The sequence below is a fragment of the Phoenix dactylifera genome, chromosome 15, assembly GCF_051530095.1.
Source record: "Phoenix dactylifera cultivar Ajwa chromosome 15, Ajwa_hap1_PhDact_Kaust_v1.1, whole genome shotgun sequence".
NCBI lineage: Eukaryota > Viridiplantae > Streptophyta > Magnoliopsida > Arecales > Arecaceae > Phoenix > Phoenix dactylifera.
In genome coordinates this window covers 21,444,333-21,587,310 of record NC_143204.1, presented here as the reverse complement: position 1 = coordinate 21,587,310, position 142,978 = coordinate 21,444,333, and the positions used below count along the sequence as shown (strand labels likewise).

The 142,978-nt window shown below is 40.1% G+C and overlaps 8 protein-coding genes, 2 long non-coding RNA genes, 2 other non-coding genes and 1 pseudogene across 34 annotated transcripts in view; 7 read left to right on the top strand and 6 right to left on the bottom strand.

The window, feature by feature from the left end:
* Positions 1-3,161, bottom strand: part of LOC149751264 (uncharacterized) — a 4,477-nt gene extending 1,316 nt beyond the window's left edge. The window contains exons 1-3 of one of the 2 annotated variants that reach the window (XR_016398493.1): positions 2,981-3,161; positions 2,099-2,141; positions 1-786 (exon numbers count right to left, since the gene is read on the bottom strand). The exon at positions 1-786 is cut by the window's left edge and continues 839 nt beyond it. This is a non-coding gene — a long non-coding RNA (uncharacterized LOC149751264). The remainder of the gene's footprint in view (positions 787-2,098; positions 2,142-2,980) is intronic. The other variant, XR_016398492.1, reaches the window with a different exon arrangement.
* A 6,919-nt stretch (positions 3,162-10,080) lies between these two features.
* LOC103716411 (zinc-finger homeodomain protein 9-like) lies at positions 10,081-11,336 on the bottom strand. The gene has a single exon (XM_008804394.5). It carries the CDS (start codon positions 11,138-11,140, stop codon positions 10,250-10,252), a length of 891 nt encoding a protein of 296 aa, XP_008802616.3. The 5' UTR covers positions 11,141-11,336; the 3' UTR covers positions 10,081-10,249.
* A 14,970-nt stretch (positions 11,337-26,306) lies between these two features.
* LOC103716412 (ATP-dependent 6-phosphofructokinase 5, chloroplastic-like) lies at positions 26,307-42,733 on the bottom strand. Its single transcript, XM_008804395.6, has 14 exons — positions 42,466-42,733; positions 39,865-40,182; positions 39,569-39,650; positions 36,219-36,292; positions 35,820-35,931; positions 33,768-33,863; positions 33,576-33,677; positions 33,385-33,459; positions 32,959-33,099; positions 32,714-32,830; positions 32,537-32,641; positions 32,326-32,406; positions 28,843-28,971; positions 26,307-26,843 (listed from the first exon to the last, which is right to left on the bottom strand). Exons 2-14 carry the CDS (start codon positions 40,170-40,172, stop codon positions 26,676-26,678), a joined length of 1,590 nt encoding a protein of 529 aa, XP_008802617.3. The 5' UTR covers positions 40,173-40,182; positions 42,466-42,733; the 3' UTR covers positions 26,307-26,675.
* A 4,784-nt stretch (positions 42,734-47,517) lies between these two features.
* On the top strand, positions 47,518-51,327 carry LOC103716413 (putative galacturonosyltransferase 9). The gene is made up of 2 exons (XM_008804396.5): positions 47,518-49,269; positions 50,761-51,327. The coding sequence occupies exons 1-2, from the start codon at positions 47,938-47,940 to the stop codon at positions 51,037-51,039; spliced, it is 1,611 nt and encodes a 536-aa protein (XP_008802618.3). The 5' UTR covers positions 47,518-47,937; the 3' UTR covers positions 51,040-51,327.
* A 3,528-nt stretch (positions 51,328-54,855) lies between these two features.
* On the top strand, positions 54,856-62,804 carry NRP1 (NAP1-related protein 1). Of its 3 annotated transcripts, none has more exons than XM_039134305.3 (10): positions 54,856-55,123; positions 58,213-58,335; positions 58,459-58,509; positions 58,721-58,792; positions 58,899-59,012; positions 59,099-59,160; positions 59,685-59,745; positions 60,028-60,084; positions 60,209-60,253; positions 62,379-62,804. In XM_039134305.3, the coding sequence occupies exons 1-10, from the start codon at positions 54,995-54,997 to the stop codon at positions 62,448-62,450; spliced, it is 786 nt and encodes a 261-aa protein (XP_038990233.1). In that variant the 5' UTR covers positions 54,856-54,994; the 3' UTR covers positions 62,451-62,804. The 3 variants fall into 3 exon arrangements, 2 of the variants coding, with proteins under 2 accessions (XP_038990233.1, XP_038990235.1); XM_039134307.2 differs by having other exon boundaries at positions 54,872-55,123; positions 62,382-62,804; XR_005515160.2 differs by having other exon boundaries at positions 54,873-55,123; positions 60,209-60,333; positions 62,382-62,804.
* A 1,375-nt stretch (positions 62,805-64,179) lies between these two features.
* Positions 64,180-64,253, top strand: TRNAE-UUC (transfer RNA glutamic acid (anticodon UUC)). Its single transcript has one exon. It is a non-coding gene; the product is annotated as a tRNA-Glu (tRNA).
* A 2,439-nt stretch (positions 64,254-66,692) lies between these two features.
* LOC103716414 (beta-ketoacyl-[acyl-carrier-protein] synthase III, chloroplastic-like) lies at positions 66,693-84,766 on the bottom strand. Its single transcript, XM_039134304.2, has 8 exons — positions 84,219-84,766; positions 72,150-72,298; positions 70,864-71,000; positions 69,936-70,038; positions 69,729-69,847; positions 67,631-67,695; positions 67,307-67,526; positions 66,693-67,218 (listed from the first exon to the last, which is right to left on the bottom strand). The coding sequence occupies exons 1-8, from the start codon at positions 84,428-84,430 to the stop codon at positions 66,997-66,999; spliced, it is 1,227 nt and encodes a 408-aa protein (XP_038990232.2). The 5' UTR covers positions 84,431-84,766; the 3' UTR covers positions 66,693-66,996.
* An 8,278-nt stretch (positions 84,767-93,044) lies between these two features.
* LOC103720002 (transcription elongation factor B polypeptide) lies at positions 93,045-99,598 on the top strand. 4 transcript variants are annotated; one of them, XM_008809505.4, is made up of 8 exons: positions 93,045-93,354; positions 93,901-94,068; positions 94,207-94,344; positions 94,496-94,574; positions 98,565-98,636; positions 98,817-98,892; positions 98,981-99,049; positions 99,223-99,598. In XM_008809505.4, the coding sequence occupies exons 2-8, from the start codon at positions 93,901-93,903 to the stop codon at positions 99,305-99,307; spliced, it is 687 nt and encodes a 228-aa protein (XP_008807727.3). In that variant the 5' UTR covers positions 93,045-93,354; the 3' UTR covers positions 99,308-99,598. The 4 variants fall into 4 exon arrangements, 3 of the variants coding, with proteins under 3 accessions (XP_008807727.3, XP_008807729.3, XP_008807728.3); XM_008809507.5 differs by having other exon boundaries at positions 93,223-93,354; positions 93,853-94,068; XM_008809506.5 differs by having other exon boundaries at positions 93,223-93,354; positions 93,776-94,068.
* Positions 99,599-102,887: 3,289 nt separating this feature from the next.
* Positions 102,888-108,695, top strand: LOC103720001 (Haloacid dehalogenase-like hydrolase (HAD) superfamily protein). Of its 6 annotated transcripts, none has more exons than XR_015973602.2 (9): positions 102,888-103,166; positions 103,267-103,487; positions 103,682-103,764; positions 103,896-103,979; positions 105,188-105,277; positions 105,362-105,434; positions 106,435-106,508; positions 107,861-107,954; positions 108,258-108,695. XR_015973602.2 is itself a non-coding variant. In XM_088711656.2 (9 exons), the coding sequence occupies exons 1-9, from the start codon at positions 103,024-103,026 to the stop codon at positions 108,325-108,327; spliced, it is 903 nt and encodes a 300-aa protein (XP_088567782.1). In that variant the 5' UTR covers positions 102,897-103,023; the 3' UTR covers positions 108,328-108,695. The 6 variants fall into 6 exon arrangements, 5 of the variants coding, with proteins under 5 accessions (XP_088567783.1, XP_088567782.1, XP_088567781.1 ...); XM_088711656.2 differs by having other exon boundaries at positions 102,897-103,166; positions 103,697-103,764; positions 105,188-105,263; XM_088711655.2 differs by having other exon boundaries at positions 102,901-103,166; positions 105,188-105,263.
* A 1,564-nt stretch (positions 108,696-110,259) lies between these two features.
* On the bottom strand, positions 110,260-112,107 carry LOC103720000 (V-type proton ATPase subunit D pseudogene; annotated as a pseudogene). Of its 2 annotated transcripts, none has more exons than XR_015973603.1 (2): positions 111,968-112,107; positions 110,260-111,282 (listed from the first exon to the last, which is right to left on the bottom strand). The product of XR_015973603.1 is annotated as a V-type proton ATPase subunit D pseudogene, transcript variant X1 (transcript). The 2 variants fall into 2 exon arrangements; XR_015973604.1 differs by having other exon boundaries at positions 111,964-112,105.
* A 1,442-nt stretch (positions 112,108-113,549) lies between these two features.
* Positions 113,550-126,485, bottom strand: LOC103719999 (cullin-3A-like). Of its 6 annotated transcripts, none has more exons than XM_088711654.1 (4): positions 125,999-126,456; positions 125,152-125,242; positions 114,078-116,303; positions 113,550-113,972 (listed from the first exon to the last, which is right to left on the bottom strand). In XM_088711654.1, the coding sequence occupies exons 1-3, from the start codon at positions 126,048-126,050 to the stop codon at positions 114,263-114,265; spliced, it is 2,184 nt and encodes a 727-aa protein (XP_088567780.1). In that variant the 5' UTR covers positions 126,051-126,456; the 3' UTR covers positions 113,550-113,972; positions 114,078-114,262. The 6 variants fall into 6 exon arrangements, with proteins under 6 accessions (XP_088567780.1, XP_008807723.3, XP_088567779.1 ...); XM_008809501.5 differs by having other exon boundaries at positions 114,205-116,303; positions 125,999-126,448; XM_088711653.1 differs by having other exon boundaries at positions 125,152-125,257; positions 125,999-126,437.
* A 4,492-nt stretch (positions 126,486-130,977) lies between these two features.
* Positions 130,978-141,617, top strand: LOC103719998 (uncharacterized). 5 transcript variants are annotated; one of them, XR_015973634.2, is made up of 7 exons: positions 130,978-131,337; positions 131,852-131,982; positions 132,091-132,349; positions 133,308-133,874; positions 137,459-137,506; positions 137,586-137,663; positions 140,828-141,617. It is a non-coding gene; the product is annotated as an uncharacterized LOC103719998 (long non-coding RNA). The 5 variants fall into 5 exon arrangements; XR_015973635.2 differs by having other exon boundaries at positions 130,991-131,337; positions 133,788-133,874; positions 137,586-137,731; positions 140,828-141,615; XR_005515152.3 differs by having other exon boundaries at positions 131,010-131,337; positions 133,788-133,874; positions 140,828-141,556.
* TRNAM-CAU (transfer RNA methionine (anticodon CAU)) lies at positions 131,101-131,172 on the top strand. Its single transcript has one exon. It is a non-coding gene; the product is annotated as a tRNA-Met (tRNA).
* Positions 141,618-142,978: the final 1,361 nt, after the last annotated feature.

Below are 142,978 nucleotides of genomic sequence, written 5' to 3'. Positions count from 1 at the left end.
TTACTCATGGTTGGCATCACGATATCATGAACGGAAGTAAGTTATCAATCACTTCATCTAAATAATAGATAAGCTCTACACAAAATTAATCTCTAAGCAATCTACTTCTTCTTAGCAAAATGCGGGCAAATTATCAATCACTTCCATCTAAATAATGAAATGTAACAATAGGTCTCGTCCCAAGACATATATCCTCAGTCCTCACTAGTCCATGTAATGATGGCCCAAGATGAAATATAGGCATTCATATAAGGAAGAAATAAAATAGTAGACATTATTTTTGAAGCTGCCTTCATCTTTCGGAGAAAGCTTGTGGTAAGCGAAAGCACGCGTCTACTAGATTTTCTAAATAAGTAAAATTTAGGTACTTGCTTAGCTGATCAGTATCATGCATTTGTTGACATTACAGAGTAATACAAATAGATTTATTGTTCAAGATCTCTCCTAATCGAATTTTTATAGATGTGAAATCTCCTTATTTGTCTTCCCTTATCTTGCAACTTAGGATGGGAATTCATTTTACACATAAGTTGGCAAAGAGAAATGCCATCAAATTGAAGATTAGAGCAGCTAAGTCACTATTTAGATGCGCATCCCAGTTAAGATAAAAATGTTGGCTATTTGTGTTAATAACAAAGGGGTTATTAAGAAGGGCAAAAAAGAAAAATCTTCCCGGCCATCTAAATTGAAAGAAAAGCCTTCATATCTTCTTCAAAGACTTGAGGCTTCTTCATCAACTAAATGAAAGAATGTTCTCAACCTTTTCTCCACTCAAGCTTAATCAATCTGTAAGGGAAGCGCGTGCAAAAAGACATCAGACAATTCAGCACGCAGCCTATATGGATAATGATCTTGAGCTGCCTAGACAACGGAAGGGGGATTAAAAGTGTCACACCCTAGATCCGGAGTATGATATGGTCGTGCTACCGTTGGATATTACTCACAATAACACGAAGCCCACAATAACGCTTCATATAGCATAATAAAGAAAAATTGTCCAATATCATTTGCTAAACAAAAAGAAGTAGGTAGAGTATCTAAACTCAACATATAAATTCATAGACATAACTACACTTATAGTCTTATTGCTAGTTTGCAACTATGCTTCAACCCTTATTCTTTCATCTTTTATTTATTTTTATTTTTTTCGCTCTTAGCAATCATAATTATCTGAAAAAAAAAATATATAAAGAGATAAATGAGCTTTGCGGCTCAGTAAGTAACCATGCACAATCTTACCGAATCAAGCATCAATTTTTACATGATTCAATGCATCATTTAGAAAGTAGAATTATACCATAAAATAAAACATTTCATAAATATAATAACAAACTGCCATAGCAAACCAATCATGCATGCACAAATAATGCAAATTCATAAAATTGAAAGTACAATTTAAAATATCCATAATCATCAAATATGTGCCATCTATCCACAATTTTAATCAAAACAATGCTCACAGATTTTTTTGTTATTGTCACTATAATCATGTGACAAGGTCCGTCTTCGTAATCGACAAATTTCATAGTTCATATTCGTTACCAACTTTAACCCGTTAATTGGCAGAGGGCCGTTTTTGTTAAATACTAGCTCCAGGATGTTGACTGGCCTCCATTTCTAGAGACGGTCATAGCTATCTGAGAGCTCATAAAATATTTTATATTTTTCATAAATTATACCTTTATAAATAGATTGGAAATACTGAATGGAGTTGCAAAAGTTTAAAATGCATAATTGTACCATATATATTATTTTCATGCAATTTTTATAATCATAATTTATATGTAAATCAGTTATAATAAAGTATTCAGTAAGGATGCTATTTGGCCAAAAATATGGAATATTTACAATCATATGCTTGATCCTAAATTTTAAGAGAATAAAAAGCCCATCACATCACTATATTTTATATTTTAATTTTAGAGAACATAATTCATGCGTAAATTATCTATAGCAAAGCATAATGAATTATTCATAAATCATGGATCCTAAATTTTTAAGAAAATAAAAAAAAATCACATCACTATATTTATATTTTTGTAATGCATATAAATTAAATAATTCAAAAATTAGCAAGGTTCATGCGAGGGTCACTTACCACTGTTCGCCAAAAGATCACTAGGTTCAGTTAGGCAAATCCGCTGCACATATCCAAACTATTAAAAATTAAATTACTTGCTATTCACTATTTAAAATCTAAATATAAATTAAAAATCTCAAAGCAATCCGAGATGAACTTGAGCAGGCTATAAGTTCTGACTCGGTAAATTAGACTAGAACCTGCAAATCAAGTAGAGAGAGAATGATTGCACCTAGAATGGAACATCTCTCTTATTTTTTTTATTTATATATTTATTTAATTAATTAATATTATATTTTTTTATTTTATTTTTTTCTTCTCTTATTTTTTTCTCTGCTTCTTCTTTTTTCTTCTTCATGGCCCAATGTTGTTTTCTTAGGCAGAGAGAAACAGGAGAGGGGAGGAAAAGGGGCCTCCGGCCGGACAGCGGCTGCGACCGAGGACCGCAGCGCTCGGTGGAACAACCACCGTAGTCTTCCACTTTTTTTTCTTTTTTTTCCCCTCTTTCTTCTTTTTCCTTCCCCTTTTCTCTCTTCTTCTCTTTTTTCTTTTCTTTTTTCTGCTCTTCTTTTCTTTTTTCTTCTTTTCTTCTTCTTCATCGCCCCACCACCACCCTCCCCCCCTCTCTTTTATTACCCTTGAAACAGGAGGGGGAGGGGCGAGAGCCCACCCCACCGGAGAAGAGGGGAGGGGAAGGGGGCCTGCGGCCCGGCGGCGGCGCGGTCGCTGCGGGCCTGCGGCGACCGCGGCCAAGCACGGCGGCACAGCGGATCAACCAAGGTGAGTGGTCTTCCCCCTCTTTTTTCTTCTTCTTGTCCCAGCAACCCTTTGGTCGGATTCTAGCCATCGTCGGGTCAATCGGGAGGAGGGGGAGACAGGGAAGGAGATGGAAAGTCTTACCTTGCTCCGAAGAGGCGTTGCGACCACGAATCCGGCGGCACAAGTAAGGGCACGGTGAGCCCAAGCAGAGAAAGAAAGAAGTGAAGGGAGAAAGGAAGGGAAGGAGAGGAGAATGGAGGAGGAAGAAGGGCTCGGCGAGCCCAAGCAGACAGGGAGCGGAAGAAATAGAGGGAGGAGACCGCGGATTCCGCGATCTCCTCGCGCTAGCTATTCTTCCGAAACTGCAGCTCGCCGGAAAGGAAAGAAGAGGAGCAGGGCTCCGGCGATGTCGCGCGGCCCTGCCTCCCTTGCGGCGATGATCACAGCCAACTCCACCCAGCTGGCCATAAACAGGGTGTCACAAAAACATCGACACTTTTTAAGTACCACGCTCTGCATGCAGTGAAGATTACTATAATCAAAATGAATTTAATCGAGTGTCAAACGTGAAATGTACAAGGTCAAGCAATAGCAAATGCTATTGTCTCTGAATTTGGCATCCAAACAATGACAGCATGATGAAGAGTACAGAATTTGCATCAAAATATGTGGGAAGTAGAATATTTCCTGATACTGTGTCCTATTTCTGGATTAATATTTTACCTTTGGCTGCATTGAGTTTGATTTGAGGTCATTGGTGTTGAAATCACCATTTGTTCCAAATAAGGGCCGAATTTTACTTTTAATGAGCGAGCCGAACATGTAAAATTTTTTAATAATGAGATTAAAGAGTGCGGAGACATGGTTCGAACTTAGGACCTATGCTTTGATACCACCATTTGTCCCAAAAACTTAAGTTGATTGAATGAGCTAAATTTATTTATATATTTTATATTTTTTTATAGGGAAGATTGTTATCTAAAGCAATCACTTGGATATGATTGTTCTTGCATTATGAAAGTCTTCTATTACATGCATCCCCCTTTGGTGTTACACATGCATGATGGCTCCTTGCATTTCATAGAGTACATGACTTGACGTCTAACGGATGAACCTTTCCTTTACACCGATGGTGTTAAGGAATGAAAAGGAAAATTCTAAGTCCGAATATCTGATAGTTGATTACCTTCCTAGTTACACCATAACATGAAATTTATACAGATCAGTGGGTGGGTGACATTAGCTTATTGCATTTATAGTTCATTTGTCATGGAATTTTAATCATCACAGGGTCATTAAAATTGTGGTCAGAGTAAATAATGATGTCCCATGTTCTAGTTGAAGGATGCCAAATGGATTTCTTGGTGCTAAGACCGTGGAAGATTAAGTTATATGAAAATTTAGGAAGAATATAATTTATTTAAATATCAATGTGAATTAAGGTTATTGCTTTATGGTACAATTAAAGTCATGATTTAGAAGTCTTGTTGTAAATGAGGTCCTTCACTCAAAAGAAATGACCTAGGGCTACTCCATGTCGTAGGCTATTGGCTAACCAAGAAGAAAAGGAGATGATCCAATCCAAGATCTTTGTCGTTAATGCATGGGAGCTAGACATAGACACGAGGCAAAAATTTATACAGGGAGCCACAGCTAAATGAGAAATAGCAGGGACAAGCTAAGGCCTCAGTTTTGAGGGATGACTAATTCATCACCACAGAATGGATGGTCTAGGACCTTAGCAGAGGCCTTATGGCCCAACTCTCTCTAAACACCCACATTTCTAACAGGATTAAATTTAACCTGAGCAACATTTGAAGGACTGCCTATTTTTGGAGTCTCCCCCAGTGGGACAAAATACAGTCAAGGCTCGATCTTTCATCATTTTGATGTTATCTTGATCGCATCTCACTTTATAATTTGACAATCGATCCATTCATATACAATAATAAAAATGCGGCAAGTATGTTTCTTCCTGAAATAACTTTCACATTGGAATTATGAGAAAGTGAAAACGGTGCGCTAGCATGTAGCTACCCAACTAGGGTTACAAATCGTCGGGTCGGGTCGGGTCGGGTCATGAGTGACCCCGACCTAACCTAGTTTCTTGTTCGGGTTCTAATTTTGGACTCAGATCCAATCCAATAGAAGATCGAGTTGGGTTGGATCCACCGCTATAATTTTTGATCCATCGAGTCATTCGGGTCGGGTCGGATCCATGTATAACCCGAACCCAACCCAAAAAATTCGGATCCGGGTCAGGTTTGGTTTGGGTCAACCCATCTTGGCTTTAGAACTCTTTGCACCCCTGCGGGCTGCGACCCGTGAGCTCAAATAATTTTACAGATTCGGATCAGGTTGTATGATTGAAAACCCAAAATTACCTAAATTTCAAATGGGTTGGGTCGAGTCAGGTCATGTATGAATTCAATAAACCTAGATCCGACTCAGAAAATAGAACGGGTTCAATTTTAGAACTTAACCCGGCCTCACGAATCCTCCAAAAATAGGTCGAGTCGGGTCATGGGCCGGGCCATGGCTTCGTAAATGTGCAATCTTTAGTGCCATGACCTATTATGTTGCCGAGGATGCAGTGTATAGCCACAATAGGGCTTTATAGTCTACAAAGAAAGGTCTTCACCATTATGTTTGGGGCAATTAGATGCCAGACATTTGTGGGTATGCTCTAAATATACAAGCCATTAAATAGAATGGCACGAATGCAATGATTTCTTGCATAATCAGATGTTGGAATTGTTCATGTTTCCTCCCGAAATTAAAAATTTTCAAAATATATGCTGTAAAGTGTAATAGGCAACCATCATTAGTTTCTCTGAGCATATAAAACAAAGTTTTCCTCAAAAAATAAATCAAAATTTGACGACTTCATAGATACTAAAATGTTGTTTGCTATTAGCTCTTTCAAACCAATATATCAATATTTGATCATGTTAGATCCCATAAGAAAGAAACTTCAAATTACTATAAAGCGTTACAAGCAACCACCAAATACATCAAATTTAGAGTTTTAATGACTCAGTGGAGATAAAACTTGGCAACGTCTTGAGGTCAATAAAGCTATGATGAAAATTAGATCTTATGATACTCTCATATGATGTCAAAACAGTGGCATGGAATTCCATTGCAGCCAACTGACAGTGACAAAGAAGAGATCAGTGTCCATATTATCGATCATACGTCGTCATCCTCTCCAATTTCCATGTCCTTGCTCTCAAGTAGTGCTTAATTACCGATGCGAAGAAACTGGAAAGGGATGGAAAGTTAAGTACACAACCACTTTCGGTGTAGTTTGATTGGTTTAGGATAAGATCCTCTTACCTCTAGCAACTCATAATTCCAATCTCTAATCCTCATCATCCACCCTAGAAGGAATCATTGCCTCTCTCCTGCACATAGTGATGCAGGCCCCCCATGCTGCATCAACAGTACCAATATTCTCATAGACTCTTACAAGATTTCTCACATTGGTTCCATAGGCTGGCCGAGGTATCATTGCCTCTCTCCTGCACAAAGTGATGCAGGCCCCCCATGCTGCATCAACAGTACCAATATTCTCCTGGACTCTTACGAGATTTCTCACATTGTTCATGTTTTTATCTTGGCCAGATGATTCTGAAAATTAATGTCCTCGGATTATTCATAAGTTCAAATAATTTAAGGAATCTACAATTTATCTGTGAATTTTTTCTGACTTATATTAAAAACACTCATTGATTACTAAATAAATTATGCTTCCTATTGCTGCTGTTGGTGTATCCATTGTGATTTTCCCCCCTCTCCTATTTACTTTTGTATTATGTTATAATTCGCCTAAAATGACTAGCTGGAAGGTGTTATTTAGATTATTTAGTTTTGTATAAGTATTCAAGATCTTCTCAACGAATAGTCGATATGAGACTAAACACACGCTTGCACAGATTTTTATATATTAGTTGTTTAATAAATATAAATAAATTTATATGTTTACTCTAATTTTTAATGATCCAACTTGTTTCTGAATTTATGGTTGGTACTCCGTATTTTCTGGACTTCTTAACTTAAGCCATAATTTCTGAATTAAACAACTCGAGCAGAACAAAGAGAATCAACTCCTTCAACTCAAAAAAAAAAAAGAAAAAAAAAAGAAAGAAAATCAAACATTGCCTTCATGTTGTTTGCAACAGTAACATGCTTTTTTTTGATTCCTCTCTCTCAGTTCACTGCTTTCAAGTCATCCTTTTGTTTTACCAAGACTCGGGAACAGCAGATCTTGAAGTAAATACAGTATAAGCATGATAGGAATTAAAAGGCAAGTTGAGGCCCCCGGGGCCTGAGAGGGGGGTAGGGGAGGGTACCTCTACCTGGCGCACCATCTGTTGCGGGGTTTTTTGGGCCCACGCAACAGCATAATCCCAACCGAGCCGAGCAGAGAAAGAGACTGCGTCCCTTACGAGGTATTGTCCGCTTTGGGCGCTCCGGCCCGCGCGTCCAGCACTACGGGGGAAGACATTTCCGGCCCGTGCGTCGACGGGGGATGTCCTCATGGTTTTGCCCTTCAAAAGGCACCTCGTGAGGAAAGATCTGTGCCTCCCCATTATAAGGCCAAAACCTTTCCTCACGAGGCACCTTTTGAAGGGCAAAATTGTGAGGGCATCCCCCCGTCAGCGCTGGACGCACGGGCTGGAAATGTCTCCCCCCGTAGCGCTGGACGCGTGAGCCGGAGCGCCCAAAGCGGACAATACCTCGTGAGGGACGCAGTCTCTTTCTCTACTCGGCTCAGTTGGGACTATGCTGTTGCATGGGCCCAAAAAACCCCGCAACACTTATTATGCCTTTAATAAAATAAAAAAAAACCTTATTCCATTCTATCTAAAAGCTTAAGGATATTTTTGAAAAAAAAAATTACTCCAATTTTTAGCCAGTGTTGGACTTTTTCATATTCTATATGGATTTTTTTAATAAAATATAAAATATTATTTCTATGAAAAAACTATTTTTTTATCTCTCATCTTCGAGAACTCCAACTAAATATAAAGTATTTTTTTATTTTTTTTATTGACCACACTTTTTTCTTCTTCAATCTGTGAACAAAATGAGTCCTATAGATGATAGATTGAGCAGGCCAACTTAGGGAATCCCACAACATACATTGAATTCAACCCAATTCTCCATTAAAGTTCTGCCCCGTTCTTTTTATCAGCTTCGATCCCGGCAAACTTCGTTGACATACCTTCAATAATATTTATTTTAAAACGTGGAGATTCCTGAAGGCTTGTCTCAGAGATTGGTTTGTATAGCAAAGCGCAGTTCGAAGACCATACAATAATAAGCTGAAGAAACGTAACAAGCAAAGTTGCCGTCTTCAGTTGGGCTACCAACACTCTTGATGGCTCTCTCTGCATAACTCCCAAGTATAACCACATACAACCAAATTTGCTTGTCATGGACTCAAAGCTTTTTATGTCATGTCTTTTTTTCTGATGGAAACTTTTTATGTTATGTCATTTTTCTGATGGAAGCTTTTTATATTATGCCATCTCTCAAGTAAGATAATTAAGGGAGTGCATAACAACAAAAGCATTCAAGCATAAAATTCCAGTTCCTTTCCCTTTAAGGGAAAGGCTTGTGATCACCTGCCAGCGTCCTTATCTAAACCCTCCAATATAGCCTTAGAAACACCACAAGAAATATAAAACAAGGACGGAGCAAAGGGAACTAAAGCCAAATGCCCTAAACAAACCTTGACCAAAGCCAGATGGCCGAGGATGGAAGAGACAGAAAGCTAAGTAAGCCGAGTTTTTGTTTAGTTCAGCTGACATCACTTGATTACTTTTTCTTATTATAAAGAACTCTTAAGTAATACTTCATGATTCTTGGGCTATGCCAAGTCGTTGTAGGGAAAGAACTATGTGCTTCATCATAGATGAGAGAAAGTGTCAGGATAAGCATCTATCTTCCAAGCTCTTATTAATAAACTTATCATGAGAAGAGATATAATGAGAAAATGGGTCCAGTTACTATGGTTAAGATATCACATGATCCCCCCCAACCCAACACAAAAATCTTAAAGAAATATTTTTCACACCCTGTTATGTACCAAGGATATCAGGAGGGCAGGAAGCAGCAAAGTGAATGATGAATGGCAGCATTACCAACAAAGGGACAAAAGGCAGCATTACCAACACCTACAAAGGAAACAATAGATGGCAATAGCCATGTCAAACTTTTTTTTCCCCCTTTTTTTTGAGATGATAGCCATGTTAAACTTGATTAGCTTACTAGATATTAATGGAGCCACCATCAAATATGAAATATAGTAATAATAGCAATTAGTTGGGATTAAATAAGAACCAAAAATCAAAGCACCAAGCATAGCAGAACAGAAACGTACTGCAGCACAGGAAAATAATTTATACAAACCAACCACACACCCTGGTGTTTCATCACAAGAATCCGAATAAGAAAAAGCTCCATGGCATCATCCTAGAAAATGTTTGGAAAGCAATACCTGCACCCTTTCAACATCATACCGGGGATCCAAGCAAAATACTGTGTCAGATTCTCCCCCACAATCTCAAATCCCGAGACACGAGACCCCAATCACATGGCTTCAGCATTTTAAAGTAAGAACACCAATCAGATCCACCCACAGGACTAACAGCATGGTAAAAAAAAAAAAATACTGAAATCCAAGAAGTAATAAATAGTCCATAGAGCTCGACTTTTGTATATAGCTATAATAAAAAATAAATACTGATAAGGAGGCGAAAGCCAAAGTTCCTGGCCGATAATTAGGTTGTAATATAACAAATTATAACATCGGCCATCAACAACAGGATCGATGAAAATTAATTCATTAAGAGGACAAAAGAATGGTTTAGATAAAACCCAGTAATTAACAAAATGGTGTCATAGTAATTAACAATACCCAACAGATTACAAGAATATACTATAACTAAATTACTTAGTTAATTAATTAACAAAGTTGATAAGCACTCAAAATTATGTCTAGATGTTTGAAGTCCTTAACTCTCTTAATACTTAGTGAATGATGCTGAAGAGCCCACCACCCTTGTGTCTTACTAAATGTGTAAAGAATATTCTAACTATCCGTAAAGCTTGATTAGCAAAAGCAGCATTGAGGCGTATTAAATTCACTAAAAACTTGCTAAGATCTCCCTACGTCGCATGTAACCATTCTTGGATTAAAGTACAATACCACCATATCCAAGAAGCAAAAGTAGTTTAAAGTCTCTTGCAAAAAGTTTCATTACCAGTTTCCATTGCCTAAAAAAAAGAGAGCATAAAGCTAGTGTTTCAAATCAACATCATTAAGACCAGAAACACCAGATTAACCATGAATAACAACTGGTAAAACTAACAATAACAACATAATTCTCCTCCACTCTCTCAAGAGGAAGAAACATGGCCGTTGCGGCCGCCGCTGTCATGGCCGGCCCCCCCAAGCCCGCCACAATCTCCAGCATCACCGCAGCTACCGCCGCCGTCACCAACTCCTCCTCCGCTGCCGCTTCCACCGCCTGTCTCCCCTCTCCTTGCCAAGCGCAAGAAGGTGTGCTTGTTGTTGTGCATCCACACCTTGAACACACCCCTCCCGACACCGATCTCTCGGCACCATTCCTCCACCAATCCTTTATCCCTCTTCTGCATCCTCCACCCCAATCTCTCCGAGAGCTCGTGCATCCTCTCCTTCTGCTCCGGGCTGAACTTCGTCCGAAACCTCTTCCTCGGCAACGCCGCCGCCGCCGCAGCAGCAGCAGGCGGCCCCACCGCCTGTCCCGGAGAGGGGGTGCCCGGGAGGCCGGAGCTGAGCGCGAGGAGCATGTGGGGAGCGGAGGAGTAGGGCGGGGAAGAGGCGGAGCTACGGCGGCCGTCGGCTTCGCCGTCCTCCTCCTGGTCACGGCCGTTGGCGTCCTCATCATGGCGTCCATCCATCTCGTCTCCGCTCTCCTGGCCGCCGCCGTTGTCAGGGTGGTGGAGAAGGAGAGGCTCCGGTAGGCGACGGTGGAAGTTGCGGTGGCAGCCGCAGGCGGCGCATTTGAGGGAGGTGGGGTCGGCGGGGTTGGCCGCCGGCGAGGGCATGAACTCGCCGCAGCCGTCGAGGGCGTGGCCACCGAGGCTGGCGGCGTGGTTCTTGAGGCATTCCGTATAGAGGAAGTCCGCCGCCGCCGCCGCCGCCGCCGGCAACGGCCGGTAATAGTGGCGGTTCAGAGCACCATTGGAGAAGGAGAAGAGCCTGGGCTTGGCATCCAGAACCAAGATTTTTGGGGAGGGGTCCATTATTTAGAGGACCAGGTAAAGGGCTCCTAGGGTTAGGCTCTTGGGGGTTAGCTTGAAGCTTAGAGAGAATGAGGAGGGATACAAATAGACGAGGGGTGAGGTTCGGAGTTGGTTGGGTTGGGATGTGAGAGAGAGAGAGAGAGAGAGAGGGTGACGAGGGTGGGGAAGTACAGGTGTCGAGGCCTCCGAGCCACAGGTTTTAGGCTGAGGATTAATAGTTAAGGTCGTAAGAAACGTGAAATAACATGATCAAATCCCTAGCTTCCCTAAGAAACTCCTGTATTTAAAGGAAACATTATTCCCTACACTGCATACACCATGTGGCGGTGTACGTCACCAATCATAATCGCTAGATTTTATAAACTTCATTCATCGAATACGAATCTTGATACACCGCTACAGCAATAAGTGACTATGATTAGTGGCATGCATGAGCCATATGGTACACGTAGAAAAAAAAATCTGAGTCAGCTAGGTTCTAACCGTACCTTCTCTTTTTGGCGTAGGAGTTGATTTAAGATTGTCGCTACCAAAATGATTCAAAGGTGCCGACTCAAGGACCACAATTGAGTTGGCAATTCAGCAGCACCTTTCGCATGTTAAACAAGCTGCACCACCACCCTAAGTAAAAAGAATCTCAGTATCACATTCTTATCCAACCAACATCCATTCACCTTTGCTTACAAGAATTGAGTTATGCCCCCAAGATAATTATATTATCACTCTGCTATGTGATTTTGAGGATTAAAGATATTGCTACCTGTGAGGGGTTTGATATACGAAGAACTGAAAATAAAATATGCTACAAAGAATAAAAAGGATAACTGGGAAAATGACACATAAATAGCTTAAACTTTTTTCTACATTTTTTCAGCAAATGATCTCGGTCACACTGTTTCATTAAAAGGATGACATGGTAAAAATATGAAAGCAGCATGGACGGAGAGACTAAGGCCATATATTTCTTGCAAGGCGCCCTCCCTTTCTCTCCATTTTATCCATAAAAATCGAATGGAACCTAGTGTGTCAGTAATTCTCAAGTTCTGCTTCGACCTTCGCAGTGCCTTAGCACTCCTGTTGGATGATTTAAAGTAAATATATTTTATATTTGTTATTTCAAGATATATTGAATGGATTACGTACTTCTAAGTTCTAAACTATGGATTTCCTGCTTCTATTGATGCAAAAAAGACACAGCTTAAAAGGTCATTTTTTGTAAGGGTTTGATAGGGAACAAATGTTAATTCATTTTCCTTGGTCAACAAAATTTAAGATAATCAAATTACCAGGTTATAGTCATATCAGATTATTAGCAAGCCACTCATGCAAATAATTCATGCCAGTCGTAATAAACAGGGTAATGCACAGCACCCTCGTTGGTCAACTCAAACAACTTATTACCATTTCGACGCATCTTTCTGTTGGGACAGTAGGTATAAAAAATAAAATAAATAAAATAGAGATAGAAACAGGCTTTGAGGCGTGTCTAAAGACATTACCTTTAGAATGTCATTTGTCCCCACTCCTAAGAGTTTGCTGATGGATTACAGACAAATACGTTCTCAGGACACAACAAAGCTTAATGAAATAAAGTACTGCAACTAGCAAAAATGAAGGAGTTTCCCAAGAAATCTTTCTAAACAAAAACTCTTCTGATATGTTATTGTTGTTGTAGTATTTGTAGAACACAGAGAATCTTACCAAATAATTTCAGTTATTTTAACCGTACAAAATAATTATTTTAACTATACAAAATAGTTACCGGCAGATAGATTTAAACTTGAAATTTGCACTGTTTAAACAAATATTGGCCATAAATATTTGAACTTGAACATAGCACATTTTTACAGCACTGTTTCATACATATCTCTTACATTTGGTAAATGAATTTTTACCAAATACATTTTTTTCAAAGCACAACTATTCAACCAAATAGAACCTCGACGCTTTCTAGACGGCCATTTGAGATATTTCATATGTATACAGTAGAGCATGGTATACGATGCCTTTCAATGTTGCATGAGGGTCGTACGTGACTTCTATCAAAAACTTGGGTAATGGGAGAGTGCCTGTGCCTGTGGTGGGACTCCTACTTTCCTTATTTCAAAGTCACCTCCCTAAATTCCTTATTTCCTCTATCAATATTACATCTTAAAGAATAAAACAACATGTACTCGATATGTTAAAATATATCACAGACATGATGAAATATTGACCCAAGAGGGCCGGGCCCCATTGGTGACAAGTTCTGTGGCAACCTGTTTTAGCTTCGCCTTGAAGTCCCAAAAACCATGACAATGCTCTCAAACAACAGGTATTGTCCTCACCAACCCTTCTTGACTTAATAGGAAGCGCGACCAAAGATCAGACTCACACCAACTTCCCAAGTATAATTAGTGAGATCAATCTGATGGGAGGCAAAATAGATCGTCCTACTCCGACATGGAGTCTTCCAATTCCGGCCAAGTAGACCTCAGAGCTGAGCAGGCTGAAGAGGCTCTCTCGACCGTAGACAACGACGCCCCCTCATGAGCCGAGCAGGCCTCGGTCCCGCCAAGAGCCAGGCCGACCTCGATCAGAGGCCAGGTCGACTTCAGCCCGCCAAATGCCGAGCCGACCTCAAGGAGGAGGCCAGGCCGACCTCAGTCCGCCAAAGGCCAGGCCGACTTCGGACCCTGCTGAAGACCGAGCCGACCTCGGTCCGAAAACGAGCTGACCTCGACCATGTTAATGTTGATCCCGTCGAAAATCCCGCGGATCTGGAGTAAGTGCGCACACGACGCATTTAAGAACTTCCTCGACCACTTCCATTTAGAATAACATGGCGGACCCTAAGAACAGATCTGGAAAGATAGCTCCCGAATTCTCCACCCGTAGAATGGATTTTCATGCTGTACGCCGCCTCCAATTAATGGCCAACTGATCATGAATCAACTTGAAATTTCAGGTAACGGCCGAGATCCTCATCCTATAAAAAGGGAGTAGGGAAAGGCCTTCAGTAAGCCATTATAAGCTACGAGAGGCCATCTAAGCCACTGAGAAACCTCTCCAAAAACCCGACTAACTTAGCCATCGGAGGGCCTTCGCTGAAATCCTCGGCCAAGGCTTTGTCGGGTACTTAGGAGCACAGGAGGTAGCCCTTTTTCTCCATTCCGGCCGGTGTCCTCTCATTTTCTTCCGGCATGGTCACCCTCAAGCCAGATTTCAACCACAACACAATCTTTTATTAGGAGTTCATGATTTGGTATGTTTTTGGAGGATGGACGTTTTCTTTTTCTTCATGTTGTATATTTAAAAAAGAATTGATTATTGAAAAATAAGTTTGAAAGATGAGCTTATTTTAGGAGGAGTATGCCAGAAGGATCGGTAATGTATATCCTAGGCCAGATGGGCCGACCTGGACTATAGTCGGCGGCCCATCCGGAAACTTGGGAGGAATGGCGGTGGAGATCGGCAATTGTTGAGGCGGTTATAACCGCCTGACAGCCACGATCACCACCACTTCTCCCTCCCCGCTGAGGCTTATAAGAACCCAAGGACTCCTCGGTGAGTCACTGCTTCTCACCCTCTCACTGCCTCTCATTTCCGAGCTGGATCGGGAGCAACAGAGGAGGAGACACCCTCAACTCGTCCCCGCACTGTGTCGCCGAAGCAAACGCAGTAGCTCGCCGGAAAAGCCCCACAGCTCCTTTCCAGAGCTAGGTGAGTATTCTAATCACTCCATCCCTTCCATTTCATATTCCGATCTATCCGGATAAGTGATCAAAACAAAAGAAAAATAAAGAAATGAAAAGAAAAAGGAAGAAGAAGAAGAAGAGGAAAGGAAGGGAGATGAGCTTACCGGATGTCCTCGGTCGTGGATCCGGCACGGTGAGCTCGGCTGCAGCCGTCGACGGCCGGAGGCTCTTACTCCCCTCCTTCGATCGTGGTGAGATCGGCTACAACTCTTCTTTGGCTGCGGTGAGCTCGGCCGTAGCCATAGCCACGGTGGTGGGTTTCTCCCCCCACCGCAGTGGGAACGAAAGAGCCGTCGGCTCTGACTACAGGCTTCGCTGGCCGTCGGCCGGAGCTGCGGTGGGCCGGAGGCCCCTTCTTCTCAAAGGGGGGTGGTTCCGACCCCCATTTCCACCAAAGAACAGAGAGGGGGCCGGCCACTGTGGGCGCGTCTACGGGTTCGGCCGTGGGCGCCGCCAGTCGCAACGGACCTCTTCCGTGAGGGGGAGCCGCCCTCCTCCCTTCTGAAGAGAAGAAGGGATGAAGAAGAAAGGGGGATCGGCCGCTACAGACCGAGTCGCGAGCGATGTTGGTCGGCTGCCGGCACCCCCGACCTCGGACTCGTCTCCCTTCCGAGCGCCCCTTCCAAGAAAAGAAAGAAAAAGGGAAGAGAGGAGAAGGAAGAAAAGAAAAAGAAGAAAAGAAAAGAAAAAGAAGAAAAGAAGGAAAAGAAAAAAAGAAAAAAAATAAAATAAAAATTACTGTGGGCTGAATTGGGCCGATTCTGGTGGTGGGCTTCAAATGAATCGGGCTTTAAAAGCCCGAGGCCGGACTGGACCCTGGTCTGAGCCCAATATTCTTAAACCTAGAATTAACTGAGCCAGAAGCTGAATCAGACCTGAATCAGAGGTTGAATCAAGTCTGAACCAAAAGATGACCCAGACCTGAACCAGAAATTGAGTCAGATCTGAATCAGTATGCAATTGATCGAGACCTGAACCAGAAATTGAATTAGGCTATGGACCCGAAAATGAAATTGAGTCCTATGGATGGGCTGTAAATGACTTTAAGTTTATGAATAAATAGAAAGTAAATGTGCAAGTGACATGTAATTTAATAATCTTGCTAGGTATTGGAGAATTGGCATTTGGTGAGCAAATTAAGGTAAGTAACCTGTCTTAATCTTATTATGGATCATGTATCACGTTTTATGAGATGAAAAAGTATTATTTATGCAATTGGAAATGTGTATATGAATTGTGGAAAAAGTAACCATGATATAATCTTATGTTTTATCAAATACTTGGGACTACTCGATTATGAAATTATATATGATTATTTATGTTTTCACAAAATTAGAATCAAGCATGTGTTAGCAAATGATTACTTGATTTTGGATCATGATTATTATTATATTATATACACATGATTATGATGATGCATAGAAAAATAAAGTTTTCAGCATGATCATGAGTTTTATTTAACGTGATGCCATTATTCACTTTCCAATGTATCTATGAGAAAAGATTTATAAAAAGTATGATATGTTTTAAGAACTCTCAGATCGCTATGCACGACCCCTGCCAGTGGGTAACAGTAACTAGGCATATGACCCCCGCCAGTGGGTAAAAGTAACTTGGCTTTACGACCCTCGCCAGTGGGTAATAGTAACTGGAAGAAGACCCTGCCAACGGGGAACAATAGTTGGCAAAGATTATGGCCCTCGCCAGCGGGTTACAGTAGCTCAGCATACGGCCCTCGCCAGCGGGTTATACTAGCTTGGCTTAGACCCTGCCAACGGGGAACAATAGTTGGCAAAGATTATGGCCCTCGCCAGCGGGTTACAGTAGCTCGGCATACAGCCCTCGCCAGCGGGTTATAATAGCTTAGCTTAGACCCTGCCAACGGGGAACAATAGTTGGCAAAGATTATGGCCCTCGCCAGCAGATTACAGTAGCTCGGCATACGGCCCTCGCCAGCGGGTTATAGTAGCTTGGCTTAGACCCTGCCAACGGGGAATAATAGTTGGTAAAGATTATGGCCCTGTCACGGGTAATAATAGTGACCATAGCTGCACTATTATCTGAGAGCACGAATTTCAAAGCAAGAATTATGACAAGCACGAATTTCAAAGCATGAATAATGACAAGTACAGATTTCAAAGCATGAATTATGACAAGTACGGATTTCAAAGCATGAATTATGACAAGTACGGATTTCAAAGCATGAATTATGGGATAATGGCAAAAGTTTTATGATGCATAACCATGTTTATGAAGCTGCATAAATGAACATGCACACTTTTATGACTGATTTGTTTATGTGAAATGCTTACTTTGTTACAACTGTTAGTTTCTTAAAATAATGCACTGGCATGCAAAACATTATACTTGATCTGATAAGATTATGCATGGTTACTTACTGAGCTGTTATAGCTCATACCCATTCATTTATGTTCTCACAGATAAATAGGATTGCTAGGAGCAAGGAGCGTGACATGCTTCAGAATTATAGGAAAAGTAGAATATTAAATGCTGATATTTTTAGAAACTCTGTATCAATCCTTAATGATGAAACATTTGATTACATTCATGAAAGAAATTGTTCATAATTGATTTGAAGTTTTAAAGTGGCTGCGTATTATTGCGAGCAAAGGTTTGCAATAGCACGGCCGTGTCATGAACCGAATTCGGGGCGTGACAGGTAAGCTCTGATACTATATTAGAATATGATATATATAGAAATCCAAGTATTTAAATGGATAGAGCTAAGATTATATAAGCACCGTAAAAGTTCCTATCCCTCAACGGGTAGGGTCTTGTTCTCTGTAGAAGTGTAGGGTTTTGCTCCTTTTTCTTCTAAGTTAAATTTGGTAATATGTGCTAGTTGCAATCACGTCATGTTTGGGGCAGTAGAAGTGATTCGCCAGTGATTTAAAACCCTTCTTTTTATTAGTTCTATCCAACAATTATATCTCAATAGAGTGCTCCTTGTTGATGTCTCAATTAGACCCAATGATTCCTCTTCTATGTTGTGTCTGTCCATCTTACGCTTGGTTTCCTCTTGTTTTACACATTCTAAGGTCCAGTAATAATTACCTGAAGCCCGAATCAGTTCTTATGAGTACTTGCTAATAAGACATCTTCAGGGATAACAACACTCATCATCTTGACTCATTGCCTCCACGGGCAGTAACTCAAGACTCTGTGTTCAACGACATTCCAATTCTAAAAGCATATAATGGTCCTTAAATGATCCGATCGGAGAAAAAAAAAAAATCATTCAACCCGCTCAACTTGAATCTCTCAAAAGAAAACTATAAAAAGATGGAAGAACTCAAAAGTAGAGCTTTAAGTCCCATTTTTCTTCATTAATCCTCTACCTCTTAAACTGAGGTACATATCCCCTATTTATAATGCTAGTGAGGTTCTCCTTTTCATAATTTGGGTTGGATTACTCTCCTAGTTCGAATATGACTAGATATCCTAAAACAAATATGATTAATAAAAATATTCTATAAAAAGCTAAAATTTAGAAATATTTTAGAAAAACTGAAATTTTTGAGGAGATAGATTTCAACTTCTACATCAACTTTGCATTCAGTCGCTCTGCCTGATTTTTCTTGGATAGAGAGCTACACTCGGTCAAAGTCTTACCCAAAAAGAAAACTTTCGGTTTGACCAGACCGTTTTGGGGCCTAAACGATGGAATAATTATAGTGGCCAAAGTGTTCTACATTGAGTCTGATGATATTTCTGAATACTTATAATGGTCAAAATATTTCACATCGAGTTAGGTGATCCTCCTGAATACTTGTAGTGGCCAAAGTGGTCTACATCGAGTTTGATGATCCTCCTACATTATTGAAGAAGCAAGAAAATGATGCAACGTGAATCAAACTTTGCTTAAGGCAAAATTTGCCATACTATTCGATACCGATGCATGCCGACCATATTGTACCATATTGATACCGAACCTATATATAGTATATAAAGATATATCAATACTGTAATAGGATGGTACTAGCATGATGTCGGGTACCAAGACCGGCAAATTTTAGCTTGAGGTTTACAAGGCTTCAGGCTTCCTCTTGAGTTTCATTTTGGATTGTTGTGACGGTAGGGGATAAGGGATAGATATGGCCGGTGTTCGTTAGCAGAGTCATATTCCGACCAACCCAGGTGGCTTAAGTTTGCAACACGGTGCGGAGTACCAGCTTAGATCTTCTCTCTTCGAATGCGCGGGGTGTAATCCTCGGCCTTGCACAGCAGTTAGTGATGAATTCATTTCATGCAGATGCGATCTTTGTGCCATTCATCGTTAAGCAACAACCGGCGTTCTAAGATTCATGGGAAGGAAAAATATAGTCGAAATGAGCTCTCGCAGGACGAATTGGTGGACTGCTTCATGAGCTGGAGGAGTGGAGAAGAGGGGGTGGAAAGGATCATCTTATTGTAGCCCATCATCCAAACAGCATGTTGGACTCGAAGGAAGCTTGGGTCAGCCATGTTTCTACTCGCAGATTCTGGGAGATACCCGGTTGAGACTGCTGATCTCAAGAAGGATGCTATTGCTCTTTCCACTGCTCTGTACTGCTTTCATGGTTCAGTACCATCTGAAGACCACCCTACATTGGCCTATTTCCAGGGAGCAATCTATGGGAAGGATGGAAGATGGTTTCTAAATAGTCTGCATTCTGTTCTGTTAATTTTCCGCGGCTGTTTTGAACTCTTCCACTGCTCTGTGTTGGTGTTAATTCGGCACAACCAAATGTGAGCTTTATTGATTGATATACAATCAGAGTAATATAACATTACCGATCGAAATGATAAATCGGGTTTGCTAGGCAAGTCCATTTCTAAGTTCTAACCCCAATATTACTGTTATGTTCTCATTTTCTTCATGGTAATCATATTTGGTCCGTTATTAGACCTTGTTTATTTCATTCCATTGCCCATCAATCAAATAATGAAAGTTGATGACTTCTAGAAGATGGAGAAATATGTGCATTTTGCCTTCAGAAGTGTGAGGGGAAATGGAATCAGACATGCAGGTTGGAGATGGCTTCATCGAAATTTCTGCTTTAATATATCAGAGACCCAACCCTTCGTCGAATCGCCTCTTTGATGCCATTGTGATTCACTGTGTTCCCATGGTAATCAGTGATGACATTGAGCTGCCTTTTGAGGATGTCCTGGACTACTCAAGAGTTTGTGTGTCTTTGTAGGGGCTCCAGATGCAGTCAAGAAATGTTTTCTGTTGAATCTACATAGGGGAGCCTGAGACAAATGGACTAAAATGTGGAAAAGATCAATACAAATTGTGCATCATTTCGCATAACGGTACCCGTCGAAGCTGGGGATGCTGTTCGGATGATCTGAGAGGCAGTTGCTTGCAAATTCTCTCATCTGTTCATTTGACACTTCACAAGGAGAACCGATTCCATCTCACAAAGTTAGGCAAGTAGGATGAAAGTACTGAAGTCCTATACCTCAACCTAAGGATTAGTCTTTTAGAAGTAAAATATAGTGATTAATTAGAACACTTTTTACTCCACAACTTTGTTTAGCTTATTCAATGAAGACCTGTAAGAGCTTGCTGATAGTTTACATGATTTTATGATATAAATTTCAATATATACCAAGTTGATTCTTTTCTTTTGCCTTTTGGTGAAAATGTACCTTGGATGATCGAAATAGGACAGTAGTAAATGCTTGAAGAATTTTTTGTAGATGTTACCAAGAAAAAACGATAACTACAGATGAGCAAAAAAAAAAAAAAAAATCTTCAGGCACATTTAATACATAAAGCAAATAAGCATTGATGTAATAACTGCAGATGAGCAAAAAAATAAATCATCATGCTATCAAAGTGTTTCAAAGCCAACTCTGAAATTGATCGACAGCCAGTCTTAGCATTTAATGTCCAAAGAAAACCAGAGAAGAGGCATGGAAAGATTTCCAGAATTTACTATGATTTGCAAAAGTAGAGCTGTAAATGATTGACATACTAGAAGTCTTTCTCCATGTTTGTTTCTAAAGAAAAATAAACTGCTGGATGAGTAAAATACTGCATCGTCGCACATAAACTTCTTCGGTAATTTGCTCGGACTGGCTTACCGTGATCGTCGAGCATCCTTTGCTTTAATAGCTCTGTACAAATCATCTCTATAGCAGGACTCTTGAATTATTAAACAAGATAGGGAAGACCGACCAACCCAAATGAGTAAAGAAAACGAACTTCGAAAGCAATAAAACCTTGCAGTTTCTTCACATCGGAGATACTTCCAAGCTGTCGTTGCTTTGGCCATGGAACTCCTTCCTTTTCGGCTCTGCTCTCTGACTAAAACGAGCTCAAAGCATCAGCATCTATTATGGATGGGGTCAGATCCTCTTCGGACCCCTCTTTTGCTGGTTTGATTAGGATCGAATGGGAAAGGCGAAGCTGCCGATTTCTTCTTGGCGTCAAGGCTGACAACATCAATGCTGGCAAGTATCCGTGACTTCTTTCCTGCTATCCCGCGTTCTTCACTCCACCTGAGGAAAAGATCTAAGTTTCTCATACCATAGACCTTCTCTACTTGGCAAGCTAAGAAACCAATGCAAACAAGGAAGATAAGAAGCTTTGGAGTGTGAAAGCCCATCGCTCCACCACTTAGCCACAGAGAAGAAGTATTTCTTCTTAGACTTCGAAAAATATACACTACTCCGAGACTCTGATCCTTGTCTTGGTATGCTCCATTCCTGTAGATATAGGCCTAGTGTTTGCCACCTAATGGATTCTTAGTCTAAAAGCATAAAGCTTAGTGACGCAAAAACACCTAGAGAATTTAGATTCACTTCAATCATATGCCTGCAAGCCAATCAAAATTTAAGGCTGTTTAAGAAGGTTCCGACAGGTATGAATAAAGAGATTGGAACACAATCCTTGGGAAGCTGTTTAAGAAGGTTCCGACAGGTATGAATAAAGAGATTGGAACACAATCCTTGGGAAGCTAAGTATCTTTCCACTGGTTCCATTGTCTCCCTTCCTCCCCTCTTCTCCCTCTCTAAGCAAAGCATTAAAAAGAGATGTGGGGAGTAGGACCCCCAGCAAACGAAATGCTTGCTTTATGCCCCTCCCTGTGATTTTCCTATGCTTTAGAAAATTCCTCCTCGAACCAAGAAGCACTCCCATCCATGCAGCAAAAAACAAAGGTACCTAGTTACTTTGAGCCAAATGAGTTTCTTTGTGCTTTTCTTTGCTACCCTTGCAACCAGACCTACCTCTTTCCCCTTGGATTTGTTGGGCCCCTGGCCCCCATTCAAAGTTTCAAAGAGAACCGCAGCAAGCTTTCCTGTAATTTTTCCATGTAATTCCCTTGTTCTTTAATTTTCTCCTTTCTCTATGCAAATCAGATTCCCCTTTAACTGTTCTTTCGTATTTATTTTTGTCACAGTTTAATTGCATGCAGCCTGAAGGATTCCTAAAGCATGAGTTCTCTCACTTTATCAAAAAATGAAGGAGCTTGCGGATTAGCTGAGATGGTGGAATGGTCATGGTCCAAGCCAAGGAAGCCCAACAACTCAGAGTGGTGGGATTTCCAACTTTGTACTAAAGCAAAAGATGGCTGTTGCTGCTTTCCATGGCTTGTTCTGTGCCACGACTAAACCTCATCTGGGAGGGGTTTGCTTCTACTGTAGAAAATATTTGGCGTAGAGCATGCAAAAAACTATACAGTACTTGTATTTGCCCATTAAAAACTTATTGTCTCAATGAAAACTTAGGCATAAGGTGATGGTGTACGGCTACATTCCCTTTTGTGAGTTCTGGTACTTCGACATTTATACTCCACTTCTGTTAAGGTTCCAAGAGAAGCCCACAAGGCTGTGATCATTGTTGGAGGAGGGATTTAGTAAAAGAAAGATACGAGTGTAAGCAAGAAAAATAAAAACAAAAGAACCATGAAGGAATTTTCATGATTCGGCCTTCTCTTTGCAGTAATTCTTTTTAAAGGATGAGGCATTTTTATAGTACTTCTCCAAAGCCATGTCCCCTGCTCTGCTTTGGACCAGGCTAGCAGATAACTTGAGGGGCCCCACTTCAATATTTTTGAATCAAAACCCAAAGGAAAAGGAAGCGATCGACTGAAGTTAATTTGATGTCAGCTAAAACAATCTATAGGTAGGTGTTCGAAACTTCGGTAACAGAATCAGGTCCATACTCACAGAGGAAGCTGGCATTTATATATGACCATGATTACGTGGTTTTGAATTTAAAAGCTCGTAAAGATCTGCAATGGAACAACGTGTTATGAGGTGTAAAAAATTTATCCTCTAAATTTCTAATTACTTTCAATAAATCAACCCTCACCAGAAAATATTTTATATATGAAATACCACCATTCGTAAACTATGGAGGTAACCCGTAACAGCGATATTAATTTTGATTCATGGAGCTGTGAAATTTGCCAAGATTACATTGAGCCACCTCTCCCTTTTCGCCCAATTTGATCCATCTGCTAAGACGCATATAAGCATATACTGGCGAAGCATGTAGGCCGATATTTTGTTAATCACTTAAGTATTGCCAGCAGATTTACTTCTCAATAACATCTAGCATTTCCTTTTAACTAATAGGGACCCTTTAAAGTAAATAAAAACTAATTAGGGATACAACAACAAAAGTTTCTATATTTTTTTGGAAACAATCTCAGAGCAACGTCTAAATCAAGCGAGCTGGGCGATGCTACGATGATCACATTCCTTTGTCAGGAGAGTGTTGCAGGTTTAATTTTTGGTTGGTGCATCTCCAAGTATCCATACTTTATGAATTTTCTTGGATGGATCATCCGTAGGGGTGGCAAAATATGACCCGACCCGCCAACCCGACCCGTATTCGACCCGCCATAAACAGATTTGGGTTTGGCCTAAATAGGTTCAGGTCGTAAACAGGTCGACCCGTTTAACCTATTTATTAATTGGGTCGGATACGGATTTTAGATGTCTGACCCGTTTAAATCGTTTAATCCGTTTAACTGTTGGGCAGGTTAAACAGGTCTAAACAGGTTAAACGGGTTAAACAGGTCTAAACAGGTTAAACGGGTCTAAACATGTCTAAACAAGTCAGGTTGGGCAGGTTAAACAGGTTGGGTTGGGCAGGTTAAACAGGTCTAAACAGGTTAAACAGGTCAGGTTGGGCAAACAGGTTAAACAGATCGGGTCGGGTTGGGTAAACAGGTTACCTGTTTATTAAACAGGTTAAACGGGTCGGGTCGGGTTATCTGTTTAATAAACAGGTCAGGTTCAGGTTGTAATTTCTGACCTGTTTAATAAACAGGTCGGATTCAGGTTTATGATTTTCTGACCCGACCTGCATGTGACTCGACCCGTTTATGATCTGACCCGACCTGATTGCCACCCGATTCATCCGTCCAATACTTCTAATTTGTTAATTTTCTCTGCTAATGTTGTTACTGTTATTACCACCACCACTATCATCATCATATGAATGCTTAGTGTTCGACTCCATTCCAAAGTTCAATTTTAATTTTTAATTATCTTTTCAATTTATATCTCCTAAAATATCTCCACTCTGCTTTTTTTTTATTATTTTCTAACCACTTCTTTTTTTTAAAAAGTCTAAGAGTCCAAGTCCGACTCTCTTTTCCGAGCATGACCCCCACCCCACTTCTGCTTCTCCCTTAGGCCCAATCAAAAATCAACCATTTGTTCCTCTCCTTTCCCTCTCACTCAATCTCCGCACATGCTAGATATATACAGCGCCGATGCAAACTAAAATATCTTCCAAATTATATTAATATCCCAAAATGGACGATAGCTAGATCATAGAACTTGCACCAATGGCACGCATCTTAGTTCAAATAACATCCGATGCTATAAGAGAGGCAACCTGCTACGCCCATAAAAATCTCAAATATCAAAAAGCTGCACACACATCCTAATAATTTGGATTAGTTGTCCAAAATAAGACTTTAGTTTCTCTTAATTGACGATAATTGTTAGTTTGAAATAGACACTTCTCGCTCATTTTCAGCAAGATAAAAACAACAGTGGTGGTAATAAATTGAAAACATAAGTAGATGTGAAGTCATATTTTCCGAAAGTGGACGCTAGTGCATTATGTAAAGACTATATTTAGTTCCACATTATTTATTCTCTAAGTAGATCTTAAGTACTTATACAAGATCAATGAATTCAAATAATACCTTCTGAAGAATTTGGGTTGTGTAAATACGACTATATAACGTATCTCAAAACAAAATTTGGAAAAGAAAAAGCTGCTGCACTATCGCAAATTTTAGCACTACGTAGGAATGGCTGAGAAAAAAATATAAATCTTTTGTTAAAATAAATTTTGAAAGGAAACTTTTGTGCCAAGCCATTTAACCACCTAGGATGTTTTGATAGACCGATGTTTCTCCTTCCACCGCCGACGACACCACCCTGCCCCATCTCCCAATATCATCACAACATCCAGCCGTTAAATTATTCCCACGTTAACGAGGAGAAAAATAGCTCGGCTACTCAATCCAATAAAACCGAGGCATGTCCTAATTTATAACCATTACCAAGTATCCGTGTCAGTTGTCACCAATCTGTGGCAAAGCACCGCGTTATCCTGTTCCGCGTCCCCTGCCCCTGTCCTGCTGGAATCCACAAAAAGACCACCAATTGGACGGCCGAAGGAGACCCCATCATCTGATTTATTGCTTGCTCGCGATTCCCACAAGTCCGTATAAATTATCCGTGGAGATTCGAGAGGCGCGTTGTTTTGGAAAGAAGAAAGAGAACTCGGCACACGAGAGTCCGATAATGGGGGACCGGCTCCTCCCCAGGTCTCCCCTCCCCTTTCTCTCGCCTAGTTTGAGGACCAGTTCCCACTGTTGATGGAGCAGAAGAAGAGGCATAGCCAGAGCTCGCGGGATCTGATATATTCATTTTCTTATATAGTCCACTAAATATGTAAAAATTATTTTCTCAAACATTATATACCTAAATACCAGCTTTCTAAAAATATTTCAGTAAAAAAAAATCTTCTCACAAACCAAACGAATTCTTAAAGATTGGATTGTTACAGCGAATCTTCCACTGTGGCCATGTAGGTTATAGTTTGCAGGTTAATGTGACCTTGTTTTTGGTCAGAACAAGCCATGGAAACAATATCTGAGTTTAAGCCTCGTTAATTTTGTCATAGTCCTAAGTTAGCTGTTGCTTCTGCGACATGTAACGATAATACTATAACAGTCAGGAAGATAAAAGACCAATAATAAATCAATGAAACGAATCTAGATTTCAAAAAGTAGCCCGCTCTACTCCGCATGGCCAGCTCCAATATTGTAGTTCAGGATTGGCAAGTTCCTCTAGCCAGTGCTTGGGCCTGCAGTGTTGAAGCAAAAGTTATACCACGAACATAAATTGCAATATGAACAATTCTACGCATGAAGCAGCAATAGATGGAATAATTTGGCCATTGAAGCATACAGCAACTAAGGGGACAATGGTGAAAAAGGAACAAAATACGGTAATACATTTCAGGCGGGCTGCTATAGCATAGTAGCTACTAGCAAGATATTTCCCACAGGACAACTGTAGTAACAAAAGTACTACAACTTGTTTCTTGCAAGAGATAGAAATCTGGAATCTGCAGTTGAATTAACTGTCTTAAAAAAAAACCGGTAAAGATTGTTCGTTTGTTATAAACTGTTCCCATAATATTGTGGATTCTGATCAACCCGGACTTGCTGAGTCCCGGCGAAAGGGCAATGAATGATATATGATGCAGCTCTGCAGCAAGAAAGGTAAAAAGATCTACAGACAGATCAGTGGAAATCTGGCTGGCCTGTGGATGTCAGACATCGGTGCCACATCCTGCTGTTGGGGTCGACACACCTGGGAGATCTAATGACCTCTGGAATGGGAAGGTAAACATAGTGGGTGTTGCAGATGCCTGTTGTAATACCACTGAAGCCCGCAAATGCACCGTGAACCTGAACATATCATGATACAAGAAAATGCACATGGCTGCTCAAGTAGCATCTTGAATAAAGAAAACACATGTAACTGTAATCACATAAGCAGGAGCATGCCTCACAAAGTTCAAAGCAATCAGGATAAGCAATTGCAGTCATAATTGACAGGAGCCAAGCGAATAAAAATATAGATAATATTCTTTCTATATAAATTAAGTTGAACTTATGAAAATATCTAACAGATTTAGCAATTTGCTCAATGCTGATAACGTATGGGGGCTTTAAAATATCAATATAACTTAGAATAATTCCAATTATTTCAACTTATGAATCATTCATTACCTTTTATTCACTTTTCTGGCATCATTGTAATACTTTGATCCTGAATAATTTTATCATGCCATTGAAGGTTTCCCCCTCCTTTACCTTAACTCTCAACACAAACCTGAGCTACTCTTATGAATAATTATCATAATCTGAAATGCCTGCATGCTATTGAGGATCCACCGTCCGCCTTTTCTTGTCCCGGTCACTACCTCATACATGGGTTTTGGTTATTTACATGAGAAAAATAGTTGGTGAAGGGGATTTCAGATCCACATGTGGCCACTTTGAATAGGATAATTACTCCCTATTTATTGAGACCTCATATCTATCATCCATGCCCAGGCTATGTTAGGGGGAGTTTTCAAGAAAATCCCAATTGGGTGCAACTTCTTCATTGCCTTCAATGCACTTATCATTAGTTTTATTTTCCTTCAGGCCTTAGCTTCTGTATCAGAGAATTCTGTCACAACCCTCTGAGGCATAAGGCGATCATACAAGAGATATACCTCACCACGTTTTCACACACAGTGTACAGGTAAAGTGATTTTTATTCTTATAATGCTCGAGCATATAACAGATGATGGTAAGCAACACCGTGACTGAGTCAAAAAATCATAAGAAACCACTAGGAGAAAATAAAGAAGCAAACTCACCCACCAAGGAAACATGAGATTTAGTTACATGCACTCAAAGCAAATATGTAATACCGAATCTATACATTCAACATATCTTTCAGTTACGAGAAGAGTGTGTGCAACTATTAGGCCATGTCATTGAAATTAAGCGACCAGCTGCATATTAAAAGTCATATAGAGTACTTAGTGTTGCATGGACATGGATAGGAGAAATGGATTCAGACGTATCCAAGTGTACTTAGCAAGAGAGAACAAAGGACATATGCAGATACATAGGATAAAGTACAATTTTTAACTAAATGAAATAATACATTTATACCCTTAATGTTGTTTGTTTAAATATTGACAATAAACAATAAGAAGATATTGTTTGATAAGGTTTTTCAGTACATATATTTATCATTTAAACTTATAATAAACTTAAGGATATAAGAGAATAACATTTTGCAAAATCTCATATCTACATCCTTAGCCAATCACTAAAAAGAATGAAAACCCCTTTCTAACATGAACATGGAGGGTCAAATTCATTTATACAAGAGTCTAACTCTCCTCCAATCCTTAAAAGTGGCAACCATAGAACTTTACAAGTATCCATCCAAGTGTCTGATACATATCTGACTCGGAAATGTATTCGACACAATTTTTGGAGCCTGGACATGAGTGTCCGGGTAGCATCGTTCTTAGGAAAATCACTGCGAAGAATTTAAAATGATAAGCAGAACCACTGGGTAAAAACCATACTAGTAAGATGAATCCAAATTGCTGTAATTTTTTGTTATAGGAACAGAAAAAGGATGTATGAAAGAAACCATTTTGTATTCATGACATAGAAGATGTCAACAGACTCATACAACAGATTTTCACAATCATTTAATAACTTTATAAGTTTAGAATGAGATCAATAAAGTAGAATAAGTTCCCCATTATCTAGTTTAGCAGCAGCATCGAACAATTAGCTTAATCATTCTTCATACATGCATTGATATATGGCTTCTTTTCTGAGGCAAGTTGCAAACATATGATGGCATATAAGGAAAAGGAATGATTCTTACAGCATTCTGTCCAAGTACAGTGCAGAGGATCGCATCAGATGCATTGGCTCGACATGCTCGGATCATATAAGTAGGATCAATATATTTTACATCTGCTGGAACACCAATGTCCTTGAAATGTTTCTTTATCTGTAAGAAATATGTTAATTGTTGATATATAAGTGCAGTCATTCCATAAAATGGCTGAGCTTTAAAAATAAGTGCAGCTGGGAAACTGCATAAAATCAAAAGCCAGTTACTCCTTTTGAGAACATACCATAATGTGACTGAAAGAAAAGACTAAAGATAAAAGAATATTTTGCGTACATATTGAAAAGAAAATTGGTGCAAAAAATCTGCAACAAATACATAATTACGGAACTTCTTTCACAGAGTAATGACACCGAGGTGCAACAGATGCACTGCAAGATGGAATAAATTATTTTTATAAGATTGTAGCCTTCGCCAGAATTACGGAACTTCTGATAGGCTTTTCACAGAGCTAATGAGCATGTTGAAGCTGATGGAAAGTTGTGCTAAGAATATGTTTTTTCACTTTTACTAATCAAGATAAATTACAAATATGCATAAATTTTTAAAAAAAATGTATACAAATCAAGCAGAACAAAAGTCATTTTTATAATTTTTTGTGGAAAATTTCTAACATTCTCCTAAGAAACTTAAGGATCTGGTGGTTAGTTTTGGTAGCTGTATCAGAATCTATTACATGATAGTACAAGGATAGTGGCTAAAAGGGCACATATAGTTTTACTTATTTATGTGTAATGGCAGAATGCATGAATATAAAGTTGGCTATCTTGACTCGAACTGTCAATTCCGGGCGGAAAACTAGTTCGAGATGCAGGTTTCACTTGAAACAAACCTTGGACCGGCATGAACCAACCCGAACCAAGCAGAACCGCTTGGTTGTGCTAGATTCAGAGCAGTTCATGTAGTTTGTTGCCTGACCTTGAGTCGCCTCACCTCCCAATCACTCTCTCCCTCCCTCTCACCTTCAACTAGGGTTAGGGTTTTGACGCTGCCATCACCATCATCTCCGATGATGACCATAAGTAGGCACTTCGCCATCTCTCTTTCCTCTCTCTCTAAGACGACGACCCCAGCAGCTTCACCCTTCTCTTTCCTCTCAATCTCTCTCTCTCCAAAGACAATGACAATCCTGACAGCTTCTCCCCCTCTCTCTCAATCTCTCTCCTGAAGATGACAACAACCCTGACGGCTTCGCCCACTCTCTCTCTATTTCTCCTCTCTCTCGAAGGCGATGACAACCCCGGCAGCTTTGGCCCCTCTCTTTCTCCTCTCTCTCCCTTTCTTCCTTTCCTTCTCCCTCGCCCTACCACTAGTTTCGATATGCCTCGAGTTAGTACGGCACAAATCAGTACCATAGCCAACCAGTTGTTGGCTACAATCCTCGGTATGGTTCAACAAACCTATACACTATGTTAGGAGTATGATGTGTATCAAAAAGGAGATAAAATGATGCTTAAGCAACTCGTTGAAGACTTCAAAAAATTAAGCTTGTCACCAACTCAAGCCTATATTCTTGACAAAACAGTAATGTCAGGAATTTTTAATCTTGTTCCTAAGTCAATTCATAGACATTGGATTTTGCAACAGTTGAAATTTGAAAACCATGTGTTGTTAATATAAAAAGATTAGTTTGATGAGTCTCACCCAGTTTGAAGTAGAAAATCAGCAACTTACAAGTTCTTGATCAGATATACAATGGAATCTCAAAATTCGTTAAAAATTGACCCCTCGTCAAACAATATTATTCAAAATAAGCAGAAGCTCCATTAAATTTATTAAAATTCAATTCTAATCTATCTAGAGTACCATCCTTTTTAAGACAGAAAACAAAAGGAAACTTAGAATTCTTGACTCCACATAAATAATGAGAATGGAATTGGAAGAAAATAAACTATTGTTGATCGACTCAATCCAAAGTGCCAAAAGTTACCCCCCTAAGGGGCTGTTTGGTTTCCTGCAAATTTTGCTAAAGCAGATATTCATAAAGCATTATTCCATGTAAGACAGGATTTATGAAAAACAGGGAGAGACCTCCTTTTTTCATAAAACTCACTTTTTCAGGCTTTGTGACTTCTCAATTTTGGCAAAACAAGTTTTATAGAAAATAACCAAACAACCATTTTTGCAGAACTCATTCATTTTGAGTTTTTTTGTATACCTGTTTTAATAAAATTTGTTAATCAAACAGCCCCCTAGAAAATAAGTGCAACACTATTCAATATATCCAAAGAGCTTTTTTGACTGCCATGGATAGTCCTCTTTTAAGTGGCAAACTACTGACCACTCCTTTCCTTAGCAGATGTGCTCCACCAATATATGGGGCCCACAACCGAAACTCCACCAATCAAAATAAGCCTTTTCTTGATCCATACAAATTTTTAAAACATACGAATTACGATAGTAAAAAATGATCCTTCATGCCCCCTACCCATTCACCCATAAAAACCCCATGCATACAATTTTTCATGGCCAAAGAAGTTCTCAATATTCACAAGCATAAACTCAAAACAAGAACAATTTCATCTTTGTATATGTATATAGCATTCCAAACCCCTCTTACTATATAATTGCAACCTCTCTTACAGGCTTAAGGCCCTTATTATATTACTGTAACTACCTCTTCAATTGCAAATTATGTATATCCTTTTGTCAGCCTTAAATTGTTGGGACATGGTTTAATGGTCGTGGTTATGATACATCACACGGTTCCCTAGTGAATGATAAAAACTAAAATTAAAACTTCTAGTTCGTGTGTTGTCATCAACAATTAGACATTCCTTAATAACAAAACAATTAAAACTTCTTTTCATCAATTCACAAAAATTCAGTTTCCTTCACATAACAAAGTTTGTTGTTGAGTCCTGCAGGCAGCTATAACAAGAATTCCTTTCAAATGTTGGCTCTTAGCTCACATTTTCTAAATTCGGAATCGCTGAAAAAATGCCAGCAAGACCCTGATTAAAAGAAAGAACAATGATTCAAGTGCCAATCATCGTAGATTCCCGAAAAACTTTAACCAAAATTATATTTCAGAAAACTGGTGGCAAACCACCTCCAACTAAAAATTATATAGGCACAACCAATGGTCTTGGGAAAGGAAACCAACTTCAATCATAGTAATACTTTGCAGGACTGGATACTGAGAACGAGTTTTCTTTTCTGAACTAGAGGCCTTTTTTCCCATAAAGATTTAAAGAAATCCTGAACAATCAATCAGTAAAAATGTCTCAATTTCCAATTGTTAGAATTTAACTTTTATATTAAGTTCATTATTGATACAAAAAAATACATATTTCCTAACTAGCTACTGTAACAAGGATACTAGACTTTATCTAATCCTTTCCTCACAATTGCTGTAGATCATGTATACCGAACCCCAGTCAACCAATGTTCTCACTAGATCCACTAAAACAAAACAAAGAACAAGCATAGTAATGATAGTGAGGCATAAACCTTGTGTTGAATGTGGACACCAAAATCACTAAGTACATTATTTCCTGATGCATCTGTTGCATTTGACTTTTGCATAAAATCCTGTACAAACAAAGATACTGTAATAATTAATACAAATTGGAAAAACATAGACTCTTATATTCTCAATTGATTTTAATCCACATGTCATTCAAGAAACCTTATATAGTTACCATACAGATTATTCACTTACTTGTCCCGCCCCTTCAGCGACACAAACCACAGCATGTCCTTTGGTTTGTATCAGATGCTCAAGGTGCCGCAAGACACCATATGGTCCCTCTAAACCAAAAGGTACCTTCATCCCAAGGTCATGAAATTATTAGCAGATGAGCATAAGAAAAGGAAACAGGATACAGAAACTACACACCTCAGGTATTAAACATATGTCTATCTGCCCACTTGAAAGAGATGCATGCATAGCTATGAACCCACTATCTCTTCCCATCAATTTCACCAGCCCAATACCATGATATGCACTATGTGCCTGATTGCAGCAGAAAAGAAATTAATTTACAAGAAACAAAAACAACAAATATCCGAACCAAATCATTTTTTCCCCTTCCAATCTGAGTTGCCCTGGAGAAACTAGAAAACTGCAATATAACAGCTTACCTCGATATATGCAGAATTGATTGCTCGTTGAGCTTCTTCTACAGCCGTGTCAAAACCAAACGTCTTATCCATCAGGAGAATATCATTATCAATGGTTTTTGGCACACACACAACCGACACTTTCATTCTTCTCTTACGACACTGCCCACCAAAAGGACTGTAGATGAGCATAAAAGTAATAATATATACCAAGACACAACATGTCTTATTGCGGAAGAGCGAGAAGTCGGAGTGCCTTGAAGAATAAAAATAAACACTAGAAATACTGCTTCCTAATTGGAAGTGGACCAAATGGAGGTTGACTATGACTGGGTAATATGGCAGTTGAATGCCCACACCAACTAGAAGTTATTAAGATTTTATAATGTAAATTGTTAGCTAGAAGTATGATAAAAATTCCAAGCACAAAGAAACAAAGATCAGCACCTCATTATGTATTGCATTTGCCCCTGCATGTGTACCATTGCCACCAAGTACAAAAAGCATATCAACTCCCCTGGCCTGAAAAAGTTATTGACATAGTCTTAAAGAAAAGTTTTATGTACATTAATGCTGGAAAAAATAATTTTATACTCCATCAAACTATCACCTGTAAACTGGCGAGCAACTCAGCATACCTGAATGTTATCTACAATCTCACTGATGTTAGGCCCTCCACGAGAAACTCCCAGCAAACTCCCACCTTGCAAATTAATGTTTTGAACGACTCTACGTGACAACTGGAGAAAAAAGGACAAACTGTAGTCTTACATTATAGTTATATATGCGACCACATGAACACCATGAGCATTATGGGGAACTATTCTCACCGGTATTTCTTCTAAACCCTCTTCAGAAAAACCACGATAACCAAATGGTATTCCAACAATCCTTTGAACACCATATTTTTCAAGGGTGAAAACTATCTGTAATCGCAAGAAAGAAAGTCAAAACTACTCGCTATGATTTGTCAAATTACGGGAAACATCGTAGTAACCAATCAATGGATTCTTTCCAACCAACAAGATTTCCAAATCCAGCCAACCCAATGTCTGGAACCACTATTTTAATAGCAGAAATTGTAAAACGTGCCTATCTTTCACATCATAAGTCATCTACAGAAATCCTAACAGAACTATGCGATTTCAGTGGTCAAGATAATTTTGAAGGCATTGGCTGAACTGAAGCATCAAAAAAATCAATATGTAGAAACTAGAATGACACAGCGAGAATCATTGCAAAAAAACTATGCAATTTCAGTGGTCAAGATAATTTTGAAGGCATTGGCTGAACTGAAGCATCAAAAAAATCAATATGTAGAAACTAGAATGACACAGCGAGAATCATTGCAAAAAATTCCAAAATTAACGACAAACTATTTCTTTACAGACAGAATCCTTGTTTCATCAGTAATTCCAAGTTGGGGAATTGTCCTCATTCATGAACTTAAGTGCCGTGAAGAAAGATATTCTCTGTAAGAATTTAACACATTCTCTATGGAAGAAATTGCGGACCCCGCAATATAGCAGTATATTAATACAAACATATATTGTCCTCATCCAGTCATAAGGCAACAGTATATGGTTGACATGCAAGCTACAGAATTCTGAAAAGGGTGCATCTATCAATTGTCAAACATGACATAACATAATCTAGAAAAAAAAATAGACAATAAAGAAAACAATGATTTGGCTTGTTATATATTCAAATACAACCATACACATGAATATGTGGTCATTAGTATAGTCTACCAAAGAAATTACTTTTAGACAAATTTGTCATACAGAAGAAACATGAAAATAAGTCTATAAATTCATTTCAAAGATAGTTGAGTGTCTATTTTTATTTAATAATACTAATTAAGATCAAGTGAAATGTAGCAGCATAGCATCATGATCATGAATACCAAGGGCTTTAAACAGGTGAAATTTGGGTAAGATCCATTTCAGATAAAAATCCAGTCTCAATATTAATGGAGTGCCTACTTTATATTTAATAGTACTATTTAACAACAAGTAGAACGTAGTAGGATAGCATCATCACCATGAACACTAAGGGCTTTAAACAGGTGAAATTTGGATCGGATCCATTTCGGATGCACATTCAAAGATTGGATTTCCATCAAACATTTATTATGGAGTTTGGACTCAGTTTTGGGTAAATAATAGATATTCATATTAGACTTCAATTTCTTCTTAGAACTTAAATAGTAGCCAATATAAACGAATATTTTAATAAATAAAGCTTTCTAGTTTATTGGTACTTTGACATTTTCCTGATGTTTTGAATGTCAAACTCGAGTTTGGATTTCAACATGGAGCTACTTATGATACTCAAAAGTCAAATTATCAAATTTTTAGCGGATGATTTGCATTTGTACGGTTTCTCAATGTTTCTAATGTTTTAGGCTAGTTAAAAGTGCAAGGAAACCAACATCTTGTTCTGGACAAGCAACAGGTTTTCAGTATTCTTAGCTGTCATAATGGACATTTTTGACCTTACCAACAGCTAATACTTATTATAAACCTATTGCACGTGAAGTGGTGACTGTTGGATAATAATTTTATCTTCTATTGGAGAAGAATATGAATAGAGTTTGATGTATAATGGAAATTCTGTTTTGTTTATCTTTTAAATAACTTTCTAATAGATTGTACAAACTACAAACCAGCAAAGATGGTGTTTTAGCAGTCAATAGATCTGAAATGATGGAGAGTCAATCATCAACTCCAATGATCCACAAGCATGAACAGCCTCATGGATCCTGTTCAGTTTAGCAAACATATAAGTGCATAAAGGCTTCTTAAACATCTAAACTGGTGTTTAAAAAAAAAGATATACTCTAAAACAAAACATAAAAAAATGACCAAACAGAGACTGACCTGTCTAATGACATCATTAAGACCAGGGCAGAGCCCTCCACAAGTAACAATTCCAGCTTTTACTTCATTGGGCTCAAAATATATTTGCTTACGTGGCCCCGCACGATGCACCCTAGGGTAATGTGAGAATCACTAATCCATAGAGAGAACAAGAATGAAATAAAATAGAAATATCATCATTCTGCATGTACTATATGCATCTGAACACTTTTCTTGGAAAACTTCATCACCAGATTTTCAAAACTACAAGAATATTTACATACAGGATCCCAAAGTAATAGACAAGGATTGCAACACTGGTGAAGAGGGTACAAGAATGAGGGAGATGCAAATAGTGGTCATCCATTCATATAGCAAAAGATGCTTCTTCTCAACATGGTAAAAGTTCCTTAATAATACCATTGCTCCACCCAGCTGCAATCAGGATCAATGCACTCTGCTCCAGCAGAATTTGGTGAAGAATACTTGATTACCTGATACAAATAAAATAAAATATAATTACATGAAAATTTTAGTGAATGACAACTAATGTGAAATTTTCCTAATTGCAGACATCTTTCACTAAAATGAAGATCTGAGAATTGGCTAGACCAGAAAGTGCATGTAACATAATAATGCAAGAAAGAAAACCATGAAAATGGTTAAATTAAGAACTATGTGCACCTAATATGCACAAGGATAGTAGCATGAAACTGCGGTGGATCACTAATATGATGTCAACATAAAACTGAACAATGTGTATGCAGCAATAAGTTTCAAATGTAATTATTCTCGTAGACCAGCTTGTAGTCAAGAGTATACTGTTATCTCTAGTCTAACATTCAACTTGGAAACTTGCAAGTGCAGAAGATTCCTATTAAGCTTGATCTGAATGAAAAGGCAGGCCATAAGGAGTTATCTGTTATGATTTAATTGCTCAAGAGAATGAATTTTAACATACTTACACCTGGAATATACAGCAGCTTCAGTAATAATAACTAGTTAAATGACCAGTTAAAGTTTACCAATATGCAAATTCAAGAAGTAGAAAAGTACATTACCCAATTATGATCCCAGCAATCCGGAGTCCAGGGAGGGGCAAACTCGAGATAGACCTAACATTTGGCACTTTTTGCACAAGCGGCTACCCAAGGACTTGTGCCACTGCACTTGTCAACCCTAGACCTTTACCATTGCACCAAACAATAGCCCCTAATACGCAAATTCAAGAAGGGGAATGCAAAATTGTTGAAGGAAATAAGCAAACTCATGCTTTGGACTATTGGACTTCTTTTTGAGCTTAAATAAAATGAGGCAAAAGATGCAACTTCCATGATCATATCATGGTTATGCAATTCATAAGCACTCCTGATGTTACTGAACATGTTTGTCAGCTCATGCATTTATCCCACGTTCATTTAAAAGGCCTCAAAGAACTCTAAGGTTGTCTTGGATATGCATATCAAGCTCCCTTAGGGTATACAATGATTCCTGATCCTACAACTCTAAGAGTAGTTCACAATGATGGCAGCAACCGACTAGCTAAGTTACAAATAAATAACACTTTGTTCAGGCTTTCATAACCAATTTATTTGTTGAACATTTAAACCACTACTGAAAATTATTTTTTTCACCTTTAAAATTTTAACATACAAAACCATTTACGATAACTTCTACTGTCCACTCTAAAGGGAAGCTGCTAAGATGCCAACAAGGAGAACATATTAGGGAACAGTCTGATAATTGGCCATCTGTTGGAACAGTTCCCTCGGCAGCATGTCTTCTCACCTTGAAACTAGTTTTGTTCATACCAGTTTTACTTGGAAGCAACTTTATGTACAAGTGTGTAACCAATAACAAGTGATGAGAATTCTGACATAAGCAGTCACCATTATGTTACTCAGTAAATGACTTGTTCAAGAAACAACATGCCAATGATTTTAATCACTTGGTGATACAGCATAAAGACAGTGCAAGTACTATGGTCTTCGAGAATTTTGATCTAAAAAGTTGATGGTGGATATTGTTATTTTAAATGACTTGCTTATGAACATTGCATATTGCAATTCCCATACCAAAATTTATTTAATATGTGAAGGTTACATTGTTAGCAACACTCTGGTGTTTTTATTTAATATGAAACTAAATTTTTATATCTAATGTATATATTTGAAGATATAAAGAAATGCTTCAAAACATGGAGACCTAAGGAAATAAATGAGCCAAGAAATCAGCATTGAGGAATTAGTATAAGCTTTACAAATTTTATACTTTTAAAAAGAAATATACATATTCATACAAAAAAAGAAATATCATGTCTAAACAATTTGAGTTGTATTCAAGATCTGCTATACTGATAATTGCTTAGTATAGATCAAGCAATACATATACAAAAAGATACATAAATCTAGAAGCAAATTTGTGAAAAATAACCTGCTTTGAATTTGGGTCCATGCACAGAATCATACAAAAATAAATAGGCTCATCCTTGTCCTTCCACAGTCGTCGAAATAATCAAGGTCTAATGCACATGCTCCCCACGTTAAGCATAATATGAAGAACAAGATTGTCAAGATATTACATGGCTTCATCAAGAGGTATACAATGACACCTCCTTAAAAAAGGCCTTTATTGACAATGATGCTGACGCAATTTTTTTCACGGAAATGTTCTGTGTTGCATTTTTTAGAGGTTGACACGGCAGACATTTGAGACACTTGGATACCTAGTTCTTGCATGAATAGCCCCAATAAGGAAAAAAATCTACTCTCAGATATATTGACGCTAGATATGTTCAACTAATTTGGCCTGTGCAAAATTACTCACTGTCATTTGGTAGACTTTGTTTATGTTTGTTTGATAGAGACTAATAAGTTCCTGAAGGTCCCCAGTTATATCCAACATGGTTCTATTCAAGAATTTAATCAAATAAAATTTAAATTGTGGCTCTAAAAATTATGAATTAATTAGAACCAGAATGGAATTATAGAACTGGATGACAATTTAAAGTTGATGTGGAATTGAATTGGATATAAATATTTGTGTTTTTATTGTTTTTAGTGTATGTTCCAGCTGTCTGCAAAGACTTCTAGTGGTGCTAAAACATTTCATAGAAATCACAAAGTGCTGTGACAAGTCAAAATAGAAGGAAAGTAGATATTCTGTTGTTTACAACTTGGAATAGCACAGAGGAACCGGAGAGTAAGTAAAGGCAAGGTTTGGATTCAGTGATCCTGATTTCAAGTTCATGGTTATTAACAAGATACATATGTAAAGCCAAAACAAGTATACACTGAAACTTGTTTACAATGCCATTTTGCCTTTATTTTGTACAGTACTCACTCCATGCCATCATTGTTTATAACATTTATTAAGTGATCTATATTCTCTTTCAAAATATTTACAACAAATAAAAATTTACTATGATTTTGAATTATTTATATTCCATTTAATTTAAATTGCACATTATAAAATTCTAAATTACATTGCATAGTCATTTAATGATATACAAGGATCTAGTCCAGCTTACATCTTCTTTATTATATCCCTTACTGTTTCTATAGTTCGTGAATATTAAAGGAATTTCGATCCAAGACATAGCTTTCAAAAAATGTAAGTTAGAACAAAAAAACTACAAAGCACTTGCATAATCACAATGTTTGGAATCTATATTGTCCAGGAAATGCAAAAATTTCTGTTCAAGTTGATAGATTGCTGTTCTTCAAAGTATGTTGAGAAAAAACTTCAAGAGAGGTCTAGCAAGAATGGACCTTCAGAAGTGCCCTATCATCATTGTACACATAGTCATTCCTCCTGTCATTTGATGCACCATTTATGTTTTCAGGAGAGCCTCTGTCAAAACCAAATAAAGAAATTATTGCACTTTGGTTTGAAAAGGAAAAATAACGGATATAACTGAAGATATACATTCATTACAAGTGGTTGAAAGGTATAGATTGTCTGAAAACAAAAACAGCAAAGCATTTTAACAGTATTTTGGAGAAGGCAAATCAGTTCAGTTGGATATGAGGACATCAAAAGTTAAAATAGAACAGGGCACGACAACCTTTTTTTGAGAGAGAATGTAGTTGGCCGTGGCATCACATCAAGAATATCTGTCAGATGTGGCAAATTGAAACGCCTATCCCAGTCCTCCTGAAAATGTTTTTTCCAGTTTGCATCCTCAAAATCTATATCTGGCTTCACAGCAACAGCTTTTACATCCATAAACAAGAAACCATTTCTTGTCTTCTTGTCAGATCTTCTAAATCTTGACTGTGAGAAACTAAAAATAGATACATCCCCACTCCAATGCAAGTGATGCAATCGTATGCTGACAGGACCAACAGCAGTTGTCGATGGAGCAAATGCCATCCTAAATGAACTGACAAAGCAAACTCAAAATCAGGGGACCTATGAACAGAAATAAAAAAAATGAATCATGGATGCAAATAATAGAAATTTGAAGTTATAAAGGCATAGGAAATACCAAACAACAAAACATCCAAGCGTCCAACAATTACTTCCTATCAACTGTCAGCATGCTATCATGTCCTATCATCTTTGTGAATCTTGTATATAGAAGAATATAGTTTGTCGCCAACCATTTTCATGTCCTTGTGTATGATACATACTCTCGCCTCTCACACACAAGCACCTCGATATCCAACATCCCTTCCTCACTCTTTTTCCAAATAGATTTTCAAACCAAATCTTGTAAAAGCCATCTCTATACCTCTGTTACAACATTGAACAGGTGGCTATGTAGCAAAACATTTTATGGGAGGTATATTAAAATTTCGGAAAAAGTTTGAAGAGAGAATAATCATATGGGCAGGTGATTGCCCACCAAAAATTTCTTGGTTCAATCAAAACCACTACTTACATCCAAGGTTTACAAAACCAATACCGAGAACCGTATCACTGTATCAGTATGTCACTGGTTCGATATAATATAGTTAGATATAGTAAGGTACATATCCCGTACGAAGATACGCTTCCAATATTTGTTTCTCACTCCCAACCAAGGTACCACCCGAAATTGGATGGTACAGGTCAGTACCAAGAGGTACAAGGTGGTTCCACTCGGTTCGACCAATACAGAACAGTTCAGCTCATATCCAAGCCAAACCTCAATAATGTACCAGTACCTTACCCGTATAGAGATAGGCTTCCACCATTTTTTTCTCACTCCCAGCCAAGGTACCCCCCAAAATTGGACGATACAGGTCAGTATCGGGTGGTACAAAATGGTTTCACTCAATTCCTACTGATATGGATCAATTCGGCTCACATACTAAAACGAACCTCAATAGTACCTTACTAGTATGGTATGGTAAGGTCGGTATCAAGCAGTACAGAAAGGTACAGTAGACATTGCTTACATCTTTAACTTCACTCACCAAACAAAAAGCTTTGTAATTGTACCCCCTATAGTTTCTCTCATTTCACTTGTTATAAAGGTACATTTTGGATCCAACCATATTCTTGATTCATATCGGCGTATATGAAAACTAGCTAAAATCTGCCTTAGTAGTTACGTGGGTCTAGGTGACCTTGGCTAGGAAAACTAGCATCATACATGAGATGTTGCAAAACTTGTCCACCTAATTTTAGCCTTCTTTTCAAGGTTATGTTCCTTTTCATTTTCAGAATGGTGCTTTCTAAATGGTACCAGACATCCATTTGAATCCTTCACCTTAATTCCATATCCAATGAACAAATGGTAAACCGCCTTCATCTAATAGTTGTTTTGGATGCATCATTGGGCTGTTATTTCTATGGCAGAACTTTTGGCTCAATGCTGTACCATTCTTACTGTGTACTCCCAAAGATCAAATTATTTCTATGATTGTCATAATAAAATTGAGATTTTGACTTCTTCCAAAGCAACACCTCGAAAAGAGAAGAAAAAAAACCGGGGACTGCTTGTCAGGATCCACAGACTGATCTCCCGGTCCTTTATTATTTTTGAAAAATTTCTGACAATCATCATAGGAATATGGCAGCAGAATAGTCATAACAAAGTCCCATGCATAGATTATAAATTTTGTCACCTTCATCACTCGCCACAAGACCATAGTTTTGCACAGTTTAATGTTCCATTTATTTTCCTTCTAATTTTCCCCGTAAATTCTCATTTGTTTTGCCTTAACATCCTCATCTCAACCATGCTCATATCTCAGGCATATATTATTTTATATAGTGCTTGAACCATAGAAATGATTGCCAACTTCATCCACCCAATTCGAATTCCATTAGAAGAAAAAGCATCCATCTTGCAGTAGATTGAAACCTTGATTCAAATAAATATAGTAAAAATACTTCATTATCAGGAAATAATGGTGCTGTAGAACCGTAACCAAAAAAATCTTGAGCGACGGCCTTAGATACCTTTTTAAAAAAAATACTGTCCAAAAAATAATATAAGTACTTCGAAATCCAGTTGAGACGCATCATCTGGAACACAACAGACACTTCAACACCACTCAAAAAGATCCAGTCAAGCTTAGAAACAAAGGCAAAATTTCACATAACGAGAGATCATAAGAGTGTATTTTATAATACTCACCAACCAACTTATTCGATTAAACAAAAAACAAAACTTCGACTTTTTTTATTATAAAGAAGCTAAAAGATCGGATCAAAATGAGCTCAAGAAGAAAACCTTTGATTTCGACGCGAAGCAGGTCGAGAAGAAAACTTTCGATTAATGCGATAGCCTGGCGAGTGGATCGATCGAAGCGTGAGGTGAAGAGATTCGGTGATGCGGGATTCCTCCTGCTCCAGGGGAGTTTCCACCAACCGGCCTTTGAGACAGAGAGGAGGCGGTTTGCGAGCCGGTGGGGTTAGGCGAGCTCTTTTCGGGTCCCTTTTTATCTCCGCGGTACGGATACATCCACATACAATAAAATTAGAAAACCATGAGTCCCGGAGTGCCCAACTCCTCCTTTTTCGTTTTTTTCTTCTTCTTCTTCTTCTTTCTTTTTTTTTTCTTTTTTTTCTTTTTCTTTTTTTTTTTTTTGCTGCTGAATACGGGTGCTGCATACCGTGCGGGTACGAATACACCCAATAAGATCAAAATACAATAACTTACGGAGTGTCAGTGGCAGCTTCCCCTCCTCCGACCAGAGGGCATACCCCGAGTGGTGGGCCACGTAGGCAGCCACCCAATCGGCCGCCCCGTTGGCCTCCCTGAATACATGCTTGGCCTCAATGGCCCCCCATCTCTCATCATCACAATATTGCGGATCAAAGGGTGGTCTGTGCCCTCACCCCTCGACCCCCTCTGAATCCACCCGATGACAATGGCCGAGTCATCCTCTTGAATAATCGAGCTGGCCCGCAATACCTCCCATGCATGTCGAAGGCCCGCCCAGGCTGCACGCAGCTCTGCTTCCGGAACCGATATATCAAACAACTGGCAGCCACCTGCGGCCACTGCCTTGGAGTGCGGGCCCCGTATAACAAAGTCTGCACCGCCCCACGTGCCGCCATCCAGAACCGACCCATCGAACTCCTCCTCTTTAACCTACAACAAGAGGCATTTGGTAACCCCAACGGGATCACCGAGGTGATCTAAAATTCAAATACTAAAGTGATTTAATTTTTAATAATTTAAAATCAATGTATTTAATAGGCTATGGTTTAGTGATTAAAAATTTTCGAGCATCCATGAGTAACTTGTTTGATATGATACGGAGATCCAAGATTATCGACTACATAATACCACAAATACCCCTGATATATCTTGGATGGATTTTTTATGTGTTTTTAATTCTGTAAGTCAATATATTAATTCCTATAATAGCTCCATAATTTTGTCACATATTCTATTTTTAGTAGCCATTATCATATATTTATTAATATATAAAAAATATATTATAATAAAATATTAATATATTTATCAATATATTATTACTCCTATAAATTATTAATCTTATAAAAATATGTTATTTTTTATTATATAAGTAATATTTTTATTTATACTTATAATAGATTTTTTAATACTAATAATTATTTTGATTAAAAAAAGTGTTGGTGGAAAAATGGACCACCCCACAAATGTAATTATAGCACCCAAATCCATCAGCAAGCTCGAGCTCATCCTAAGTGATGGAGCTCTTCCGCTCTCGAGCTCATCCTAAGTGATCGGGCTCTTCCGCTCTCGAGCTCATCCTAAGTGATCGGGCTCTTCCGCTCTCGAGCTCGTAGACCAGAGAGCCGAGACCAGAGAGCCGAGACCAGAAGGCCGAGACCAGAGAGCCGAGACCAGAAGGCCGAGACCAGAGAGCCGAGACCAGAAGGCCGAGACCAGAAGGCCGAGACCAGAGAGCCGAGACCAGAGAGCCGAGACCAGAAGGCCGAGACCAGAAGGCCGAGACCAGAGAGCCGAGACCAGAAGGCCGAGACCAGAAGGCCGAGCACAGCAGGCCGAGACCAGAAGGCCGAGCACAGCAGGCCGAGCCCATGCCTTAGCCAAATATCCAATTTCCACCTAACCCTCTAAGGGACCTGACAACTCCACTATAACCTGCCACTATCTCCAAGCCATCAAGGCATAAGATCTTCGCAGGTATTCGGCACGACCTGCCATTAATGCACGAGACTCTCTCAAGTCTCCGATGCACTCAGTCATTTAATGAACACGGCCCAAGACGATCTCCGGATCACTGAACCATCAGAACGTATGGCTCTCCCTGACCGCCGGTTCATTCGGTAATAAATGCACTTACCATCCACGGACCCCAGGCCCACCACAGCCGGCGGTTCAACCACTCCAACAGGTCCGATCGACCGTGACAACTCCCTGATTCCGGTCTGATCCGGTCCCGTTCTCCATTACGCCATTAATGGGCCAAATCGTGCCCAATTATTACAAAACAGGACAAACCTCCTGTCACCTCCCAGGTAACAAAAATCCTCCTATAAAAGGAAACCTGGGGGGAAAAGGGAGGGGGGACCAAAAACAAGAGAAAAAACCCGGAGCTGGAGAGAACCCTCCTAGACCGGGGGAAAAAGGAAGAAAACAACACAGACACAATTGAACACAAGATTCTCTTTGTCTTCTCCACATACTCTCTTCCCTGCTCTCTCCACATACTGGCCCCCTCTGACTTAGGCATCGGAGGGCCGGCGCCGGGGAGCCCGGCCACCGGTTTTTCTTGCAGGACTTACACACCCCCCGCGGCGGAGGACGCAGCCAGCCGGCGCACCGCCGTCCGCCTCCTGCAGCAGCGGAGCTCCTCCTCCTCCTTCCCCTGGCTTCGCGGCGGCCCCCGGGTCCAATTTCCAGCAACAAAAAGTAAATAAGAGTAATATATTAAATATTTTCATTATATAAATTAAATATAATAATATATTTCTACTATAATTTAAAATTATCCTTCAATAATAATATGATAATAACATGATTAATAATATAATATATAATATCAACATAATTATATATATATATATATATAACATTGACATAATATATATTCATGGTATATTGATGTATCATTTTTTCTGCTAAATTGAGAGGTATTTTTGTCTTTAACTTTCAACCCAGGATCACTGCTTTGGGTGATCTTGGATTTTCGACCTCAAGGATGGGTATCCCCTCACCAGATTGGACGGAGATTTAGGATCACCGCCACGTAGGATCACCATGATGCAACTAAATGCGGTGATCTTATTACCTCCACCCATACCATTTTTAATTTTGGAACGATCACCCCATACCTAACGTCTTCATAGGATATCTCAAAATAGCAGGCCACATAAAAAGCGATCTAGTCTATAACTTTATTGACCTCTCTAAATATATGCTTAGCATAAGGCCCTGTTTGGGGGAGCTTTTGGAGGGCCAGAAAGTACTTTCTGGCCCTCCAAAAGTACTTTTAGATGAAAAACTGTGTTTGGTAAATTTTTCAAAAAGCTGTTTCAGCTTTTGCGGGAAGCTGAAAACAGCTTTTGGAAGGAAGCTGCAATTTGGAGCTTTTGGGAGAAAGCTGTTTCAGCTTTTTCGGAAAACTGTATTTTTGACAAAAATGCCCATATTAAAATAACATAATTACATAGTTTGTCCCTTTATAAATCTAAAAATCTGCTGGAGCCAAGAACCCTAGCCGTCAGACTCCCTTCTGTAAGAAAAGATATTTTTCTTTTCAATTTTTTTATGCATCTCTTGAACCACATTTTAGAAGAAAATTTTTTTAATCCTTTTCCATACCTTCCAAAATCAATCTATTATTTTTTTTATATCATCAACCTCGCGGCCCACGTTGAGGTCCTCCTCGAGCGTGGACCATGAAGAAAAGCCCCTGGACCGCAAAAAATTATTTTATGGGAAATTATTATGGAAAATTATTTTATACTAATAATTATAATATTGTGTACCTTTATTTTTTATTATACTATAAATATAATATCATATTATATTATATCATAATACATTAATATGTTATGTTAAATAATTTAATATTATGTTATATTATGGAAAATTAATTTATACTAATAATTATAATATTTTATACCTCTATTTTTGTATTATACTATAAATATAATATCATATTATATTATATCATAATACATTAATATGTTATGTTAAATAATTTAATATTATGTTATATTATGAAAAATTAATTTATACTAATAATTATAATATTTTATACCTTTATTATTGTATTATACTATAAATATTATATTATATTACATTACATTATAATACATTAATATGTTATTTTAAATAATTTAATATTATGTTATATTATGAAAAATTAATTAATAATAATTAAAATATTTTATACCTTTATTATTGTATTATACTATAAATATTGTATTATATTACATTACATTATAATACATTAATATGTTATTTTAAATAATTTAATATTATGTTATATTATGAGAAATTAATTTATACTAATAATTATAATATTTTATACTTTTATTATTGTATTATACTATAAATATAATATATATTACATTATATCATAATACATTAGTATGTTATGTTAAATAATTTAATATTATGTTATATTACCAAATATTAATCTACTCTAATAATTATATTACTATTATGCTATATTAACATAATATTATTTTATATTACAATAATATTATACTATATCGTATATTTATGTATTAATTTATGTTATGTTGTATAATACTATGCAATGTCCTTTATGGTAATTTTGTCATACAAAAGTACTTTCTCAGTTTGTTTACCAAACACAAAATAAAGTATCACAGCACTTTACGAATGTAGTTACCAAACAGCAAACAGCTTTTTATAACCGCTCTACTTCAGACAGCTCTACTTCTAACAGCTCTACTTCCAACAGCTCTACTGCCAACAGCTTCCCCAAACAGGGCCTAAGAGGCCACTTTATCTTTTACTATCGCCTAATATTTCAAAACAGAAAGTGTCTTTCTCCACCACTATTTAAGCTTCTCTGAATCTAACTGATCACGATGGTGGCCGGGTAATCAGTCTCCCTCAGCATAGACATGCTTTACATATATCCTTAATGCAAATTAGGCTTGAAAGAGAGAATACCGTATCCAACCCAGCTGACTGGGAGAAAGGTTGATGCGCGTCCATGGTATACCTTTGGATAGCTTTTGGATATGGAAAGTCCAGTAAATGCAGTCTGCCAGTTAGTGATCTGTCACGTTCCACTTTCCGCAACTCATCGGTCTAAAGGCTGGAAGAAGCGCCAGTGGGCTAGGTTAGCATCCACCGAGCCGGCTCGCTCCGCCGACCATCAGGTCCCGCGCGGTCGCGGCACAGCAGTAAATGCGCTTCTTTTGTCGTCATCACGCCTCGCATGATCATAGAGCACGAAGAAGTGAGCAAACAGTTGCATCAAAAAGGCCAAATGGTAAGTTCCCAGTATCATCATCATATAAGTCGGAGGGACAGTCCAGATGTAACCCAACAGTCGGCAACGCGAAATGAACGGTCCACCTCACTCCTCGACACCATGAAACCACTCCCCTTTGCCCGCCGGCGACTCTCTTCCCACCCGCTTCATCTCAGCGAAGCACCGAGAGAGAAGAATGCCACTTTTCATTAATTATTTAATATTATTATTATTATTAGATATTTAGAGTCGATCCGGTGGAAAGGCCGGCATACCGGTGAGAGGCGATGGCGGGAGGCCGGCCTGGCCGTCCGGCGACGGGCATCCGTGGGGTGTTCGGCTACCGGGTGTTCGTGTCGGCGATGCTCACCCTCATCTTCCTGGCTGCCCTCTCGGTGCTGCTCTCCACCAACCCCTCGTCCTCCGCCGCCACCTCCGCCGCCGGCGCCTCCTTCGTTGCCGGCGATCCCTCCGCCGCCGGCGCCTCCTTCCGCCCCTACCTTATCCGCACATTCTTCTCCCTCAAGTCCGACCCCCTACGCACCCGCCTCGACCTCCTCCTCCGCCAGGCCGCTGACCACTCCGCCCTCGTCCACGCCTACGCCGCCTATGCCCGCCGCCTCAAGCTCGACAACTCCCGCCAGCTCCGCGTCTTCGAGGACCTCGCCGCCTCCCTCTCATCCCTCGCCGCCCGCCTCGATTCCAACCTCCCCTCCGACGAGGACTCCCTCCGCCCCCTCGAGAAGGAGGCCAAGGACCGCATCAAGCTCGCCCGCGCCCTCATCTCCGAATCCAAGGAGTCCTTCGACACGCAGCTCAAAATCCAGAAGCTCCGCGACACGATCTTCGCCATCCACGAGCAGCTCCACCGCGCCAAGAAGCTCGGCGCCCTCACCAACCGCGTCGCCGCCGGATCCACCCCCAAGAGCCTCCACTGCCTCGCCATGCGCCTCATGGAGGACCGCATCGCCCACCCGGACTCCTACCGCCGACCCGGGCCCGAACCACCGGAGCTCGCCGACCCAGATCTCTACCACTACGTCCTCATCTCCAACAACGTGATCGCCATCTCCACCGTCGTCAACTCCGCCATCCGGAACGCGGCCGAGCCCTGGAAACACGTCTTCCACGTCGTGACCGACCCCATGTACCTCGACGCGATGCAGGTCTGGTTCACCCTTCGCCCGCCCGCCGGGGGCGCCCGGGTGGAGGTCAAGTCGGTGGCGGACTTCGGGTTCTTGAATTCCTCCTACTCGCCGGTGATGCAGCAGATCGAGGGCGGGCGGCGGGATCTGGCGCTGCTGGACTACCTGAGGTTCTACTTGCCGGAGATGTATCCGAGGCTGCGGCGGGTGGTGTTCTTGGAGGACGATTTGGTGGTGCAGAAGGATCTGGCAGGGCTGTGGAGGGTGGATTTGGACGGGAAGGTGAACGGGGCGGTGGAGATGTGTTTTGGGAGCTTCAGGAGGTACAATAGGTACATGAACTTCTCCCATCCGGTGGTCCAGGAGCGGTTCAGCCCAAGGGCTTGCGCATGGGCCTACGGGGTGAATGTCTTTGATCTCGACGCATGGCGGAGGGATAGGTGCACTGAGCAATTCCATCAATACCAGGATCTGGTGAGCACTTTCAAGCTTCTTCTTATCTTTGTTTTATTGTTTTCTAGATTCTTTCTTAGTTAATGGATGGATGGATGAATGAATCATATTATTTGCTTAGTTTTCAAACATTTTAACATAATATCTTGTTGCCATAACTGGGGCATATATTATGTTTTGCCAGAGCAACCCTTTGCTGCATGATTTCATTCCCCAATTCTTGATATGTAACTATCTAAGATTATTTTGTTTGAGTGCATGAAAGATGTACTGCTGTCTTATATGTTATCGAAGATTAATGATTGATTTGGTACTCTGATTTAGTATGTCTTTCTGCTTCAGAATTATGACTTTTGCTTACTTTTTTCTCTGCTCATGCATCACTCGGCAAGACATATTTTACCTGTTTTACTGAAGAATCTTTAATTTTTTTGTGTTAGCTTTGGAAGTTTCATGACTAACTGTGAAAACAATAGAGACAGTTGGCTTATATAATTTCTGTAACCTTCTTTACTGTTTTTGATTTTCACCGAATAACTTACTTTCTGCACATTGTAAAGCACAGTGAAAAGTTTTTTGTTGAATAATTGCTGTTATTTTCTTGCATGAAGAATGATACGTGTATGCAAGTCTCCACTCTGCAATTTGTGCAATGTGAGGATCTTTTCCAATCAGCAAACTGTACACATCTCCTAATTGCCGCTTTGAATCAAACAAATCTCACTTTTGTTCATAAGTTGTAAGAACTTTACCCAGAAGTGGGCACCTTTTCAAAAATATGAGTTCTTAAACTGAGTCATCGACACATCTTTCGTCCAGTTTAAAATCAGCCCAACTTGTGGATGTTCATTAAATTCAGCTCAACTGAGTCCACATTTGAGAGCACCATAGTGTCCCTCCTCCCATTACCATCCTTCCTAGCTGTTGAGATGAGAATATTTTATAAATTGTTAAGATAGATGTTCTCCCTTTGCCACTTCACTATCATTCCAACCTTCTATGAGTTTCAACATTTTAAAAAACTGATCTTTGGAATAGTTAAACATTGTATTTAGAATTTTCTCCAATCAACCATATTAGCCTGGTATTCTTGCAACAGTATTGGCCTCCATATGCCTATCAAACATGCTAAGTCATTATTTTCACTAATTGGCATGTTTACGTCTTCCAAATAAGTTTCGAACCTGTTACATATACTAATGCACACCTGGTCTCTCTTCTTGGTGGGCGACAAAACCTTAATAATCCCCTTGCTCCTGGAAGAACCTGTCCGTCACAATTTTCTCTAATCATTTTTGAATTTTTATTGTTGTCATAGTTCTGACTGTTTGTACCAACATATTCATGATATGTCTTGGTTAAAAATTTTCTCTGATTTATTTTATGTCTTTCTTTTGCCTTGGATTACCAGACTTGCATGCGGCATATCTCATCTTATCGTCAAGTTTAGGATATGCCGCTAAAAGAAACTAGATTTATGTGGTATCTGAACTAATGCTGTTATTTTGACAGAATGAAGATGGAATGCTCTGGAACCCAGAGACTGTGCTTCCAGCAGGATTGATGACGTTTTACACAACCACTAAACCATTAGACAAGTCATGGCATGTGATGGGACTTGGTTACAATCCAAATGTTAGTCCAGATGAAATCCACAATGCTGCAGTCATACACTTCAATGGGAACATGAAGCCATGGCTTGATGTTGCGTTGAACCAATACAAGCATCTATGGACCAAGTATGTGGATACTGAAATGCAATTCCTCCAGCTCTGCAACTTTGGCCTCTAATTTGGAACACGAGAGAACTCAGTCCACCTGATAAGGTTACTTGCTAGCAATCTCTTCCCAGAGCCAGAAGAGAGATTGCCAGGCAAAAGTTCCTGGGAATAATTTTTCTAGTTTTATTGCAACTTGTTGTGACAGAAGCCTTCTCCAATATCCCATTTTGATGCTAGTTCTTCCTTTTTCTTTTTAAATGTTTTTTTATGATGTACTAGTTGATGTTTCTTGTGTAGCTCAAATATACTGGATGGTTTCTGGTATACAAAGGTATCGAGTGAGTTTACTTGGTAGTAATTTTTGGGCAGCATTGGACATATGCTGCGGCAAGTGATGTTTGGGGATCTAATTTGTAGTTTATAAAGTTCTACTATGTGTTAATACCTTGGTATCATTGAATCTTGATGGAACCAACTCTAGAAAGTAAATATGGCAAGAATTTGTCTCTAACTCTGAGGACGTTTAGTATGGATTTTATAGTGTTTGGTATGTGTGCTTCTATTGGATCTCAAGATTTCGTAGCTCACCATGCCTAATTGAGAGAAGACTATCTCTTGCCAGTTGGCTTGCTGTGCAGAAGATTAAATTAAAAAAAAACATAAAAACAAACGCACATACCCATGCATAACCACGTAGCTCGCACATAAACACTCTTCCAAAACTTGTATCATAGGATTCATCATCTGACAGATCATCAAAATGATTTAAAGGATCATCATTAATCACTAATTCTTGTTAGGAGCTTCTATTTGCTCTAACTTCTAATAATTAATTTTTCTTCTTCAATGTGTCCTGCAGCGTTAGCTAAACTCTTTTTTCCTCGGCACATTGTCTACATGAAATAATGTCAATATGGTGCCTTTTGGGTTATAGGCCGGGCTGGGCCACCAAATCTACGAATCTAATAGAATTTTCGATCCAATCAACCAAACAGGCTCTAAAAGGCAAATAGTTCTAAAGCTCGAACTATTTGAAGAACTCGTGGCATGTCCCAAATTCAAAACATAAGACACGTATCTGCCTCCTCCCCTATGTATAGAGGCATGGACGATCAGGGAAGTGTTGTTACTAGCCAAAACCATGAGTCTCGTCTATAAATATTTGCACACATATATCAATGGAATAGGATAGAGAAAGCTCTTCCTCCCTCCAAAAGTTAGAAAAAAACTTCAAGAAAATCAAAGAAAAATCAACCATCATATCTCACGGGATGCTATCGATTCATTGCTCCATGGCACAATTTTAGACATACGCTTAAAGCGGACTAGTTTAGAGGCATGGGCATTTGTGCACATAGAGATGGTTAAGCTCATTATGGAGGGATGTACACTTAATGCTGACATGGAGCTCAAGGTGGAGAACTTGAAACAAAAATTAAAGAGGTGATGAATCATAGAATTAAGATCATATGTTACGTCTACCAATACCAGTTGCTTGACCAGTGTGTGCGGTGGGCATTCTATATATTGCCAAAGTGTGTCAAACAAGTTTAAAGAGCAAAGGGGGAAAAATGAAGACTAATGTATCTTTTTTGTATGATTTTTCATGTATATGTCCTTGCTTCTTGGGTGACTAACAAATGTTAGATTAAAATCTTGATCTATCTCTTAATATGGTTTTTGTTGATCATGCAAACTCTGGCTGTGTCTCCAAACGTAGTGACCATGCCACCTTTCACAACTTTGCAAATCTTTTTAGCTTCATATAATTTATTATCAAAGTATGAAGGAAATATAAACGTAAAATCCCATCCTTCACACCAGAATGGTTCGGGTAGAGATTCCAAAAAACAGATGTAAATTTCCACCGATGTTGTGAAATCTACTCTAAACTCAAGCTCCATGTAGAAGTACTTCAATTTATGACTCAAAAAATTCAGCAAAATTAGACTAGATTTTCTGTTGGATCATGAATTATAGAGTCTATTTAAGTAACACCCATATCAACTCAATCCCTCTACAATCCAAATTCTATAAGAAAACGAAAAAAAATTATGGAGATCTCTTTTTTTTTTAATCTTGCAATCCAACAAACCTATAGATGGAATTTAGGCCAAAAATAGGACGGGCCATAAAAAAAGGCTGGATAGGCTAATAGGCCCAGTCCTACTGGATTTTCCAAACATGTTCTTAGTAATCTCATGCTAATACAAAGAAACTAATGGTGGAGCGAATCTATTCCCTTCATAAAACTATGATTATATTCTTTTAATATGGTCATGCTAAAGCATGGGGCTACAATACACCACAAACATTCACATCCAATTCAAATGGGGGAGCAGAGGAAAGCATCTAACTAGTAAGGTCTGATTTCTCGAGAAAAAAAAAGGGTATAAATGTATTAACTCCATCAAACTTGCGATATTATGTGCTATTAGGGCGGAAAATTCTTTACCCAGGATGAGAAGGATTTACAAAGCAAAGAAAATGTTGGGGTTTTACAGGGAATAAAGTTAGATAAGATGTTCATCAAGAATGAGAAAAATTATAAGAATCTAAAATATTAGACGAAAACTGAGTTGCTCATCAAAGATTTAAATTCCTTTTCTTCTTTCACATACGCTGTGGCTCTACCACAAGATTTGTGTTTGCCTACATTTTGTCTTATGGGAATCATATAACTTGATAAGAGATAGCAGGTTATGATAAACGCATCTAGTTGTTAAACGGAAAGGCAAGTAATTGGGAATGTTTTATCGATGTTCCTCAAATGATAATAAGAAATACTATAAAATGTGTCATGCGTTCTTTTCTTTCTTTCTTCATTTCTTAAGTCGTGTATTGAGATCTGATGCCAAGCTAGATGTATAAATTTTTTTTTTTTTGGTACATCGGTGGCTCACACATGACGGATGTGAATACAGCCAACAAAATCAGAAAGCAAAGATATATGATGAGATTTCATGTCACACTTCTCTATTACACATGATTCTATGAATATTGAAAAAGAACAATAAGAAAGTACATATCTAAATTCACTCTAAAACAACCCTGAGAATATATATAAGAAATTGTGTAAAAAACAAGGTACTGCTTTTATCAATTAATTTAAATTTCTTTACAAAGATTAGAGATTGACAAGAAGTCCATCAACCAGTCCCTCTTTATACTCTCACTTTCAAACGATAATTAAAATGCTTTCACCTTTCCTTTTATTTCTCGTGCATTCGCATTATAACTTTATATTGTACCAAATATATATATATATATATATATACATTCATATAACTGTTCATACTTCCCCTCCAATGAATTGGACGTGTCAAAGGCCAAGCCTAGTTTATGCAGCAACCAAAGTATCATTGGGCTTTGCGTTGTTGGGCTTCCCGGACTCGAACTCGTATAGACTGGCCCAGGAGACACTCTATCAGCGGACAGGATGTCTTTAGAGGGTAACTTCGGCGGCAGATCTTGACTCATTTGCTCCAATTCATTTGGATCGGATGATCCTGACCGTTGTAGTAAATAGCCGTGGTCCCTCGACCGGACGGCTATGACATCATGTTAGTCCATCTATCATCGCGGTCCATCACCGTTCATCGTGCGGCAACCACGGTTAGGCCCAACCATCAGACGGTCAGCAGCACTGCTCTGCTTGACCACCGCCGCTCCTAGGGTTAGGGTTTTAAATATCTCCCGCTGGGAGATGGGCAACCCGGTGCGCGCCCCCGCATTCCGCCCTTACGATCAGCACCGTCAACAAGACCCCAAAACCCATCATACGGACGGCCAAGATGAGCAGGATACAAGAAAGCGGGAAGCGGTAGGCTCACTGGCGAGTGACGGGATCTCAGCTCATACGAGCTGGTATAAATTAACGAAATGTTTACTGTTATGAAGTCCCTCGTCGGTTTTCCTTCTCCGGTGGCCAAAACCCTTATCGCCTCCACTCCTTTCTCTCTCTCGTTCTCTGTCTCTCTCCCCCCAGGTTAGTGTTAGGGTTTCGGACACCGAAGGGGGAAGATATGGTGGCGGACAAGGGGAAGAAGTCGAAGGTAGCGGAGCGAGGGGAGGAGCAGGATTCCGATCACGTTGACGGAGAGCTCGTGCTGTCCATCGAGAAGCTTCAGGAGATTCAAGACGAGCTCGAGAAGGTAACGCTTCTTTCGATTTCTTGTATTCTTGCTTTCTTTTTGGATTTTTTTTGCTTGTTCTTTTCGTATCGAATGATGGTTTAATCTGGGGTTGGTGCTTCAGTGTGTATGTTCTTTTGTATCCTTTGCGAGATAGTTCACTTCTCAAATGTGTATAGAAGAGAATCGTCTTTTAGAATTCTTGATGGTCTCTCTCCTCTGTTGACCGATTGTTAGGTGATCAATGACTATTGGGTTCTTGTTGTGAGTAACAAATGGACGCCTAATTTACCTGCAATAGTAATTTGGTATTTGGATGTCTTGAAATGTTTTGATTCTTTTTTTCGTGAATTTTATGTTGCTTTATGTTTCTGCGGCAACAAGTTGATGCATTTATTTTAACTGCAATAAAAATTTAATATTTGGATGTCATAAAGTGTCTTTTGGTTATTTCTTCTTTTTTTTTGCAAGTGTTGCGTTATTCTGTATTTTTTGCAGTGTATAGAATTTTATGATGTTTAGGTGAGTGTGCTAGCGAAAATTTTAGTTTTTTTGGGTCAAAGTTCGTTTTTTAATCAAGATGTCTTGGTGGCTTGTTGAATTGTGATTATTTTGGTTGGATCGGTACTTCTGCATGTTTGTTATTCTGTTCCTCTATTGATAGGTGCCTCCAAGCAATTATATAGGAATTGGTAGACACAAATGAATTCTTATGAGGCATAACAATCAACACAGTTATATTGATTTTAATAAGAGCATTATATTTGGATGAAGTGGATTGTGGTTCTACTATTGTTGAATTTTATGTCAATTTCTATTTTTGCAGTGTAAAGAATTTTATCATATTTAAATGGATGGGGGCTTATAGATTTATGAATGCAAGATAGCTTATAATGCAACTAGATATCATGTCAATGCTCTGTTGTTGTTGGGAAAGTGTTGGTAGTCAGTCAAATTGTTATTCTTATTATTTTGTTGGATAGCAGTGCAAGGAATTCCAACAATTATTATTTATAATAGCATAGAAAGATTGATTGTTCAGGAAGAAAGTGTAACTTATGATACCATTATTATGGTAATAAATTCCTGAATGCTAATACTACGTACACAGTGGCAGTTCTAATTGAGGATCAGTTATTTCATAAGTTGCAATTTGGCAATTGCTTGTCATGTTAGAGCTGACTTGGTAATTTGGCAATCCGTATTGTCAATCCTTACAATTCAAGGTTGAATGTTGAGACAAAAAGCAGAAAGCATGAGTGTTGTAGTAGTGATTAATCCAAACAGAGAAAGTTTTGCAGCAAACAGGGATGGATGAGTTTGAGGTTAAAAAGAAGGATTCACTAACTGGTGAAGGTGTAAATGTTGAATATTTGTAGGTTTAGGTGACTTGGAGGGCATTAAATAGTGGATGGTTGGTTTTGGAGAATATGAAGAAGGATGTAGAAGGAATTTGATTTGCAATAGGAATATTAGAATAGTTATGAGTTAGGATGGAGGGCTATTAGGTTAGGCATATGAAGGAGGGACATTGTCATAGTTGAGGTGCTATATTGGGGTGCAAGGATCTAAGGTGTAAGCTATCATGCCCTGAGTCCTTAAGGTGCAAACAATCTGTAGTAAGTAGCTTGAACAGATATCCTATTTTCCCTTTCTTTCAAGGAAAAATGGAGGGCTAGCCCACCCAGCTTGGACATGTTTCTAAGTAATAAGATGCAAAGTTCTACATTTTTTAGATATATACTTATTTTTCAGAATTAAAGGAATGTTTAAGGGGTCCATAGAACATTTGAATTTTTGTAAGGCCTTGCTAGAAAGCTCGTTAAATTTTCCAAATTTAAGTCCTAGTGACTTTAGAAGTTCCTCAAGCTAATAGATACCTAAAGTACAAGCTCTACACACTAGTCTTACTCAAGATAGAACATTAAGACCTACATTAATAATTATGTAATGAGAAGATCCCACAGTATTGGGAAGAATATGGAAATTAAACTTCCTGGACTTTGTTGTTTCTTTGTTTCTGTGCTTAATCTAAGCCATGTGGTACTTCTGATACTTTGATACACTATATTGCATTCTTTGCAGCTAAATATGAATTCAAATCAACATGTATTGTTTCATGTGATTTGAGCCCCCGACTTCATCAATTCTTCTCTGGATGCTTAGGTGTACGTGCGTGCAAGAATTCTATGTTATGCAATGTTTTGAATGAAAGCAACATTGTTTATTATTGTGATTTTATAGTAGTCATAAAAATAACCAAGCAATTTGAAATCTTAGTGATCAACATTGTAAATTTATGTTCATCCAAGCATTATAATGGACTGAATGGCTCTTCAAATGTTTAAGCAGACTGAGCTGGTCGCAATGTGTAGGCAAGTGGTTCTTCCATTTTTCAGCACCATGTAGTTATTTAAGCTGCTGCGTAAGCTTTTAGATGGCTGTTTTTGATAACCTTGATCTTGAGCGATCCCCCTTTATCCATTTTCATTAACGCCTCATGTGAGCCAAAGCAATTTAGAAAAGCCCAAACATATACATTTGCATGGCCTTGCTTCATGATAGCATCTCTCATAGGCTAGTTTTTCAAATATAATTTAAGGTCGAAGTCCTATGTAGCAATTTTTTTAATATTCTTATTGTATAATAACAATGCAGTTGAACAATCAAACCTCAAACCCACTGTTAAGTTTCCCCACCATGGAAATCCTTTAAAAAGAAGGAAACCAAATTTCAAGCATTGGCTTTCTGATGTAGTGAGTGGAGGATCCTCCTTGTGAATTATAAATGCTCGAGCACATATGTAAACTTTGATGAAATTGCATGTACTGCAAGCATCGCAATCTATACTTGTAGATTTCCACAGTTTATCTTACTGGATATACATTCATTGATCATAGATTTACTATGTTCTTAGGTGTGGTAAGTAAGAAGTGTTAGCTGCATAAATGGTTGAATTGCTTGTTGGTTTTGTTACTTGAGTGTGCTGCTATTCTCATTGAACCTCAATGGATTTGGCTCACTTGTTAAGAGTATGGCAAGTTTCGCTTCCTAAGGCTGTATGCCTCTTGCCTGTGTCTGCGATTTGCTAATCTCATTTATGTTTGTAGATTAATGAGGAAGCAAGTGATAAAGTTTTGGAGGTGGAACAGAAATATAACGAGGTTCGCAGACCTGTCTACATTAAACGGAATGAAATCATCCAATCCATTCCAGACTTTTGGTTAACTGCGGTTTGTAATCTCTCTCTTTTTAGTAACTTTATAATTAGGCTACAACCTCTTTTCTGGAACATTCTCATCTAATATTTCTTCCTTTCTTTTTTGTATTTTTGTGTGAAATGCTCAACCCTTTAGTTCCTGAGTCATCCTGCTCTTAGCGATCTTCTTACCGAGGACGACCAAAAGGTATGGATGCTGTTATTATCATGACATGCTATGATCAAACTAGATGTGGTCGAAGTTGTTACTGCATCCAGAATAAATATATTAACTATATCACCTTGAAATATCATTCTGTGACCTGTGCTAGGTTGTTATGGATCTATCAGATCTGGTATTATTTCGGACCCTTGATAGATTTACAGGTGCTTGTGTTAATAAATTTCCTTTGATGCAGATTTTCAAGTACTTGGTTTCGTTAGATGTTGAAGATTGTAAAGATGTGAAATCAGGCTACTCCATTGTATTTGTGAGTTGTTGCATTGTTACTAAAAAAACCATTTTTTGGTTATGAAATAAGTATCTTGATGTTATTTATTATTTTTAATTAATTGATTTGGTGTTTGCATGTATAGAACTTCTCTCCTAACCCATATTTTGAGGACACAAAGCTTGTGAAGACATATTCCTTCACCGAGGAAGGAACTACTAATATAACCGGTACGACTATCAAGTGGAAGGAGGGTATGGTAAGTATAATATCTTCTATCGTATTCATTGATAATTTTCTGAGTCAGGTATTAATTCTAATGTTTCTTTTTTGTAATATCTGTAGGATATTGCCAATGGTAATGGTCATGAGAAGAAGGGAAGCAAGCGACCCCTTACTGAGGAAAGGTTGGCTTTAGTGCCTTGTAATCTTGTTTTCTAGGCAATAGATGGACATTTAACTGGTTTTGTCATGTTGAATAAATTATTATAATTCATGATAGTTGTGTTGTCATTGCTTTCAATATTTTGATTGCTCATATTTATGTATGTCATATACATATTCCTTCCAAGTATGCCACAATACGGAATTCCCTTTTTTTTAGCTCTCTTAAAAACCAGGCAGTTCATTTGCCAAGGCCCTCCTCTGGTCCTGAATATTTTGATTTGTGTCAGTTGTTTGTCATTTCATCCTTAGTGCAAGTTCTGCACCTCTTCTAGCGTAAATGTTCCACTCCTTGTCCTTCCAAGTTTTACTACACATGTATTCCATTGTTCTCATCTCTACCACATTCATGTTCTATTCATAGAAAGATACCGAACACAAGTCTAACAGTAATATTTGTTGAACATGGTTTTGTATCATTATATGTTGCATGATACTTGGATGCCTGACTTGTTTTCTCATTCTTTGTTTTGATTTTTTAATGCAGTTTCTTTAGTTGGTTTGGTGAAACTGAACTGAAAAATTTCTCAGATGGAGTAACAGATGAGGTAATAATTCATAGTAACATTGGAAAGACTGATTGTTTTGGAGTTTGGACTATTCCAAATCTTTCAAATCAATTTTTCTTTTTATGCTTCTGTTATCAAAAAAAAATTATATAATAACCTGGTCTTGATGTTTGTCTTGTTTTTTTAATCTTCCTATTTTATGAAGTCTGCTATCTTGTATGCAGATTCCTGTTTTCAGTTTTTGAATTAGTTCAAACCTCGAGCTTCTTTTCCCATACATTTTCTGTCTGCTTATGTTTCCTCTACAACAAACTGATGCAGGTGGCAGAGATTATCAAGGAAGATTTATGGCCCAACCCTTTGAAATATTTTAATAATGCAAGTGTTCTCCCTTCCGTCCATTACTCTTTCTTTTGTCAAATATTGATATTTCTTCTCACCGAACATCATTTCTGAGTTCACCTAAGACTCTTCTGCACTTTTCAATAATGTGATGATGCAGGAGGCTGATGAGGAGGATTTTGATGGAGATGAAGATGATGAAGAGGTAAATGTCTCACTTGTTTGAGTTTTAAACGAAGCTAGCCAGTTTCTGATGCTGCTGCTGCTGTTGACTTAGTCAAAGGGGTACCTATTATGAATATTGGCCTCCCATTGCTTGTCTATTTTTAGGGCTCCAATTTCTTTGTAGTCAAACTATTTGCTTTTCTATGATTTTATGCACTGTATCTGCAATCCTCATTAGTTGTGCTGCTATTTTTCTGTATCCATATGGATATAAACTGTTTATTTTAGCTTAATGTTGTGCGGGCGTCTAAAACAAACATTGTGTTTGAGACTCATATCTACATAAATCATATTGTTAAAAAGGAACCTTTAAATAATGGTTGCTAATTTTCCACTACAGTTTTTTCTTCTCAAGTATATGCATGTGTTCTTGTCTGCTGAAGCTTTATGCCCTCATTCTTGAAATCATCATTATTTTACTTCTTGTTGGATTATGATGACTTAAAATTAAGATTTCTTTGGAGAGATTGATATAAAAAATTTAGTGTTTTGATATAAAAATTATTGTTTTGAATTTCAGTTTTCCTGCTGTATGTGTAATTATTGTATCTTTTACCAGAAATAATTATTGTATAGGTTGTATTTCAGAACTAAAAGAACTCTTTGTATCTAAGGTCTGATAATGAGTTATATTTTAAATGGGCTAGTTTAAATTTATATGCATTGCACTGGGAATGTAAGCTAACAAGCAGTTAGTTGCTTTTGGCTATGCGAATATGGGTAGGATTCTTGATTTCTCAAACTTCTGCTCTCATTTATTCTTTGGTTCCATTTTATTTGTTCTGTGCTCTGTCTTTTGCTTAAGATCCACTCAGCTTTTGTGTTCATTATAAAATTCAATACAAAAAATCAGCCAAAAAGGATGTATATACTACTCTAGTCTAGCATCTGTACTTGGTGTGGTGACTGATATTATAGTCATAATCCATTTTCTCTTTTTTTTTTTCAAATTCTCCACTTTGAAAAAAATAATATTTACTGATCCATAGAAGTGCTTCTGCATATTAATATTAATAATTTATGCAACTGATGCAATCTTATTCTTAGACATGTTAATTTTATTTATTTGTTATTTTGTTTAGATGTTTTTGCACTTTTTTACAGAAATAGTGATTGGCAATGGCTTGAACTGACTTTCTCGATGTCCGTGGAAATTTGACTAAATTACAGAGTAGGCAACCCAAAAAAATTTACTCCTATGATTCCTAATAATTCTATCCACTTTGAGGCTTCAGAAGTCTTTATTTGATATATTTTGAAATCTCTGGTGTTTTGCTTCCTGAACATTCTCATGTTCCATTCCTTTGTTCCTAAGCCTTTAATACGGTTCAATCATGACGTTCGATAAGGTATCATGGAGACCTAACAAATGACTATCAAGTAAATTAAAGAGTGAATGCCAGGAGATCATCTGTAGACAAGTATAGCACTATATTAAATCATGGACATGAGTTTTGCTTGCAACTGGTAAATGGTTTTTTTTTATTACAAACTGGTAAATGGTTAACAGCAGGAATTTTCTCATGCTTTGCTTTGAATATGATATCTGAAGGTCAAGTGCTGTTGTGTACTGTTTGTTTTGCTCGGACATTCAAATTTTTTAAACATGAGCATCCCATAAATGAAAAAAGTTAGCTACATAAAATTGCAACCATTACTATAACATTACAATTATAATGAGCCAAATATCGTAGAGAGTGAAATTTGTATTCTTTTGTACATTATCCTCATTGCAATTGTTTGATGCAGAGCAGCATATGGTGTTTTGTGATCACTCAAATCCTCTTGTTCTCCATTTTTATTTCCTATTCCTTCATCAGGGCTCATATTACCAGTAGATATCAGATATATATCCTTAATCCATTTCTTATGTGCTTTGTGCAAAAAAAGAGGTCATTATTCAGTTATGGTCTTGGCAATCCAGGTTCTGGAAGGGGCGGCAAACTTGGGGATAGACCTAACTTTTGGTGCCTTTATTTATTTATTTTTGTACAAAGTGGCTGCTCCAAGGCTTGAACCTGTGCTATTGCTGTGTATTATACAATATCTTCTTATTTGCACACACTAATAAATCATGTGTGACCAATTATGCTATTTTTTGTCAGAAGGGATCTGAAGATGATGAGGATGGCGACCAAGATGATGATGAAGAGGAGGATGATGAGGATGATAGTTAATCCCTTGTAGCTTCTTTCATTTTGGCTTCCACCACTTGGCTGTGGCGAGTGCAAGGCAAGCTTATGACCATTGAAGGGCTCTTGACTCAAGCGGGCTGACTTTTGATCATGCTTTTAAGCTTTGTAGTTGTCAATTTTTGTACTTGGGGAGTTTCATGAGCCCTAGTTATAGCTGGTGGCGTGTCTAAAGCTAGGAGTTTATTTACTGATGTGGGTATTAAATGTTTGATCTTGGACTTATAGCATCTCCGTATCAAGAATCCAGGACTTTGTATGGGCAGCTGCTGCATCATTTTTTATGAACTTGTTTAGTTTTACATCAATTTAATCTGATCTCGTTTCCTCTGTCTTTTAGTTGGTTCTTCTTGATATCTCTGCATGGGGTAAATTTTCTTTTCATCTATGTTCTAGGGTCCGGTCAGTTTGAACTTTTGTATCTGTCGGCTCTCAGTAGCACCACTTGAGTTGTGCGTGCCCATTGTGTTTGTTTGGACTGTGTTGGGCCAGGACCCCACATCGGTCTTCGTCCCAGGAACCAATATATGGGACATTGTGCCCATTGTGTCGACTAATTACATTTGTCGCATAACAAAAATACGACATGTGGGAGCGAGATATCATTACATAATTTGTAATGCAATATATGGGAGAGAAGAGAGAAGTAATGCACAAGCTATTAATCCAACTGGAAAGGATCGGAGCTTAGATTTAGGTCCGCCATTTTTGTTTTTCTGGGGAAAACTAGTCTTCATTTATACGACTCAGAATAATTCACGAGCTGTCATCAAGGGGTCGCATTAGTTCACATGAAATTGTTATATAACTCGTTTTGTTCCTGTGCTTTGGAATCAAGCCATAGAACTATAAGCATCTTCCTCCATTGGCGAGGATAGGCATATATGACTGTCTAGCTTTACTCCAATCAAATTGAAGCCGAGTCTTCTTCAGCTGTTTTCGCAGGACCCTTCTTGAGTCTAAGACATGGAGCCATGAGCCGAGCTGATCTTCTCTTATGGCTAAGGGCAGAGCACTCAGCTGCCCGTATAAACACATCAGAAAAAGTTGGAGCGGAGGGGAGACTGAGCCCGGCACCACCATTCCTGTGGTTGATTTGTCTCCCTTCTTTCATGAAGATGGAAATGGAAGGAAGGAGGCCACAGAGATCAGAGGCCATGCATGCCAAACCTATGGCTTATTCTGAATAGTGAGTGAACCATGCATGGCATGGCCACCAATCCTTCATCGCCTGAGCCATCAGTTTATTAAGATGGAAATGGAAGGATTGCTAATGATGTATAAGGGGAGGGAGAGAGAGAGAGGAAAAAAGAGGACAAAAAAACAACCATGCATGACCGAGCCATGGGTATTGATTCTTCTTGAAGATCCTGAGCAACAAGAAGTTCGAGAGCGCTGCTTCTTTCATATCAATGATGAGAAGTGGATCGAACCGTTTCCACAGTTCATGAGCAAGATCCACGAGGCTCCCGATTACTGTGGTTTTTTGACATGTGGTTGCCATCAATTTCCAAACAATATTCACATGTGATTGGTTAGCCAGACCTAACAAGTTGCAAACATGTCAAGTTGATGGATGGTCTACCGGACTCATTAATATTGCACGAACTTTCTGACCTCGGCGGTCGAAACTTAATGAGATTGAGACGACTTTGCAGTCAGCTCTATGCAACTGTGCACACTGTAATAGCAATTATGACTAGTGAGACGTGAATCCATTGTCGTCTAGTCCGGTTAGGATACCTGGCTTTCACCCAGGCGACCCGGGTTCAAATCCCGGCAATGGAAATTTTTCCTCCTGATGTATTTGTCTTTGGGAACATTTTTTTAAGTAACTCGAAGAGGTTTCTTTACTTCTTTCGCAATAACAAGGTGAAAATACGTTTTGGATTTTATGATAACATGTTGGATCTGACTTTAAAATATCAATCCAGCTATCTGAAACTATTTAGGATTTCCAAAAAAGAGAAGTACGAAAGTGAACTTATCAAATGCCCTATGAGGATATGCTAGCATCCGGGGAGAAAAAATCTCTAAGAAAATTTTTTTCTCAATAATTTTGATATGTTTAGTTGATCATGAAAAAGTAGTACATTGCAAAGTGGTTTATGTTTGGTTGAGCATCAACTTTTCTATAAATGTTGCATGAAACATCTATTATACTCTTAATAAATAAAAAAATCTTGCCTATAGATTTTGATAACTTAAGAGTATTTTTGAAAGAAAAAATAAGACCCAATTTTCAACCTGTGAAAAAGTAGCTTTCTCATGTTCTCCATGAATTTTTATGAAATATAAAAATTTTATTTTTATAAAATGCTACTTTTCTATTTTTTTTAAAAAAAAAAATCTAACCAAACAAAAAGTATTACTTTGCTTTTCTGTTAACCACATTTTCTCTTATTCTTTTTTCACGAACCATACGGATTTTAAAGAGACGAGGATAAAAGGACCACAACATATTGCGCGTCTCTAATATTAATTTTAATTAATGTGCCAACATGTGGTTGCCGGTTCAAATTATAGGGATAGCAATTTTTGACTTACACCTAAAAATCTGTCTAAAATAAATGGGTTGGATGGGGAATTTTATAATCAAGTCAAATTTAGATTATCCAACATGAACCTTATTAAAATTGGGTAGTTTAGGTTTTGCCCTTCAAACCAACGGGTTGCCATGTTGGATAGACCTTTGAACTCTAGTTCTAGGTCTCTAAAATAGTAGTTTTGAGTAAAAGAAATGCAATACAACAAGAGTCAAAGAAGACAAAAAATAAGAAAAAAAAGAAAAAGAACAATCAAAGGAGAGGGAGAAGCAGCAATTGAATCATGTTAACCATTCTCTCTTCACTTCGAAATGCCCAATGTTTTAGAAAGAAGGAATCCCAATTTATAAATATTTAAACATGTAATTTAAGATATTCAGTTTTGTACATGCGTAAATATTTAAGTTTAAAGTTATTCTCTCTTCTCTTGCCTAGTACAGTATGATAGTATTGTATATCATAGTCAAGACTCTGGGCTATTAGAAAAATTATACATTAATAATTGTGGAAAAAAAGTAAAAAAAAAAATGGAGAGAAGAGTGAAGTTTTCAGTATTTTCATGATTTATTTGCTCTAATTTCCTCTCTTCTCTCTCGTTTTTCTTGGATGCGAACCGTAGATCACCTCTTCTTCATCTTAATTGCTCTTACTTGTAACTTGACCTATAAATAGATTAGTAGGTTAGATAGGGATCATATAAAATACATGAATTAGGCATAGGTTTATTCTTCTTCCAAACCCAATTATAAGTGAACTGGAATTGAGGATTGATTTTATCTAAATCCATACTTGACCCGACCCAGAACCCACCCAACCTGGCTCTGCCACCCCTAAATAGCAACTTTGACTTCCTAAATTATAGGCAACAGCTCATGTTGGTACAAGTGTCACTCTATTTTCCTGCTAATGTTGAAAATCTTGAATACACCATTAATGCTTTACTAAAACCAATCCTTATCATGGATCGCTGTTTTTGAATTACTATCATTTATAATACACCCAAAACTTTATTTTCAGTAGCCAAAGAAGAACATTTGGTTGGGACACAAGAAATTTGTACAAATATTAAAAATTATTTGAACAGTTAAGTTAAGCAATGCCTAAACTTGGTGCCAGTAAATAGTTTGCTGAGTCAAAGACATATCTCAGCACTACAATACAAAATAACCCATTTGAAATTCCCTCAGGCTTAGCATACAAGCACCACAAGATAGAGAATCTCATAGTTGACTTTAATTCACCGGCTTGACCGTTCAAATTTTGATGGAATTCGTTTTTGTTAATTGTACATGAATTTTTATAACATGTTCTGCATGAATACTAAAATCTGCATCATATTTATTTTATAAAGTTGAATAAAGTCCGAACCCGATCCAAACCAAATCCGAATTTTTTTGAGTTGGAACCGAGTTATATATGGACCCAACCCAAATGACCCATTGGATCAAAAATTGTAGTCGTGAGCCTGACCCAAACCGATCTTTTATTAGGTTGGATCTAGATTTAAAATTAGGACCCGAACAAATAATCAAGTTAGGTCAAAGTCACTCATGACCCAATCCGACCCGACCCATTTGTACCCCTACTTGATACATTCAAAGTTAGATGTCCAACAAGTTCAATTATACTAATATTATTAGGGATTGGTTCATGCAAAAGATTAACTATCTATGTCAACTGGTGAGGAAAATCAATTCAGCTCAATCTCAAATTAGTGGCTAGGTAAAAACACCAAAAGCTCACATTTAAATGGTTCAGCACCCATTATGACCTAGGGAAAAATAAATAAATACTTGGCTGCTCATAGTTCCACTTGAAATAAAATAAGAGGAAACTTGGAAAACTGATAACAAAAGCTTGGCCTAGAAAATAGAGGAAGTCCTCTTTCAGCCCGACTTCATGAGGAGGGAAAGCCAAACTGGGCTATAACTTGATGATTCATGCTCCCTTATAAAGCTTTTCAACTATTCCCATGTAACTCCAGCTCATTTCCACCTTACTATTGCAGAGCCCCATGTAACTCCAGCTCCGAAACCTGCAGCGGCAATGGTATTGCCAGCCTGCACCCTTCCACTCCGAACAGCCTCATCTAATGCCAGAGGAATGGATGCAGCACTTGTGTTCCCATAGTTAGCCAAATTTGAGATGACCTTGTCCGAGGGCATCTGCAACCGGGTAGCCACGGCATCTATGATCCGTTGGTTTGCCTGCCATGCCGATTGTTGTTGCCACTTTGGTTCTGAATGAATTTAATCATGGAGCAATAAGAATTTGGCATTAGCAGGAGCTGGTTACCTGATGAAGCAGCAGCCAGTCAATGCTGGAACTTGTGAGGCCAGCTTCTAGCAGTGCAGCTTCAATGGACTGTGGCACACACCGCACTGCGAAGCGGAAGACCTCCTTGCCATTCATTTGGATGCAAGAAAACGATGATCTTTTTGCAGGGAAAAGAGGTGCACCATTATTGTTTGAGATGAGCTCGGTTTCCTCATCCTTGGCTATTGCATTTAGGTACCTACAGTGAAACCACAGTGGTTATGAGTGATCTGAAAGCAACGGTCAGAAAATGTAGAACAGGAATGAACACTTTTCATGAAAACTTGAATAGCAGATTTATACTTCTGGCCATGACCATCACTGTGGAAGTCAAAGCCAAGCAAGCCATCTTCCTCGTCACTGCAGGCCTGCAAAATTTGAAAAAAGTAAACCTACCTTTCAAAAAGATATTCTTTACATTTTATAGTGAATAATACTAAAAATAATAACAACAATTCAATTATGTAGCCTGTGCATGCACCAAAGATGATAAACATATATCCAAGAGCATATCAAAACATTTGAAAGAACTGTTTCTATTAGGATGTTAGGCAATAGCATGTTTTTATGTACCACTATTATAAAATCACCATCAAATCTCTCAGTTATATACTAACATCTATCCAACTAGTTTCTCTACTGATTGCAAGTGAATCCCTACGTTACCTGGACCCTTCAATTTAGCCTAAAGTACCCACACTGGAACTTAAACATGGAAATTGGTATGGCACTTGAACACGGATCTGAAAGAAGAACTGCTTATACATTGAAAGGATCCGATGCTTAAATACACACCCGCACCCAACAGAGGAACCAAAGTCCATATAGGTGAATCCTGTTATCCAAACAGCTGATCTTAGTTACAGACATAAACTTTAAAGTGCTCTACTGTCACCTTGTTATTCAGTTGTTTTTTGTCAAAATGACATTCTTTATGAAAATTTAGATAAATCAAAGGATAACATCTTTGGGATTGCAGGATCTTTTCAGAATGTGTCCAAATAGAGAAGCATATGTGTGTGAGGAATGAGTTCCACTCAAAATCCTCCCCCAAGGATTGTCATTAAATTAATGTTAATATATTGTCAGGATGTCATCTTAGCTTAATGGAGACACTGCACAGTATTCAACACATATACAAACACACATTTCTGATTGTATAGTACTTTGTAGTGGATTATAATACTATTATACTGACTTTCAGAAGAAAAAAAAAATGGTGCCCACCATCAAGAGTGTGTGCCACCAAGGACTGCTATGCCGGTACCGGGCCGCCCTGGACCGGTTGTCCGGTGGCATGGGTCGGTAAGGCCTCATATTGTGCCAAGCCTGTACCGACACAGTAGAAGAGGCGGGAGAGAGGAAAAATGGGAGAGAGAAAAAGAGAAATAGAGAGAGAGAAGGGCGAGGCCGATGGAGAGTCATCAAAGGGCCGGAGAGCCGCCGCACGGAGGAGGCAGAGGCCGGAGAGCCGCCGCGCGGAGGAGGCGGAGGCCCTCTTCCACCTCGTCCGAGCGGCTACTCCCCAGCCTCCACCTCCTCCGTGCAACGGCTCCCCAGCCTCCACCGGCCGGCCTCCACCTTCCTTTCTCTCTCTTCCTTCCTCTCCCTCACCCTCTCTCTCCCTCTTTTCCTATTTTCCCTTCTCCTTCTCCCCCTCTGTCGCTGGTTCTCGTTTTCGTTGCCGGTTCTCATTTTCGTTGCCAGAACCATCCCAATCCGCCGCCGGTATGGCTCGAGACGGTTCCGCTGACCATGTGTTCCACTATGCCCGTGTCCATGCCCATTGCATGTTGGCACTTCCCATGCCACTGACTTTACTTCCAAGAAACACAAGAAAACCTATTACTAAGTTAACCGCTTAATGCCACTTTACTGAAAACACCTACTTTAAGATCATATGATATTATAAGAAAGAAAAGAAAACATAAGAATTCACTTAAGTAGTTCAAAAACGTCAATCATACAATCTGGCACTTCAAACAGGCAAAAATTCTAATATCAACATTAAGACTGGAGGGTACTTCAATAAGAAACTCCAAAACTGTGCTTGAACACCAAGTTTCTAAAAAGGCTAACAAAGGTAATGTCATATAGCATCATGTAAATAAGTGTTCTTGCTCCAAGTTTCCTAAAAACTGAACTGCCCAAGTACAACATTGTAAAGGGATGCAAGCAATACAGGGGAGAGTTCAGATAACTTTTAATCTTCTTTTCTTCGTGTTTCACTTTTCTGTCATTAACAACCTTTGCAAACAGTTAGTTGTTCGTATCTTCATAAAGACATGTCAGCAACTATAAATAGCGTGAGAAGTCCGGCTATGGAACTTGGTATAAGATGGCTGAGCCATTTACTTAAAAGACAACCTTAAGCTTGAGAGGAAAACAGAAATTAAGTTACTTGAACTAGCACAGCACCAGCAGCATCACCAAAAAGTATGCACGTGCCCCTGTCTGTCCAGTCCACAAATCGTGAGAGAGCATCTGCACCAATTACTAGGACATTTTGGAACCCACCACCTGTAGTTGATGCAGCGTAGTTATTAATTTTGTCGACTATGCAGCTATGCAAGAATTGCCTTTAACCTTGTATAAATAATTAAATTACCTTTAATAAAACGAGTTGCTGTGATCAGGCCCACAACAAACCCGCTGCAAGCTGCTGTAGCATCAAAAGCCCAAGCATTTTTGCATCCTAAGTCTCTCTGTACCTGAATTAATGTTTACCAAGAATGATGTTTAAATAATAGATCTGTCAAGACAAAAGGAAAATCCAATAGAAAGATCCATAATTCAAACAGAAAAATGGTATAGCTTAGACAACAAAAGCATTGCATTTAATACAGTAAATTTTTTAACATAAGGGATGAAGATGGAAAGCAAAATCATCCAGTACCATCTCTATAACCAATAAACTCAATAAATGAACCAAATGCATGCAATGAAATTCGCAACTAAGCAGAAAACTTCACAAGACTATGATATACTCATAAGCCTTCATCAGCTACAGCAATTTCCTAGTCCTTTCAGATAAGAAAAATCACTTCAATATTAACAGCATTTTTCACATTTCTGATCAGTAACCTGGGTACACCTCTGCAGCTCCAAGGCTATAAATAGCATCACTAGATAAGTTGGTCCAAAAGCATATCAATTCTTTTATCAATTCAAAGAGAAAAAAAGGCAATCAAAATTCAGATTTTGTCATCCTCCTCTTACTAACAGGAGGTTGCAGCCAGTAATAAGTATTCCAGAAAACAACGTTAATTGCTCATCCATGAAACTTACAAAAGGAAGTTGACAAAATGCAAGTTAAACAACATACAAGAGCAGACGAAAAGTAGTAATATTTAAAGTTGCAAGGTGCAAACAGTCCCTTGCCTTTAGACTTGAGAGCAGACTCACTAAAACATTCCATTTAAATCAACTAACTTAAGCATAAAAAAATGAACCATGGATGGATACTATTTCTTCATCTAACAGAAGATGACCCAACTTTGAGAATATCATTTAACAGCATTGTCTTGATAGCATACCCGAGCACCGCATCCAAAAAGGTCATCTGGAGTAGATGTGCACATAATTACAAGGTCGACATCATCAGGCTCTACTTGAGCCATTTGAAGAGCCCGCTTTGCTGCTTCCACAGCCAACCCACTCAGAGTTTCATTCCCTGTCAAATTAAGCTAATTATATACAAGTCCAGATATAGTTTTCAATCATAAAAAATTTGAAAGACAAGTCTTATTTGGGTGCATAAACAAACATAATATGCATCGCAAAATCGAAGAATTGTGTAGAATTTTATTTGTCTTCTATAGGACAACCCCTTGAATTATTCTATCCTATTTATGAATTCAAATTTTTGAATTTTAAAAGTTGAGATTTTTCAGCAGGTATTTGCCTGTTCCAAGGGGCAGATCACAAATGGAAAGAATTGAAGATATGTACGGCGGGGCGCGGGGGGGGGGGGGGGGGTGGTGAATTTGAAAAATTATGCTCAAAGTAGAAATTATCAATTTTGTGTTTTCAGAACCTTCTTGAGATCTCATTAGGGGCGTCCATGGGCTGGGTTAGGCTGCACAAGCCTAGACCTGAAGCAACCCCCGAGGTTTGAACCTCAGGCTCGAACACAATCCGGCTTGGCCTGGTCTATGTTTTTGGGCCAGCCCAGGCTCAAAATATGACCCATTAAATTTTTACCATTTCTATAGCTCAGGCCCAGCTCGAAAATTGACCAAACCTCAATTCCCAGGCCCGAGCCAGGCTTGCAACCCTAAAAGCTGAGCCCAAGCCCAGTTTTTTCCTTGTCAGGTCTTCAGGCCGTTGAGGCCAACTCAACCCATCAACAGACCTAGATCTCATCGCACAACGACAAACCCCACATTACAAAATTTTCTAGTATATCCTACCATACCTAAGCTAACACTTGTTTCAATGTAAGATTAGGAATTACCTAGCTATCAAATTGAAGGCTTAATAATGTTGTTTTGTACAACATGGTCTTCCTACCTGTTCTATTTTCTGGCTGCATGAATATCCTAGTGCGCTCCACCAGCCTCTTAAAATGCCTTATTTTGGGATAGAGATGTCTAAAGGTATATAGAGGTCATTGAAAACATTAGGCTTAGATCCCACAACACCAAGTTGTATATATCACGTGGGGTGGTTCATGAATTTTTCATTTTAGAAAATAGTTTACATGCTGATGAAGCTGAGATGTGTCTAACAACATTCCCCTCCAAACAAAGCATGGTAAGGATACATTATATCACCACATCAAGGATGGAAGTAAAGGAATGATATATTAACAATACAATACCTGTGAGGACACGTCGATTACGAATCCCTGTACGAACAGAAATCCATTCATCTGAAGTTTCGACAATTTGTGCAAGGTCATCATTAGAAATCAAAAGCTTTGGCACAGCCGATCCACATCCAACAAGCTTTGAACCCATTCCAACAACTCTGTATATTTTCTTGCTCAATTTAGAAAACAGAATCATAAAAGTGCTCATTACATGATCTATCAAATTACTTTCCAACTTCATAAACATCTTTAAGTCACTTAAAAATTAGAGATCAAGTTATGAACACTATTAACATAAGTGTAGCAAAGTAATATGTGTAGCCCATGGCATAAACATGCAATTTGGGCTTTGGTCCCTGGTTCAAAGCCCACAAGTTTTTGAATCAGGGACCAAAGCCCACCAGAAAAGAAAAAGGCACCAAAAAATAAATTAGAGATACAGCCTAATATGAAAAAAGAATATACTGGACAATCGTTGCTAATTCAACTATATTTAAACATATATTGCTTGCTTACTGACTTTCTTACAGGTAGGACATCTATTAACGTATATATTTTAGGAGCAAACTCTTTTTTAATAGTGTTATTGGAAGTGGTGATTGTTGTTGCATTAAACATGACCATGAAGTCAAATCAACTTTGAGTTTATCTTCATTAGTCATCCTTATTAAAGGATACATCCTTTGTCATTGTCTGCTCCTGAATCCTTCTTTGGAAATTTCTACTTATGCTATTCTCAGTCTTTCCATCCCCCTTTATTGGCCCTTCCTCACAAATTTTAATGTCTCCTAACTGGGACCTCCCAGACCCTCCTTAACATGCCCATCCCATTTATATACCTTCCTTATCAACTTCTAGTCCTAGTTTTCCTTCTTTAACCACATAAGCCAAATTGCGAAAGGGATGACAATCAGGCAGGAAGTTTATTACAAAAATCCACTCAATTATTCTGCAAAGCTCTCACTGAAAACATCATGATGATAAGGCCCAGTAGTTTCTGATAAGCTTGAACTCTCTTTACTGCCCAACCTTTTCACATGGAGAAAATTCCAACCTAGCAAGATTTTCCCTTGAACCTCGAGGGAGTGTGGCAGCCGCATGCTGATCCATCAGTATCTCTCTCCATCTATCATGCTATAAGTCTGCTGGAAATGCATATTAGGGCAAGTGAATTTTACTTAGAGGTATGGTTAATAAGGTCTTCTGGAGCATGTTGGAAGAAATTTAGTGGAACAGCAAAACAAAGTACAATCGCCACTAGCCTTCCATGTCTACCTGTGAAAATCTAGAGGCCACCAAATTGAAATCAAGAAATATCATCTTTTCGCAAAGCAAGCACTTGAAACAGAACGAGCAGTGAGCGGCAAATAACAATAAAGTGTGCATGGGAGTTGTTACGGGGGAACTCAGCCACCATGCCCCACGTGACCGACACGCGCGCCCAAGAAGACTACAGCCGCCCCTTGATCCAGTAACCCGACCCCGAGTCGGATATCTTCGGCTTCGCAGCCCGACCCCGAGTCGGCTGCCCCTTGATCCAGTAACCCGACCCCGAGTCGGATATCTTCGGCTTCGCAGCCCGACCCCGAGTCGGCTGCCCCTTGATCCAGCAATCCGACCCCGAGTCGGCAATCTCTCGACAACGACAGGCTGTTCCCCTGAAGCACGCCACGACCCTCTGCTCCACTACTCCCTGCAACGGTCGTATCCGGCGCTGCTCCACGATCTCCTGTAACAGCCGTACAAAGCGGAGCTCCACTACGCCCTGTCATGGCCGTACCCAGCGCTGCCCCACGACGCCCTGTAACGGCCATGTCAGTGGCAACTCCATCGTGCCACACGATGACCAACCCCCCAGAAGGACCCCCCAGCCTGGTATATATGCTGCTGGGGGGAGAAGGGGCAGGTAAGCAAGAACTTCCAGTGCATTCTCCTACTGGCTACAATTATCTCTCCTTCTCCTCCAATCTCCTCTGACTTGATCGTCGGAGGGCCCCCACTACCCCAGTGGTGGTGCGAGGCTTGCTTGCAGGTTTTCCGGTGGAAAGTGGAGCGTAATCAACACCAACCAAGGCGACTCAGACGGAACCCCGTTCACACCGTTGTGCCAATCGTTCTCGGTTTGGACCACCAGCAACAGTTGGCGCTAGAGGAAGGGCCCGAATCTCAGAGCGATCGTAATGGCACGGCGAGGTGGTCGTGGAGCTTCCAATGCCTCCGGTCGCGGGGCCTCTCGCGCCTCCGGCCGGGAGGCCGCTGCGTCTCCAACACATTCTCAGCAACACTCCACCGTTCCACCCCCCATTCAGATGGTCGAAGCCGCTCAGTTCGACCAGTTAGCCCAGCAGGTTCGCACCCTCGCGGAGGCAGTGCAGAACCTGCAGGGTGTGATGTCTCGGGCGCCGCAGCGGGCCCAGGAGCCGCTGCTCCCTGAGCGCTCACCTGTCCTCCTCAACCCGCGCTCCTTCCTCTCCCATGGGGAGGAGCGCCGGCGCGAAGAAGATTCTCGAGCACGGTCCATTCTGCCGGGACCTTCCCATCGGAGCTGCGCGGGGTACGAGAGGCGGGCCCGGGCGCGTTCCCAGACCCCCCAGGTCTCGGGACCGGGAGGTCCTGAAGGGCCACTCCAAAGATCCCTTCGCCGACTTGGAGATCTCCTCCCAGCCGGCGCTTGCCTCGAGGATCCTGCGGACCCCGAATCCGCCGGGGTTTAAAATGTCGGCGATCGAGCCCTATGACGGGGCGGCGGACCCGCGAGATCACGTCGAGAGTTTCAGGACCCTTATGCTCCTCCACGGAGCATCAGATCCTCTCCTCTGCAAGGCCTTCCCGGCGACCCTCCGTGGCCCGGCAAGGGCGTGGTTCGCCGGCTTGGAGGCTAACTCAATCCAGTCCTTCGACCAGTTTACTCGCCTCTTCATCACCCATTTCGCCGTCAGTAGCCGGCGGCGACTGGTCTCCGACTCCCTCTTCGATATCCGGCAAAACGAGGGAGAAAGCTTGCGGGATTATCTTACCCGCTTCAACAAGGCTACGCTGGAAGTCCGGAACCTGAGCCAGGAGGTGGCTCTTTCAGCCCTGAAGCGTGGCTTCCGAAAGGGCAGACTCACCTTCTCCCTGGACAAACGCCTGCCGCGGAGCTTCCCGGAGCTGTTGTCCCGGGCGAACCAGTATGCGGACGCCGAGGAGGCGGCCGCCCACCGGAGCAAGGAGGCCGCCGAGATCCCTCCAAAGCTCGGGAAGAAAAGGCGAAAAGAGGCACGCCAGAGGAGGAGCCCGACGCCTCAACGTCGGCGCAGAAGCCTGTCGCCGGCGAGGAACCACGGCGCCCTACGCCCTCGTTCTCCGCCCCGACGTTTCAACCGGTACACTCCTCTCCTGACTCCCCGGACCCAGATCCTCATGGAAATCAAGGGACGGGAGGACCTCCCGGTCCCGAGACAGATGAAGAAGATCCCTGGGAGGAGGCCCTCTCGGGCGTACTGTGAGTACCATCGGGACCACGGCCACGACACCGAAGACCGCTTCCAGCTTCGGGACGAGATCGAGGCTCTCATCCGCCGAGGGCGTCTCGGTCGATATGTGAACGACCGACGTCCCCCCGCAGACTCGCGTCCGGCCGACCCGGCCCCTCCGGAGCCTCGGGAGCAGAATCGACCCGTCGCGGGCGTGATCCATACTATCACTGGGGGCTGCCCCTGGCCCGAGAGGAACGCAGGAGGCTCGACTGAAGCATCAGGGGCAGCCGTCGCAAAGAGGCAGAGGGTCGGTAATGTAATCACTTTTTGTGATGAAGATGTAAAGGATCATGTACGGAAATGCGACGCCTGCCAGCGCCACGCCAACGTCCAGAGAGTCCCTTCTGTCCCTTTGGCACCAATCACTGCACCCTGGCCCTTCGCCCAGTGGGGAATGGATATCCTCGGACCATTCCCCGTCGCTTCAGCTCAGCGGAAATTTTTGATTGTTGCAATCGACTACTTCACCAAGTGGGTGGAGGCAGAGCCGCTGGCCACTATCACGGAAGTGCAAGTCCGGAAGTTCGTGAAGAAGAACATCATTGTCCGATTTGGGGTACCTCGGGTCCTCATCTCGGATAATGGCCGACAGTTCGACAACAAGCATTTCCGTGACTTCTGCGAGGAGTTCGGGATCGAGCATCGGTTCACATCTGTGTCGCATCCCCAAACCAACGGCGAGGCCGAGGTCACAAATCGGACAATCCTCCAAGGAATCAAAGCGCGAATCGGTCGGACGGGGCAAGCTTGGGTCGAAGAACTCGAGAATGTCCTTTGGGCGTATCGGACCACGCATCGGACCCCTACCGGGGAGACGCCTTTCAGCCTAACCTATGGCACGGAAGCCGTTGTCCCCGTGGAGCTCGGACTCCCCTCACCTCGGGTGGCCGCGCACCGACCCGAGGCCAATTCGGAGCAACTCCGAGGGAACCTGGATCTCTTGGAAGAAGCGAGGGAAATGGCGCAGGTTCGGATGGCGATGTATCAGCGGAGGGTGGCCCGATATTACAACTCCAAGGTCCGACCGAAGCTTTTCAGAATCGGAGATCTGGTGCTAAGGCGAGCTAAAGCGTCTCAACCTGCGGAAGGTGGGAAGCTAGCGCCAAATTGGGAAGGCCCGTATAGGGTTCGCTGGGTAAACCGACCTGGCTCCTACCAGTTGGAGGCCCTAGATGGTCGAAAAATTCCAAGGAGCTGGAATTCCGCTAACCTGCGGATGTATTACCAGTAGAACGACGATGCCAGAAAGACAGTTCAAAAATGTATAACACTTTGCATTTCAATAATTTCGGGTTACAACGGCGTGCTCGTGTGATTACAAGGAATTCCCAGAGGGGGATTAGGGTGTAAAGAAAGTAAAGAAGAGGCGGAGACTCCGAGGAGCTGAAGATCTGGGATCCCGAAACCTCCATCCGAAGCGGCTGCAATCCAGCCGGAAGTGGGTGCTTCCAACCGGAGGCGCCATCGGCGTCTCACGAAGAAGACAAAGAGCCGGCGCGGATGAAGAAGAAGTAGACGAAGGAGAAGTCTACATTGCTCCTACCCAGAGGCGCCATCCACGCCTCACGAAAAAGACGAGGAGCCGCCGCAGACGAAGCTCCCGCTGCCTCCAGGGGAACGCCACCTCCAAGGGATATTCCGGTCCTCCCCAGTGTTAGGGGAAAGAAGGAATACAAGGGGGAAGAGCATATGGAGGCGCGGTCCCGGATCAAGCACCTGGTGCGGAGCTCAATCGCGAGGCCGAACTTCAAGGAGGGGAGACGTGATCCCGGATGAAACGCCTAGAGCGGAGTTCCGCCGGGGAGAACCTCCTTGTTGATCCCAGATGAAACGGCTAGTTGGCGGAAGTCGCGAAGGGCGCGCCTCCCGTTCCTTCGGCAGGGGTCTCTCAACCATGCGCCGGAGAGGAGGCCCACGATCCATGGCAACCTGAACAGCTCCGGCTTGGCAGGCTCCATCGCACCTGCACCTATATTTATAGCCAAACTGCGGCCCCCCGGTCGTTCCGATACGGGTGGCTCCAATAAATGCGGGCGCATTGAATCCGGAGCCGATCCGGCTCTCGAGGCGTATCTTCCCGCGATTTCCTAAGCGTCATTCTCCTTAATCGCATTTTTTGTGCAGGACACTCCGGGTGGCCTGTACCCCTAGGTTCACGTATCTCCGCTCGCGCCCCAGGCCGCATCCGCCTCGAAGAACGCGCGTATCGCGGCCGCTTAACTGACACTCCTCGCAAGCAGCAACTGGCGATCCGATTTCCCAGGTAACCCCTTAATTAGCATTTAATGCCCATCTGGTGTTCCCCAGGCGACGCTTGGAGAGGAGGAGAAACACGATCGCAGCTGGCCATGGAGAAATCCCGTCGGGCGGCAAGCGACAGGCGCACGACCAGCGAGCGGAATTTTCCGAGGCTCGGCCCTCGGATGCCAGGCTAACCCGATGATCATCCCGGGAGCAGACTAGCCTGAAGCCCCGACCGGTCGCCTCGGCTTGCGCCAGCCTTGGCCGACCAACGAGCGGAATTTCCCGAGGCTCGGCCCTCGGATGCCAGGCTAACCCGATGATCATCCCGGGAGCAGACTAGCCTGAAGCCCCGACCGGTCGCCTCGGCTTGCGCCAGCCTTGGCCGACCAACGAGCGGAATTTCCCGAGGCTCGGCCCTCGGATGCCAGGCTAACCCGATGATCATCCCGGGAGCAGACTAGCCTGAAGCCCCGACCGGTCGCCTCGGCTTGCGCCAGCCTTGGCCGACCAACGAGCGGAATTTCCCGAGGCTCGGCCCTCGGATGCCAGGCTAACCCGATGATCATCCCGGGAGCAGACTAGCCTGAAGCCCCGACCGGTCGCCTCGGCTTGCGCCAGCCTTGGCCGACCAACGAGCGGAATCTCCCGAGGCTCGGCCCTCGGATGCCAGGCTAACCCGATGATCATCCCGGGAGCAGACTAGCCTGAAGCCCCAACCGGTCACCTCGGCTTGCGCCAGCCTTGGCCGACCAACGAGCGGAATTTTCTGAGGCCTGACAACCCTCAGATGCCAGGCTAACCCGATGATCATCCCGGGAGCAGACTAGCCTGAAGCCCCGACCGGTCGCCTCGGCTTGCGCCAGCCTTGGCCGACCAACGAGCGGAATTTTCCGAGGCTCGGCCCTCGGATGCCAGGCTAACCCGATGATCATCCCGGGAGCAGACTAGCCTGAAGCCCCGACCGGTCGCCTCGGCTTGCGCCAGCCTTGGCCGACCAACGAGCGGAATTTTCTGAGGCCTGACAACCCTCAGATGCCAGGCTAACCCGATGATCATCCCGGGAGCAGACTAGCCTGAAGCCCCGACCGGTCGCCTCGGCTTGCGCCAGCCTTGGCCGACCAACGAGCGGAATTTTCCGAGGCTCGGCCCTTGGATGCCAGGCTAACCCGATGATCATCCCGGGAGCAGACTAGCCTGAAGCCCCGACCGGTCGCCTCGGCTTGCGCCAGCCTTGGCCGACCAACGAGCGGAATCTCCCGAGGCTCGGCCCTCGAATGCCAGGCTAACCCGATGATCATCCCGGGAGCAGACTAGCCTGAAGCCCCGACCGGTCGCCTCGGCTTGCGCCAGCCTTGGCCGACCAACGAGCGGAATTTCCTGAGGCCTAACCCTCGGATGCCTGGCTTGGCGCCGGAAGAATTTCCTGAGGCCTAACCCTCGGATGCCTGGCTTGGCGCCGGAAGAATTTCCTGAGGCCTAACCCTCGGATGCCTGGCTTAGCGCCGGAAGAATTTCCTGAGGCCTAACCCTCGGATACCTGGCCTAGCGCCAGAAGAATTTCAAGAGTCGGGAGTCAGCGAGACGCTACCAAGAGTTAAAAAGAAGAAGGACGAAAGTGAAATGAAGAAACTCTATTTGCATTAACTTTCATTGTTTCAGGGCCGAGACCCATACAACTTGGCAAAACGCCAACACACAAAGAAAAGAACAAAAATACAGAAGGTCAGCTTGGAGGAACCCCCGGGTCGAGAACGTCGGGCACGTCCGCAGGGGGTAGGGAGACGGTTGGAGAAGCAGCAGGCAATGGCGCCGGAGGGGAGTCGAGAAGGGAGATCCCACTCAGGTCAATTTCGGGGTACTTAGCCGACACCCTTGCCAGGCCTTCCTCGAAGCCTAAGACAAAGGAGTCGGACCCCGCGTCCGACATGTCACGGACGAACTCGTCGGACTGACGATAGGCCTGTACCGCCTCCGACATATCACGGGTGAACTCGGCGGACTGACGATAGGCCTGTACCGCCTCCGACATATCACGGGTGAACTCGGCGAACTGACGATAAGCCTGTACCGCCTGACGCCCGATCTCCGCACTCTTCTCGGCCAGCGCCGCCTCTGCCCGCTCCATAATCTGAGCCTTCGCCTCCAAGACCTTCGCCACAATCCGGTCATCTGCCTCGGAGGAGACCCTCAGCAGATCAGCCTGAGCCTCCTTGTGCTTCGCCTCGGCAGCAATGCGAGCAGCCTCAGCCTCCTCCAGGCGCGAATGAAGCTCCTGGTCGCTCGCGCGGAACTTCTCCAAGGCCGACTCCAATTCGCCCAGCTTGGCTTCAAGAGACCGGGTTCGGTTGCGGGCGTTGTCGGCTGACCGCTGGGCCTTCTCCCACCTCTCCCGGTAGTCGGCAGCCTTCCGGGACTGCTTCTCGGCCCGCTCCTCTGCCTTCTTGATCTCGCCCTCGAGACCCGAGGCAACCTTGAGTTGCTCCCGAGCCTCCAACAGTTGCTTCTCGAGGGTGGCGAAGCCGAGTGCCCGCTCTTCGGCCACCTGGAGCCTCGTCTCGAGGTCCCTGGTCGTCCTCCCCGCCGCAGCCTGACCTCCCTCCTCTACTGCCTTCAGTTGGCTCTCGGCCCTCGCCAGAAGCCTCGCCTGTTCCTCGTAGCACTCCTCCAGGCGGACCATGTACTGGGCGAGCTAAGAGATAGGAAAAACGAGGGCGTCAGGCGGGGATCAACAGAGCCTATAAATGAGGAAATTGACCAAAAGAGCACTCACCGACATAAGACAGACGCAGCTGGCAGCCCCAACGTCAGGGACCCTCATCTCCCGGACCCGCCTGCGGTCCTTCTCCAGCAGCACCGTCTCGATGAGGTTTCGGGCGCCGGCGAAAGTGAAGGCCGACCCCGACTTCTCCCCGGAGTCGGACGATGGTTCTGCAGCCTTACCCTTACCCATCGCTTGGGGAAGAGTCATGCTGACCATGTTCGGGGCGGGGACCGCCCCTGGAATTGACAGGGTCCCGCTCGGCCGGGGCCTCGGCGCGTCCCTCCTCGTATCATCCGGAGCCGACCGAGTCGAAGGCTGGGCTGGGGACCGATCACGTCCGACCCGTCCATCTCGGGCGCGCCCGGGTGATGCCTCCGGAGAAACGGTAGTCTCGGCATCGGAGGGCTGATACAGCGTCAACTCCCGGTCCGCGCCCGCGGCGTCCCCCTGATCGGTGGGTCCGGACCCGTCTGTCGGCGTCGGAGTCGCCTGCCGGCGGGACTTCTTCGCCGGTGGGGCCCCGCTCGGAGGAGCTCGTTTCTTCCTCCGGACTGCTTCCAGTAGGGACGTCCTACCAACAGCCGTTGCCTTGTCCGACCGCATGACGTCGTCGATCTCTGCAAAAAGGACGAGGTGGTCGGAGGTTGAGAAACTGAAGGAAAGAACGAGACGAAAGAGGAGAAAAGAGCTAAAAAAGAAATGGTGGCGGGCTCACGGTCAGCGGGGACCGAGCTCAGACCGACGTTCACCAAGGTATCCTCGGAAATAAGGCGAGCCACCGGGGGGAGCCGGCCCTCGGCAACCAACTCCTTCAAGACGGCGACGCCATCGGATTCCTCCCTCGACAACCTCGATAGGCCAATCGGGGACTTCATCGGCGTCTCCCAGGTTGCCCTGATTCCCCAAGAGGGATCTGCGTCAACGAAAAAGAAGCGCTCCTTCCAGCCGTGAATGGAGGTAGGAGCCTCCTTGACGAGGCCGCACCCTCGCCGCGCCGCAAAGCACCACCACCCTTTATCCTGGGGGTGGCCGCTCAGGCCGTAGCATTCCCAAAAGACATTCAGGGTGGCGGGAACCTCGTGCATGCGGCAGAGAACCTGAAAGGCCGTCAGGGCGCGCCATGAGTTCGGCACCAGTTGCGTCGGCGCCACTCTTAAACCCCGAAGCACCTGAACGACTAAGTCCGAGGGGGGAAAGCGGAACCCGGCCTGAAGAATGCCCTCATTGATGGCAACCTTCCCTGGAGGAGGATGGGACATCCTCTCCTCAGGCCCCGGGAGTGTAACATTGCAGGCCTCGGGAAGGTGGTATCGAGCCACGAACCTATCTAGGTCTTCGGCGACCAACTCCGACTTAATGCGGTCTGCTCTCACTTCGCCCATCCCTAATGGCCAGTGAATCTACGGTCAGGACAGGGCAAGAAGGGAGAAAGGACCGGAACGACTGGAGTACACTAATACAAAAGGAGAGTATGGAGAGCCCTAAATTAAAGAATGGGGCAACTCACCGGAAGAGAAGGAAGAACGGCTCCGAGAGCGTCACAGGAGGAGCAAGCGAACAGTCCGACGGTGATGACGGCAGCGCAAAGGAGAAACTCGAAGATGTCTGTAAAGAGAAAGGCGGACGGAGGAGGACCCCCGGTTAAATAGGCGGAAAGGTGGGTGACGCCCCGGTGACGCCAGAGGACGCCTGGCTGCCGAAGGGTCGGTCGCGCCCCAAAGGCGAATCGACGCCATTAAGGAAGGATGTCCGCCGAAATCCTCAGACTGCCAGGTCAGCAATAACCGCCATACGCCATAAAGAAGACGGGGAGCTCGAAGCGCGCGCGCCTCTCCGAGGGATGGCGGCAATCTCGAAGCATCACTTCCTTCACCCGTTCCCCTTCTGGTTCCAGGCTCGGAAGTGGGGGGCTACTGTTACGGGGGAACTCAGCCACCATGCCCCACGTGACCGACACGCGCGCCCAAGAAGACTACAGCCGCCCCTTGATCCAGTAACCCGACCCCGAGTCGGATATCTTCGGCTTCGCAGCCCGACCCCGAGTCGGCTGCCCCTTGATCCAGCAATCCGACCCCGAGTCGGCAATCTCTCGACAACGACAGGCTGTTCCCCTGAAGCACGCCACGACCCTCTGCTCCACTACTCCCTGCAACGGTCGTATCCGGCGCTGCTCCACGATCTCCTGTAACAGCCGTACAAAGCGGAGCTCCACTACGCCCTGTCATGACCGTACCCAGCGCTGCCCCACGACGCCCTGTAACGGCCATGTCAGTGGCAACTCCATCGTGCCACACGATGACCAACCCCCCAGAAGGACCCCCCAGCCTGGTATATATGCTGCTGGGGGGAGAAGGGGGGAGGTAAGCAAGAACTTCCAGTGCATTCTCCTACTGGCTACAATTATCTCTCCTTCTCCTCCAATCTCCTCTGACTTGATCGTCGGAGGGCCCCCACTACCCCAGTGGTGGTGCGAGGCTTGCTTGGAAAGTGGAGCGTAATCAACACCAACCAAGGCGACTCAGACGGAACCCCGTTCACACCGCTGTGCCAATCGTTCTCGGTTTGGACCACCAGCAACAGGAGTATATACTGTAGAGAAGAATTCTTGGCCGCATTGCAGCTGTCAGTGAAATAAAAAAAAAAAAAAAAGTTTTGCATACCTTCCATCCAACACCAGTTTTCAAACAATAGCCAGTCATGTAATTCGTATATTCTCATAAAATTACTTACAGTGCTGGACTTGGTGAACAAGACTGGCATAAAAAAGAATCCAATGTCTGAATGTCATTTGTTAATTCTACAAAAATTGCAAGTATATAAGCAACTGTTGTACTTCTTTTATTTAAAAGTGAATCTGATATATTGATTGAAATATGGCACAGTAGATGGAGAAAATAGTTGTAAGACATTTACACAAAGAAAGGCCATAGCTTTAAAAAAAAACTGTTTAGTCTTTCATTCCAACAGGGCTGACAAGACTCTCCTAATAACAATCTTGAAGAACACACACATGCACCTTCTAAACTTGGTTTGGAGAGAGCAACCATCTAAGATTAGTTGTTTTACAGAAAGCAACATATAAAGGTTGAAACTGACGACCACTAATCCTATCAAGTAACGGTTGATGGAGAAAAAAATCTCTAGCCAGACATAAATCCATAGTAACGGGGGAGTCTGGACTTGATTTCATTGTCTAAATTACCTCTTAAGAAAAGCAAAACATTTTTTAAAGTGAATGAAAGAAACCAGTGTACTTCACCAATATCTGCTATTGTTATTCTTTCCCTTCATATCCTAGTTTTTGTGTTACCAATTCTTGCAAAATATTTTAATACAAGAAGAAATCCATCCCGGTACCACCAAGACCCGATCTTTCCTCAGGGAAGGAACCCCAAAAAATAAATAAACAGATAAATAAAATTCGCACACCTCCAAGAAAACCGAAGTATCAAATCATGATGCGGTAAATTAGCAATGGAAACAATACCACAAACACTAAAATGCATCAAAAAGGTCTCAGGCGAGAGGAAAAGAAAAAAGAAAAAAAACGCATGCCTTGGAAGACGAGGCTTGGAAGAGGCGGCAGCGGTTCCCAGGACGTGGTCCTCCACACCGCCGCCCACGGTGGCGGCGCAGCACTTGAGCGGCGCCCTCCTCGCATTCCTTGCCGCCAAGAAGAGACCGGATCGGAAGAGGCCCGAAGGCGCCAGATCTCTCCCTCGGAAGCAGGAGGCGGGCGGAGAAACGAGCCCGGGAGCGTTGGACATCGAGATTGGCAACAGAAGGAAGGGAAAACGATATCGAAGACGGGATGGATCGCCTCGAGATCTCAGAAGAGGAGGAGAAGAGGAGGAGGAGGAGAAGGAGGAGGAGGGGAATAGAGGAGGGAATCGGAGCGCATGGAGACGAGATTAATAGCTTGGAGAGTCGGTCTCGGTCTCTTTCTCTCTGGCTCTGCCCACAGCTTGGGAAGCTCCGCCGAGGGGCGATGAGGCCGAAACGAGGGGAGAAGTCCCCGAAGCTTGAACTCAACTACTCCCTCTCGCCCCACCGCCCTCTTTTTTTATTTTTATTTTTTGTTGATTCCCGTCCTGCGGGTGCTTGTAGCTCAGACTCTGAACCGGACCGTAAATGTGAGACCGGGCCGGGCCCACTAAGCAGCCCGAAAGCGATCCATGGAGAGAATAACGCCCGTTGCGGTGTTACCCCACCAACTACTGCCCCGCACGTGCAGACCAAGTGAGATGGAGCGCCGAGTACGAATATATGTAAAAAGAAATTGCATTCCAATTCTGTGGGCAAAAGGAAGAGGATTTACCATCCGGATTCTAGAATAACAGGTTCTTCATGCGTCATCAATCTTCCGAAGCACCTCTAACTGATAACAGAGGCCCGTATGCATGACCCTTAGTCATGGGATCATGATTCAGAAATATGACAACAACTGTTATGTCATCATGGAAATGCCGACGAACCTTCTTGTCAATCATCAAGACAACTGATTTATTGGATGTATTCGTACTCGTCAGATATGAATCATCCGTCTTAGATAAAAAAAAAAAAAGATTAAAAAAGAAAAAGAAGATACATTGTTGCTTTGTTTTTAACACCAACGTCTCACACAATGCACACATGAAAACAGCCAACAAAGTCAAAAAAAAAAAGCTGGTAAAAAAATAAAGAACATCCGCTTGGTTCACTTAGAGAAACCCGCCAAAGTCATGTGCCGCATAGGAGGCTACCCAGTTGGCTACACTTTTTACCTTCTTATAAACATGAGTAGCCCCGAAAGGAGCTACAGCCCCCTACGAGCCTTCAAATGTCGTAAAGCAGAAGCTAACCGTCCGATGCAGTATATCGACCTCGAACCCACTCGTTTACCATAATCGAATCTCCTTCAAAGTGGATACAATCTGCACCCTAAAGTATGCCTCGCATAGGAGATGCCTTCCCACGTCGCTCACAACTAAACTCTAATGGCCAAGGTTTCATAGAAGCCTGAAAACCTCCGAAGAATACACTTATACTAACAAAGGGCTAGCAATTAAAAAGACGATCTAGGCTTGAAAAACTTTACACAGTCAAGAACGATAAGCACCGTAGAGGTACCAGTATTGCAAATGTATGATATGTATCTTGGGCATGAATTACTTATGCATGACAATTTATTTAATTAAGTTGTGAAAAGTATAAAATACAGAATGATCTATTTATGCCGGTTGATTGATAGTCCATCAATTTTTCTTTTCTTTTTGATGATGCAAGATGCTTGAGACATATCATGATCAATTAACCAGGTTAAGTATTTTTACATCCAATGTGTGTGTTAGAGAGTGAGAGAGAGAGAAAGCACAAATCTATGAGTGATCTATAGTTTTTTTGCTGACAACAAATGGCTAGGATTCATTATAATTATAAAGTGTTGCAATTCAATGAAATTGATAAAGGGATGTCCAACCAAATTTTCTGAAAAAAATCACTGGACCAGAAAGGTGGGTTTGTTGAAGGTGGACCTGTTGGCCTTCCATGGGCCTTCAGATGATTGGTGCTCCCTTTGATGAGTCGAGTCATCGTCAATCCTGCACCTGGCATTGCACTGTTACGTTATCCTAAAACTCGACAGTCTCACGTTATGTTATGTCATTCTCCAGTATTCAGCCATGCCTTCGAGTAAAATACCTTGATCCAGGATTCATTATTTGAGCTGCAGGTTCCTTTTGACCTTACTATTTGCATCATTGACGTTAGTCTAGGAGGTCCTTATCAAGCAAAATTAACAAACTTTGCTTTTTATCCAAAGATTGAGACTTAATCCCAACCTATGAAGTTGGCCAAAATTTTCCATGCTGAGTTGGAACAGACAACTTGCTGAACATTTAAAGTTTGAACCCGTATCACCTGCTTTGCCAGTTTGTTTCAGTTGGAGCAAAAAACTGATCTGTGAAACTTGAGTTTGACAAGCAAAGTTCTGAATGTTGGTTTTATGTATCAGTGGCGGCTCAATATATTTGGGGGCCTAAGGCGAATTCATTAAAAGAGGCCTTTTTTTAAAAAAATAATAATTTTTTTAATAAATACAAAATATTTTAAAAATTCATTTAAAAATAATAGCTACTAGATGTTCCGAAATTAGTGCTTACAAGTAGTGAAAAGCTATGAGAATAGGGCCCATTTATGCTCAGCTATTAGTGTTTAAAAATCTAAACCTTTCAGCACCCTTTAACAACCTAGCTATGTGCATTCATCTACACCACAAATGCTTTCCAATGTATGTGAAGAGGCCCTACCCCTAAAGAATTTACAACATACCTGATCACATTAGAAGATAGCCCAAGCCAAGGCCTTGTTGAAGAGGACATTTTCTTTTATCATGCTCACCACAGACCTCACCCCCTGGCCCCTCGAAAAGCTAATCAATCACAAAAAAAAAAAAAAAAAAAGGAGGTTGAGCTCATTAAACCACATAATATCACTCCCAATTCTCAGGAAAACCCACCCCTCTACTTTAATGGCCAGATGCAGCCCAAACCCCCCACCACGGCACCACACCACCATACTAAACCCCTCAGCCTCCATCCTGAGTCCCTGACCCAATTCCTCCCTGGCTGGCGCCTGGCTGGCTCCCTCCATCCCTCTCCAGAAGACACCCCACAGTCCCCACCCCCTCCTCCCTCTGTCCCTCACCAGTCACCACCTCACCCCCATGCTCACCCGCCCCAAAACCCCCCTCCCTCAAGTCCTCAACTTCGAGTGGTGCATCGCTCTCCTCCAGACATGCAAATCCCTCCTCACAAAAAAAAAATAGAACAAGATTAGAGATCAAAAAAGAAAAAAAAGGGAGGTTGACGAGATCGAGAGGGATGAAGCCAGGAGGGACTAGGGAGCCCGGGTTCTTGCCTTCTTGTAGCCGGAGCCGGGCTGCCGGAGGACGGTGGACGTGGACCGTGGTCTGTGAACCGCTGGCGCTGACAAGATCGAGAGGGATCAATGGAGCCCAGAGGCCGTGGAGGCCGGAGGCTGGAGTGGCGGAGGCCGGAAGTTGGAGGAGCCGAGCTGCCGAGGAGAGCGGGTCGCTGGAGTCTGGAGAGGAGAGGAGGTCCGGACAAGACTCCGGAGCAGGGGCGGCCCAAAAACTGAAGCTTTGAGAAATGGGAAGCCTCAAGGGGGGAGGTTCAACAAAGAAAAGGTTCAGGAAAGAAAAAAAAAAGCTCTGGGAGAGAAGGGGGGGAAGCACTGACACTGTAGCCCGTTATTTGTCAATTCTGCCCGCCTACCTATAGCCCGTAGCCTGCTGCTTGCTGCCGCCGGAAAGCACTGACACTGTAGCGGTGCCTCCTATCCTAGGCAAAAAAAAAAAAAATCGGGGCCTTCCTCAGGCCGGGGGCCTTAGGCGACCGCCTCAGTCGCCTAAGGCTCAAGCCGGCCTTGTGTATCACCACTAATCATTGCTCAAATTGGAGCTCTGAGTTTGCTGACTCAGGAACTCAGATCCAGAACAATGTAGTTTCCAGAACTATTCATGGATAATTAACTCTGGATCAGCTTAATTTTCTAATTTTTAGATTGTCTGTCATATCCCTGTTGTTTATATAGCAGTTGCTGAGGGCGGCCATGTCTTCGAGCAGGCACTTCAGAACTTCAGATTCCTTCCACCATTGTTAGCAGAAAGCTAGGCTGCATTACTTTTATTGTCCTATGAAGGTGAAAGTTTCAGTATTTCAGGCCATATGATGGATACTTGGGCTCTTCAACATAACAAATTTTGTGATTTTTTTTTTAATTCTTTATTTATTCGTTCTTCTTTTTTAATACATGTATTTTTGATTGTTCTTAGCTCCTCTCTCACATGCATACATGTGAGCGCTCATGCATGCGTATACACAGATATCTTTACTTTTTTTCTCTTCTTGAGAATGACCATTACCAGTATCCATGTGGATCCTTTAGAATGAACCATCTGATTGATCTTGTGATAAAACTTGTGTTGGTTGATTGTGCGAGGATTGCAAGAATGTTATTTCTTTTATGAAGATGGGTGATCAACTCAGTTCTGTTGCTTCGTTGATATCGTTCACAAGAAACTTGTGGTAATAACCTTCTGTTAATCTCGACCAAGGCTGTTTTTGAGTCTCTGCTCCGTATTTCACTATGGCATTTAAAAGAAATCTTTGGTCGTAGTAATCTCTATGGGGAGCAAGTTAGATCTTATCTGTGATTGATATTTTTGATAGTTGTGAATTGGGACTTGTTGCAGTGATAATTTTTAGGATTCTATTCTTGGATGGTGCTTTTTTCCAAAATGTAGATCTGTATAATTATGACATGGGAAGGTTTTCCTCCCTTGCTCTTAAAAAGATATTTTTTCGTTAATTTTGCTTCGAACTGAGGATTGCTTGACAAGTTATTGTGATCAATGCATCATTTGCATCAATTATATAAATCTTTAATATCTAACGAAGGGAGACCATTTCGTTATTAGATTTCTTTGCTATCAAACTGTCCTTCTAGCAATTAATATCTGACGATTGTCTTCTTTTGGCCAGGGCGCGGGTTTCTGATGCACGGGTCCTTCGCAGGGTGGTAGCAGATTACTGTATGGCGTCGGGCCAGAGAGTCAATTTCCAGAAGTCAGCTGTCCGCTTCAGCCCGAGTACGGAGAGCAGGGTCAGACAGGAGATTCGTGGGATTTTGCAGATTCCTGAGCAGGAGGAGACATTGACCTACCTGGGAGTCCCCATCACAGGCCGCAGATTACGAGTGGCAGAGTATTCCAGCCTGGTGCAGCGGGTGGAAAGCAGGTTGGAGGGATGGAGAGCAGTCTCCCTATCTATGATGGGGAGACTGACCTTGATCAGATCAGTGTTGGGGTCCATGCCAGTTTATCTCATGGCCAACACTGTGGTTCCGAAGACGACCTTACTGAGGATTGAGCGACTGTTGCGGTGCTTCCTGTGGGGGTCACATGGCGGAGGCCGTGGGGTGCATCTGGTAGCCTGGGAGCACGTATGCCGGCCTACCAGCGAGGGCGGTCTCGGGGTGCAGTCCCTGCTGGAGCGTCGCGAGGCCTTCATTGCTCGGTATGCAGCTCGGTTTCTGCTAGAGCCACACGGGCTGTGGAGTCAGGTGATGGCTGCCAGATATGGACGTGACGGCTCTGAGGTGGCATGGAGTGGGCGGCGAGTCTCCTTCATGTGGCGTGAGATTGGGAGGTATGTGCCGACGGTGTCGGCCAATACCAGGTGGATAGTAGGCGATGGGCGGAGTATTGATGTGACTGCGGACCCATGGGTGGACACTGTCCCACTGAGGTGCTGGCCGACCATGATTGATGCTGCGGCGGCGGAGGGACTGCGGGTTTCTGATCTTCTGGCCCCAGGAGAGTCAGCATGGGATGATGCCAGGTTACGTCAGCTGTTTGGGGGACATCTAGCTGAGAGGATCCGGTCTCTTCCGGTGCCAGGCTATGGGGGGCCTGATGTTAGGGTTTGGGGCACTTCTTGCCGATCCAGGGTCCGATTGGGAGATCTCGCCGGTGTTATCCAGCAGGAGCATGAGCCAGGGCCGGACTACACTTGGATCTGGAGGTCAGGGCTCCACCCGAGGGCTGCACTCTTCCTATGGAAGGTGGCGTGGGACCGCCTCCCGACGAGAGCAGCGCTGAGTAGGCGAGGATGTGGGATCCCTGCGGAGTGCGGGACATGCAGTGTGGAGGAGTCGGTCAACCACGTGCTTTTCCAGTGTACGTGGGCGAGGTCGGCATGGCAGTGGGCAGGGTTCCTGCAGGAGGTCTGGTATGGGAGGCCTCAGTTTTTACAGATGATGCAGCAGTGGTTGGTCCGCCCTCGGACATGTCTGGAGGCTATTCGAGCGACTTGCACAGCACATCAGATCTGGCTGGCAAGGAATGCTCGTACCCCCGGTGAGCGCAGGGTGTCACCGAGGTTCGTGGTGGAGCTAGCGCGCGTATAGGCATTGGAGATCAGATCCTCTTCAGATGGACCTCTGATAGCTCGGGACACCTGGGGTTCTCTTTCTGCTTCGGCAGCTTCTCAGATGGTGTTCTTCACCTGGGAACCCCCACCCCCGAGTTTCCTCAAGGTCAACTTCGATGGATCGGTTTTGGATGGAGGCGCGCGAGGTGGTGCGGGCTTTGTGATACGGGACCTGCACTCCAGAGTCGTGGCTGCAGGGGGCTGTCAGCTGTTCGGCATGTCGGTCCCCGGGGCAGAGTTACGAGCTGCCTGGGCCGGCCTTCGATATGCGAGGCAGGCTTTGCAGGCTGGCTCGATTGTGTTGGAGGGCGACTCAGCCACAGTCATCAGTTGGATTCAGAAGGGGCTGAGGGGTGAGGGCTCAGACCACCCCTTGGTTCGGGACATTGGGATGATGTGTGGGGTTGGGGTGGCCATTCAGGCCAAGCATGTATTTTGAGAAGCCAATGGGGCAGCCGACTGGGTGGCTGCCTTCGCGGCTCATCACTCAGGATACACCCTGTGGGTGGGGGAGGGGGAGTTGCCTCTGGCTCTCCGTGAGTTAGTATTTTTTGATTTTATTGGGTGTATTCGTACACGTCTTGTATGAAAACCCGCTTTTAGCACAAAAAAAAAAAAAAACTGTCCTTCTATAGCCGGATTTTTAGAATTGAATTGCCTTTTTGAGAGTCCCGGTACTCCTTGTTGTGTATCACGTGATCAGAGTCCCGTTTTGAGTTAGAAGGCTTGTAAGAAAAAAAAAAAAACGTGTGATACTGCCAAGAAAAAATTGTAAATAAAATTGAATTATAAAAAAAAGGAAAATTTAAAATTAATTTTTCTCTCAAATTTTGGTTTTCTTCCGCAGGAAAAGCTTTGTTTAGTCCTAGGTTAGATTTGTTAAGAAGCAGGGGGTAGGAAAAGCTTTGTTTAGTCCTAGGTTAGATTTGTTGGACTCCTTCTAGCTTGGGGGCCAGTTTTTCAATCATGGCCATTCATGTAGAACATAACAGCCGGTTCAACCTCGAACTAAAGAATATCTTGACAAGATGCAAGTTCGAGTACATGCAACTTAATTATCAATTCTAGATTCTTATTGTAACAACCCAGGACCTCACCCAAAGTAGCTAGCCGGAAGATATTATTTGGGTTCCTTGATCCTGTATAAGTACCCAATATCTACCCAGCGAATAACCGATGTGGGACTAAACATACGCCCGCACAGATCCTCACATACTCTCCCGTTCAAGTCCTGACATCCTCGTCAGGCTAAGGGTTCAAATCCATTCAAATCTAATCACAAACACCACGATCGGTCCGTGGTCAACCCCAATGGATCCGTGCTGCAGTGTCTCCTAGTCCACATAAGTTATGGGCCGGGTCCGCTTTGATACCATTTGTAACAATCCAGGACCTCACCCAAAATGGCTAACCGGAAGGTATTATTTGGGTTTCTTGATCCTGTATAAGTACCCAAGATTTACCCAGCGAATAACCGATGTGGGACTAAACACACGCCCACACATGTCCTCACACTTATTGTTTGAGATCAAAGCATAACCTGCAAGCAAAGATGTCAGAGAATTTTCCCTTTACCCAAGCTAGAAGAGTTGGATAGTGTATCCCGATCTAGATTTTTTTTTTTTTGACTACATGTGCTTGTTGAGCTAATGTAAAAAGATAATCTCACACAATTGTATAAAGCATTGACAAGCAGCTATAACCAATTCACTTGCAACTGTATGCAGTTTTGAGATTATGCTTGTCGAACGTAGTTAACTCTTGCATCATTTCTTTGAAAAATGATTGATGATACTCTTATTGTTATCTTCCAAATTAGGATAAATTATTAAAGAATACATTTTGGACTGACTGCCATTTTTATATCTAATTTTGTTGATTAAATATTTTATATTCGGCCCTTAATTCTGATTGTACTGAAACAATGTAAATGTGACACTGTTCAATATAAAAACTTTCTCATTCCCAAAGTACCTCTCTGATAAAATGCCTTATTTACAAATAAAAAATATATCTTTTTCCAAATATTTCTATTGTTATTGCCAATTAGGACTCTTAATATAACTAAAAAAATTCTCGCCGTCTAAATTATCATAAAAGGGAGATTCTAGCTATATAAAATTTTCCATCCTGCATTGAACTTAGATAACGAGCCTTCAGAGCCTCCCTAAAAGATTACATCGAAGAAATTGTTGTTAAAAAAAAAAATAGAAAGATTCCTGCATATCCTAATATCCTTGTCTGCACAATGAAATAATTTGGGTCATAAAAGGCCGGAACGATCCATTAAATGCCCTGGACACCGCCCGATTCCGATCAGACGGTTTCCAGGTGCACGGGTTCCATTGCTGTGTCATAAAATATTCGCTTCTCCAACGAATCCGCGCGTTCGACCCACTCCGAGTCATCTAACCTCCCCACGAAGGTCCGCCAAAAAAAATCCTTATCGCATTATCACTAGCTCGCAGGAAACCCAATTGATTCCGGTGAGAGGTAGCTAGGACAAGATGGAGGTGACCATATCCACGTTCAAGAGATAAAAAGGGAGGTGAGCGTTTGGGGAATTTGCGAGCCTCTTCAATGGTGATCGGATTGAAAATAAAATAGAATAGTTCTTTCCACAAAAAAAAAGCTATTGGATTTTTCTCCTCCCTCGCTTCTCCGGGCGATCGACGCCGCCTTTAGAGAAGTGGAGCGCGGTAATCTTTTTCTTCGATTTTGGTTTTTTTTATTAGGTTATTTTTCCTCTATAGTTATCGGAACGAAGTACCTTCTAACTTTTCGTGTTCAATTCCAGTTCTCCGCTTCGATTCAGTAGTTTCTTGATCCGATCGCGCTCCTCTTTTCATATTGCTTCGTTTTCCATAAATTTGTCGACACTTGGATTGATTGATTCGAGGTTCAGATCGAATCTATTTTTCATTCTATTTTTTTGGTTATTTTATATAATTTGGTTATTATATCACGGGATTTATAAGGGATTTTATTCGATGTTCTCAATATTTCATTCTGTTTTGCTCGTCCCCAATTTGAATAGAAAAATAGATATGTCTTTCTTGGATTTGATATTTGTTTTCTGTTCTTGTATCTAAATTGGACCGAGTTATTTTTTTCTTGCAGATTTTTAATTTTATCTAGCTTTGTATCTGATGAATACCTTATAAAGAATTTGGGCGACTTTCTGTGTTTAAACCTAGAGGGTTTCAATTAGCGATAGCTAAAAAAAATCGAATCGTTAACGGTAGATGGAGTTGCGGAGGGAAGCTCCTACCTTGCTGGAGCTTTGCAAACAGTTGGCAATCTATAATGTTAGATACATCGGGAACGTTGAAGCGTTGGATTTGCATCTGTTGAAGGATATTTTACCTCACTGCACTATTGATCAATTGACTCGCATAGAAGATGCTACAAAAGTAAGTCATTACGGCAGTGGCAGGTTTTACTAGCTTCATGAGTCTTACTGTCAATGGGTTTTTAGCTAGACTGCACTCACTTGAAGGTTGGGTGTAGACATTGATCACAGTTTGTTTGCCTTCCCAACATGGTTTCAGGGAAGGGACCTCAGTCCAGTGACCGATGACTTGTGGAAGAGATTCTATGAGAATCAATTTGGTGTGGATAATACAAATAATGTCATCAGGAAGATGAAGCAGAAGCGAATAGTATTTAAGTGGAGACGTCTCTATGAGGTTTTTCTTTTTCCTTCAACATTCGCGCCCTTTAGTTTTAATCAACACTGCTTCCATGATTTGTTTATTCGCGGTGATATTGTGTTTCAATGACCAATGAACTGTATATTGGAGAAAGGATTTTGTATTGAATTAGGTCATCTGTCTGCAGGCAAAGATGAAAGTAATCGAAGAAGAACAAAATCAGATAGCTAAAAAAATTAAACAGAGATATGAAGAAAGCGAGGCTAGTAAGTTATCTTTCTTCTCGCTTTGTGGTTTTAAAAGTATTGCTATCATCAGTTTCTATGCATATAACAGAATATGAATTACTATTGGATGGATAATTCACAACGATTAGTGTTGTTGGTACAACTTGATGCTTACATCCTAAATTGCGGCATTCATTTTTAACAGGGCTACTAGTTGTGTGAAGTTGCTTAGGGCGCATATCTTCCCTCCGACTATGAATAAATCAAATCCAGTTTTTTATTTTGTATTTGCATAACCCTTGTGAACTAAGTTATTTTTATTTTTATTTTTATCACTAAAGACCTTTGTCAACTACAATGCTCTAAGGAGTTTACATCTATATGATGATAAACTTATGCCAAAAATGAAGATATATAGGCGGAACACCACTTTCATGAGAGCATCAGTACAACCAGCAGGATTTGATATAAGTGGTTGTGTAGTTACAAGAACTCTAGCAAAAATTGTCAAGGCTACACAATTATGAGGTCTCTTGTTCCCCTATAACAATTCAAACATTTGTGATGGGAATTTGATCAGATGACATAATGGTGCAGTACAAAGGCGCAAATGACGGACTTTAGAAGGACTCGTGGCTGGCCCTTGCTGGTCAAAGAACGGATATATATCAAAGGTGATGAATTGACTTTTTTTTCTTGGACCTTAAGCTGATCTAGAGCTCTAATTCTTTTAGGATTTATTATAATTATATTAGCAACCTAGCATGTGCAATGCATGTGTGAAGCAAGATGATAAACAATAAGCATGCTACCATCACCTAAAGGTTACAACTTCTAGTCAGAAGCCAAACTATTTTGTTTCTTCTTCTTCTTCTTATCCTTTATTTTATCTCTGTTATAAGTACAGCCACTCCAATTTCATCTCTTGAAAAGAAAATCTGTGGCTACAGTGATTATATGAAGCTTTTTCTAAGAATCACATGTCATCTGTCATGATGATGGCTTTCTGTTGCATCAATTAAATCCAGAGTTTCTAAGCCTACGAAATGGTCTGAGACCTAGGTGGACTTCTCCAGTACGTCCTGCCATTATAAGTATATTATAAGTATGGCTCTTTCCATTGTGCAAGCAAGATTGGTTGGATTAGCCCACTTTTCCTTAGGTTATGTATTCACTTATGCAACTTTCTTGATTGGACTTGCTCGTTAGCCTCTTTATGGAACACAAGGTGACAGCTCGCTCTCTTCTTATTTTCCTTGATTAGCTATCCAAAGCTCTCACAAGAAACCCTTTTTTCTTTCGATTCAGTGGCTGAAGGATGAGTTCTTCTTTGAGTTTTCTTTGTAATAAAGTAATGGACAGGTAGTTCAGACATCCTAAGGACCTCTAGAGTTGCTTCTTGTTGGTAAGATTGTAAGGGAATTTTTAAGATGCTGGAATGAATTTGGAGTGACAAGTCTGCTTGGCAAGGCTGCATAATAAGTGACACCTAGCTTCTGGCTTCCCCTTTTGTGAGTATTGTGTGCCAAATATTCAAAATAATTTCTGTTCAAGAACTTAAATAACAAATTCTTGAGGTCCAGCAATTTTAACTGCAAAGTTTATCGCTGTTAGTATCATTTTTCAACATGTTCATGTAATTGAATAGAGCATTGCGGAACAGGGTAGAAAGAATGAATTTCTCATTTGACAGTTTCCTGAATGTAATTTAATGCACTATCTGATATAAGCAGTTGGATTCTTACATGTCAATTGCATATCTAATCCTGTCGCACTCTTTAAACAACATCTCAAACATGCCCTTCCTCTCATTATGCCATTTCTCTCTTCTGTACTTTATTGCTTTTCGTTTTGTGCTGAATGCTGCCGGCAAATCAGATCTGAAATTCAGATCTGGATTCATCTCTGCTCCAAAATTAATCTGAACTTCACTCCTTAATTTAAGTTCTGTATTTGTTTTATGTTCTTAAGTGTGAAAAAGGCTGTTTGTTGGAGGCTTGTTCAGATTACTCTAAATATGAACCAATTCCATCACATTTATCGCAATCAATCCTAATTCTCCATTGGAATTACATCGCATCAATTAAGCAATTAACTTATCATGAAGGACAGCTGGGGGCATTGACTAAATAAAATGATTAGAGCAATTATAAGAGAGAAAGCTGGCAGATAATATTGATCCACATGAATGTCACCAAAGCCCTTGAAATTGGAATATAAAGAAGTAAGGTGAAAGGTGCATGGTGGTTTAAGTCCAAGGGAAAAGTGAGGAAAGGAATATAAGTGGGTAAAATAAGGGAGCAGAGGATCTTATCAAAGCAAGAATAGAGGACTTGAAAGAGGAGGAAGAAGAAAAAGAAGGGAGAGAAGGAAGAACGAGGTAGCAGTCTTTTTCCTTTGAGGTTGGCCAAGTTTAGAGACTGTGATGCCACTTCTAGGACTTTATCTCATGAAGGATAGGTCAATCAAAGATCCTTTAGAAATGAGAGGTCCGGTCAGCCTGGGCTACCTATTTATTGTTCCTTTTCGGTTGCAGTATCCTACTTTGATTTCTTTAGCTGACTGACAACAGCTTGTACTTTCATTTTCTGTATTTTTCCTTGTCAAGGTCCATGTAAAGTAGGACTTTTCTATTAGTTAATTCGCTGACTATCCTAATATAATTCGCTGACTACCCTAAAATAGGATGATGACTTCGTGTGACAAGGTGTCTCTCCAAGTCGTTGGTGATGATTCTTTGGGTTTGTCTGTGGTGATGGCTCCACCAAGGTGATCTTAGCCACATCTTGCTGGATAGGTCGTGGACACCTTTGCTCCTTATCATTAGGCCTTAAAACTATCTAAACAAGATTGGAGATCCTTTATTCATCTCCTTCCATCCTTCTTATCCTTATTTCAACTCTAAGCAGATTACATGTCCCCAAGAAAACTCTAGTAAAGTTGAGATTTTGCTCAGCCTTTCGCAAAACATTATCAACACTTAATTGAAACCATACCATCAATTTAGAAAAAGTCTTAATTGAAAACTATCCAAATCTACAACCCTAGCTCTAGACTTCCATTACTAAATTTCCCTTGAAATACTGTCTTCATAGTATGATTTGATCATGTAACTAAAAGCCCTTCACTAAATCTAAGAGTTGCAACCTGATCCTGCATCACGCATGATTTGGGCATCTCTACCAAGCCTCATATTGGTGCATTGAGAGAAGCAAAGGAAAAGGGGGACAGTTGGGTAGTCTCGGGCCTTGTTTGGACCGAGGGTGGTGATCAAGAAAAAAACTATAGCCTACCAAAGAAAAGGGAAAAGATTTAAAGAGGAAAATGGGCTGGAGAGGAGAAGAAAAGGTGGAGGAAGGTTGTGAAGGAGGGAAGATAAAAAAAGGTACACAGGAAGTAGATATACATAGAAGAAAATCGGCGAAGCACATATGCTTATCTAGAATTATTCGATGTGATATCACAAATTTAACCTGCGGTAGGAGACCCCAATGGAAGTGGGACAGAGAAGGGAGAGGTGATACGTATAGAGGTTAAAGAGTCAAAGATGATACTTTTTAGTCCCTAGGGTCTTGCTTTAGATCAGCCTATTATATTTAAGCAGCTCTATGTTGGACCTCACTGAGATATAATGTGCAAACCAGTGGGCTGCATTTCAGTATCCATGCACTAGTCACTTGGTAACTTGAGTGGGGATGTGGACTGCCTTGACATGATAAGCGTATGGTTATCCTCTAACAGATGACTCCTAAGTTATTTTAAAGAAAAGAATATTCAATGGGAGCTTTGGTTCTCTTGGACATGGTGAAAATTGTTTTCACATCAATGCTCGGTTTACTTGATTTTATGGAAATATTCCTTCTGTCAATGCATTTTTGCAGCATTTATTACATTCTATTTTTATTTTGCTAGATAATTGATAATACCTTGTCAAAAGATGCAGAACTACTCTAGCTTTGTGGTTACATCATGTTCATATTCTAAGTGCTTTCAGTCAATGAACAACTTGTTTTTGTCCTTTTCATGTAGAGAGACAAAGTCGACAAATCCGACTTTGTAACAAAGTTCCACCTTCAAGCGGTAAAAGAAGCTTTTATGGAGGTATCATTTTTGTTACCTTTTCATTCCTGTGCTTTATTTTGAAATATGTGGACACCAAAACCACCTACATCACTTGCTGGCTACCATGATTTGTAGTCATAAATACTTGATGATGCTGATGTTAAGAGATGTTGCGTGTTGGGTAGTTTGCAAGTTAATGTACGCAGTGAATGTTTATAGGAAGTGGATCGAGCAACAGCTGTTCCAATTTGAGGGGCAACCTGATGAAGAAGGCAAAAATGGAATATCTTAATAGGTGACGTGAAATTATCAGTTTTCTTTGAATACTCTTCCCCCCATTTATATGACTCTTGATGAAGCTGGCTACTATTTCTGGTTAACAGCCATGAGGCAAGAATACATGCAGCTATGAGAAAAAATGCTTTGGAAAGAAAGAGCTTTCCAACCCAAAGGTATGCCTAATTCTCTTTCTCGCTCTTTCCATAAGTTTGCATTTCTTGTGATTGTACATTTGCAGGCTAATATGTTCCAACATTCTTAACATGTTCGTCTTATCATCTTCTGCTATACTTGTTTACCCTTGCCTTTGTTTCTTAAACTCATGCTCTTATTTCTTTTTTTGCAGTACCCCTCGTTCATCAAAACCTAATAATTTTTCTGGAAGTTCATTGTCCAGTTCTAAATTAGCAAGGCCAGGGGAAAGAAAATAATAGCAATTAAACTCTTACTTTCGGGGTTCCCTGTTTGAGGAAGCAGGTTTATTTGTAATGTGCTGGGGGCTCTGCGCATGGAGTATGTGTGCTAGTTTTATATTTGGTGCATCCAATGGTCTGTCCCCTGGTTGGTGGTCTTCATTGTTCTTTGACCGCTCATCCTTTCTTATCTCCTTTTTCCTAAGGTCAGATATTCTTCTACAACAAGGAAGAAAAATTTGTGGTTACATTTTGTTCATGTAAATTTGAAACATTCTCTCTATATGATGCCCCTTTACGTTTCATGCATTTTTATGATGAATTATCCGTAACAATCTAGGACCTGACTAAAAAAGGCTTGTTGGAATATATTATTTGGATTTCTTGATTCTGTATAAATATCCAGAATTTATTCAGCGTATAATCGATATGGGACTAAACCCATGCTCGTATGGGTCCTTACATACCCAAATCCAATCACAAATATGTCTGTGCTGTAATACTTCATAGTTTACATAGAATATGGGTTGAGTTTTCTCTGATACCATTTGTAATAATCTAATTTTTTTTTCAAAAAGTCTGAAAAAAATGTATTATTTAGGTTTCTTAATTATTCAAGATTTATCCAGTAAATAATCGATAAGGGATCAAGCATATGTCTGTACAGATTTTTTTACATTATTAATATAATTTTTTTTGATTTTAATTGTTGTATGAGCTGATTATCTGTCTAATATTTTATGCTTTCTAACGGGGGCATGCTTATTTAATATCACTATGCCTACTGCAACTCATTTCGCATGGAGTAAAAGTACTTTTGCAGCGGGTACACCAGGATTTAATATATAGATTTCTCAAGGATGTCTGACTTCTAAGATAATTATGAATCTTTCTGTGCTACTAAATCTTAATAATTAATTTGGGAACCCTATTCAGGTTAAATACTATGTTTGAATACCAAAATTGGGTCTACAAGTGGATTGCCACTTCTGTGGTACAGCGGGCTTCAACTTTCCTAGTTTTTCAATTAAGACTTATTTCATGTGAATTTGTGATGTTTGACTCCTTTGTATCTTGGAGAGATCATTTTGTATTGGAATTCATTATTCTTATGTTCAGTGCGTTACAATCTGATCTACTACATTTAGTAAGATTACCACTACTAAACTATAATGGTCCATAGTGGTAACATATTTTTTCCTTCTTGATATTGATTGAGAAATGACAATAATTGGACATTGTCACTTGATTTTGCTTACGTGAGGTTGTTTAAAAGGTGTTGTGATACCACTTGTTGCGATAGATAAAGAAAAATAACAAAAACAAGAAGAAAAAAATAGAAACAAAATAAGGACATATAATATTTATATAGTTTAGTGTATTGATCTATGGGCAAAGATGTTGCAAAAGTTATACTATAAGAAACTGGAAATTACAAAGTACAAGGTTTCTCACAAATATTGGCCTCTGATACACTTGATCTTTGGGACATTCAATTTTTTTCTTCTTTTAGGATTACAATATATATATATATATATATATATATATATATATATATATATATATATATATATATATATATATATATATATATATAGTAAGTTGATTTGGATTTGAATTGGGGTTCTTTTGCAGTACCTTTGTACGGCTTGTGATATGGTAAGTTTATTATCTTTGAAGAATAAGTGTGATGCACTGGAATCCATGTTGCTAATAGGCACATTCATGTTGCATTTCTTCCTCACTTTTTAAAGCCATTTGCTGGCTCGTTAACAATCGTACGTATCAACATGGCTGAGAATAAACTATTTTTATTACTAGTGTCATTGATGAAGCAAATCAACAATGCCCTATCTTCAAAACATATGTTGAACCTTACCAAAATACAGAAGCACTTGGAAACCACCATATTTCTAATATGCGGTGTCCATGCAGATCTGGAAATGCTCCTTTATTAAAGTGGCAAATCTTGTCCCCACAAATTCAAATTGCTTTTTAGGCCTGGCCATGACTTCTGAACCTGTATCTTTCCTTCCAAATTGATGCTCTTCCTTTTTTTGAACAGATGTATAAGCATGCACGTTAGTATCAATAATCTTATCTTGCTCTCTAATCAAAGCCACTTCTGATCTCACTGGAATACCTTCCTAATCGACACATAATTTTAGAAGTTTGTAGCAATGAGTTTAATTGGTGACACTAATTCTAGCCTTGGACCTACAAACTATTCCAATTTACATGTATAAATTGTATTTCAAAGCATTCCATCTTTACCCAGATTTCCATATCCGAAATCAAAAGTAGTACAATGAAGCCTCTATCTATTTCAATATAATATTCCACCATACTCACATTGTAGCCTGACCTCTATCTATTCCTAACCCAGCCTATGGTTTTTCTCTTGTCCAGTTCCATGTGAGCTGGTTATCATGTTTCCATTTGTTCTTTTTGATACCAACTTGATTTGTTCATCCATAGCCAATTACTGCGAGTCTGCTTTGATATTTACCAATGTTAATTTTTGTTGGTCCCACTTACAGATAACAAATTGATGCTCAGAACTGGAATTATATATCTGATATGATATTTTTTTGTTTATATATATATCTGATTTGTTATTATCCCCCCTGGTATTGATTAAATGTTCATTACCTATTTGGGGACTTATAAGAAAGCAAATTTCCATGGTTACACAATCATTCTCGAGAACACTATTAATCCGATATCAAGTTTCGATTTTATAAGATAAAGTTAACAAGACTTATCATAGATGCACCTTAGCAGACAAAGGACTTACGGCTTGGACTAAACTAGAGAGAATTTTATAGCCTCTGGGATGCCAGGCGGAGCCGCAGTGAGTACGAACCCAGGCGAAATGAGGCGAAAATATTGCCTTTATTTATCGCTAGTTATATGTTATATTGGCTAAGTAAATACAGTCAAATTCACGAGGAAGGATAAAGGATGAACACTCAAATTTAGAAGCTCCAGCTGTATGATACATCTATTTCAGCAAAAAATTAAAAAATAAAAAAAATAAAAACTTCGGTTTTAAGCCCAGTTCAAAACCACACACACGAAAAAAAACAATTAATTGTAATCCAAGCCAAAAATTAACCCAACTCAATCAAAAGTCAAAACATGGTTTAATAATGCTCGAATATATTATATTATACATTTATATTATATAAATATACAATGTATATTAAGTTATATATAATAGATTATTGGATCAAAATCATAATTAGCTTTTATTATTAATGTTGTCAATATTGTTTAGTCCCTTGGCGTTACATGCTCGAACCGGTCTTAAAATCATGCTTGAACTAAACTTGATTTATACTTGAATTGCCTTCAGCCAAAAATTAAGATCATTAAACTAATCAACAAGACTTGTGTTTGGCTTGATTTGGATTAAAAATCAAATAATAATAAACAAATCAAACTTGATCATGAAGTTTAGGCTTGACATAGATTTCAAACCAAGCTTGGATCAATTACACCAGTAACCCTTAGTTAAGTGTAATATTTAGTTATTTTGAATAGAGATCGAATATTTAGTAGGAAGACTCAAGACAGCAAAACAAGGTCCATGAAACTTCCACTCGCGCAGGCGCCATTTGCTTAGTGATATATATATATATATAACTACATCATTTTTTATATTTTAAAAACCAGCGTTATATTTCTTTTAACGTCTTTTATCTTTGTATAGGTGGTTAAGAAACTTAAAGATGTATTTGATGCTCACCCATGGAGGCTTGCCGGTTAGTGCGACGTTGTCCGCCGGCGAGATCCCTCGGCCTCCTCAGTCGTGCCGCCGCCGCTGGAGGCCCCTACCCTCCCCGACCTCCGATGGCAATCCCCATGACGACGGGTTTGTTCTCTCTCTCTCTCTCGCTCAAATCATCACTCTAATCCCATTCTTTTTTCATGTAGATCTGCCCCTTGTCTCACTTTAGGGTTTCTTGTTCTAGTCTTCGCCGCCCGATCCAATCGTGCGCCCAGTGGCGGCGGCGGGCATACTATGGGGGAATCCGGTGTCTGGTAACTAACGTGAGCCTCTTTCTCTCTGCAGCGTCCGGCGTCTGGAGGAGGCGGAGGGCGTACGAGGGGCTGCTGCTCGACGCTGGAGGCACGCTTCTCCAGGTGGCGAGGCCCGTGGAGGAGACCTACGCCTCAATCGGGAGAAAATATGGTATTAGTTCGATTCCTTCCCTTTTTCTGCTCATCCCGTTGGGGAAATATTCTTGTTATCTTAATTAAAGATCAAATCATATGAATCCTATGCACTATTACTCGCATACTACTAGGAGAGAAGTTCTTTTTTAAATTAATTAAAGATCAAATAGTATGAATCTTATGAAAAAAACATGATAACTATGTGTCCAGGGATTAATGCAACAGAGAGCGATATTAAGCAAGGGTTCAAGAAGGCTTTCGCTGCCCCATGGCCTGATAAACTTCGCTACCAGGTGTCGGCAATTTTAAGCAAATAAACATTCAATGTCTGTTGTTATAAGTCTTTGCAATGGAAAAACTGTAACAAAAGAAATGGTGTTAGGGTAGTTGGATTTTTAAAGGAAGGGTTGGGTTTTGGGTGCAGGGTGACGGGCGGGCATTCTGGAGGCTTGTTGTTTCTGAAGCCACAGGTTGTGCTGATAATGACTATTTCGAAGAAGTATATGAGGTGAGGTTCTTTCTCATCTGATATATACGTTCATGAACCAAGACATGCCCTTTTGTAAATTATTATTAAGCTTGCTTGATAAGTAAGGAATTTGATTCAAAGGAGTTTGAATAGTTTTTCACTTCAACAGGATGCAGCCATAATATTATGATGAGATTTCATAGGATCAACCTCGAATAATTGGGGATGAAGCTTGTTGGTCATGTTTATAGATTGAATATTGTAACATATGGTCATTTGTATTAATAGGTATACAAACACATGATCCTAATGAGGAATATAGTAGCATTTCTTGGCACTTAAAAGCGAAGAATAGTGCTATATTTCCACCCAGTGCTAAAAATTTCAGATACAGTAGACTGTGCATAGCTATCTTAAAATATTTTTAACATCATTTTGTCATTTAGTATGCAGTCAATTTGTGAGGGAGTAGTCTTCATCTTCGGAAAATTAGAGATTGGCTCAATGTACCACTTCTCAGTGTTAGGAGGATTAATCTATCCATTGACTAAACTTTAACTCTAGATATAATGTGATGAGCTTTTAAATGTACTAGAACTGGATTTATCCAAGGAACTGCTTGAATTTATAATTCTTGTTGACAAGCCATGCTGGTGAGAGGACACCATGAGCTGAATTCTTTGCTAAGTTAACTTCCCAAATCATGAGTTTGAGATGTGTCTAGCATGGTGCTTCTCTTTGAAATAAGTGGAAAATCAATCAAGTATTGGTTCTCTCTGCTATGCTAATATAGGTTTGTGTTATTCCAACAAAAAGTTTCTCTAATGCATTGTTGTTATGCTGAAGAGCTCTAATAGATAGAGTGCCACATGTCTGGGATGTGTATGATAAATTCATGGGTACATGCCTTTATTTGGTCAATAGAAAAGGGAAGCCCAGTGTACGAGACTCCCGCATTGTAGGGTATAGGGAGGGTCAAATATGCAGTCTTACCCCTACATGAGGAGAGATTGTTTTCGTGTTCTACAATTGTGGCCTCCAGATCACAATGAAGTAACCTTATTATTGCACCAAGGCTCACCCTTTTGATCCAACTGTCATATGGGGAAAAAATTTGACAAATAGTCAATGCATTTTACTCATCTACTAAGTCAATCTCAAATGGTTGTGGTAGTTCATTTATTTGTTTAAGATCGTAGGACATTAACAGAAAAAGAAGTTGATAAATTGTTAGCCTTTTCTGCCAGCACTATGCAAATGGTGATGCATGGCGTCTACCTTTTGGGGCTTATGAAGCATTATGTCTGTTGAAAGATGCTGGAGGTCATATAAGCCAAGTACTTTTCACCATTTTTCTTTTGCATGATGTTGTAATCTTTATTGTTTCCTATGGTCTCTTGACTTTTGATGTTCATGAACAGTTAAGTTGGCAGTTGTCTCAAATTTTGATACACGTCTGCGCAAGTTACTGAAGGACCTCGATGTTGCACACATGTAAGTTTCTATGTCCCATATTATTTTTTTTGGTTGGATCTGCTAGCATTTGAAGACTGGATTTTGTTCAAGGATTTGTTGTTAACATCTTACTCATTGAAATTTCGCAGTAGAAGCATGCATGCATATACATGGATGCACAAGTTACACACATAACTGCGCACAGGCATGCAGAAGTGTGTGTGTGCATATGCATGCATGCTTGCATTAATACAAATCCGATGGAAGCCCTGAAAGTTTCAATTCGTAGTGCAAAATGCTTGATAATGTGGATAGATTTGAGCATCTGCTCATGTCATGCCCTTCAGCCAGGGATTTTTTTTTTCTGTTCCCAGTCTTATGCAGGCTCAATATTGTATGACTTCATTGTTTCTCCCCATTGTACGATATATATTCAGTGCTGCACTTTATTGTTTCGCTTCTTATATTTGGATTCTGTTCCTTACCAAAATTACCTTGTTAAATAGGATTAGCTATATTGGGTGTACCAAGCACATTCTTTGCTGAAATTTCTACTTCTGCTTAGACTTGAATAGGAAAAGGAAAATAAAAAAGGATATTTGGATACTCAGTATAGCCAGATGAGGAAGCTGCCTTGATCGTGCTGCTTGCATTTCAATAGAAGTATTGACATTATTCTAATTATTCTTGAGCCATATATACAGAATAATAGCATGACTAGCTGAAGCGTTAGCAAGTTCAACATTAGATCTTCAAATAACCCTTATGTTCTATTCAACATTTCTGTGAATGAACTTATAGAACTATAAATAACCGTAAGACAGTTGGGACCAGTAAGCAGGATTGTATCTATATGTTATATTCTTTTGATTTCTTTATTGGTAATTTGAGATGACCACAGATTACCAGTAGTTACTACCAGTTTGAGCATGTTTTGCCATAATTGTATCTTCCTGGTGCTTTTCTTCATAATCTCAAGTTCTCAACATATTTTGTATGTCATTGTTGGCGATTGAATTGCTCTAATATTTTCTTCTAGGTTTGACGCCATAATCATATCTTCGGAGACTGGGTATGAAAAGCCAGCTGCAGAGATTTTCAGAGCTGCTCTAGGTACGAAATGGCAACAAACTTATTCATGGAAGATAAAAAATAGTAATATTTAGTGACATGAGCATCCTTTGGTTCCATAGATTGGTTAGCAAAAGTGCAATAGTCCAAGCTTCTTTTCTATTTAAAAAAATTGTTTAAGTCTCATTTACGTCTTTTGTTTCTTTAATTAATTGATGTGTTTTAGATAGAAAAGCATCTAAGAGTTACTGTTCATGTTACTGTAGCATAAACAGGTACTTAATTAGTGAGATTTTTGAGGGATTTCTTTCTTTATTTGTAAGAGTCCTAGATGATTCCATCTAGAAACTTTCTAGGGCTTTTGTTGGGTCTATGAAGAGTCCATAAAGAGTCTGTTGCAAGGCGAGTTATGTTGAAAGGTTTTTATGAATTCAAGAAGGCTGTGAGCTGTTTGTTTCCCCTTTCTCTCTCTTCCATTCTTTCCTATCGTCACTTTTTCTCTATTAATTCTGCTCTCTATATTATTTTCCGTTAATGCTTGCCGCTATTATTTCAAAGATTACCAGATTTAAGTTTCCTTTGGATATCTTTCAAGTATTTAATCACTGCATTGAAAAACTTGTTGATTTCAATCAGTAGGGATTTCAATACTTATTCTCTTTATTTGAATGTTCAGATCTGAAAGTTATTGCTGCTTATTTAAATATGTGCACATTTAATTGCTGAAAGGTGGCTATAACCTTAAAATGAACTATTCAATTGAACCTTGAAAACCCTAGTCCTTGATTTCTCCTATCCTCCTTCGCACATAAAACCCTAGATTACGGTTATTTGATCCTTTCTTCACCGAAAAAAACTAATATTAGTTCTTTGTTGTTTTGTTCTCAGAACTTGGACAGCAAGCAATAAAGCAGCCTTAAACCTTAAACTATCCTATTCCTATGGTCCTCTCATGCAACACAGGCCAACCATTTTTGGTCCTGCATCATGTAGCGTAGTGCATTGTAAAATAAAGGATTTCAAGAAGTATAATGGAGGCATTTGTTGTTTGTATTTCTCACAAACCCTGATGTGATAATTTTCTTAGCTGTGTGTTCATTTCCTCTGAAGGTGAAGTTCAATAGTTGTACTCTGTATTTTTCACTATAGGCTAGTTGACAAGTTCACTTTGCTAACTTTGATCTTTAAAGAAACAATACATGCAGACTCCTTGTCTGCTTATGTCATCATGCCTCATTGAGATTATCAAGTAGTTGAATTTTTATGGAAAATTTGGTATCATACTAAAGATAGTGAGAAGTTGGTATATTTCACTTTGATATACTAAAGCTCTAAATTTCAATCACCTTCTCCCTAAGTCCAGTCCTTTTTTGTCGTTGCACACCATTTCGCAGACCAACTTGGCATGGAGGCTGGCGAAGTAGTACATGTAGGAGATGATGAAAGGGCAGATAAGACCGGTGCCAATGCCATTGGAATTGATTGCTGGTAAGTGCACCTTATGTCATTGCGTAGTCACATTCCTTAAGACCTGCCCCCATTTTCTATTTTGAACACTCTCTAAAATCTGAATCCATGTGCATTATATATCAAGAAAAAGTACAAAAAAGTGCGCTTTTCAAGCATTCAGCAACCAATTCGAAAACTCCATATCATTTGTTTCTTGTTCTCCCAACGTGGATGTGTTTGTTACAGAAAAGGGCATGGATTGCTCTATGGTTCACTAATTATCTGTATGAGGATGATGTCACTATATTTGCTGAAATATTTTAGTAATCTGTGTTGTTGCAGGCTGTGGGGATCAGATGTGAAGACATTCACTGATATATGCGATCGAGTTCTGATATCAGATTCGCAGTGAGGAAAATTTGCAGTCTTTCAGACATAATCAAGAATTCAAGATCAGGCTTGTTCCCCTTTTTGTTTATTGACAGATTTCAATTACCATCCCAGCTTCAGGTTTTATCTAAGACTACCTTAGATAAACTGACAAACATGGTTCAGGATTATCACAAATCTGCAGCCTCTTCCTGGAAATGATGGTCAACAACCAATATACTTTGCAAAAATAATAAGTATTAATTGTAAAACTTGTATTCACATATTCTCTGGTGAACTGGGTTAATCTACTGAAAATAGGGAAATTATGGTGGTATTATTGCCCAACCAAATCAAACAGTACCATTGTCATATGATGCTGGTTATATTAATATAAAGTTTTTGTGTTTGTGGGGGCGCGTGCGCATCAAGGGAGCTGGAAATGGACTAGTTTTTGGTGTAGTTAAAGGAAAATGGTGATAGTAAAAATATAGGAAGCAGGCCTGTGCAACTGTAGCAATCCTCCCCCATTCCAAAGTGTTATTTCCAGTATCCCTAAATATTGGCTAGCGATTTGTTGATAGGTCCCTCCAGGCCAGCACAAACATATTGGCTACCAATTTGAAGATCCGGTCTTTGCTATTTATGATGAAAGTAAAGATCAGGCCTTTGGGCAGCAAAATGAACATTGAAGGTCTCATTAGTTCAGGACATGAGGAGCACGATACATAAAATTTCAATAATGTCTCGAAGTTCGTTATCCTGAGTGCATGAATCTGCCAGTCCAAAAAATGCTGCTGGAGACGGTTACCCACATGGCACAACCATGTAGCATTTTATATCATCAGACATCACAGGTTAGTGATTGCATGATTCCATCATGCTATCCTCAGCCACCTTTTTTTTCATTCATAATAAACTGACTAGCTTGATCAATGTGAACCATTCGAACACCATAATAACAACAATCTTTCCAAACTGAGAACGCTGAATAAAATAAAACACTGAACCAAAAGAAGCAGAACCAGCGATCAAGTTCTAATCCTCCATGCTCAACAACTTCACTTATAAAAATCAAAATTTACATATATAAGGACGATTATCAGTAGACGCAACACAGGGGACAAACTGAAGAGAAGCAATAGGTAGATAAAAATAGTTGAAAAATGAATATGTCCATTATGATGGTGGTTGTAAAGTAGGGTAAGAATAGATGGAAAAGAACAATCTAAGTGGAATAGGGCTTGGTTCTTATGGATAGGTCCTAGTTTTGTGCACCCAGATCCATGGTCAGAAAATCAGGGTTCTGTATTACTTTAATGATAGGGAATAATTTTTAAGCCAAAAAAGTATTCAGTAATTGGAAATAATCCTAAATGATTGCAAATATGGAAAGCAAAAGCAAAGAAGATATAAACAACAACAAAGTAGGACAGACAAAAGCAGTGGATGCATATAACTCATGAATCCATATATCCAAATGAACTAATCGCCCACAAAAATCTTCCCTCAGAGGTTGACCAATTTGGGAGAGAACACAAGATAGAAATGATACCAAACATCAGGATAAGAGTTAGAATCAACCAAAAACAAGCATACAAACTTGACTTTAGATGACAGGCAGGTCCTTTTACTTCACCACATTGATAAATATGCTGCAATCATGATAGTCAGGATTGAATTTTGAATTCTACAAGTTCCTCACCTAATGAAATACCCAGGATATTTGTAATAGAGATATGAGTTTCAAAAGCAGAACTTCAGAATCTTTCTACGGTTGATTCCTTTTATTCATCCAGAATTTTTTATCAGAATAACCACAAAAGGCTCAAAAAGAAGTCCTGAAAGCTACATTGGTGGAACTTCATACAACAAACCAGATACATCTCCACATCGTTGATCTAGGTAGTTAACTGAACATCCCGCACATCGACATTATAGTATACTATATGCATAAATATCTTAAAAAATGGAATTCATCACACAAATAACTAGAATTGATAAGCAAAAAAATGTCGAAGCATAGAATATGCACACAATCACTAAAAAGGCAAAAAAACCTTTATTAGAAACATCATGAGAGCAACCCACCTAATCACCACAAGGTTGTTCCTGCATCAAAAGATAATATCCTCATCCTTCTCGGTCCCAGCAACAAGCAGGTTGTGGGCAGAGCTAATAGAGATACCCTTCTTGAGTGAGACCTTCTCAGAAAACTGCTCTTCAGCGAACTGCTTTGCAGCCTGGAGCTGCCGCTCAATCTCCCTCTTCTTGTACCCCTGTATCTTCTTCAGCCGGAAGAAGTCCTCTCGCTCAAGCTCATCAAGCTCCGCCCTGATGTAGCTTATGGTGTTCTCCAAGCGTGGCTTAACGACATTCTCAAGGGCATTGACTCTCCGGTTGGTGGTCTTAATGGCCTCATCAAGGGTGAGGAAGGAGGTCTGGAGGGAGGCCAGCTCCACGAGGACCTCAATGGCCTTGACATGCGCAGCACGGCAAGCCTGGATCTGCTGGCCTCCACGGGCAAGGCCGGTGAGGTCAGCCTTGGTATCGCCAGCGCCCGGGTCGGTGAAGTGCTCGAACCGTGGGAGCTTGACACCGGCGATATTCTCCTGGCGGGAGCGCACACGGAGGGAGGCAGACTTAACCGACTCGAGGACAACATGCTTGATGTTCTCGCCAGCCGCATACTTGGCCTCCGTGAGGGCGAAGGAGGAGGCACGCATGATCTCGCCCATGGATTCCTTGGTGGAGACAATCATCTTCAGGATCGCCCGAAACTTGACAGTGAGGGCATCGCTCTTCTTCTTTAGGAGGGCATGGCCGCGGGTGGCGCCCACCAGGCGAGCCTTCATCACCCCGAGCATCGTCACCGTCGGCACCACATTCAGACGCTGGCTTTGGCCGGACATCCTTCCTTCCTTTGAATTACAAGAGTGTAGGGTTATAGTCTATGTTTTCTCGGAGCTGTTTGGGGGAAATTCTGGAAGAGGTACCACTGCAAGGGATTTGGCTAGGGTTAGTGGGATTTTTTTTTTTCCTTTGCTTTTTCTATCAAAATTTAACAAGATGAACATGAGAACTTTAAATTCCAAGAGGAATCGCAAAAATAGCCCGAAAAATATGAAAATTAAGAAAAACTTCGGCTTTTGATGTATTCGGACATATTCGCCAGAAACCCTAAATTCCGTCTCTGCTAGGGATCCAGCTAGTTATTTGCTTATGAGATCTAAACAAACAGACGATTGAGAGAGAATCAGATTGCATGAAACATCACAAAATCTCCCAATACGACTCAAAGAAAAAAAAATGAGATAGAGCAAATGAATCGCTTAATAGCATTTTATTAGGAGTACAAAACATGTTTTTTATTTTTTAGACCATCGATTTCTCTCCGCCTCAAGCGATTCCGCCAGGTTTAGCCTATCTCTTCCACAAAGAACCAAAATAGAGGTTGATCAAGAGAGTATTAAATTTCAGAAACATTAAAAATCGCAAAAGTCGGCTAAAAAAAACACGAAAATATATCAACCGATGCGATTTGAAACGGAATTACTCGAAAATCGCTATAAAGATTGAATGATTCCGAAACGAGTTCGATGGATACTTGCCAGGTAATCGATCTGGAACAAAAACATCAATTCGAAGAAAAGAAAAACCAAAAAAAGCAATCACGTACAAACCTCCTCCTCGGATCCGGTCTCCCTCCCGTGTTTTTCTTTCTCCTTTCTTTCTCTATTTCCCTTCTCCTTCTGGCAGAGGAAACGGGAAGCAATGATAGTTCTAGAAAGGCCAGTGTATACAATTATTTATTACACGAGAGAGTTATGAGCGAGGCTGGAACCTGCCCGGCTTTTTCCGCGCTCGACCCGGTCTGGTGAAAAAAAAAAACCGACGGGATGTGGAAGGGAGAGGGAGCGAGAGAGGCGCAGAGAGAAGAAGAGAGAGATTGTGAGGTTTAGGTCTGGGTCGAGCGTGTTCGGATCTAAAGGTCTGGGTCAGGTTAGCCATTTAAGGATACGGGTCAGGTTCAAGAACAGGGCCCTGGATTGGGTCGAGACTGCGGCGTGGCCTTCGGGCCTGTAGTTGGGCCCATTCTTTGGGCCCTGGATAGGATGTTTTATGGTGGCCGACTAGAGATACATAACTTAGATGTCGGCCTGGCCAGGATATAGAATGGCCAACACAATTTTGGTTGTTCCTGAGCCTCTCGCTGCAATTCTGATCGGGCTGAAAAAATCTAACCCGGCTTTGACTAATCGAGTCTCAAATACCTAATTAAGCCTGTCGAAAACCGGGTTGGGAGAGCCTGGCCATTTTTGAACAGGTGTAGTTCTGGCATTTATTGTGGTGGAACTCAACCCCGTCTGGTGTGATCCGGTTCGGTGCAACCACTCAATTGAATTCGTTCCATCGTTTCTATTCTTTGTATTATTTTACCAAAATATTCATTGTATTAGTACCTAGATGAAACTTGTTTATATTATATATTGACCTGTACTAATCAAAATGACCAAATGGTGAAGTTGTTAGCCTCTTGATAAATAATACAATCTGTTATGATATGGCTCTAAACCGTGGCAAACTAGCATATGGATATATATCCTGCTTCATTGGTGACAAGACAAATACCGTAGCAACACAAATATTATATTGCTCCTCTATTTCTCAGGAATAGTATTGGATAGGTGTTGGTGACGATTTGGGAAATAGCTTCTACCAGCTTTGTGATGATTTGAGAAGACAGTATTTTATAATATCAACGACAAAAAGAGAAATAGTCCAGGACAAATTTTTGTAACACCCACAGCAAAGGGAAAATTATTGCACCCTATAAGTCGAAGGTGGCAACGATATATACTTGGGAACCGAATAAAGCTCACGGCCAAAATATAGATCCCCCCGCATATTATTAGTAAATAACCAGCAGTGTCTCGGAACGACCTGAAGTTAACATAACGGACACCAGAGACTAAACCCATCTACAATCCCTATAGACATGCGAACATCACTAATGCCCAGTGGAGAACCATCACCAAGCAGCAACACCAGGTCCCATACGGGCAGCTCGTCGGATAAGGTTCTTGCTAATCAATTAAGTAGTACATTCAATATTTGCAAGAGAGCAAGTGTTATAAAGTGTCTGATCTCTGATGCAGAAACTCTCTGCAAGCACTCGAGACATATGAGGGTAAAAGCGCCAGGAAGCTATGGTTGCCATAATGTGACCACTGACTCTAGGATCACAAACACAAACATTCATGGTAACAACAAAGCAGCAACATCTCCGTAGTTTGACCACCCACTATATACAAATGAGTCTCCCAATTACTGATAGATCAGTGCAGCTTATATAGCCAGGGATAACTCTTCATTTTCACAAATGGAAAAGTAAGCCGTATGGCTATCTTAATGGCAAACAACATGGTTACCTGACGATACACAAATCACCTAAAATCAACTTACATTTCGAAAGATAACTGAGGAGAACAATGTTCCCTCTTCTAAGATCACCAGCACTGGTGTCACGGGATGAGGCAGAATGATACAATGAAATCTTTCAAGAACGAGGAGGTCGGCTTTCCTCTTCCTGATTTTGTTGCGAAAGAATGGTTGGGCACACAACATGATTCAGCTGTACGAATTTGCCGTTGGCCCTCCCATGTCTCAAGCATCAAAGACTTCCATCTGAAACAGGAAATGAAAAAGTAAAATGGAAACCAACTTACAGAAACATGGCAGAGCATTTGATTTTGATGGCAAGATAATAAAATAAAACTAAATTCTGCTGACCTTGTGAAAAGAACAAAGAATGCCAAGTAAAAATTTTGCATTTCATCAAAACTGGTCAATGGAGTGAAAACACTAAGCAACATTAGCAAAGCATTTTGATGAATACATCAGATAGCAATTTTCTTACCAACTGCATTTTAAATGAAAAGTATGGCCTCAATCCACAGGAAACATGCATGCAAGAATCAAGCAAGATATCGATACAGTTTCCTGTCTGCTTTGTCCCTCTCTAAAAACTCCCTCTCAATGAGAGATTCGATTCGTTTCTTTATCACAACAGGATTTGGCAGGAAACGGGACTGCAGCTGTGTGGTAACTTCAGTTACGATGCTGTTATGATCTAACACCCTTCTGGATTTCATGATTCTCACAATGGCAGCCTCAATCTGAGGCTTTCTGTCTTCCTCCACCCTTTGACGAGTCTCGTGCTTCTCTGGTTCTGACTCCTTTTGTGCCACCACTGTCCCTATCTTCACCTTAATAAACTTGCTTGTAAACTTGTCATTGAAGAAGAAGGCATCATCCTCTGCAATGTCCTTGCTCATGGGTTCCTTACGGAGAACATTCTTACCCTTGACACAAGCAAGAGACTGAAGGCACCGCTTCAGATCTGAAGCTGGTATTTCTGTTGCTTGCTCAATTTCTTTATAACTCAAACAATCCGCTGAATTGAACAACATGAGGACACACATTTGGTAAGTAGAAACATTCAGCTCGTGCTTCAGTCCCTTACCAAAGGTTGCTTTTATATCTGCAGTGCCCATATTTGTTTGCCATGTCAATCTCCGTCCGGTATGAGTTCCAAGATAATATGCACGAAACTTCTCACACACACTAAGAATTTCAGCCGGAAGGTTGCAAGGGGCACTGGGCTGTGTCGGCCAAGAACCCGTTGTGAGAACTTGAACAGCCAGAGTAGGGCCATCTCCCATCTCAGAATACTGACTAGCATAGAAACCTTGCATGGTGTCCTGGGATGTCCTCATATCTGTAAACATACCTTCCAGTTTAGATGTGAACTGATACCCACATTCAGTCTTGAGCTTGACTATCATGCTTCTTTCTGCATCATCAGAAACAGTCTTCCCAGAAAGAAGCCTCTTTGCCAAGTGCTGCTTGTAATATTTCTCAAAGACATCCTTCTCCTGCAGGTACCGGAATAGCATCATCACTTTGTCCAGAACAACCTCTACATCTTCTTCAGTGACCCCCTTGAGACCTTTACGGAGCTTATCATCAACATACAAGGATATAAACTCAGGAGACCTGTTATTTAGATTGATAAAATATTCAAATGATGAGTTCAAAGCATTCTGAAAGGTCTTGTCATTATTAAATGCTACGTTAATAATCTTATCATGTTTGTCCTTCATATCCAAGAGGCGTTGAACAAAGTCCACAGGATCCCTTAATCTATCTGGATCAATTACTAGCTGTTTCCCAGTTTCTCGAAGGTGAGAGGTCATCACATCTCTGATTGTTGAAAGCCCTTCAGGAACTCGGCGAAACAAGTTGTACATTCTGCTTAAATCTTCATACTTGTCATCCACAAGCATATTCACAAGACCAGAATTCTCCATGTGGACCAATCTCTGCATGTGGTTAGCTATCATCTCTTTCTCCACTACACTTGTTATTTTCGCCTCACTTTTGGCATCTAAGTAGTGTGAAACTCGCTCCATCTCTTCATTAAGCCGCCTCTCAGCTTTCTTAAGGTAATCACCACAATCACAGCACTCAATGAATTGCTGGGACTCGCCACTGTAAAAACTAGCTGAGACCTCTAAAAATGGTCTCTCAAAATCTTCTTGATATACAGAACATCCAAGGTCCATTAACATTTTTGTAATGTTTCTCATCAACCCTCTGTTTATTACTTCACCTTTTCGCTCTCTGTGTATGAGGTCGAGAAGTGTGTCAAGCAACCTAGTCTGGATCTTGTGGGTGTGAATGATGTTATCCCTCCACAGATTAAGTCCAAGCTCATGAACAGAAGTCTTGTGATTACTTGGAACAAATGTCCTATCCATGTACATCAGTATGTCCCGAATCATCTGCAATGCCTTGTTGTGATCCCCCCATTTTCTGTTCAGCTCCTCTAAAAATAAACCTCCCTGAGCAGCCTCTATTGATTTTGCTATTTCTTTTAGGTGCCATGTCATAGTAGTTACAAGGCCAGAGTACAGCTTTTCTCCATATTTGTGCAGCACCATATTGTACGCATTCCTGAATTCACAAGAGAAGCCCAGATTTTCTCAAAGAAGGGGTTCTGGTTCAGAATAATTATGGCAAAAAAACTTCAACTTGATATAAACATAAATGAAATTACAAAAACCTTAAACAATCTGAGGTAGTTGTGAATATGGGTGCGAATGCAGAACATCATTCAGCAGAGCGAAGAAAGCATATGTGGCATGAACAGAAGCATCATCTTTTAATTGACAAGTGCAAGGGAAAAATTGCTCAAAACAGCAGAATATCATAGAATGAGACAAACATGCAAAGTCTAAAAAAGATGGGATGCATGTATTTCCACACTTACGCCGAAAATAGAACAAAGACAGAAGAAAATTATGAGGCACAGGTCAAACTCCAAAACAAGCTTAAGACAATTGAGATGCAATTGATCCAACTCAACACTTCAGACTATTTAAGTACCCAGATTCCCATGCCAGACTAAGCTCTATGGCAGGTTGAAACCTAAATTCTAACATGATCCCAACATGATCATGATATAGGTTAATTAGCCTCAGTATTCCCTCTCAAATTTAAATATATACCTTAAAGTACAGGGCACAAAGATATGATGTATTAATACCAATCCTATGGGGAAAACTGTCGTACCAAGACTACACAAAACCCATATTTACTAGGAAACCTCCCAATTTAGCTGGTACTCATTGCCTTGCATACTCATTTCTAACCATTCCCAACTGTATTTTCTAGATATTCTAAAAAGTCATCATCTTTAATTCCATTAAAGTACACTAGCATATGGATATGCATACTCAAACTGTTTTTCTTGACCAGAAACCTCTATGTATATGACATCTTCATTCAAATTTTACCTTTCAGTTTCCATTATGTTTCTGGCAACAAAAAGGCCGGCAAATAAATGCTCTATAAGCTAAAAAGGATCATGTCTGCTCATCTAGACAACTGCAACTGGAGTAAAGTAGACTGACAGGGCCTTTTATGTTTGAAATAACAGTATCTTGTCAAACATGGAAAAGCCTTTACTTTTGACTTTGCAAATTCGATATCCAAATCTTCCATTACTAAAAAAATGAAAGTATTAGATGTCAACAACAATTCAACAATGTGAAAATTACCAGCTAGAATGGATAAATGAATTATCATAAAAATTTGTCATTCCATTGGAGAGGGAAATGCCAGGCACATAGTCATCCCCAATACATAAAAGATCACCATGTATACATTATAACAGGTGCCAACACATTCAGCAGCTAACCATCAAACCTAGAGGGTCACCACCCATACAAACATTGTACTTGAGATGGATGCATATGACTAGTTGAGGCTTACAATTTCTAAATCACCCATTACTGCAAGCTCTTCTTTTATCAATACCAAGTATTATTCCACTCCATGTTTATCTAAAAAAGCTTAAATCACACCCCCTAGACCTTTAATTTCAGCTAATAAATCAGTTAGCACCCTAACTTGACAGATTCCTTCTTGATCTTAGTATAACTTGTATAATACAGACATAACCAAGCGGACATGGATTGAAGTTGTGGGAAAGAATTTGGAAAATCTGGCAAATAACATAAAAGAAGTGCTTCATGGAAATTGCTGGCGACTCACAAAGTCAACACAAAAAAGTAGGGACAAGTCTTTTTTTATGGTTATGGCTATATAATGCCAGACAAGGCTTTCGCCTAATAGAAGAATCACCAGCATAACCAACTTAATGTGACATAACTTTGTAAAATTATTTGAAAAAATCAGCCCATCTTATGGGATGTTGGAGTAGCATTCATGGAGTAAAGCTTCTAGCATTTTGTACAGATAACTTAGATTTTTCTGCCTTCAGATTTCAGGCCTTCTAGAAATTCGTAGTTATAGGTTTTGAGATTATTTAAAGACTCTTTGATTAATTAATTGGTGAAGTATGAAAACAAATTTTTTTTATTAGGATAGGAATTAAATAGACATAATCAACATATCACAGGATCTTTTAAAACTTATTTAACGAAAAATGTGCAGCCCTATACATTAACAAACATATGCTAGTTTTTGTTGAAGTAAAAAGGTCGAGGTTTTTCTACTCCTGACAATTCAAATAACATCCATCAGCTGAAAAACATTATAATTCACCCAGATTCTCCAGTTTTCTACATGATAGTGGACCATGTTTTTACCACTTTGTAACAATCATATCAGTTAGCAATCATTATACAGTAATAAGTGATTAAATTTACATAATGGAGCTTATCAAATAAAAGTGTGGCATCTTGCTAGCGCAAATTGTCATCACAGAACCTCCTCTTTCTGTTTTCTAAAAAGAGCTGTATTAGCCAATAACAACCAAACTACCTCATCAACTTATATGCAGCAAGATATTAGTATTTGTTTTCGCTCGTATAAACTGATCAGCCATATTTTTTCTCCTATTTAAATCAAAAAAAATGGGTACGAGGTTCAGCTATAAGTGAAACTAGAAGAGTTTTTTCGTAAAATATGTCCAAATTATTTTTTCTATGGAACATGCACAAATAATAATGTCCCTCTCTATGGGCTTCCAAATCCAGTCCAACAGCCCACTTTGGTAATTTTCACCATACAGGCTTCACCTTGCAAAGATGTATAACAACAGAAACGTTCTTTGAAATGGATGCCTTGACCCCTCTTCTGAAGCTTACCAGAATAAAATAAATTCCTAACCATATTAATATAATAACATTTTATGCAATCAAAAGCAAGGTATGAACCAAGGTCCACATCATTTATATTTAGATATGTCATTACTTTATGCAAGATTTCTTTCCCATCATAAATGCTGTACATTACAACTGAAAGATCCTATAAACATGATCGACACAATGATTAACATGAATTTCGTTCATCCATGAAATTCCATATGGAGTGATCTAAAATTGCTTGATGTCAAAAGTCTCCTTAGAATGAAGTGGTTCCACTAAACTCCCAGATAAAGGTGAACAATGATACAATCCCATTTGTCTTCCCTCCTTTTACTTATGCAATGATTTATAAGCTTCTGGATTTATCTGCCTTTTGCTCCACTGGACCAAGGGATAAATGTCATGAAAGTAGTGCAAGATTTTAGTTCTCTTTTTCCCAAACTTCTCCTTGTAAAACTTCATTGTAAAACTCATTCTAACCACCATCCTTACCCTCAGTCCATTTGAAAACTAACTCCATCCATGGGTTTAGATGATACTGAAAAAAAATTCAAAACCATCAACATAAGCGTGCAAGGAATCCTTCAATTGCCGAGTTTTAACCTCAACAAGAGTTAAAACTCATTGAAAAAACAAAATAAGGGAACCTAAATACTCAACTAAAGCATGCCATACAAATCAATTAACGTACATAAATCAGTGAAGAGGGCAGAGAATACAAAATTTATAAATTGTTTGCTTTATAAACAGAGAGATTTCTACAAGAATGTTTACAGCCTTGAACAAGCTTGGACTATAATACAAGGCATCTAAGAATTTCCAAAAGTTCCTATTATAACATGATTGAAAGGCAAGATTGTTATGTCTATAGAAATCAAGTTAAGAATCTTGAGAAAGCAACATGAACCTTTCTGACTTTAAGAGCTTAAGTGAACAAAAATGCGAGTTCCTGATGGGAAGGAGTGGATAGCAAATCGTGGAAAAGCAAAGAGATTTGAAGTGCAGACAGGGAAGACAACACTGCAGACATGAAATTCTAAAATTAAAAGAACGAAAAAATTAGAAAAAAACATAGTTTCATAATTTGTGGAAGGAATAAATAAGGTTTTGTGTGGATGAACCAAGCATCCACTTGAAAAGAGATAAAAGAACAGAGAGAGAGAACGGTAGAAGCTCGATAGAAAGCTAAAATTGATTTTTTTTTCCTGACACCGCCATTTCTTTCCTTCTTTTACTCCATGCAGCATGTTGTCAAGCAGAATTCTGGAAAATTTCGGCTTGCTTCTTACAACTTCCCCTAGAATTGAAGCATGACAAAGGTGTACATATGCTACCCCCATTACCCATAAAAGTGTCAACAAAAGGTTGCTATTTACAAACATTGATATAGCATGAAATCTCTATGATAAACTAGAGGCAAAGTTCATTTAGAACCATCATAGTTTCCTCCCTAATTCCTAGAAAACTAGTGCCAATGCATTCAAGGAATGCAAGAGAACCAATGAACTTAATTTCCACAATGAGCTACCAAATTTTGGTTTCTCTATAGTAATATTTCGGTGGTATATATATTCCCTCTCATCTTTTAGTATACCTTAGCATGGTATTATTGTCCCCTCAATCAAAGACCCCACAATGACTTGCTCTGGTAGACTTTTGACTTCATCTTCGATGGGGGAACCAGAAATAGAAGGGAAGGCTCAAAAGAAATAGGTTGGGAAATGGGTATGCAGAAATTACATGTAAAAAGATTCCAATGATACACCATATAACCCTTGATAGGAACTAATGGTGAAGGAGTTGGAAGCAGTTACAGATATAATAATTTGATTCATTTGCAACCATGCTTTTTCTTTCAACCTGCAGATTTCTTGTAATATAGACACTTTCTGTCTCCCTCTACTAATAGATTAAAGACAACAACATTTCCAACGCCTTCTAATTAGAATATAACTCCTTGTCAATTTACTTAAGGTAGCTTAGCTTTTTAACTTCTAAGGACTCATAATTTACCTGTTCCACTATGACAAATTTTGCTCTACCACTTCTATACCTCTATAATTTCGCATGCTCCATTATTTTGGGATACATCAAAATCTGGGCCTAGAACATTATTAAGAAGCTTCAACAAAGTCCATTGGCAATAAGTATTTCAACTTTTCAAATTCTTACAACTTCATCTAAAATCTCTTATATACACATTTTTTCTGGCCCTTCTAGGCAAGAAATTTAGCAAACATATTAGGTCCTTGTCTAGTCTTCATTTCACATTCAATGTTTGCTTGTCACCTCACCAATTCCAACAAACCCTACGTTTTCTCTAGTCAAAAAACTTTAAAACTAATCCTTCAATGCTTACAATTTGAATAATCTTATCTCAAGCCTTCATCTTATGTCCATCAACCCTAACCCATTTGACTTTGTTGCTCAACACTCAGCAGCCCCCAAGAACTCCAAAATCCCTTCCAACTTCACCCACATCCCAAACTATACTAGACGTAGCCCACTTCTATCTCTCCATTCCTACAAGTGACAAAATAGCAACTAAGAACTATGGCCAATTAATTTTGATTAGCGCCTCATGTTCTTTTACATTCCCACCGAAATTGTAGATTATATACTTCATAATAAGAGATTTAGACCCTTATCATCTGAAGTCCTCCACCATAATTTATGTCTACAATACACAATTCCATACTCAATCTTATCTCATCAACATCAATACATAACAGCCAGTTATAACACACACCTAAAGTTCTCAGACCCCCTAGCTTGTCAAGCAAGAATGAAATACATATCTCGACATTTCATCAAATGAGGAAAGAGCAACAGAGAGAAGAATTTCCTTCAATTCGTAGTGCAGCCCTACTACAACTAGAATCTACCAATGGAAACTGCTGATTCTTGATGCAATTAGCTCTCATTCATATCACTATTTAACCACATACTCCTAAATAATATTCATACATCATTATAATACATTTTCCATATGCTTCCTCCAAAATGACAAAAGAATAAATGCAGACTCTTTCCCCTCTGAAAATATTGCCACCAACTTTGACGATATTTTTTCCATCACCCTCCCATACCGTCAAATGGGGTCCACATATTTAGCTTAAGTAAACTTTTGTGGACAAATTCACTTTTATGAAGTTGTAACATGATATCTCACCGGTCAATTGGTTTTGTACGTCTAAGATCATATGAATAAGCATGTTAACAACAAAAGCCCAATTTGCTCCCCAAAAATCATACCACTAAAAATATATTGCAAGATACTAAAGCCTTCATTTTCACATCCTTTTCGCAACATTTCTACCTCAATTTGCAAAATAGATGGTGCATAAGCAATACCTGAGATGTCGGCCTACCAAATCTCTTCCCTTGATAAAGTTCCTATGCATAAACAACTCGAAGAAATGTTCACTATGCATTAACCTTACCAATCTTCACAAATACTTCATTGTCCTTACTTTCAAGTTTCAAAGCACAAATGTCTACCCCCAAGAACCAATTCACTTGGGATTGAAAGCTTTGCCTTACAAACCTTTTTTCTTGCCATTTTCATTTTCTTCGTCTTCCTTACTTTCTATACTGCTAGATCCTTTAACACATTTTTTCCTCACTTTACATTCATATGTATCCACCTTTCAGAGTCCCCCAGAACTTCTCAAGATAAACTTAAACAAAATAATTAACTAAACTTGTATAGGAGTTGTATAGCAAAAAAAAAACACTTGCATAGGAATTCCACCAAACAGATGGCATGACGACAAGAAAATGACACAAACTATGGATGTGTGCTCAAAACAGAACCTAGTGAGTAGAAGCGCTAGAATTTGTGCCACAAAAACAAGCAAGAGGTGACAAGCCTAAAATAGACAGTTGGAAGCTGTGACAAGCCTTTACAAAAGCATATAACAATAGCAAATGTAGACATCAATTAGTGGAAATGATTCATAAAGCTAAATTTAATTACTCAAATCTTGGTGGCTACCTTTTATACTCTATTACCACCAACAGCAATAAGAGTGTGGATGAGAAATAAGGTATGAGTTCTATTTAGCTGCAGCAAAGAAATATTGCCTGTTGAGAGTGACACGAAATGCTGTATGGTGGTAGAATTAAGCTACAAAGATTCAGTCAATGCAAAAAATAGAAACTGGCTGCACATTAGAGAGGGGGGGGGGGGACACATGTTGATCTTAGAGGCTCACCTGAAGGGATAAAAGAGGTAGAAGCAATAAAGGAATAGGTGTGGGACTCTAAGGAGAAATTTGAGCAAGTTTGTTATAATGGACAACATGGCTCGATATAAGTGGATAAGCAGAAGTCTTGAACCTAAATATGTTGCTAACTAAGGTTATGGCATCAAAAATCAAAAAGCTTAGACATAAATATTCAACCTTTGTATGGCAGTATTGCTTAAATATGAGATGTGATGGCCACGAAGTAACAAAAACATAATTCACCTGCTGCTGATCAAAGCTACAATAATCAATAACCGCTACAAAGAGCTGAAATTTATGACATTAACTGAGAGAGTTTTCATTGAAAAATATAAAATCACATGAAGCTTTGCAACAGATTATACTTGTATCACAAGCCAGCACAAAGCTAAAGCATGTAGGCTTTGATCATCTAGAAATGATGATTATATCAAATAAAGAATTTCTCAGTAGTAGTACAGAAAAGCACCTCTTGCATCACATTCCCCTTGCATCCAAAAATGTGCTATAACTTGAGGCTAGCTGTTGTTTTGGGTCTATTATTCAATTTGATTCTTTGGCATATAATTTGTGCCTTAGAAATGAATATGATTCCTTATATTAAAACTTGTATACTGCCTCTTCATGTCTAAGGGAATTTGGAGGCTTTCATCATGTTGCATGAGTTTAAACTACAATTGATTAGGTAATTCTTCTCTGTTTGTCCAACAGCCTTTCAGGTCTCATGGCAGTCTCCTCTCCTGCTATAAGTCGTGTTAGACAAGAATTTAGCACTAATTCTTGGGAAGTTGTCAACTGACTGATAGTGAAAATATGTTGAAATCTTCCATATAGCCTGCTCGAAATAGAGTTTTGCTCCATTGTTGGCCCCATTTAGGTGGGAAGATGCTTAGATATTAACGATGATGATGTTTTTCAAAACTTACGATAAAAAAACATATACAACATAAGCAACATTTTGGTGGAGCTTGAAGGACTATGATCAAAGCATCTTCAAAAACAAGGCAGAAATTTGATTAGATGCTTGTGTCTATGGGCAGAAGAGACAGCCATTATAACATTCTAATAAGATAGAACCATGGTCAATAGATGCCCAATCTAAAATACAAATGAGAAAAAGAACCCGCTATAAGGAAGCTGAGTCCTCCCATGGTGCTCATTTTGAGGAGGATAAAAATCTCTTACAAGCCAAACACATTTCAAATTGTTCGCTTGTCCACTCTTACAATAATATAAATATAAAAACTAACAGAAAAAATGGAACAGCCAACAGCCACCTAGAATCAATAATAATTAATTTACTTAAAGAACTTTATTCTGAAGGTTCAAGCACACAAGAAGCAGCATGCACGAAAACAGTGTCAAGGAAAAAGGTGGCTGCTTAAAAGGGGGCTTCCTCCCAAACTTATACCTTCGCAACAACATTTTCATCACCATTGAGATCTTAGTTCGTATGAATATCAGGCACCCCTTATGATATATAAAATCTCGGTCCTATTACCTTGGCTGATATAAAACCGATAAAATCTGAGATATCAGCCAATGTGATATATTCATATCGGTCGACATTTTTTAATCATTTTTTTACTTCCTCAAAAAAAATTTAATAACAAATCTCGAAAGTAATGGTTAGATACAGTTTTTAATATGAGACTTGCCATATCATCTAATATTTCCATATCTTGGTTTGGAAATATTGACTAAGATCTCAGAAAATTTTAGATGCCTCCAAATTTTCTCGCTTACCATATTAGCCAAGATAAACCAAGATCTTGATCCATCTCGGTCTCAGCCACTCACTGAGATAACTAATATATCAAGATTTTAAAAACTTTGCTTTGCAAGGCTCATTCTTTCATTAAACCCACAGCCCTTGGCCCAAGAAACACTCTGGTACCAACGGACATGTGTCTACTATAAAATAAGACGTAAAATCGATGCGTAGGAAGAAATGCCCACCTTGGAGGGAAGTAGATCCTCCAAAGCGGCCCGCTTTGAGAAGGGCAAAAGCATCCTACAAGCCAATCCTGATCCCAGATTAGTTCATTCCCTAACAAGTCGTAAACTGTCAATACAAAGAACATAAGAAATAACCAAATATAGCTGGAAAAACTGAAAGGGGAAAAACACTACTCCATAATCAACAAATAATTAATTTCTTTGATGCAAAGAGCAGCCAATATTTATTGAAATTGAATAATAATGATTCGAAATAAAAAGTAAAATAGAGAAAGGCAAAATCGTGTGCACTTAGAAAAAGGTACTTCCTACAAGCCAACTATGAGCCAAACCCATTTTAGGCTAGTCCCTTCTACCCCGTGGTGCAGCATCTACGATGCGTCAAATTTGGATACAGAAATAACTGAAAATAACTGGAGATAATCAACTAGAACTACAAATAACAAATTTCCTCAGTCATGTGAACAACCATTCCAATATATAATGAAATAGGATGGTGTCAGCTTTCCAAATTCTACTCCAGTAGATTACGATATAACGATCACTCCTTTTTTTTCGATAATAATACCGGTCACTCTCAAAACCTTAAAAAGGTTCGTCTCAATAGGGAAAGGGAAAAAAGAACCCTCATAAACAACCGCAAAGAAACCTATAATTCAACAATCCACCACGAAATCAATAAAACTACCGAATTACCGATTTCCAGAGGATTGTGCAAAACCTAATAGATCCACCACACCGACTAGTTACAGATTAGAACCATCAAAACTTGAAACAAAGCATACAATACATAACTAAAACGACTCGAGAAAGAAAAGGATGCATCGGACAAAGAATGGAAGCGGACCTATAGAGTTCTTCGAAGCTGAGGCCGCTGGCGTTGTGATTATAGATCTCATGGATGGCGTGCTCCAAGATCTTCCAGGTCTTCTCGGCGTACTTGGGATCGACCTCGACCCGGTGCTTGAACGCCTCGATCTTAAAGTTCCTCTTCTTCTGGGCGCTCATCGTCCCCGGCCGCTGGAGCCCACCTTCCCCCAAATTAGGCGTTGAAGACCGTCTTGGGCGGCGCCGGAATCGATTCCTCCGACCAAATCGGCAGCGAATCTGGGCGGGAGCGGCGGAGGCCGCCTCGGATCGAGGGGACGCGGGTTAGGGTTTCGCGAAATGGCGGGGGTTCGACAAGAGAAGATAATAGAAGAGAGGAGACAGCAAGAGAGACCTGAAAATAGACGAAAGAAAATGATCTCTCCTTACTTTTTTCCTTTTCCTCTCGCTTCTTCCCCTCATTTCCCCCGCAGTTTCTCTCTTTCGCGGACGGGGTTCCGTCCGGTTGGATTTGGTTCTGTGGGCCCCTCCAATCATTCATGGGGGGCCATGATCGTATTTTTATTCTCAGAAATTCCTACGGGAGCATGGCTGATCAGAACCGTCTATTTGATTGATATATGATTGATCAACGTACAATGCTATCCGCTGGTCACGCGCATAAAATTTTTCATGTGAGCTCTTGATGGGTGCCATTAATTCATTTCGTTTATCTCGTGCACGCCTAAATTCTGATACAATGTGGCGTTACACTTGATATCCGTGCATGATTAATCTGTATATATACAAAGGTATATATAGCCTCTTTATGATTACGTCCAGTGCCTGCAGGGCCGGCTCGGGCCTTAGGCGACCGCCCCCGACCCACGGGAGGCCCCCATCCCACGGTCCCCACTGCATAGTTTTTTTTTTTTATTTAATCTGTAGCCTTCTGCCTTTTCCATCCGTCTCCAATAGCTAGAGTCGTAGCTGGGCGCTGGCCTGGGCAGTGGGCCATCAGGAAGAAAGAAATTTGGTTGGCTTGATACACGCCTGAAGCCACTCTCATCTTTCATCCCTTCTCTTTTTTGGTTTTGGTCTTGGTTTTCCTTCCCTCACATTACTCCTGACCCAGCCGGGCCAGGAAGAAAGGGGGATTGGAAATGGACTTCTTGGAGGGTGGAGATTCTTTTAATTTTCTCCTCTCGGTTTCTTCTTCCCTCTTCCCTCTTGGGTGGTACAGAGAGAAAAGGAGGGAGGGGGTTTAATGGCTGCTGTGTGATGTTGCAGTCGCTGCTTGGGTACTCACTTGAAGGGGAGATGGTGGGATGGGACTTTTATTAATTAGATGGAGTGAATTTCCCATAATGCCCCTACTTTTTTTTATAGGGAGGCTCTTTTCTTGTTTTTTTTCTTACCTTGGCCATGAAGTGCCATGGGATGACCTTTTCCTATTCTGCTCTTGCTTGACGGGTAAACAGTATTGTCAAGCATTATCTCAGTTATTTAATCAGTTTCATGGCCCTTCTTTTAGGATAATTATTTTTCCTATGCTCCCATTGAAAAATTATATTAAATTAAAAAGATTTCTTGTCTGTTTTTGTTAGGTTCATGCATCTTCGTTGAAATAGTGTACTTAATAGCTATCTATTTTCATATCATTTTTTAAGTATTTTATATTTATTAAAAAAATTATTATTAAAAAAAGGCCTCATTTATTGGATTCGCCTTAGGCCCCCAAATGTATTGGGCCGCCCCTGAGTGCCTGCATGTACATTTAATGCTCATGCATGTTGTAATGCTATATCTTTGATGCAGCTGGTGGGCTTCTAATCTGTTTTCATTGTTTTCTTTTTGTGTTGTACTGATAAAAACAACGGTAGAGTACCATCTCAGCTCATTGATATCAGGGACCCTCGCATCAAAGAGGCCACAAACTATAATAGAGGGTATCAGATTAAGATTAGATGAGAGGGAGAGAGATAGAGGAGGGGAGAGCTGCCCGGGCTCTGCACCAACGCGTGATACCTTGGCCACAGGGCTCGGATTACATCCCTGGTGCAAAAGAATGATTCACCACTTTCGTAACATCAAATATTAGGTCGCATAATAGCCGCTTTGAGATCCATGTAAAATAGATGGAAAAAAAAATAGATTTTTTAAGATCTATACGAGGCATGATTCGAGGGTTAATGCCGTGAAAAAAAATTAATCATTCATTTGTGCAAAACATATAACCCGTGTGCTTAGCCGCCCTTTTTAGACATTTTGTCACAGGAACCAAAATTCATAAAAATATAATTGTTGGTCTAATGTCATAATTGTACTAATATGGCTGAGCCTTCGGTGGGAGAAAAAAAAAAGCTGCACATCATGGATATTACGTGTTGAAATCAAGGGTGAAAATTAGGGTTGTCAGTAGAAATGAATACCCATATATTTTATCTGTCTCTGAACTGAATGAATTAGTTTAAACCAAAATTAAATGGGGATGGTTTAGATGATAATTTTAAAATTAAAAATGGTTCGATTTTTGTTTCGGTTTTGATGAATTTCTTGATCCGAAATTGAATCTGAAACCGATTCCAACATCGAACCGGACACCAAGCATGTAACTGAACATATACGATAATTAATATCCTTAATTCTTTTATATTTAGTGTAAATCTAAATTAGAAACTCTATGAGATGGTAGTGAAGATGACTTGTGTATTGATAAGTGGATCTATAGAACCTTTCTTAGTATTAATAAAATTGCTCACTTTGAATAAATGGTTGTAAATTATATCATAAACTATCTTATTAGTTGAGCTTGTTTTTCTTATATTTTTTTCTTTTTCTTAGGCATAATATGTTCATGGATTAGTGAAGGCAAAAATAGAGATTTGGATTGTTCACCACAATCTCTTATATTGAAAAATTTATCACTATGTTTTCTTTGATGTAGTTGAGCTCAGTTTTAACTTTGATTATTGTATTTGTTGGATGGTTGTATTATTATTTTTGAATTACTGAGTTTGTTTTATAGTGATTTTATTAATTTTGGATATATTTATTAGATGAGTGGGTACGAATTATATTATAAAAATTATGGATTATGTTTTCAGTTTGATTATTTATATGTAAAAAATTTAAAATAAATAAAAAAATTAAATAATATTTAGTTTTTCTTTTGTGATTTTAGTTTTTTTGATTTTTTTCGGTAGTAGTTATATTTTTTTATTTTAAAAATTATTCGGTTTCGATTTTGATTTGAAAGAGTGGTGATTAATTTTGGATTTGGCTTCGACTTTTTTTACCGACGATACCAAAGCTGCTCAATTGTTGTCAAGATGCCTTTTTTTTCAAAATATCTATCCAAAGCCATGACCCACATTCATGGAGTGCAAGAAAGCAAATTATTGAGTCAAATGATTTGCTCAATTCTTGACCTCTCACACTTACAATGACATCTACACCTTTCCTTTTTTTTTTTGATTGAACATCTACACCTTTTCTACCATACTACTGCTGCATCCATATTCATGTTTTATATGGTATGCAACAATACGTATGATAGCAAAGCACCTCGAAATGCAAGTACTGCTACATATTTATGCAGCAATGGAGCAATGCATACGGTATCAAAGAATCCTATAAGGCCTGCTTTTTTTTTGGGCCTGAAGCGGGTGTCTCATACATACTGGTACGAATACACCTAAAAAAGCTAAAAGATAACAAGCCCCAAAGCACATTGGGTAATCTCTTCTTCTCTGGTCGCAGGATCTTTCTAGAATAGTTAGTCACAAAGTCATATTTGGATGATGAAGATTTTTGACGAGTAGGGACGGAATCAGGGGGCAACCAAGTTACCAAGGCTGTGGCCTCTTAGTTTCTCCAAAAACCCACGTACTCCTTGGAACATGGGAATGGTCTTCACTCTAATCCGTATACAACAAACCCTATCTCACTGGATTAGATCTGTTAGGGGCAAAATATCATTGTGGATCTTCCACATAATTTTTATTCTATTTCCAGTAAAATTCTATATCCTTCTCTCGTTCAAACTTTGTCACACAGTTTAAGATTCTTATAAAATTAGGAATCTAGAAGATTACACGAAAGAATGAAATCCAAAATTTGTCACAGTGTAGTTAAAAATTCTTATCAAATTAGGACTCTATTTCTCTCGATAAAATAGATATCTCCTTAACTCTTCAATCTTGTCCATCTTCTCTCGCGGCATCTGTCCTCTCCCCGTTTCTCGCGCATCTCTTCTATCTCCATCTCTTCCACTAGCTATTTACATTTTTGCTTTTCAAATCAGATCATCATTTTTTGCTCAGTTTTTGTTTTTCAGCTCATGCCGTGCTTACTACATGTAACATGATATTTAGTAGTAGTTAGATCAAGTCTATACTTGTCGAGATGATTTCAAAGAAACACTTTTAATGTCAAAATATGTCACAAATATATTGGTAATCTAAATATATGGGCAAATGCAAATTATCAACAATATCAAAATGATAAAGATTTATATCAATTTTAGGCCATTGCACTGCATAGCCATGGAAATGGTGGCATATTATGCTGTTTATTTACTTCTTTTTTTGGTATGTATTTGATCTCTCCAATGCTATAATCCTAGCTTTGTCCCTCTCGATAAAGCTTTCCCTCAGCGATGTGCTAAAAAACTAGGCGGTTTATGAGATTGAAACAACAAAAGTGAAACTTATATCATCTACTAATTCTTGTTGTCCAGGTAACCAATTCATTTTTAAAAATGGTTTATCTTATCACATAAAACTCACATCTGCAATTGGAGAAAATCTCTCTTGTAGTCGCACTCTGCCTAACCTCTTCTCAACCACAAACATGTATGGCATATTTGGTGGATAGCTTACTAGATATTCAAACAAAACTTAAAATATATGCATGACTATGATGGTGTATACAAGGTGTATCTGCATATTTTTCTTTTTGCATGTAACGCTGTGTATCATTAGCATCTGATAGGGATATTGATTAAATAATCAACATGGTCCAGGACACCTATTTTTACATTGTTTGAGGAGGAAATACGGCATGTTCCAGTACTGTGGGGCAATGGTTGGTAGATATCTATTATTATTTATACTATTAACAGAGCAGTTTGGTCACCAAATCAGAGTGGCGCAGCGGAAGCGTGGTGGGCCCATAACCCACAGGTCCCAGGATCGAAACCTGGCTCTGATAGAGAAGCTTCCGTTATTTTAAAATTTTATCCCTCGCCGCCAAAACCTTTTTTTTTTTTTTCCTGCAAACCTTTATGTACTCCCCCTCCCTCTTCGAGGCTTCCCCCACTTTTCTTTTCTCCCCCCCCGTCCGCCACCAAAAACCCTCCCTCACAACCTCATCAAGGTAAATATTCTACGAATTAAAATTTCCCTTTCGTTTTTTTACATTCACTATTTCTTTCTACCAAAAATCCCACTTATTCTACTCCGTTTAAGACAAATAGAACCCTGATTTTTAGAGTTGCTGGTTCTGTACGCAGTGTTAATAAAATTTATATATTACGTTTTTTCTCATCCGTTTAGTATTTAATTTTTACCTTTCGAGGTAGTTAGTTCAGTATCATCAAGTCGAATAAAGCATTCTTTTATTGGGTTGATTTTGTTGTTGTTGTTGGCGGCTGCGGCGTGTTGTAGTTGTTGATTTGTTTTGGGCTTATCTTAGGATCACTAATGTGTAGTACTTGTATCATGTGTTGCTCCATTTTACTTATTTCATTCAGTTAATTTTGGTGTTGCCAATCATATCATGTGTAAAAAGAAACCGTTTTCCCTAAATTAGGTTGCACTTGTCTTTAGATTTATGGATTTATTATTAGGCAATCATATCATCTCTCATGATTTCTTGCTGAATATTTTAGTGATTTGGGTTTGGAAATACCCGATGAAGGGAATTGTTAAGAAAATAGGTGGTGAAATGCCTGGAGACGATTGCTTAGTGCAGCCCTTATTTGGAGGTGCTATAAGTAGTTGCTTTCCTCAAAGGTTTTAGGTGGTTCCTCATCTTATTTTCTTTCAAATGTAATGATTTTTGGTTTTTGGATAATCCAAATATAATCCTAGAAGTGGGGAAACTAACACATGCCTTTGCTTCGGACAGGATGCAAGCAACATACGGAAAGTTCCTGATCATCAGATTCACTAATAGTTTTACTGCTAAGCTTATATTTATATTAATTTGATGAAGTCTGGGTTTGTTGACATAGTTCTTGTGTTACTAAATCTCTGTAGGAGGTTTTTGCAGATCCTTGCTGGGATGAGAGCCTGATTTTTTAGCTGAAACATGAGGTTGGAGATGCTGGAGGTGCTGTCTGGTTTTTATGTGACACTGCCCATGAACAAGATGCTGAGAAACCATGGTAGCTTTGTTTTCCCATTGCTCTTTTGCTAATCTTGTTTATGCTTGGGGCATTGGGCATGTCTTTAAGAAAACAAATTATCATGCTTAAGGGTGTGCTAACTTTATAAATGCAGAGGCTCTTGGAGTTGCACGATGATTGTACATGTAGTTTTCACAAGCTTCAAACTGCAATTTGATACTAAAGGGCCTACATGTAGTTTTTATGAGGCAAAACTGCTTTTCAAAATATAAAGGCTTGTTACTATATACTTAAAACCACTGTATGGCAACTTGATAGAGATAGAACTTTGAGTCATTATTGTCCGGGCTCTTGTTTTGATGGTGGTGGTGATGGGGGAAGGGAGGGGGGGGGGAGTGTTTGATAGAATAAATTTAAGGCAGCTTTTTTTTTTTCTTTTTTATCACTTAGGTCATGTTCAGTCAGGAACAAAGCAGAATAAAACACCTTGATCTCACTTAAACTGCTTGATTACTCCAAGCAAACATTTTTTCTTTGGCACAAAGTTGGAGGAGCAATATGGAGATTTCAGAAAAATATTCTACTCATTTTGCTTAACCTGGATAAAAGTATTCAGACAGAATGGTAGAATAGACGTATTCTGGTGAGCGTTTGCCCCTTCTTTTTTCATCCCAAAAAAATTCCTCTTATTAAATTTACCTGGTAAAATCTTCCCGAACCAAACTGGTCTTTAAAGAGCTAATATTTATTATAAGTTCATTTTCTGAAAGTAAACTGTAACTATTCAATAAATCTAGCATAAGATGAGGGCAGAGCAGACCTTGACCAGGTTTCTCTATAATCTTGTATCTGTTGGGGCTGTAAATATGATAATTAGTCGACCTCCTATTATCAGTAATAGAGATCATATGGTCTGCGTAGCAAATTAGCAATTACTTTGCAAGAGATAGATGTTGGACATTTTGAATATTTCATTGCTGTCCGACTCTTATATCAGTGATAGGTAGCCTTGGAACAGATGGTGAAGCCTTGAGAGATATGTATGCCTCATGGTATGTTGTACCTTACTATACGGGACGGTATCGGGCATACCATACTGTACCAATGGTATACTGTGTACTGTACCTTACCGACACGATGATAGGGTGGCATCAGTATGAGGTCCGATACCGGTACGGCGAATCTTGGTATGCCTCTTTATAATCTTCTTAATGCTCTTAAATCAGCAATCAGATCCCTTTATATTTCCACAGATTGTATTTGAAGTAGTACTTGTTGGGTGGTGCACGCTCCTATTTAATGAGGACACTTTCTGTGGTCTATGGAACATCGATACCTATTGTTTGTTTGTCATTTGACATCTTGTGTTGAAAGCCCAGTGTAATAGAAGTAGCAGGCTTTGAGGTAATTTGATTATTAAAACTGCAGCCAAAGCCATTTACTAATTGATTTTTTTAATTGTTTGTTAAATAACCAGGTGCTCGAGCATTCTGGCACTCTTGAGGCAGCTAGTTTAGGTTATGGAGGTGGAACCACAATAGTTACAACAGCAGTTGGTCAAATGGTAAACTATTTATTCAACATTTATGTTGTTAGTTTGCTTGCTCGAGTTTTTTATTATTCTTATAACTTTCTTATTTTGGGTATTATTTATGTGATTGCTATCTTTCTGCAATTTTATAACGCATATTGTGGTGGGAATGGTTTTAAAATTTGGAAAATTCAGGGTTGGATTGTTAATGCCAATAAAAATTGACTTGGGTGAGTCAACTCGAAAAACTCAGACATGTTATGACAAATTCTGACTCAGATATGAATAGAAGATAGAAATTTTCGCATTAATCATTTAATCAAGTAATTAATGTTCGACTAGTATCATCCAAATACAAAAAATACTTAGATGTCCTTCATATATTTTGTGTTGACCATATAAAGGGGGAACTAAGGTTAATGCAGTCTTCCGATATTATCATTCTTCTATCTTTTGAATTTGAAACATCATAGGGCTGTGAGATTGTAAGTGGAAGCTTTGATATTATATTAATATTTTTTCAAATGTATATGCATGACTTTTGTATTTAGTTGTTAGTGAAAGTGGTCATTGCATGATTTCTGTCAGCTTCTGCTGCTCTTTGCTGGTCATCATGTACTGTGCTGGGCCAGCAGTATTTGCACCAGGCAGTGGTCGACAGTGCATCGATTGAATCTTTTGTGGCATTTTTTTAATTATAGAGAGATCACAGTGTTTTAGGTATTTCACACTTGTCCCCGACAATATTTTGCAACTTCATTTTGACAGTATACACATATTGGAAACTGAGTTCTGTAGATCATTACATTACAGCAAAGGATGCAATATGATACCTTTTGGTCTCTATATTACAGTGAGGGGGGGGGGGGGGGGCAATCTGAATTCCTGAGTAATATGTTTATTAAGGCTATGCTTATTTTATTCTGGGTTGAGTTGGGATCAACTGACTGCTTGGTCAGTGCTGGTCTTTGCTATTGCGAGGTTTGCATTATTAAAGGGATCCCATTCAGGGCTTTTGTTTCACAAGTGGCATGCCCACGAAGCAACTCTTACAAATAATTGAGATCCAACTAAATTTGTGTTTATATGCATTTCTAGAACTTGTATATAAAGAATACAATCCACTAATTACTAGGACTTGTATATAAAGAATGCAATCTACTAATTACATATTAAAAAGGAGGGAGGCTTTATAAATCTGCCACCACAGTAGAGCATTATCCAAGCTATGTATTTCTGCTCTTCACTGTTCTTAAAGCAAACCTATTATCCAAACCATTGCACCTTGTCGTGATTCTTTGCAATATCTCTTCACCTTGCTTGGTGATTGCATCTGGTAAGTCATCTGCATCAAGCCTTCCTCCCTTCTCTCTCAAACATTTTTATATTCTCAAAATAGGTTCTGTTTTCCTTTTGGCTTTCCCCCTCTCTTCTCCAATGAGTAAAATCAGTAAATACTTGATCAGGATCACTGCAAGAAGAAAAATTACGAAAGTTGTTTTGGGGATTTTACTCATGCTTGCTGTTTTTAAGTTTGAGATTGCTTAATGCATTATGAAACATATTGTTTTTTCTTTCTTTCCTTTTTTTTGGTTTTATGGGCCTCATCAGATCACATGCTCTACTTGCTGGCAGGTATGGGTCACAGGGCCAGCCGGTCAGGTCTGGTTTAGTCAAGTTTGATTATAGGAGGCTGACCATAGATCATTTGATCTATGGTTACATGTTCTGTTTTTATCTTGGATTTGTTGCACATAAGAATTGAGAGATATCTGAACACATTAAAAAAAAATCTTAACTGGAATCTTCATTTCATAATTGGAACCATGTTTTAAAGCTTGCTGATGGTACAGTTGATTGTTAGGAAACTCAAAATTAAATATGAACACTCTGCTTGACATCAATTATGGTCTCAGACTCATCATCAAAATACCACTAGCATGCCCTGAAAGAGCCTACTCTTTGCCACATCATAATGAAGATATGTCCATTCTTGCAAATCAAAGCTTAAGCTTGTTGGAGGATTTTCCATCATGCTAGGGTGCACATATGGTCAAGTTACAGGATGATGAAGATTTCGAATAGGTGGTTTGGTGGATAGCAAGCATGAGAAAACTATTGGAGTATCTACAATTATTCTAACTCACATGTAGAGGTATGAGATAGTTTCCATTCTTACGAAATTGGGCACACAAGAAGAGAAGTTAACTGCAGTTTGGTTGGAAGCTGAGAAGGGTCCGATGAAATATCTTCTTGTGTATGTGTCTGCAAGACCTACATTATATTAAGACAATTCCCATACGATTGGTGAAGGTTTCATGTGGTGAATTTTAAATCATTTCGCCAAAGGTTTGTTGTATTGGTCGTCGGTACTGGTGCCTACTGACTGTACTTGTACCGAACCAGTACATGGTACGGGATGTATGGACACTCGGTATGCCGAACTGGGTACCATACCGAGCATACTGACACCATAATAGGATGGTGCAAGTACGGGATCTGGTATTGATACAGCGAATCTTGATTTAGCCCATTTTGAATCCAAGCATGGAGCATATTATTAACAAAACAGTTGTAATAGCAGACTTGAATTGGGGTGGGGGAACTGATGGTTTTATATCACGTGAAACCGTGACTAAAACTATTCATTCATATATAACACTTATGATGAATGCGAGAGGGATGAAATGTGACTTCAATGTGACTTGGATGTCACTTACGTTCCTTTTGTTTTCATTTCTCTCAAATACTCTCCTACTTTTATGAAGCTGCTATGATATCTGAAGACCTTTGTCATGAAGACTTGTAGGCATTTTGAGATATGCCATTGTTGATAACCCTTTGCACTGCACTAGCATTTCTATTTTCTAAGCGCATTGAGTTAGTGCAAAAAATCGCCTGTCAATGGGCTAGGAAATCTGTTCTGCACTGCCAATTTAGGGAGATGCAAGACTTATGTCTAAACTTAACACTGAGTATTCTGAAGGTTTATATATGTATATATACATACATACATGCATAAATACATACATACGTACATATACATATATATGTACACATACATACATATATATGTGTGTGTAAACATTTATTGACTATCCTTATTACATGAAAATTGAATTTCTTAAATATGACAGTTGTTCCAGTCCTTGCATATCAACTTTTTCGGTAACCATTTGAATTGATGAATCCATTTATCTACTGCAGAAAAAGAATTTATGTCCTGTCGTTTGTGATATTCTATACTTCTTTCAGTGATAGACATAAGTAGCTATGATACAAATTGTTATCAAAAGTTTTTATTACTTGGGTCTTGATATGTGACATGTTTGAGAAGAAACAACACTTTGAGATTCAGTGAACTCGTTTATAGGATTAATATAACCTATTATATGAGGCTAATATATTAATGACATGACATATAATTTGAGGAAAAGAAAAGGACTCAGATACATGTCTGATGCTTCTATTCACTAAGTAATATTGATGCACCAGTTTGTGGGTACTGTTATTTTAACACTGCTGGCAAAATAAGTGCCTGCTTCTTATGGTGTGGTTTGTGTGAGAACTGCAGTATCTCTGTTCATTAAAAATGACTTTTTTCTTCTCTTTGATAGGTTATATCAAAAGGAAGACAAGTAAGGGAGGCACAGAATGTTGGGTGGGTAAGTTCACTTTTTGTTTTTCTTGTTAGGCATAAAAATGGTTAGATATATGTTGGCTTGAACTGTTGCTTGATTTCAGGTATATCTGGCAAATTTGCATCTGAAGGAAGTTTCTTCTGATGTGCTTGATTACTGTATATGAGCCGATATTGATGAAGTAAGTGTCAAGCATAACTTTGTGATTAAAAACATTTAATCATGAAGTTATCTCATGTTCGCCTCCATGTAAGGTCTATTTCTTGGATTTAGATATGCTCCACCCTCTATTACAATTGAACTGCCTATCTATTATAGTCAAGTGCCATCCTTTCTTATGCAATAGATGTTCGTTCTCAGATAATTACCAAAAAATAGAAGTTCTCATAGTTGAACTTAGCTCATGCCATAGCCAGCAGTATCTCCATAGTTTATGTTTCTAATGGCCTTATTCATATACATGTTGGAATGTGTTCTAACTGCAAAATTGCCTTGTAGTTCCATGCTTCCATTTGCTGGTTAATTCTACATTCATGAATTGTTGATGGTTTTCTATTTACAATTGTTTTTAGAGAGGTAACACATAAATGCTTGAATAAGGAAGAGATTATCAGTGTTTATGTTTAACATGTTAATGATAGAGTTCCCTTTTCTGTACTCATTTTTTGCTCATATGCTGTGGCACTGTGCCCAGGCTTGCCAGGCAAAAAGTAACAGGTCACTGCCAATAGTATGAAATTCTCAATGAAGTGAGTTGATAGTAAAAATTAGTCTGACAGATGGTTGTTACAAATTGCTTTATGAACAAGAATATGAGCTTGTGCTTTAGTTTCACAAGGCAATGATCTGGCATCTAGAATCCAGAGATGCCTGCAAAGCAGGCTTTCTATTCCCTTAATGAGTTTTCTTGTAAGATCTTTTGAGAATTTAGACCATATTTTAATATTGGAATCTATTAAATCGATGGAAGTAATATACTAAATAGTAAGTTTCTGGAAGACAATAAATCTAGCTCCATGGGTGCTGTTTGTCTTCAGGATTTTATAAATTTGATGAGAGGGGTTTAGAGCTAAATAAAGGAAAAATGAAGGGGGTGCGGAATTTGGATATAAGGAAGATGAAACCTTTTTCCTTTTCTTTTTTGTTTTTTTTTTCAGGGGGAGGGTGGGGCAAGGGGGGGAGGGGAGATGCAGGGAGGGAGGGAGGTTGCTTGCTTTCTCATGCTGGTGGCAGGATATTGTGATAGAGAAGCGATCCAATGTAATATGGATACAAAGATGACTATCAGAACCATACTGGTGTCTCATGCCGGTGGCAGGATATTGTGGGAGTTGCATGCTGTCTCATGCTGGTGGCGAGATATTGTGATAGAGAAGTGATCCAGTGCAATATGGATACAAAGATGACTATCAGAACTATACTGGTGTTATTAACCAGCAACAAAGGCACTGAGCTTGTGTGATAACTATTTGTGAAGAAATGTACATGTAATTGGACCTTGCTATGAGGTCTGAAAGATATGTCAGGGAAGCCACATGTAATGCATAAGATTTGGGAGGTCGTGCCTTACAGCTCAGGTTACTTTAAGACATGCTATTGATACCGAGCACAACGCCCCAGTGACATAGCCTCAACAACTTTCTTGGGGCAATTTTTTTTTTGTCAATTTTCATGAAGAGCTCATGGATGACGTGTATGTGGTAATTATTGAACTGGTAGTTTCTGAAGACATTCATCTATCAGTTATGTGGCTTAAATGGCTCATTTGTTGATGTATTATGTTGTCTAAAATCTGCATGACTGATGGCTGACCTGTGTTGTGCTTTCTGCAATAACTGACATCCAATTAGCATGCATGATCATGGTGGGCCTGTCGGCTTGCATGTTAGCCTTGTTGTAATGTGATTTTAGTTCCATTATCTCTATGCAATGTAAATTTGCTCTGTTTTTTGGTATTATCTGGTATGATGTCTAATATCTGCATGTCGGACGAAATCTCTCAACTAGGCATGCTTTCTTAGGAGGTATTGAAATGCAGGTGTGTGTTGAATTTTTTTCCTTTTATCAGTCCTCTTTTTGTGGCTTTCAAGGTATATTTTTCACTTTAAAGGCTGTATCTTTTCTGTTATGATTTCAGCCATTTGAGTGAAAGTGCTAGGACTGCAGGAGCTGGTCCAGCTGTACCGGCTGCACAATCTGGATGTCTGCCGGTAGCTGAGGTCTTCAAGCTTGCTGTCACCAACTTTAATGTCCATGACTGGAGTCTTTTTGGGTCAGGGGCTTGAGAAAATAAAAGCAGATAAGTATGTGGGTTATTTTATGAACAAAACGTTACCATCTCTTCTTTTCCGCGGCCATTCTTCTAGAAATGGGCTAAATGTCTGTGCCTCATGTGAAGCACATCTTGGTCGTATGTTAGAACTGTTGAAAGTCTGAAGGTATGTACAAGATTTCAATCTATTCTAAATAGGGCCCATGTTTTCAATAGTACACAGTGTCTAATGCATATTATGAACCACCATAGGATCCTAGCCGACGTTCATCCAGTATTTATGAATTTTCCGAGGTGCATATCTATAATAAGGAGAGAGTATTTAACCAAAGGGAAGAGAGATTCTTCCAATCAGGTATTGGAGGCCAGCCGTAACAGCTTAGCTGCTAACAATTGGGCCAAGCTCTCCACGTAAATTGATTTTGTACTACATTTATTCTTCCATGTTTTGCTAAATTTTGGATCATATATTAATTATCAGTTATTACGTTGTTTTACGAGACACTGTCAGTCAACTAGGATTCTGATAACTTGATTGAAATTTTACATTTTAACTAGTAGACATTACTGCTCTTTGCTGCACCAATTGCCGGTTTTTTTTCCATCACACTCATTTGTGTTTTAGAAGTTAGGAGTTAGGACAGGTACTACATGACAGTAAAGAGGAAATTTACAGTGGGAATCTTTAGCTAAATCCATGGTATGAAAACCCATTTCTAACAGCTGGAAAGATGAATTCTCACAGTGAGAGGAAGTTGGAAAAAAAAAAAAACAGGATATTTTCTTCTGACATGAAAATTTGCAGGGTACCTGGTTGAGTTCATTTCAATTTTATTCAATTAGTTGTTGATGTGTTCATAACTTGGTTGACTTCAGTCAATTTTCAAATGCTGCATCATCCAGTTTGTATTTAAAATTTACTGAAAGTTTTCTTGATCTATGCATTTCCTTTCTTCCATTCCCAGTTACTATGCAGGATGCTTATCAACACCTAGTGTTCTAACTTCCGACAGAAATCTCAGGATACCTCTTCAAAGACCTTGCATGATTTATGCTGTGTTCCTCTTTTACAGGTGCATCACTCCAACTGATGGTTTTAGTTGCAGCTGAAAACCAAATCACCGAGGCAGATTAGAACATTGCCCGAATGTCATTATGAGGCTACAAATCTTTCCACTGGTTTCGAACTTCAGCTCTCAATTAGAAAGATGGTTCGGTGTGCCATATCGTCAGCTCTGTCGCTGTTGTTTTCGCTGTCACCGCTGTCTATTATTAGTGCTGTTGCTGCTTCTCACATTATTGTATTTGCTCATGTTACCATTGCTGGGCCCAGGTGGAGAGCTCCATTCCTGATAGGTTTGAAAGTGGTAGGCCCTATCTGTTTGTCAGTTGCGAGCTTTCATGGGCCTTGCACCTGATCGGTTTGAGTTGTGGGTTCCATTGCTTCTTCTGAGCTGGTTCCGATCATATATGTTTAAAGAGATGGCATGAAATGTCTTGCTTTCACTATCAATAATTCTAGTAATGTGGGCCATGTAAGGTTGGAGCTTCACTGGTTTTTCGATGTCACGTTAAAGAAAGAACAAGAAGAATGCTTTGCCGTGCATCTTAGGTATGTATTGTCCGATAATGACACAGGATTATTGTGCAGATGCAAGCTCTTCCACCAAGTTGGCATGCATGAGCCGTCAGGAGCTAAAGACCAGCAGGTACACCTGATGGGGCGTTTGGTATGGGGTGATCGTCCTAGGATCAAGAGTGATATGGGTGGAGGTAATAAGATCACCGCATTTGGTTGAACCACGGTGATCCTACGTGGCGGTGATCCTGAATCACCTCCACTCCTCAAATCACCATCCAATTCGGTAACGGTGATGAGATATCCGTCTTTGAGGTCGGAAATCTAAAATCACCCTAGTACAGCGATCTTGGGTTGAAAGTTAAAGACAAAAATATTTCTCAATTTAGCAGAAAAATTGATATATTAGTATACCATCAATATATTATGTTAATGTTTATATATATATATATAATATTATGTTGATATTATATATTATATTAATGATATATATTATATTATAATATATTACTAATCATATTATTATTGAAGGATAATTTTAAATTATAGTAGAAATATATTATTATATTTTATATTTATATAATAAAAATATTTAATATATTACTCATATTTACCTTATTTTTCTAATCAAAATAATTATTAGTATCAAAAATCTATTATAAGTATAAATAAAAATATTAATTTTATAATGAAAAATAACATATTTTTATAAGATTAATAATTTATAGGAGTAATCAATATATTTTATAGAATATATTAATAATTAATATATTGATAAATTTATTAATATTTTATTATAATATATATTTTATATGATTAATAAATATATGATAAGGGCTACTAAAAGTAAAATCTGTGCTAAAATTATGGAGCTATTATAAGAATTAGCATATTGACTTATATTTTTGATTTATGAGAATTAAAAATACATAAAAAATTCATTTAAGATATATCAGGGGTATTTGTGGTATTATATGGTTGGTGATCTTGGATTTCTGTATTATACCAAACAAGTTACTTATGGATATTCGGAAATTTTTAAGCACTAGATCATGGCCTACCAAACAAATTGATCTTAGATCACTGGGGATTAAATCACCTCAGCATTTGGATCACCGGATATTTTAGATCACCGTGGTGATTCTGTTGGGGTTACCAAACCCCCCTGAGAGTTTATTTACCCAATGGTTAAAAACTTTGGGTATCATGAGATCAGGCCGGTTTCAGGGTTCATGTGTGCAGTCTGGGCCTTATCAATTTCTGGGTAAAACTCTTGGGCCCAAGCCCTTTTGGACAAAGAGGTGGGGCCCACTAAGAACTGCAAGCAGGAGCGCAGCAAGTTATAAACTTTGTACAGTCTGCCTCCTCCAATCCAAGAGGGGGCTTTAATTTATGGTCGGAGTTGGCTTCTGGTCACCGCCAGTGAACTTTAGGCTCCTGTGGCCCACCTTAAGCCCATATTGGGAAGTCATGTGGGCCCATGAGCTTGTGCAGGGGGCTAACGCATGCGATGTTTAGTTGTTGATCTCTGAAGGCTGATTTAAAGAGTTTGCTCCTTTTTCACCTCTTATTGCTGTCAGTGAGTGGGATCTGTCCGGGGAAAACGGGCTGCAGATCTTGGGTGCTTGCATGGATTCTTTATACA

Coding starts and splice junctions, on each gene's coding strand:
- LOC103716413 (XM_008804396.5), top strand. CDS start 47,938: ATGGCGGGAGGCCGGCCTGGCCGTCCGGCGACGGGCATCCGTGGGGTG. Junction 49,270..50,760: donor TCCATCAATACCAGGATCTG/GTGAGCACTTTC, acceptor TTATTTTGACAG/AATGAAGATGGAATGCTCTG.
- LOC103716412 (XM_008804395.6), bottom strand. CDS start 40,172: ATGGCATTTGCTCCATCGACAACTGCTGTTGGTCCTGTCAGCATACGA. Junction 32,831..32,958: donor TCAATTCTGCATATATCGAG/GTAAGCTGTTAT, acceptor TGCTGCAATCAG/GCACATAGTGCATATCATGG. Junction 26,844..28,842: donor CTGTACTTGGACAGAATGCT/GTAAGAATCATT, acceptor TGATATGTTCAG/GTTCACGGTGCATTTGCGGG.
- LOC103716411 (XM_008804394.5), bottom strand. CDS start 11,140: ATGGACCCCTCCCCAAAAATCTTGGTTCTGGATGCCAAGCCCAGGCTC.
- LOC103719999 (XM_008809498.5), bottom strand. CDS start 126,159: ATGAGCGCCCAGAAGAAGAGGAACTTTAAGATCGAGGCGTTCAAGCAC. Junction 116,304..125,998: donor AGCTTCGAAGAACTCTATAG/GTCCGCTTCCAT, acceptor TTGTGAATTCAG/GAATGCGTACAATATGGTGC.
- LOC103716414 (XM_039134304.2), bottom strand. CDS start 84,430: ATGTCCAACGCTCCCGGGCTCGTTTCTCCGCCCGCCTCCTGCTTCCGA. Junction 71,001..72,149: donor TAATCGACGTGTCCTCACAG/GTATTGTATTGT, acceptor TTAATTTGACAG/GGAATGAAACTCTGAGTGGG. Junction 67,696..69,728: donor CTGGTGCTGTGCTAGTTCAA/GTAACTTAATTT, acceptor CAAATTTTGCAG/GCCTGCAGTGACGAGGAAGA.
- LOC103720001 (XM_088711655.2), top strand. CDS start 103,024: ATGTATTTGATGCTCACCCATGGAGGCTTGCCGGTTAGTGCGACGTTG. Junction 103,765..103,895: donor CTGATAAACTTCGCTACCAG/GTGTCGGCAATT, acceptor TTTTGGGTGCAG/GGTGACGGGCGGGCATTCTG. Junction 106,509..107,860: donor GATTTTCAGAGCTGCTCTAG/GTACGAAATGGC, acceptor ACCATTTCGCAG/ACCAACTTGGCATGGAGGCT.
- LOC103720002 (XM_008809505.4), top strand. CDS start 93,901: ATGGAGTTGCGGAGGGAAGCTCCTACCTTGCTGGAGCTTTGCAAACAG. Junction 94,575..98,564: donor ATATGAAGAAAGCGAGGCTA/GTAAGTTATCTT, acceptor CTTTTCATGTAG/AGAGACAAAGTCGACAAATC. Junction 98,893..98,980: donor AAAATGGAATATCTTAATAG/GTGACGTGAAAT, acceptor TCTGGTTAACAG/CCATGAGGCAAGAATACATG.
- NRP1 (XM_039134305.3), top strand. CDS start 54,995: ATGGTGGCGGACAAGGGGAAGAAGTCGAAGGTAGCGGAGCGAGGGGAG. Junction 58,793..58,898: donor CAGGCTACTCCATTGTATTT/GTGAGTTGTTGC, acceptor TTGCATGTATAG/AACTTCTCTCCTAACCCATA. Junction 59,746..60,027: donor CAGATGGAGTAACAGATGAG/GTAATAATTCAT, acceptor AAACTGATGCAG/GTGGCAGAGATTATCAAGGA.